Source organism: Lytechinus variegatus, chromosome 8, assembly GCF_018143015.1.
Source record: "Lytechinus variegatus isolate NC3 chromosome 8, Lvar_3.0, whole genome shotgun sequence".
Lineage (NCBI taxonomy): Eukaryota > Metazoa > Echinodermata > Echinoidea > Temnopleuroida > Toxopneustidae > Lytechinus > Lytechinus variegatus.
Genome location: NC_054747.1, coordinates 33,246,574 through 33,390,752, shown reverse-complemented (window position 1 = coordinate 33,390,752; position 144,179 = coordinate 33,246,574). Strand labels below are relative to the sequence as shown.

The 144,179-nt window shown below is 36.0% G+C and overlaps 2 protein-coding genes and 2 long non-coding RNA genes across 5 annotated transcripts; 1 reads left to right on the top strand and 3 right to left on the bottom strand.

The window, feature by feature from the left end:
- Positions 1–1,053: 1,053 nt before the first annotated feature.
- Positions 1,054–36,473, bottom strand: LOC121420396 (monocarboxylate transporter 3-like). Of its 2 annotated transcripts, none has more exons than XM_041615007.1 (6): positions 36,205–36,473; positions 11,018–11,223; positions 10,239–10,406; positions 7,714–7,854; positions 5,232–6,323; positions 1,054–2,661 (listed from the first exon to the last, which is right to left on the bottom strand). In XM_041615007.1, exons 1-6 carry the CDS (start codon positions 36,342–36,344, stop codon positions 2,516–2,518), a joined length of 1,893 nt encoding a protein of 630 aa, XP_041470941.1. In that variant the 5' UTR covers positions 36,345–36,473; the 3' UTR covers positions 1,054–2,515. The 2 variants fall into 2 exon arrangements, with proteins under 2 accessions (XP_041470941.1, XP_041470942.1); XM_041615008.1 differs by lacking the exon at positions 36,205–36,473 and adding an exon at positions 20,974–21,077.
- A 29,115-nt stretch (positions 36,474–65,588) lies between these two features.
- Positions 65,589–113,639, top strand: LOC121420394 (guanylate cyclase soluble subunit beta-2-like). The gene is made up of 13 exons (XM_041615005.1): positions 65,589–66,350; positions 70,068–70,141; positions 70,323–70,417; positions 81,441–81,704; positions 82,151–82,323; positions 83,394–83,919; positions 86,697–86,860; positions 87,862–88,018; positions 88,622–88,770; positions 89,202–89,348; positions 89,992–90,146; positions 91,311–91,444; positions 112,765–113,639. Exons 1-13 carry the CDS (start codon positions 66,348–66,350, stop codon positions 112,977–112,979), a joined length of 2,256 nt encoding a protein of 751 aa, XP_041470939.1. The 5' UTR covers positions 65,589–66,347; the 3' UTR covers positions 112,980–113,639.
- LOC121420395 lies at positions 96,998–99,244 on the bottom strand. The gene is made up of 3 exons (XR_005970755.1): positions 99,205–99,244; positions 98,555–98,636; positions 96,998–97,036 (listed from the first exon to the last, which is right to left on the bottom strand). It is a non-coding gene; the product is annotated as an uncharacterized LOC121420395 (long non-coding RNA).
- A 4,364-nt stretch (positions 113,640–118,003) lies between the features above and the next one.
- Positions 118,004–122,139, bottom strand: LOC121420393. The gene is made up of 2 exons (XR_005970754.1): positions 121,973–122,139; positions 118,004–120,836 (listed from the first exon to the last, which is right to left on the bottom strand). It is a non-coding gene; the product is annotated as an uncharacterized LOC121420393 (long non-coding RNA).
- Between the last annotated feature and the right edge of the window lie 22,040 nt (positions 122,140–144,179).

Genomic DNA, 144,179 nt, shown 5'->3' with positions numbered 1-144,179 from the left:
TTTGATTTATTGTTAGAGTTGATGCCACATTATATCACAAAGCACATCTCACCCGAAAGGGTCGTAAAATATATACATATAACATATTGGAAAGGAGAATACTGAATAATTTGTTAAGTTTTTCGTCGTAGGTAAAAAGTTAAAGGAAAGAAAGGAAACAAAACTATCATATGAGTCGCATAGTCAAGGTTGATAGATACAAAATGATATAGTAATAATAATAATAATAATAAACTAGTTTGCTTCGACGTGTTTAAGATTCGAAATATGTGTACCCTATGAACTGTCCAAAAGGAAAATGATATTAAAAACAGATACAATGAACTTGGAAAAAAAAATTGGAAAAAGATTAGGGACCTATATAATAATGAGTATTTTGTATCGCACAGATATAAAATAATAAAACCAATAACTATATATAACCGGTTATAAAGATATCAATAGCCATGACAGCACCAACATTAGTTTTGTACAGTAATGATAATAGTAATAAAACTTATCATTATCATTATGAACAGCCATGCTGTTATTTTCATCGGCGTAAATCCGTGATCCTATCCGAGGGGGAGGGGCGAAACAATAGATCACCCCCCCCCCGAAGAAGAGGTTCACCGGTTGGATTTACTGTACGCAAGTGATTACTTTAGTTTACGATATAATTCTATTCGCAAAAATCACCATGCAAATAGCCAATCGATTGTACTTTTTGGGTGAACAATACGGTTTAGTAAATACCCTCATCACACTTTATCCCGCTTTTAAATGAAAAATATTCGACCCACTATACGTACATTAGTATCACCCTTTGAAAAGAAGATATACACTAAGACTAATTTTGTACTCCTACAGACTACTTTATAATTATTTTTATATACAATGTTACAAAAATGATCATGGAAAGGAAACATGTAAATAAAATAGAATTGAATTCCACACGCTATAGATAGGGGGGATCATTTGAAATCAACTCCATATTCAACAAATATATATTATGTATATATATTTACATATATATATATATATATATATATATATATATATATATATATATATATATATATATACATATATATTAATAATGGTCGGTGGTGACGAAAGAAATGATGGGGAAAGACGAACCAGCTAACGTCAATATTTGAAAAATTATTTAGAAGGATAGGAAAAATATAGAAGTATGTGGGTTAAGACATTTATTCGTATTTCTTCCCTGTTATTATTTTCATTATGATCGAGGGACTCTCCTCTTGATGGGGAGGGGGTATCCAGTTGGACCACTCCATCAAGGTTTATTCCTACTCTTATACCAATAGTGCAGCAGGTTCTTAACGAGAAAGTGCGGTGACTCTCCTATTCACGAGGCCTCCATTCCTATTAAAGGAACGGAGTGTTTTCCTCTGCATCATAGCCATATCTTTATGCAACAGGGGAGGGGCAAGTTTACACACAGCGCAGACTTCATTCGCCGGCTCTGGGTGGATTCGAACCCACGACCTTTGGTTCGACATGCAGACGTTTTACCCACTGAACTAACTCGCTCACTATTCCTTTCCACCTCCCCTTTTTATCTTTTCTCCTCTTCTTTTATTTTGTTTACTATTTCTTACTGAGCTAAATCATAGTGCAAATCAAGTTATATCAAGTACGTAAAATGACAGGAGTAGGCATCTCCACATCTGCCCGGCCCACACGCGGAGTATGTGACTGGTTGAAACTTTCTGTCCACACAAGTAGAGTTTTCAAGGAATAGATACATCATACAATGGGCAATCATCTTCAAGAAAACGGTAAATTTTTAAGTACATTTGCAGCACTCCCTTACAAAATGTACCATTCACATACTGATTGCATTAAGTGATATCATGCTATGCAGTTAAGATTTTTTTTCCGAAGATTAAATGCCATACTTTTATTTAATACTTCGAAGTTACTTGTTTGTAGTGCACTCTAAAAATGAAGTGCCGACTTTGCACGTATAAAGAGCTTGTAGATTGTGTGCACTTCGGAGTGTTCATTTTCTAGTTCAAATTTGCAATTATACTAACTCAGCACCCCGAAATGCAGTCACTATACAAGCCCCTTTGAATTAGCACTTTACTTTCTAGAGTGTGTAATAAGTGGGCGCGTGCGTTGATGGGCGCGCGGGCAAATGATCTGCACTTCATGAGAACCTAGCGCTCTTACGCCATCCCAATTCCCAAAGGAACATAGTGTTATATCGTATCTGGATGAGAGGAAACGATCATTTCTATTTGAAAAAAAAATATCACTAAAACTATGTCCTTAAAGTATTAACATATTTTAAGTAATGCTGTTCGAACTTTCTGTCACGGAATATACTAGTGGATAAAAAACTGCTCCTTTCATTAGTTACTCAATTTGTACATGCATAAACGTTAAAAAGTAAAGGATAAGAAGATAATGGTCAATGGCTGCCTTCGGTATAAACCACGTTGTAATATGCCTCCCATCAAACAATAGGGAAGAAACATAGGTTACAAGGTTGAATAAAATTATCTTAAGGTTTATTTTCTTCCTTCTCCTTCTTCATCTTCCGCTTATTGAGGCAGAGTAGGATGATGAGCAATGCTGATGCAAATGTCTGTATGATCCCAAGGAGGATGAAGGATTGGTCATAACTTCCAAAGTGATCGAACAGCCAACCTGCAGTTAGAAAACAAGTTGAGATATCAAAAGTCATCAAATTTCAATTTCCTGGAGGAAAAAAAACAACTCTTAATCATATTCAAATCATTTAAATCAATAGTAATTTTAGCATAGAAACTCATGTATACTGCATTTCCGTGCTAAAAGTGCAGATCTTAAAGATAAATTCCAGTTTTGGTAACGATCTCAAAATGACTTTTTATAGAATCTAATATAATGACCACCCAAGTGTCTGTTTGTATGAATAAAAAATATGTGCCAAATGATTCTGGGAGAAATTGTGTAATTGCTGAGATATCAGCAAAATAAGCACGGATTCGGTCACTTCCGTAAGGGCTTTATTCCAGCAATAATAATACACTGTCCCACGTGTGCCTATCTGTGTTGGTGATCTTCAGTGCGAACGTTTTTCAGCGCAGATTTCAAGATTTCACAAAGTTCAGTTTATGTAACTGTACCAGATCTAGATCCTCGATTATATTTTGATAATTAAGCCTGGTTTTACAGAATTTCTCATGAAATCAGTGTTTACTGCAACTACTGGAATTTGTCTTTAATTAGTAGAACCAAGTAAATAGAATAAACAAATAGACATATTTCCATAACAGCAAAATTTCCTAGTCGTAGCTGACGAAAGAATTGCTTACCTATTGAAAACAAATCCATTAAAAAATGTCATGGAGTGTAAGTTCATGCTTGTAGCCTGGGATCTCATGAACCATGGAATCACCAAAAACCCACGATTCAAGTATGGCATTGTGCAATGATATCACTTCTATAACTGTCCACTGAAGCAGGAAATGATAAAATCACTATTAGGAAAAGCAAATATCCATGACCTTCCATCATTATGGCATCAAGAGTATTTCTTTATGTCATCTTCTTGTTTTCATTTTTTTTTGTCAAAAAAATCATCGGGGACATTATTTCAGTCACAAATATCATCAAATGAAATATTTGTCGAGAAAAGTGATAATAATTAATCATTTATGAATTTTGTATTGTCTTCGTATAAGTACGTTTTTCAGCAATTTTGGTCTGACATGCACTTAAATAATGCATCATTCCGCAAACGCATCACAAATGTGGTCTAAAAAGTATCGCGAGAGTTTAAGGTTCGGCGAGCGGCGCGGTAAAAAAATCGCGAACTGGAAATATTGCGAAAAATGTCGAGAGCGAGGGAGGGGGTGGGCTGAAAAGACCCCCGGGTAACTTAGGGGTATAGTAAATATGTAGGGCCATTTTTCGTAACCAAGATAATGAATTACGTGTAGTGTGGATGTGTATATACATTAGATATAATTGTGACGATCCCTATTTAAAGTAAATATGCAAAGCCCTAAGGCAAAGTTACAATTTTGTTCTCGTAACCCAGATGATTGTTTTATACATGTGACTGTGTGAGAAGTATAGGGGAAGGCGGGGTAAGTTGAGCATAGGGGCAAGTTGAGCCACCAGCCCCAGGCCAATAATGAATGAGTCAGACATTGTGGTGGTGTCATGTATTGATGACCCATAGCATAACTCCTAACCCCACCACATTGCTTTCAACTTTGAAACGAAAAGTAGTTTTTTAGAGGGAAAAATATGAGTTTCACCCAAAAAAGTAAAAAAGAGTGTGAAATAGATAAGTGCTTTATAAACACACACGTCTTTAAATATAATAAAGACATGACAACAACATTACATGTATTAGTCCAGGTATGGATCTTCATTCTTGTCATAGTCTTTTATATGATGGATGTATAATAAATGTTTGGATACAAAATTATTGCACTAAGTTCGGACTGGGGTAAGTTGAGCCAAACAGCATGGGGCAAGTTGAGACATGGTAATTCCTATGGTAATGTATCTTAAAAATCAAACAAACCATAAAAATCGATTGAAATGCTGGCTGAAAGGAGCAAATTTACATGAATGCTCTTTTCCTGTTAAAGGATGGTAGTATTTATAGAGAATTAGCAAGTGAAAAGACTTTAAACAAAAAATTGACATGCTGGTTCTCCCTTCATACATTTTGTACATAGTTTTTTGGCTCAACTTACCCCAGAAGGTGGCTCAAACTTACCCCATATATGGGGCAAGTTGAGCCATTTGACATCGTTTTTTTCAAAGGTCTTGATGACTTTCAGAGTTGGGATAGAAAGTTATATATAGGTGGAAAATATTTCAGAAGAATTAAATTTCAAGGCAAGGTACTTATTTCGACAAGATTATTATTCATATCAATTCTAACATGCAAAAAGCAAAAACTGTCACAACTTACCCCGCCTTCCCCTACATTGTACGATTTAGCATTCAGAGGAAAGCAGTAGTGTGGGTGCGAATACCAATTTTTATTTACCTGTTAAGATCTCTTAAAGATATTTTGCAGTATTCCAGGGCCCCATAACACAAAGGACAGATATTAAAAGCTATTTTTGAAAGAATTATTCTGATTGGTCTTTTGAGCGAAACGCGCATGCAACGAAAGTCTTGATTGGTCATTTCATTAAGCGATTAATCTCGAACCCTTGTCTAACGAGGTCCTGGTGATTGGAGTAGTATGTATATTCATATTTATATACCTGTGAGGAATCCAGCCGACATCCGTCCGATCCCAGCGAATCCGTACGACCAGCCAAGAGCATTAGGAAACCTTTCCATACCTATCGACTGTTTGATAACAACTACGGCAATAGGGAAGAACACACCGCTTGCAGCTCCATAGGTTAGAGAGGCTGCGATGAGGACACCATATGTATTCAACGCAGGGTCAAGCAACATAGGCAAAGCTGACATGAAGGAAGCTATAGTAAGAAGTTGAGCAGCAGTAAGTAGTTTATAGTCAACTATCAAACCGTGACCGGCCCGAGCGACAATGTTTGAGACACCGGCGACAGATGCTATAAAGGTGGCTTGGAGAGGAGCAATCCCCTTTTCCTGGGCGTGGGGAACGAGGTATATAAGCCAACCCATATAGACAAATCGCCCGCAGAATTGCACTATCATTAGAATGATAAAGTAGACGTCCTTGAATAGAGATAGGCCAAGAAGTGAGTAGCAACGTTCGGCCCTTGTCTCCGAAGGCTCGTTGTCGTCGTCATCGTCACTTTCTATATTTGCACATTTTTCGACATCAGTTACTGATCGTTCTTCTCCATTGCCTAAACACGCCTCGCTTTCCTCATATTTGTTTTCTGTTTCGATTTGCTTTATATGTTTTAGCTCAAAAGATTCGTTAGAGTGATACTGGTTTTCTTTAAAACCATTGTTCATCGGAATAGGTCTATCATCATCTTCATCTTCATCATCCTCCTCTGGGCCAAGATCACACATTATTCCTTTCGAAACATATTCTTTTTCGTCAACACAGTCGTCCGATTCAACCTCTACCGATTTATACTCCATCTTGTCTTTACGCCGTCTATCGGAACGTGTTACTTTGATTGGACGCAGGAGGGCGCCACACACACTGACATGGAAGCACAACGCCCCCATAATGAAGAGACCTCCTCGCCATCCATATGTGTCTATAAGGATCTGTGCTAATGGTGCTAGTACCAGGATTCCAACTCCAGATCCTGCGTACGATAGACCGTTGGCGAGACTGTATCTCTTTTCAAAGTAGTGTCCAACCATAGTTAGACTTGGTGTTAAAGCAAGTCCAAGCCCGATACCTGTGATCAAACGAAAAAATGTGGCATAATTTCAAGAACATCGTATTACAGACTCGATGATATATTTTGTATTGTTTTTCATAAAATCGAGTAATATAAATCGAAGTCTTATTTGCCGTCATATGACATTCTATACAATTGTGTTACTATCTTAACTATTTTACCCACTTTATATCCCACATGGGTACATTTTTCTAGCCGTTGTTCTTTAAACACGTTGATTTCAATAATTAAAGAAATAACAATTTGTGCCTGATGAAGTAGCAGTTGGTATGAAAAAACCCCACACTTAACATTTTTAAGCGATTCTCAAATAGCAAATATGGCATATCTCTTATGTTCAAACATTAGTTATGTTTGTTCTTTGTTATGCGGGGAATCGACAATACATTTTAATTATTCTTGAATCCTCCCTACTTTTACATCGAGGAGCACAAACTCTCTTACGCCATTACGCAGAGGGCGCGACTCGGACTTTTGTCGTGGTGCTGTGGTTCCAAGATTTGGTCAGAGCTACGACTTTGATAGTTGTAGCTACACCGCTGATAGAATAAAGCACCATTTATAAAGAGGCGCGTGAACTCAAGTACACCCCTCTCCTTACAAACAGGTTTTGCAATTTTCATTTTCGAAATGTGATGCCATCAAAACTTGCATTTGAACATTTTTTAATAACTCCATTTCGGTAGAACACGATAAAAACATCCATCTATCAAATGTGACATGAATTGGGACGCATGGTGGCTGTATGGTTGATGTTTTTTTCGTCATACTCGTTATAAACAAGTTTTGATATTCCTACGTAAGAAGTGTAATGCCATTAAAAGTGCATTACAACATTACGACTATACTTTGGTACATGCACGGTGGAAACACCCATATATCAAATATGACATGAACTGGGGCATAGCGACGATAAGGTGGATGTTTTTTTTATCATACTCCGCCGACATATGGTTACAAAAAGCTGAAATGCCCTCATAGGGAATTTTTGGTGACGAACATGTAATCACTTCTGATCTCTATGTCTGTGCATGGACCTACTCTAGTAGGTCCATGATCTGTGTGGATAGATATGTTTGAGCATTTTAGCATCCACTTCGCAGAAGCTTTCTGCAATAATAATTATTTTGAAAAGGCCCATCAAAACACAATGGACGGATAAGAAGTCATTGCCAAAAGTTGTGGACCCGAACAGCAAATCACCTTAAGATTCACACCGGACGAAAAATTTAATCTATGTCAATTTGTAGAGTCCATGACTACCATGACATAAATTTTGATTTACCGATTTTCTACAAAGGCTGCTTTGTTACGAAGGCCTTTTTTTTACATATAATAATCAGCGTTATAGAAAGCGCCTACGAAGTGAGTGCTAAAATGCCTTTACCTGACAGTGATAGACATAATGATAGCTGACTGACTTCAGTTGTACCAGCTGCCAGTATGAGGCCAGTGCCACCAAAGAATCCTCCAGCCATGGCGATGGGACGACAACCAAACCGTCTGCATAACGGACCACTAATCAAACCTGTACGAAATATGATACCAAATAAAATATAAAAAACAATGAGTTAATGGTCCCCAAACGGCATGAGTAAAAAGTTTTAAGGGAATTTTTCGAGGAAAGCAGAATTGACGGAATTTCATGGAAAATTCAATTTTTATCCAAGAAATATTGCATTACGGGAAAAAATTATGCAGTGAAAATCATGAAAATCAAAGCAATTACATTTAAACGGAACTGCGCATTTTTAGTAAAAAGGCTGCCAATGAAACACATTCCCATCTGCGTTTGTTTTATTTCTACCTAGGCATATGTTTGTCACGTTTTATCTGCCTGTAATTTACGTTTTCCTGAGCTTCTCCTTGTATACAATCGGTTTATCGCATGTCACCGGTTAAAAACACAAAACATGGACTTAGCCTTTAAGAAAACTAAGGTCCCTATAACAAGTAGAAATTTCCAAATCTTATCAAAAAAATAAACTTGAACATTCGTAGCAATGTAAAGAGAAAATGCATATTTTGTTCCTTTTCTACATTCTTACAGCGCTTACCAACGTTGTTTGTGTGTGCTTTTTAGAGTAAAGGCTAACATGTGCAAGTGATGTAAATCGTAAAAGAAAAAACCTTAAAGGAAATAATGCTGAATTTAGAATTCACCGAGTTCGTTAGGCTTATGGCAAGAACAGTGTCGACTCTAGCGAATAAAGCTGAGACTAAAAGGTGAATACGCGAAATATTTTTTTTATTTACACCGCTTACCCTCGTGGTCTGTGTGTGCTATTTAGAGCAAAGGCTAACATGTGCAAGTGGTGTAAATCTCAGAGGAAATCTAATGCTGAATTAGAATACACTGAGTTTTCTTGGAGGACAAGTCCACCCCAACAAAAACTTGATTTAAATAAAAAGAGAAACGTTCAACAGGCATAACACTGGAAATTTCATCAAAATCGCATGTAAAATAACAAAGTTATGGCATTTTAAACTTTCTCTTCATTTCACAAATCAGTGAAATGCACATCTCGGTCGGTATGCAAATGAGGAACTCATGACATCACTCACTCACTATTTTTTGTATTTTATTATATGAAATATTTTTATTTTATCGTCATTGTCATGTGAAATGGAGTTTTATTCCCCCCTGAACACGTGGAATTCCATTATTTCAACATTTTGTGCTTTAGGCAAGGAGGTCCTAATCGTCAAATTCGTAAATATTGAAATAGTGTATAATTTAAACAATAAGAAACAAAAGAAATAGTGAGTGAGTGACATCATCGACTCACTCATTTAGTTGTAACTGGCTCGTTCATATAACTATTTTGTTAAAAAATAAGCGAAAATTTGAAATGTCATAACTTTCTTACTTTATATCCGATTTTGATGAAATTTTCAGCATTGTGCTTGTCTGATTTTTCTCTATTGATTCAAATCAAAAATTTTTCGAGGTGGACTTGACCTTTAAGTTAATGACAAGAACAATTGAATAAAACTGAGAATAAAAATGAGTATCATAAAATATGTGATAGCTAGATATTCAAAGTTTATTGGAAACGAATTTCTGACGATTTCTTCGAGCAATGTCGCTTTTGAATTGAGGACCCAGAAGCAAAAGAGGAATCTGATTTGTGTTTAATGGGTAGCCAATGTAGGGAATGTGGAAAAGAAGTGATGCAATCTCCGGGAGTGGCAATGCTTTGGATAGTAGGGGGAGGGCAACCTTAAAGTTACTTTATTTTTTTCAATTGCATAATTATGGGTTTTGAAAAGTTAAACCACACCAATACTCCCTCTTTTAATTATCTGATTTTGTTATTCTGTCTTCTTTCCCTGTTTCATCCCCCTATCTTGCCACTATGATTATGATGGCTGCCTTCGACACTATACACAGTAAAACATTGTAAAAAAATGAAGTGCTAATCTAGCACTTACAGTGATTGTATAGTGACTGCACTACACGTGCTGATTTTCTAGTTCAAATTTAAACTAGAAAATCAGCACTCGTAGTGCAGCCAATACAAGCGCTGTAAGTGCTAAATTATCACTTCATTTTTTACAGTGTACGTTTAACAGGACACCTTTCTTTGTACCTGGAAAATCAGCAAACGTGACGCACAAAGAACTAATCCAACCAATCAGAGACGTCGATATCCAGTGGAGGGAGCGTGGAATAGGAGTGAATTAATACCGGGGGTCGCAATGCTTGTAATAGGAGGGGGCGACCTAAAATCGACCTTATTTTTTTCAATTGCATAATATGGGTTTTAAAAAATTAAACCACATCAACTTAGACTCCCTCTTTGAATGATCTGATTTTGTCCCCCCCCCCCCGTTTAATCCCCCTTCTTGGCTCTTTTTGATGGCTGCCTTCGACACTTATACATTTGACAGGACACCTTTCTTTTGTACCTGTAAAATCAGCAAACGTGACGCAGAGAGAACTAATCCAACCAATCAGAGACGTCGATACATCGAAGTATGTTCGAAAAGTTGGCAGGAAAACACCAAGGCACTTGGCAATACCTTCTCTGAAGATGAGCGTGCAGTGAGCTGCCAACAAGATGAACCATCCATAACCTAATCAACGAAGAATAAAATAGACAAAAAAGTCTTTAGATAAGTTCACAGGCCACGTTTGAGCCCAATTTGTTACATTAACACTTCAAATTTAAGAGCAATCAGAGCAAATTTTACAACCAATATAATTAAAATCCATTATGATTCATTTTACAATTCTGTTGACGTGTATCCTAACTCCTATTGGAAAGTTTGACTAGACTAGATCTGAACGTCCTGCTAGTAGGACAAGGTGAAAAGAGAAAGAGAGAGGGGACTGATGCATTGGTGCCTGAGTGAGTGTTGGGTTTTTCCCAGCAGATAACTACTAACGTATAAATCTAAACCAAACTTGGACATGCTTTAAAGACCAGAAATGAAATTTTAGCCTTTGGTCAATTTTAACCGTTTTTGTCAAAATGCAGCCAATAATAGCCTCTGTGGCGATAAATGTCCTCATAAAATAATTTTGAAAAAAATACAAAATGTTGTCAAATTCATGTTTGAACAATGCGAAAATTAGAAATCTTCCACTCATTATTTGTGTGCTATAATTCAGGGAACTTATGGATTATTAGCAATGTTATTCGTTCCCTAAAGTTACGATATGCATTATCTTTTCAAATTCCTACCTCCATCGGTTGCCGGAGGTTTATTTTCGGATGACCTCGGATCCTTCCCTGACGACCTTTGAACTCTGCTCCCGTTCTGCGCGTGCGGACTGACTTCCTGTGTTTTGGAATGACCGTTTGTGATTGGTTCAGGCTCGTCTTCATGGTAGGGGACAATATCTTGTGAGGAATCGGAAGGCGGGAGTTTTGAGTATTTGGTGAATCCTCTGTGAAGAAAAGAAAGGAAAAAATAGGTCAAAAAACGTATATATAGACATAAATATATATATTTGGCGGTATTATTGGAGGATTTCACACACAAAGAAAATTGAAAATTGGATCATACTTCTTTTCTCAATCATTTGCATGCAAGCGGAAACAAAAATCGCAAAGCAGCAACGCGGCAAGCTCGCGACCGGAGATTGGCTCCGATTCAAAGAGCTTGCCCACACGATAACACTTATTTATATTGCACACATACAGACACAGTTGTTCTTATTTAACTTTTATTTAATTCTTTGGATTCTATAGACCATTTTAAGTTTATAATTTACGTTATTTTGAGGCATTTGGAGCTGTAATAATCTGTAGTTTTTCTTTATTATTCTTATATTATACTGTTTCGGATTCTGCAAGTTTTACGATTATACAGAAATGCAATGATTCAAAATATACCGAATCTATCTTTCAGTGTATAAACTTAACATTATAAAATGGTTACTTTATTTATATTTTTCGAAGAAAAGGAAGAACAATGACTGATGATACAATGATGATGGGTACTGGCAGAAAGTTGTTCCTCAAAAATCTGTGTGCACCAAATAGGTAATCTAGCTTAGCCGGGTAACGATAGCAGGGCCAGCTGGGAGAACCGTTTTCGGAACTGAAGTGGCTACCCTGGGTAAATATACCTTAATTATTATTATCATACTATTTTTATTATTATTACTATTAAATAGACCCATATAACCGATCAGCACACAAGTGAGATATCTTCCTCAGGACATACCCCATCCTCTATTTGCTTCATATCTAGGCATGTATTACATTAAAGAGAAATGCCAGTAGGTGCAGTAAACACTGATTTCATGAGAAAGTCTGTAAAACCAGGCTTAATTGTCAGTATATCATCGAGGATCTAGATCTGGTACAGTTACATAAACTGAACTTTGTGAAATCTTGAAATCTACGCTGAAAAATGTTCACACTGAAGATCACCAACACAGATAGGCACACGTGGGACAGTGCATTATTATTGCTGGAATAAAGACCGGAAGTGACCGAATCCACGCTTATTTTGCTTATTTCTCAGCAATTACACAATTTCTTCCAGAATCCTTTGGCACATATTTTTTATTCATACAAACAGACACTTGGGTGGTCATTATATTAGATTCTGCAAAAAGTCATTTTGAGATCGTTACCAATACTGGAATTTATCTTTAATATTTTAATTTGGAGGTTAAAAAACTGAAAGGGAATAATAGTTGTCGGTATTCAAAATCAACACTCATTCTAGCAAGGCAATCCCTGCCTACATGCATCGACCTTACCAAGGGTTCGCTCAGCTTTTCCTCTCGATCCGCTGTTGTTGTTTCTTTTATTATCGGCCGAATCCACGCGTGAACTTTGTCCACTTTGATGCCATATGTACTCACACAAACCACAATAATATAACAAATACCATCGATTCATATCACCAGCAACGATCATTTGTGGTGTTCATCGGTGCATAGGCGTACAGTGAACTCCTTTTGTTCGTTTTGATTTATGATCATGGAATGACGAATATTCGAAACATGGAACCATACTGGAAGGGAGGTGTATTGTTTTGTAAATAAAAACTGTTCCTTTAGGTGACACGCATGATAGCGGTTCTACCTCATTCTTCTTACCTTGAACTTGGTAAACAAGCAAAATATAGGGTCAACGAATGGAGGTGAAGGTAAATTGCCAATTCGTCTACTCATCACAATGGTCTACCCTCATTTAGTATATGGTATAATGCACTCCGCCCATCAACATTTCGTCTAAAACCCATTTGGTTCTACTATCATTTCGTCTAATCACCAATTTGTTTATGACCATATTGTTTCATATTTTTGGGTTTACCACATAATAATATGCCTTGTTGGTAGAAGTAAGGTAATATAATCAAGAATGTAAATCCACTGATATTCATGTAAGACTTTTTTTTCATTTATTCATTTTTCAACACATGGGCTGGATAGCCCTCTTCAGCCTAACGGCTGTTCTTCTGAGGGGTCGAGACTAGCAGGAATAACGTATGTTGTGCATTTTTTACCCAATGGAAACGATTAGTCTGATCATGAATACACAGGCCGAAACAACTCTGAAACAATGTTTCACACTGTTTTCACGCGTTTATTTAACTGCGCTAAATTGGACAAGTAATTGAAATCAATATATTAAGACATATATGTATATATGTATGTATATATATATATATATATATATATATATATATATATATATATATATATATATATATATATACATATATAAATTAATCTGTTAATGAATAGATGAATAAATGAATGGACAACAAAGTATGAAATGAATAAATAGATGCACAATTTAGTAAACAAATTCGTAAACTAAATGAAAAGAAATTAGCAATAACAAAATGGAATAAGATTTAAAACGCCAGCAAGTCTTGATTGTAAAATGAAATAGACCGTTTACAATCGCAAATGAAATAGCCATTGGTTTGATAAAAGTCATTCATAATCAATTGAGAATATAAATTTGTTATCACATGGAGGTCTATATATTATAAATTAACTCATTTCGTTTTGTGAGATTAACAATGCACAGACAAATATAATCTACCATCGCACACCACCAAAATATGTTAACATAACAAATTTGTGTATATAGTGTATTTTGCTGGTAAGTTCATTTTTCGGACATGAATAGATAGCTGAAAGGCAAGATATATATTTAGATAGATATGTGTATTTTTCCTTATTATATTGTGACAGTTTTTAGACTTTACTTTTCTAGATTTAATACTTGAAGATGTGGCTTTTTGGTGACCAACGCTGCACAATTTTTATGTGTTCTCTTTTGTTCTTTGATTTCTTGCAGAAAGAACTTCAACAAAGATTATACCCGATCCATTCAGAAATAGTCTCGTTATTTATTTGTAACAGATCATTAAGCATGCTGAACATATCAAAGCTACTTGTTTGTCAAAGGCCTGGTCACACCATAGAGGTATTCACATCGCCCGAGTGTTGTTGGAGCGGTCGTGGAGCGGTAGGGAAAGAGGGTCGAATTTCGCTCTCAAAATTGGGGAAAACAAAAATCGAAAAAAAAAAAATCGAAAATGGTGAACGGTAGCGAGCGGTGATGATTTTTTTCTCTCCGCTCCTCGACCGCTCCAACAACGCTCGGGCGGTGTGACCAGGCCTTTAAGAAGGGACTAGACCAGCCATTGTTCAAAAGCGTTGTAATGTCTAAGCCTAAAAAGATGTTGGGATGAGGTTATCAAGTAGGATATCACACGTAATTAATCCTGTTCAAAACTGGTAAACAGTGATATTTTTTTTTTCATTTTTTTTTCTTCTTCTCTCTCTCTTAATTTAATGATTTCTAATCTGTCTATTTTGCATGTTCTACATTGTAAAGCGCTTTGGTATGATTTCATGAAAAGCGCTATATAAGTACACTTGCTATTTAACAATGCTGATGGTCAGATACAATTCCAGGTGAGAATTTTCATAGTGTGCCTCACATGACATCCTGTCAGTATAAGCAATCCATTGGTTTTCACTCACTACCAAAATTAATTTCAATTGCAAATCTAGTAAACAATGAAGTTATAAAACTATGTTGACTCAAAGTTATAACCAGGAAATATCAAATTTGAAATATGTTACAATTTAGCAGATATACATGTATTTCTAAGTTGTAAAAGAACATTATTCCCATTATGACAAATGCTTGGTGTACTGCCCTAGAGCATTGAAAATTTGACATGTGATCATATTTTCAGCTAAAACTTTCTTATAAATTGGAAACATCTAATTGAAATATTTGCTGTAATTATCAGTGGTAAATAGGGTGTATAAAATATATTTTAGTACCATACTGACTGGGCAGGTTTTGGTTTGGTAAGGACAATTTAAAATATTGAGTCTGCTATCTATCCTACAAACTTGATATTGGATTGACAAAAAAAACTTTGAAAACAAACAGATGATTTGTATATTATTTCATTTTACATACATAGGTTGGATCCAGGGGGCGACACGCTTGTCAGATGGGTCATTGATAATTCCCTGAACACCGCAGACATGGCAGATGTGATCTGATTTGGTGACATGACAGTTGAATCGGTAGTGACTGGATTTTAATAGTGTGCCCTGGTTTTGAACTGTTGAAGTAACCAAACTAAAAACATCTTCTGAGAACTCTAGACTGCAATTCTGATGATAAAACTCTGTCTACACTTGTGAAAAATGTGAAGGAGTTGGCTCTGCCTCATGGCCTTTCCGGGATCAGGGCTCTCATGTAACTTTTTCTTTATTTTCTAGCTGGGTAACTGATACCAATATTAATTTTCTTGTGATTTTGACTTCGAAATAAGTTTAGTTTTAATTTTGATAGGACTTTCAAATCTGGTTTCAGCTTTAGAGCAGTGTATTATATAATGAAACTGTACAGCTTCAACTACTTTGTGCTTTTATAGTGATACAATTATGAAGTCCTTTAAATATATTTTATACATATACAGTCAAATATAAATTTCAGAATAGTCATCATCTGCTATACTTACATGTGTAAATTGCTTATACAAATCGTCCACATATGGATGCAAAAGAATTACCCTTTTTTCATTTGTTTGGCATGTTTTTATTTTTCTTGGTGCTATCCTAAACAGAAATGTTGCATACATGTATTTCTACATTAAAAAAATAGAATGTTACTAGCTGTATTGTGCTTAAATGTATTGTGTTAATACTTTATACTCTCTAATAATAACAGTTATACAATTTAGACTGACATGTATTGTGAAACTCGATAGTTGCATGATATATTACTAATAAGGATGTTAGGGTGAAAATCAGCTAGGTTTTTTGAATTCATTTTCAAAAGCCAAATGTGTTAATACAGACACCCCACCCTTCCAAGAGGTAATGTTTTATCGGTTTATCAGGGGTGTGAGAATTCTGACGCTGATTTTAGTTATTTTTGCTTTTTATTTTAAGCTTGATATCCCCCCTTTCTGTATGAAAGTTTGAGAACTCATTCAATTTAATCCTCCAACTCTCTATAAAATTGTCAGGTCTTTATTTGTCATCACTCACATACCTGGTTCATGCAGTTCTATAGTGGATGTATCATCATTTTATTCCAGAATATCCAACTGTTAAATTTTGTTAATGTTATTCAAGAAAGAAATAATACATGATAAGTTTTAGCTTGAGGTTAAAGATACACTACAGCACATGTTTTTCTGTCTATTTGTAGTAAGAATTCTACTCTTTTTTACCCACTAGTTCAAAGACGTTATTTGCTAAAATCATAAAGACAATTTTTGTAAAGTTTTCAGATTTGGAAGGAACTAATGTGTATTTTGATATATCTTCCTGTTTTGGACTCTGACAATTTGCAATTAAAAAAGCAAGTGTTAAATTTGAAAATGTATTGATGAGTGTATTTAGCCAATAACTTGAGAATGATGGAAAAAATACAAATCTACTTAGTCATTCGTATTTTTTTTATCATTGCATTTTATTGCTTTTGTCGCTGTCGTTTGTGATTTTGATTATAAATTTGTTAAAAATGATCCTGTTTGATATGACCGTAAATTATTGATTTAAAATTATATTTACTTCTTGACCTTACATGTTCCTTCTGTTAGCACTATTTGACTTTTTAGTCCTTGACAGTGTGTGAAAAGATGAAATAACTCTCAAGGCAATTATGTCGACTGATTTAATTATAACATTTTCTCTATAAAAAATGCCAAAGAGTAGTGAATGTAATAAGTAATGTTGACTATGTTACTTCTATTTTGAGGGAAAAGAAATATGCCATTTTACTTGTATATGTGTATGTCAATACAAATATACATTAGAAAATACAACTTTCCTGCACCACTAGCATTGATTATATTCCAGTATTCTCGTGATTGAAAGTTTATTCATTTGTCATTGGAATGTTTTGAATGTAGAATTTGGTACATGTTAGCAATTCTGTTTTTCTAAATGTGGCATTCACAGACTAGGATTGCTGATTGTGTTAAGCAGTGTATGATATACAAATAAATATACTGTTGCATATATTCAAGTTTTATTCAATGTATAAATTGACAAAATTATGTCAATGTGTACCTGGTGGATTATTTCCTACACATTTCACAGCGCATATATTAGATTAATTGTAATAATTATGAATGTCGATGTGTTTGTCACTAGAGGTTATGATCCTATATATTATTGAAATAAATATTTTGTCAAAAATATATCTACATTGTTAACATTATAGGGAGTTGATATTTTAATGAATCTATTAAGCATACCTTTTATCGAAATGATTGATATGAAAAAAAATGTTATACTTTACTTTTCTATTAGTCACTTGCTGCTATGATTTAATGTTATAGAATTAAAAGTGTTCTTCTAAATTTATTCACATTGCTAACTCTGTAGAATTTATTTTATGTAGTTAGTATTTTCAATGATTTATGACAAGTCATAACTCTTAATTTGCATGAAAAGGTATTTTAATAGGATTTTCAGGAGAGAATGCATGACCATTGTGATAAAGGAAAAAATGGAGTAGAGAGAGATCGAGAGAGAGGGGGGGGGGGGGGGCAAGAGTGATATGTAACTCGAAATTTGCTCGCTTTATTTTGACAAATTCTTACTCTTATTATTTTTTTTTTGGGGGGGGGCAATCTTAATTTTACTTATTCTTGTTGCCCTTTGACAAGTTAGTTCCACATTAATACCATTTTCGCAGTAATTAAATCTCAAAGAATAATGTTGAATCATAACTAGGCCTTAACAGAGAATACCTTTTACACAAATAGACAACATTTAAGAGACACTCAATCGGGATTTCATTTTATGAAGGGTGTAAGGAAGTTAAACCAACAAAAGTTTATGATGTTGAATTTTCAATTTCCCAACGGAGCCAGAGCACACAAAGGGAATATAGTTATACTTTTTATAAATTTACAAAGACAAAAGACAATTTGACTATTGTAGTCACATTTTTCATGACCTGTTATACCAAGCTTTCGTATTTCAGTGATAAAATAGGCCTAAGAATTTAAAACGTGTGTCTATTGGGCTTCCCTTTTATTACGAGAAAAAAAAAGAAAATGGTATTTGAAGTTATTTTTTTACTTATAAGCGGGAGCTGCAGGCCCTATTGATCTCACATTTAGGATTAATTTTGTTTGCAATTGCAAATTAAGAGTTTATGTAGATCTAAAACCTATCTATGGAATTGCATCCACAAGGCTATGCGTGGGACTAAGGCGGAGCCTCTACGCGTCACTTCGTAAAAACAAAATTGAAGCGCGTCCTTGAATTTAGGATTTTCACGAAGTGACGGTTATGTGTGCGGAGCACTATCCGTCATTTCGTGAGAATAAATCTAAGCGCGTCCCGTAATATTTTTTTTTCACGAAAATATGGTTCTATTTATATCTCTATATCTTCTTAAATAATAAAGGAAAATAAAAATGATTGGAACTGAAGATTGTCTAGAATATGCCCTTTACGAAAATATGATATTTATTCACCCTGCATACATCAAAGAGTTTGAGATCGAGGTCTAAACCTTTGCAAGCGATTTACTCAAAACTAGCTTTTTAAAAGTTACGCGCTTATCCGTCACTTCGTGAAAACAGGGACGAATTATCATATACATGATATAACAAATGATACATTTCGTTTGCAATCACGTTTTTATTCATTAATACTTCACTCAAAGAACACAATTACCTGCAATGTAGTGCTCACTTTGGGGAAAATGATTGTTCCCCATCGTACATAAAAGAGTTAAAAGGAGTCTATGGCGGCCATTTTGAATATATAGCAAATAAAGTAGTCTGTCACAAATCTTTTTTAGAGAGTGTTTCACTCCTGCACCACGATTACATAGATTTACTAAACAATGCGCGGGCAATTTACACATTCTCGTCATCATCTCTCCTCGTTATTTTTCGTACAGTCATCATTTAATGTTTTATGTTATTGATTTCATATTTTGGTCTATTTCTTCCTCTCTGTAGGCCACTATTATTATTTTAAGTATAAAATTTACTATCATTTAATGATTTCATTCGAGGGTCCACGATGTACAAGCACAGCTTCACAATGGACATTCTTATTTCATTTCCACACACATTTATATGCCACAATTATATTGACGTATTTTCTTAAGGTTGCAAGTGTATTCAATGTATTTAAATATGACTACAGACACTTGTATAGATAAATTACATTCACGTATGCAAAAGATAAATTACATGGTTGTGATGACTGAGAGTAAAGTTAGATATAAACCGATACCTAAGAAGAATTAATCAATGGAATTATGTTTATGACTTAAATTGGGTTTCTTATATGCATAGGAATAATTATACATTGTTTCCGAAATAATGAGTTTTTCCGAATCATGAAGTTTGTGCCACATTAAAATCAATTCTTGATTCAGTTGAAATGTAAATATATAAAATTTTGTCCGTAGATCTTGTTGTATATATGGTGTTTGATGAGTAATGGAAGGAATGCCATAATTTGGTAAATAAACTACAGTATATGTAAGAAAATTGTTATGTTATCACTTTACCCCACAAGAGCAATTGAAATCACTATACGACACTACTGCTTGCTTGCCTTGTATACCAATGTAACAAAAAAGTAGAGAATGAAATAATTGAAAATGTGGAATGACTGGTAGGAAGAGATAATACGCCTGTCACAAAAGTGCACCCAATCCTCACCAAGCCATAAACGGCTCCGAAATAGGAGGGGGTAAATGAAAAGGGTAGATATCTATAAATGTATGCACAGAATCAAATAAGACGAATACAACAATATACAGGACCATGACCTCTTCCCAATCTCCACCCCTCCCCCCTAAAAAAAGAAATAAATAAATATAGATACAAATTCAGGGGTTAAGCAAAGTTGTTAAACAATAGGGACCGGGCCAAAAAATGAATACAGCTGTCAGTAAGGAATGGGAAAGCTGAGGGACAGAAATACGGACATTTGCTCTTGTACTCGGACATCTGAACTACACACATGGACGATTGGTTCCAAACAGTGGACAAGTGACCTGGAAAAGCTATGATTTATATCTCTTTGTCGACTTTTAGACGTGTGCCGCACTACTACCCATTGGCGGCGGAGCAGAGGATTATATTTTGTGTGTGTGTGGGGGGGGGGACACAACACGAAAGATAATCCTCTGCTCCGCCGCCTTTGCCACTACCCCATGCAGTCCGAATGGTTTCAGTAACTAAATAGATAGCATATCACAACTACATGTATGTATCAAAAAGAATAAAAAGGGGGGTTAGTGAAATGTATATGTGGTCTGGAAACAATCACGAGAAATGGGTACATGAAAAAAAGAAAGACGTTTGATGATATTATTTTGAAATAAATATTGCAGAATATCAATTTCTTCTGTGTATCATCACTCTTCACGTCACAAAACTGACATGACCGATGGTTTTCCTCGTCTGTTCTAATTGCGTTTTGGTGAAGAAGAGAAATAAAGGAGAACGAGAAGGGGGAGATGTCAGGAACAACGTCAGAAAAAAATAAAAATAAAAAAAATACAATAATAGTAATAACAAGATAGAGAAAGTGATAAAAGTAAAAATCACTATACAAATAAAACGAAGAGAGAGAGAGAGAGAATATGAATGCAGTTGCACCAAAACACCGTGAAAAATAATAATTCTATAACCTACTCACCTACGTTTATTCCGCATTTTAGGGTAGAAATACTATTATGTCCGTCTTTTGTACAGAAGGTGCGGATTGTTCTTTGACATTAGAATGTTTGATGCCTACATGCAGCAAAGATATCATCAGTGTGGTATATACATCATGCTCAAGAAGGCGTTAATAGTTAGAATACTAACTGCTTGTGCGCCTGCGCATTGATCACACAATATGCAGGTAGTCCAGATGCATATTATTTGTTATCAGAATATTTCCCAAATAATACTTAGATTTGGAAACCAATTGCCACTTCAAGGCATATAGGAAATATCAACGTTCGATAGCACACTTCAAACTCTTTTCATGAATACGATAATTATGTCAATATGAAGCCTGCAACGTGTAGGCGTAGAATGTGGTCTGAGACCGTGAGAAAACGATGCAATATAACAAAGGATATATTATCAGCTCATTGATGAAAAACAACTTTTTGTTGACATTTTGAATCTGACTTTTTTCTGGTAAATAAAAATAAATGAATAAACAAATTTGTTTTCCACGAGCTTTAGCAACTCTTTTTTTTTTTTTTTTTAGAAATGTCATGAAAGAAATGAATATAGAGTACAATGGTACGCGTAGCTTGTATAAAATTTCCCAAGAGCTATCCTCCATTTTGGTGAGGCCTTAACTCTCAATCTCGCTTGCTGATTTGTGTGTAACATTACAATCTTATTTTATTTTTAGCACAAGCATGACAAGCGGAATTATTGAGGGAGGGGGGGAGCGAAACGATATGTTTGCCCCCCCCAATATTTTCATTGGTGGGGCGATCCCCCCTGCCCCCCCCCCAATAATCGACGCCTCTGTCTACTACTACTACTACTACTACTACCACTATACTACTACTACTTCGACGACGACTGCTGCTACTACTACTACTACTACTACTTCTACTAATACTATCTGATACTTTTAATAGTAGTAATGTCAATGCTGCTGCTGATGCTACTTCTGATATTACGACTTATACTATAACACCACTACTTGTTTTATTACTCCTTGACTCAAATTGCAGGGGAAAATATCAAAAGAATTTGATGAAAATTAATAACATAACAAAAAAGCGGAGAAAACCTATAGAAAAACATTGTGCATAGATAATGTACCAATGCATATACTTTGGAATGAGTTTTTATTGTACGTAAGAGGTGGCCATTGACTCCTTTGAACCATTTAATATAGATTAATCAATGTTCGTCCATGATTAACATGTCCGAATGGATGATTGATACGTATTAGAATATGTCTTTTTGAAACCACGTATTAATCCCTGCTATCCCCGCTTTGAAACTGGTTTTAACTACAGTCATACCTTGGATCACGGGGTCTGTCATCATAGATTCTACGCATGCGTCATGGATCAGTATTCATAGAGACATGTCCTTTAAGCGAATTTCATTTTTCTACGATCTTTTTGTCATTGTTCTTTCCGTCTATACCAAAAAAAAACCCAACCGCTTTCAGCCTTATCATTAATGAACTATATTTCAATTAGAGCGCGTTTCTTTTAAGACAAAGCGCATTGCACAAAGAACGACATTTGGAATTGAATAGCGGAGCTAGAATGTCTGTAAATACAAAACTGTCCTAAATATGTTCTGTATATTTATCATTTGACTTTATATTTCAGTGTTTGTGTATATCTAAATGTTATTTTGTAATGCATGTACAGGTAAAGCCAAAAAGCTGCACATAGATTTTTGCATGTTTAGAACGGATGAACTTTCCGCCGTCTATGATGTAAATCCGCAACATAAACGAACAACAACGTCCCGACTCGTATTAACTAATATCCACTGCAGCTACATCAACGGAAAGAGGGGGGAGACAAAGTACATGGAACGTATAAAAATCTTTAGAATCGCGGAAATAAAACGGATTTCAGCGCATCTCGTATATTTTGAGGACGTTCCACAGTTAAAATGAAGTCCGCGTCATTTTTTACAGAATTTTGCAGAGAGTTACTTTGGCAATTATCCATTATTAAAGTGCAAAATAGAATATAGGTTCGTGTGCTTATTGTTTTTCTACGGGACTTCAAAGTCGCCATATAGAATGATATGACAGATTGCTCAATCAAGAAAAGTATGCCTCTCTTTAAGAGACCTCACGAAATCACCAAATAAGTTTAAATCATCTTTAATCTGTTGATAACGCATCAAGCTTCATCAAACTTTGAGGATATGTAACTAAGTGGACACCAACGTAGGAGAATATATTTTAATTAGCACAACTATATATGCTTGGCGTCAGCAGCGTCCTCATTTTACAAGAATGATGCATAAACCTCCCCAAAAAGCATTGCATCAAAAGACGTGAATCTATAGTTTAAAGTGCACTTTATTCGAAATCCTTGTAATTTTCATCAAATTCAGCAAAATTGAAGAGGAATGCAGTGTGAAGGTGAAGGGAAGTTGAAATTATGGGGTCTACGTGCTGGTATTTAAACTATCAGTGTCCAAAGTGTTGCGAGTTGGCTTGAATCAGTCTAAAACGCACTTGAAATGGGCAAAAGTCTAGTACCGTCCAACGAATGGTTCCTTAGTTTTGCTCCCGAACATTCAAAATCCATCTTAATTATCACCATAAGCTCTACAGTGCGTATCAAAAAAAGTTTACACTTTGAAAAAGCTCTGGGATTTAAATAATATACGTGTGGATAATTTTTTTCACAAATAATATTGGGTTTGGGTGTCATCTATCCAATAAAAGTAAAGGTTTTGACAGAATGTTAAACTTGAGTGAGCACTGTCCATTTTTGTAAAGCTCGCAGAAATCTGTTTGCGCAGAAATACTCGTTTTCACACAGTGTCAAGGGGAAAGGGAGAAATCAAACTTATACCCTGCGATACATTTTCCTTGCATTTTAGTCAATTAAGATAAAAACAGATGCATTCAAAGCATTTTCAAACTAATTTGCCACCCAAATTGAAATTTCAACACTTAGTAAGCACAACTTTTACCCTTTTTTAGCTGGATCTGAGGACATGCATAACTGAATCTGAACAAAAGTTTATACCAGATATCTCCAGCACTCTTTCACTAAGTTTTTATTATTTAAAGTGGGTTGGCATTTAATTTTTTATTCAATACTTGTTTCTCCACACTTTTCCCAAGCTTGACAATGATTAACAAAATGAAAATCAAGCTTTATTCATTTTATGTAAATCACAGCTCAGTGTAAATGAAATATCGTCTTGATGGCCTTGGTGTGTGGGGGAGTGGGGCGGGGCGCAATGCACTCTTCGAAGTGTATTGGGCAAGGAAACATGCGCAAATCATTTTTCACTAACTTTTCAAAAGTAAGTGGCACTTTTTTTTTTATACGCACTGTATATTTGTAGAGGAATATATCTTGAAGATGTTCATATAACAGAAATATGGGGTCCATGAGCTCGTTTTTAACCTATCAGTGTCCAAACTATTACGAGTTGGCTTGAAACAGCCCAAATGCCCCGAACACAAGCAAAAGGCTGATCATACCGTTTAGTATGCAAATGGTTCCGTAGTCTCTCAAACATTGAAAATCCATGTCATTTTCATCATACTTTGCACATAGATGCTTTATAGCATCTGAATATATTCAAATATGCACAAATTACATGTAACATGGGTCCATGTGTTTTTTTTTCGATATGCTTCAGAGTTCAGCCACATGGATATTCTTAAGAATTGAGCTTTCAAAAGAGTGTGGCATGTTTAAACCTCACGAGATCACAAACTTCAAACCATTTCAAAACATATGAGGGCCTTTTGTTTCTAATAAATACGGTTATTGATGCGTAAAACACTTTTTAATTATGAGGGCTAACACCATAAAGCAAACCCTGAAAATATGAGACGGAAATGAATGAAAACAAGGAAGCTATGCTCATTTAATGATTTTCTGACTTTGCTTTTCAATAAATATGACGTTTTTGAAGGGAGACTATTTCGGATTTGATTTTAGGGCAGACACCTGACATCTTAAAGGCCAAGTTATGCATTGCAAATGGTAGAGCAACTCTTGGACTATTTACAGCATTTTGTTAGAAGTATGTAGCATGCCGAATAATGGAGATATAAAGAAGGATATATGAAAATGGTCCAGAAATTGACAGAATGGCGACTGGATGATCACGCTTGAGTGAGTTTTGATAATAAAATAATGTGTGCACAGTGATCCTAGACAATGTTCCTACCAAATTGTTCAATTTGGATGGGCGACGGCAGGGCGAACAAAAAACATTAAATTGATGGAATTTCTCGCAAAAGAAAAAGAAGATTATGGAATAGGAATATAGAACAGGAACAAAGCATTGTCAAAGCAATTGTACATGGTTCATAGGGCTAAAGGTATAATACGGAGAGTAAGAATAAAATAGCTTAGAAAGAAACAGTACAGGTGCTTGCGCATGTACATATAACTCATGGGACACTGAGGTCACTGGCAAACGATTTAAGTGTTAAGTAACTACTTCTTAAAGATACTTAAGATACTTCCATACTTAAGATGATCCCATGGGATTCATGCTTATGAATATCCATGATGTGTAATGTAACTGCATGAACCCAATCTTGACACCGGGAATATTCAGCGTCACGGACACATGCAGGAAGCATACTACATATTCTGGTCTGTTATGCTAAATATTTTTTTTTTAACTTTGCAGCAACCTTTTTACCGACAGAATCGGACTACCCTGTTTTTTCTCATAAAGAAAACAAGAAAAATTAATAAAACCGTCAACATTGTTTGTCTGATTGCCACCCGGTAAATGAGTTCAAGCATGATGATATCAGTCGAAGGTTCAAGGATTTTAGATTGATATAAGATCACGTTGAGAATTAGAAAGTGGTTAATGTGAATTTTTCTCAAGGATATCAATGGGAAGAGGAGATATGAACTTCAATCAGCTTATGGTTGCTGCTGGTAATATCGAGATTTATTTTCAACCGCATGATTGATAATCTTAACCAAAATAATGAATAACGATGAAAAAGTTCAATGTACCTATCGAAAGTGCCAAGTGAACAGGGTGATATGTATATGAATTTATTCAGTGGCTTTCGTTTGGGCAGATGCACACGTTTTATAAACAATATACATGTACGTATAGGGCCTATATGCATGTAACAAACAAAGGTAATTTCTCTCGATTTTACATTCCTTTGCAGTCTATACTAAATAACGAAGGAAAATCAATCAACCGATGTTAGTTAGCACATTTTACTGTATTAAGTTATGATGGCCTTTGAAGAGTTTAAGTAAAGTAGTTATTAAGAATCCAAGCCCAAATCTTCAACATGAGTCTTTTTGTGATAAAGCATTTCGGAATTCAATGTCCATAATCTAACTGATTATATATATATATATATATATATATATATATATATATATATATATATATATATATATATATAACGCTACCGGAACTTCATTCATACTAGCACGGGGATAACAAAAATACACTGACGGCATTAATGCAGATATTACATGTAATATTTTATGTCATAAAGATACTTATTTATTAGTATTTGTTGATGAATCTTATCGATAAAGGACGTATAAGAATTCATATAATAATAATATAGGATATTTATGTTGCGCACATTTCCACCTTGTTAGGTGCTCGAGGGGCTCCTATATTACCCGGCTAAGCTAGGCGTTCATAGAGCACACAGCTTCTTAAGGAATTACTTCCTACCGGTATCCATTTACCTCACCTGGGTCGAGTGCAGCACATCGTGGATCAGTTTCTTGCTGAAGGAAATTACGCCATGGCTGGGATTCGAACCCACGACCCTCTGTTTCAAAGTCCGAAGTCTAATCCACTGGGCCACAACGCTCCACTTAAAATGCAATACACGCAATTACCATGACTATGTTATGCTAAATCATCTCAAATATGTTTTTGTTTTGTTTCATGAAGCTATTAAATAAAAATATTCAGAATTCAATGTACTCTAAGATACTTAAGGATACATGGAAGTGCATGTACATGGAAACTCATTATTTTCATGAATTGTACATTGCCATACTTGTTCCTTCACAAAAAAAATGCAAAATAAACGTTTAAAAAAATAATGATAATATTTGGCATGCAACGTAACAATTAAAAAACCACTAAAATGAATATTTTTTGTAACTTATTGAAATCAATATGAAGTACGATAATCTGGATATTATAAAAAAAAACCGTCAATCAGAATCAAATACGTCATAACAACTAATGCACATGCAAACTTAATATTCTCATAAATTTTACATTGTCGTATATTTTTTCTAAAACAAAATTAATGTTTGACATAAATGTGCTTTTGTATTTAGCATGCAATATTCATGTCACTATCAAAGAATAAATGACTCATAATACATGTATTAACACCCTGGGCCAGATTAGCTGTATACCGCCATCTACCGGTTCAAATCGTTTAACGATCTTCCCAAACAACGTTCTATTCTATACAACAGCAAGTTCAGAAGATAGTAAGTAGGAAGGCAGTGCTTGCCAATGATGCGTGTGCTAACTGGGTTTAAGCTGAAGAAAGTATTAAAGTCAACTAATCGTTAAACATGTAATTTGTTGATTAAGCCTGTATTTACAACCCGATGGACGTATCTTCGTTTGAATGATGTCCTGCCCCAAAAAATGTCATTCATGTGCAAAGAAACACACAACAGGTTGTGACCGAGAGTGTAGAACATGTAGAAAAAATCATTGTGTCACTTGTGTAGCAATACGTATATGTGGCAGGTGTCTTGGGTAATGGCGCCGGCACAGTTTCCCTGCAGCGGCTGCGGCAAGTCGGAAGCAGCCATTTATTATGTTTTGTTTTTTCGTGCCAGCTTCATGTAGGTGGTTTGAAGAAAAAAACAAGAAGAAAATAAAAAGAAGAAAAGAGAAAGAAATGCCCGGCTGTTTTCGACTCGCCATACGACCGCCGTAGGGAAAATGTGACTGTCAATAATTACCATGACTATGTTATGCTAAGTCACCTCAATAAATATTATCATACATATGCATTGCAAAAATGACATGAAATATAGTAAAATACATTTTACTGAACTGGAGATCTGGGATTGTGATTAGAAACATTACCGATGTAGTTTAAATGAAGGGCTTTCAGCCTAGGCTCACCATACACCAGGAAACCAATCTGGAAGTTTGCAATCAAACAGGTATCCTTATGAGTTACACCTCTGCGAAATTCGTGGAAACGGCGTCGTGTGAACAATGCTTCACGTACTACATTAAATTATAATCTAATTAAGATGATGGTAAGGGGTGATTCATTTAAGATGCGCAAGGGTATGATGAGCTGTGCTTGATTATTTCGAGGCTGATTTTCAGCGATTGGCAGACGCTTTCCATAACGCAGATAATCTTTCGTCAAAAGCCCTTCGTAACGAAGCAGCCTTTGTCGCAAAATCGGTGATTCAAAACAGCAGTGTCTTAGGCGACCGCACACCTTACGATTGGTCTGCGAATCGATTTCAGAATAAAATGTGGTAGAAATTGATGCTAATATTGATACTTGGAATATCTTAATGTGTAATGTTCTAAATCAACCTACGAATACCTATGTTGAAATCTGTAACTATGCTATCATCTTTCTTAGAATTAAGTCGAATTTAATAACTACTCGTAATAACGTCATATCAGTCGTACGATTGGCTACTATTTGAAACTATTTTTGCCTATACTCCAAAATAAAGGCTTGCAATCTTTCAAAATGGTAATATTAGTGTTCTTACAATTCATGTATAACATCAAGTATAATTATATGTTCCCTTCACATTTTCAGAAAATGAGCAAATGCGATTTGTTCCAAAATCGGATCGCGAACAGTCGTAAGGTGTGCGGTGGCCTTTACTGGACTCTGGAAAATATATACATTTTTGTTAGTCCAGTCCGAATCTAAGACGATGTTCTGACCCATTGCACCAATAACTGTCCATTACGATTTACCGGGCATTTTCAATAGATTCTGAACGTTATAGAAAGCGTCTTCGATGTAATGCTAAAATACGCTAATGTTTTCATTCTAGCTGAAATTGGGGTTATAAACCGATTTATAGGTCCTTTGATCGAGCCCCTGGACCATGTCTTCGAGTTATAAGATTGATCAATGGACATGACATGCATGGGTACAGACTCACGAAGAGTTGAGATTAGGCCAACCAACCTCAACTAAATGGAAAACCATGAGTGTCGTAATGCTTCTTACAGGAAAATTGCACGATGTCATTGATTAACAAAGAGGAGGACACTGAGTCGTCAAGACAACGATGAATGCGCATGTATATTTAAGTCAAGATGAAATATATTACACAGTTTGACAAAAAAATAAGACATGAAAGAAAACACTTTGAAAAAAAAACAGCCATTTTAGATGTTGACGTTTGCTGGGTTTCAATAGTTGTTGTTAATCGGATCGATCGTATAATTCTTTGTAATTCGGGAAGCGTATCCGATTGTTAAAGAACGCGAGTAGACGAATTTTAATGGTTTTTCATGGCGTCATCTTGGAATTCACGATAACAGCTGGCCCAGTAATCAGATTGCATCTATATTTTTATTCTGCCCCCCCCCCCCCCCCGAAACACACTGAATATCAAATTCCACATTTTCCGCCTCATCTGAACAACTCGACCAATACCTGTTACATATCTGGCCCACTTTCATGGCAATTGGGGATTCATTCTCTCCTGTACAGCGAGCAAGAGAGGATGTTGTCGTACATGTAGTGTATGAAAAAAAAAACACAAAAAAAATTCGGTGACATCAGCTGCGGCCCACACAAATCTTGGGAGTGATGTCCTTTAGTCTTTAGCGCCAGCTACGTCCGATTCGCGCCTATCTGATGTAGAAAAAAATGGGACTATTATCTGCTTTTGAATCATCCCTGATAAGAAATTTTTACACTTACATAAATTATAAGGTGTTTACTGACGTCCGCTGCACACATGGGAAAACCCCATAATGTCCTGTAAGACTTTTCATAGTCTATCATCTATCTATCTTAATATAATTGTTAAAACAGTCTGAGCTGTATAAAACTACGCCAGTGATATCTCATTTAATTTGAAGGTGTTTAGTGACAAAAACCTGTTTCTGCTGCTTCGTTAAGCATTGCTCCTTCAATCGGAACAGTGTTAATCATCTTTCCGTCTTATGATCTTATGCCAAATCAACGCCGGGCAGTTAAATTTCAGTGGGGAAGGCGGTTAGACAATGTGAAAGGATGCTCGATTTTCTCTTTGGCCTCTCAATGAAGAAATGAATTACATGACTCCGCAGCGTGCTAAGTTCATACTCATCTTTGTTATTTTTATTATTTTTTAAGCCAATCACTCTAACAACTATTACTTAGTTAAAGGTTTAAACAAGTTCTTTAAAAATGTTTTAATTTTTTTTCAAAAGTTTGAACACTTGCTGTGTCAGGATCATACAGCGTGCTTAATTTTTTTTTACAGTATGTGAAATATCCATTTCAACTTTCAGGAAATGCGATTAATGGTTGATAATCTATTTTATTTCCATGAAATATTAATCAATTTTCAGTTTTCCTCATGATGAAGTGCACAGCATCATAAGCATGGTTACATTATTTTTTCCTATAGAGATAATAATACTCGTAATAATTGTGCACTATACAAGCCCTTCAAAATCTGCTACATGACTGCAACTATCGAATATTTCATGATGCCTTTGAAATTTTTATTCTGTCTGTAACTTTAACAAAATCATACAAGTACATCAGTGCATTGGGGGTATGAAGACTGATAACACATTTTTATCTAACAGCTTAAAATGATTCATTAGTAACAGATATGTTTAACATATCGTGTCTATCAAAGGACCAAAATCTCCGAAAAATTTATTATACAGGTATCAGTTATGAGGTATAAAGAAACATGTATTTATTAGGGGTTTATTTGATGATGTAATCGTGAAATGCGTTACATAGTATACATACACACACACACACACACACACAAACATATATATATATATATATATATATATATATATATATATATATATATATATATATATATATACAGCTGTATATATATATATATATATATATATATATATATATATATATATATATATATATATATATATATATATATATATATATATATAACTAAGAACTGACAACACCGATAGTGCCAAATGCACAGATGCGCTCTGAGCCAATGCAAGTCCAATAAAAGTCCAACTAGCTTTCGCCCCGTGGAACATAAGACACTAGCTCACAAGGAACGGAACAAGAACATAATTGTGATTACTCTCAACGGAAACAACCAATATACAACACTTATGATGGGCTAAATCTATAAATATAAAGGGCTAATCATAACGGTATTCCTCAAGGCAGGTAAAGAGATAGAAAACTATGAACGGTCATTACAGGACGTTTTCGGGTATGGAAATGATGGGAGGTAAGGAATGAAATATTGGAAAACATTAACTATATATGCATACTATACTTACAGTAATGATATTGTATAAAAATTAAGATTTGTTTAATTAATTCTGGCAATAATCATCAATGAAAACATCCCATGTATGTCGATTGATTAGATAAAATGTCATATAAGTAATTTTTTCCATGAAAAAAAGAAGAAAAGCATGCATGTATATTTCTAATATATCTGTTTATGATGATTGGAAAAACTATAAGTCCCCATCGCAAGTTCTCTTATTTCGATAAACGATTGCCATCATTCTAGAGGAAGTTTTGATGGCGAAACAAAATGTGGCATGAAAAATAGTGGAAGAAAAATATGAAAAGCTTTATAATTCGATTGCTTGCAAATTAAAATTCTTTTCTTTTAGTTATTCATCTTTCTTTTCTGTGTTTAGTCCAAACCAACACAGCGTAATTATTGCCCCTATGCAATCTATGGCAGAACCAATTAATAATTTGTGTCATATTCTAGTTATATCATATACATATACCATATCAATAGAGACACGATAACATCACCTGATGCCACATCTCAATATCCCAATAGTCTATAAATTGCGGAGTTTCTTGTCCAACTTCTCGATTCCTTCATTGAATTCCGTATTAAACTTATATTCCGTAAGTGACGTATACTGAAAATTCAGATAAAAAATTAAACCGCATTCCATCTTATGTACAAATCATTGATATTAAAAGATTGTTCACATGCGGATGGGTCAAGCGAAGCACAACTGCTAGTCAAAATTTGGCACACTATCCTGATATTAGGTAAGAGAAAACAGCAGCCGCAAATGAGTCTAGGTAAACACGACAGATATTTCACAAAGTCATAATTAGATGAGCCTGAATGAACCGTTTGTATACCACTCTCATAATTACGTACGATGCACGAAGCAGACGAATACAGAAAAACAAATAAATCATTATAAACCAATCATTATTCTTCATGTTCTATAGCTTTCGCAAATATTGGCATTATAGTCAAATAAAGTTCCGCAGCTGCACAGACTCCCACGAATACAACTGATGAAACTTATCTTATTTAGATCTCTTCCTGTGTCTCTGTTGTCGTTTTTTGTTGGAAAACTAACCGACCTTTCACACGGAAAAAAAATCGTAATTTTGATGATGATTCCAGTGAAAATATATAAATGAAGAAAATTTAGCACGTGTGAAAGCAAACTAGAATATAATTAGAATCACGAACGCCAATCAAAGTCACGATAATAATCATCATTAAAATGACAATTCAAGATTCACGTGTGAAAACGCCCTAAACTTCAATGTATTACAAACATTTCTTTACTAACATTTGGGTTACTAACATTTCATAGAACAAAAAATTTTTGACAATTTTGATGCAATTTTATAAATATTTTTACGGAAACTTTGCATTCTGAAAGTTACGATGGTGTTTGAAGGAATATACGGGAATTCCAGGGTAAAATAAATTGCATACCGTGTAATCTTTTTTTTTCAATTAGTCTATATCTTTAGAAAACATTAGAAACCATGTTGTAGCATAAACTAAAAAAAAATCATCCTGAAGTATTATCACCTTGAATTTACTTATCATCATTCATTAGGAAAGGCCGCACGCACATTTTTTTTCCTGGAAGAGGGGGGGGGGGGTGGGGTTGGGTTATAGGACGCGTAAAAACTGTCGAAGAAACGAGGGAACGAATCCACCGATCTTGTCATTTGGTAGTCCAGATTGGACCTTGTTGTTTGGAAGTGCCCTTTCCCAAAAGCTAACATAGAGGGCACATGTCTCCCAATCTCTAATCAGCGACAATCCACTCTTAGAAGAGTGGATTGTCGCTGATTAGAGATTGGGAGACATGTGCCCTCTATGTTAGCTTTTGGGAAAGGGCACTTCCAAACAACAAGGTCCAATCTGGACTAGTCATTTGGTCGCTTTGTGCATTTTTAAAAGTGAAATTAAAGGATTTCCTACACACTTTTGGGGAATTTTGTGTTCAGTACATACCAAACAAAACGGCTGCCGTTACCGACATTAGATTTTTTTGACATCGACTTTAACCTGTCAAAGCCACGATAACGTCCACAATGTTGTCAGCTTGACTGATCAACTGGGCCGGTTTATCAGTGAATACAAACATAATGTAATTATAACAATGTATATTTGAGCCATCTCTGATGGTGGTGATATTGATATTCTCAACTTTTCCTACAGCCCATTCCTAAAGACATAATCAAGGAATTAGTTACTCACGTACCAGAGAATTTTAAAAGAAAAAAAAAGTACGTCACATGTACGTTCTTAACCCGATTCGGTTTATAAAAAAAGGGCACAATACAACCCTGGGTAAAATGTAGATATGTTATTTCGTCATGGTCGTATTGAAATTCGAAGGATATTGTTATAAAGTGATACAGATAAAACCATTTTCCATTCATGCATGACCAAACACTATTTGACATTGTCCATGATATATACAAATCGGCTTATGCTAAATGGTCACGATGAAAGCATTAGTCCGAACCAAATACGCCGAATCAATCGATATCAACATAAAAAATAACAAATAAATAAGTAAAATATTATGCTTGGCTTGAGGAAATCATTGACTTTTATCTCTCTGGACCTATTGCATGTCGAAATTATTATTTTCCGGTACATCAATTCATTTTAACTTGTATCAATTTTTGGTTCCCGCTTCATTAAACCTACATATAATCGTGTGTCAAAAAGAAGATCAAACACAAACATGAACTAGATACCTTGTAAAGGGGTATCTGGTACCAGCAAATTAAATACAAAAGCTAGATTGCAAATTAGCTTTAGATGTTTCAGGGTTAAAGCAACCTTGAACGCGGCCTGAATTTAAATTACACATTGTACTCATATATATTTCCCCCAAACCTGATAACGCTACAACTAGCGTGGTAACAGCAACGTCTTCTAATAAGAGCATGACTACCATTGATATTCATATAACTATTAATGTCACAACTTCTCCAGATAAATAATAGTAAAGACAACGGTCATGTTAAGGATACTGAACATGATGATAATATATACATGTAACAATGAAAATCATGAAAATAATAACTATAATGGTAATAATAATAGTCACAATTCAATGATAATAACACTTGAAATAATATGGAACATTTATATAGCACTGAAAACAATTGAGTATCTGAATATAAAAACGGCTCAAGTCCATTATTTGCGAAATAGAGTTATGTATGAGAAATTGTTCTGTAGTAAATTACTCATATTGTGCGTAGATGGTGAATCTTAAATCATCTCAGAAATGCCTTAAATAAAGGGGGGGGGTGGGATATTTGAATGTATACGATTACTCTCTCGTTACATCCAACTCTGTTCATACACTACTGCCTATATCAGTTTTTGATCTGATAAAGAAATGTCATTGAAGTGGAATGTTGTTTGTTTTGAACCTCGTCTAAAAGGTAAAAAAAAGGAAGGAAAGGAAAAAAATGGAGTTCACTTGCAGATGTGTGTCCTTCTGTCATGTCTGTGGTATTAAAGCATAATAATATCCTATGAGTGTATGTGTGTGAGAGAGGATGTGTGGATGAATGTGGGTATTTAGGTGGGTGTCAGTCAATATGAAAAAGAATAGCTCATCAAAAAATAATTTTAAAGAATGTATGCGTATGAGCGTGTAAGGACGTGGGGCATGCAGGGTCGGATTCATGGTTGATGATTTCTCAAAAAAATTGCTCACAACACAAATAAAATTTGACTTTATTAAGAACCACCCCCTCCCCCATTTACTGGCAGGCAATAAGATTATGCACATTTACAAAAGCATTTTCCACCGAATCGCTGGAAAGCATGACATGAAGGTCCTTGCTAAGGCAAAGTTATCACTCCATTTACACGCCAACCTGAGATTAAGTGGGGGAGGCCTTCTATATTTCTTGTTTTTTTCTATTTAATAGAAAAAATAAATAAAAAGGAGGTTAAATACCCCCCCCCCATTCTTGAACTGTTGTGTGTTTGCTTATGACTTTTTGGTATCATGGATGGAGACAGAAGGAAGTTTAAAACATGAATGATACGTCATTTTCCAAAACCTTTTTATCTTCAGTATTTGCAACTCACATGTCCTCACCGTTAAAACACCCACAACCGCTCGCTCAACACAAAGCACATCAGCTATGAAAAAAAACTAGATACAAAACGATTAGGGACACTTTTTGTCTGATGTATAAAACAATATCTTGTGCATCATTACTATCCTTTCAGTACAACAGAATTCCACCATGTATAATGACATATAAAGTCAACCAGACAAAAGGCCCCGTCCACGAGTAACGTGAATATTAATGTTCACTAAACATGTGCCCTTGAATTTGTGTTACGATGTTCTCTAATGTCTTTTGGCCCAATATACTTTAATTGCCCAAATTTAAACAAATATCTAATTTGTTTGACTTTCTCGAAATGACCTCCTATGGAATTGGGCCCTTTTAAATATTCACACTTTCAGACGTTTATAAGCGCTACGTAGTATTACCCTGGTTTTGGCATGACTACCCACATCGGACGCTTGAGCATTCAATGAATTTCTCCCTACCGGTACCCATTTACTAAACCTGGGTGGAGAGTGACACGTAGACGAACACGCGAGTGTTGAGCTGGGATTCGAACCGGATACTTCATATCCACAGAGCCATGAATATTCAAAACTGTATCATTGTTCCACTAGCGTGAGCAATTAGGGAAAACAAACTTACTCTGACTCTGATGACTGGGGTGGTGGTGAATCGATCGCAGGAGATTCATTTTGAGATGGAGACGATGCAGATGATGCTGCTGCTGCTGATGGTGGGGGTGGGGGTGGGGATGACGGCATAGATGCATTTCGATGGGTCATGTTTAATTTCCTGCAAAGCCCACGCGACTCGCCAGTCAAACATTAAACACTTGGAAATTTAAAAAAGCTCAATATCACGTTCCAAGGCGCCAGATCTACCATCCAAAGTGAAGGTAAACTGCAAGGGCAATTTTGGAGGGACCCTTTTTCGTTCTCTCAGTCGACCTGACTCATCAGTATGCTCTATCTATTCGGGCTTTCTTGTTTTAATTACGTTAAAAGAAAGAGTTTTGCTCATCGTTTTCAAACCCCGTGCACTGACTCACCTATCTCTCGGCCTCGTCAATCGTTGGCCATTAGATATACCCCTCATCCCTTAATCCAAGTAAACATAATGAGCTCTTGACGCGAGGGTGGTGCGTTCTCATTGATAAAGTGGCTGCCTCAATTATTATTACACACGACGCAGTGTTCATCTAAAATCTGTATATTGTTCCATCGTGCAAAATGATAGCGATGTACATTTGTTTGTGTTATTATATTCCGAACACATTACAAATCCATCTACATGATATTCAATTGAAATTGACAAATGTGTATCAATCTAATATTACAATATACAGTGTCTAGAAATCTCCATGGTTATTTTTTGATGTAGTTGATGATTACATTTCATAATGATATTGCTTCGTACAGCCTTTATTTATCACAGAAAAAAGCAACAAACACTAAAGGATGGAGCAGGTGCAACTAATTCATATTATGTAATTATATATCCGTAAATATCAGCGACAGATTTCGTCAATCGCATATAGGCCTATCCCTAAATGGCGAGAACTATTAAATCACAACATAGCATTTATAGGCCTACAAAGAAACGTATAAATTGCATTTACCAATGACATAATGTCATTGAAAAGTACATCTGTTACTGTGACCCTTAAGTGTTTATAAACATGTACTTATGTGTCCTATAAAAATGTGTTGCTCGACATGCATGATTGTTTATGTTGAATGTCTCTAGTTAAGGTCCCTGCTTGGCAATGGAAACTCACCGTTTCATATTTTGCCTCAGATAACACACACCATACGTGGTCATCTAATCAATGAGAGAAATGGCAGGTGATCCTATTAACAAACCAGCGTGAACTTCTAAATTCTGTAAATCTCTTAAATGAAAACATGGATAGGGGGCCCGGATGAGCAGGAAGTCGAGATCTACGGTGGCTTAACATATCAGAGAACGTTACTTTAATCAAAGAGGAAATATTCCTTAAACGATGAGTTCTAAAACTGGTGTATGTGTCAACCTAAGCGCGGGAGATCGTCGGCCTGGTAAGAAGGGTATGCGCGATTGACCTCGTGAGGGCATTTGGTTAATTATCTGTTGTAAGCAGGACAGGGGATGAATTAAACCAAACTCTCTGATTAAAGCTTGTTTTAAAATGATAATTTCTACAAACGGTGGATTCAAGATGGAAAGAGAATGAACGAGCCAGGATGATAGATGGAGATGCAACAAGAGAAAGCGAAGAGGGAGAGATAAAGGGGGAACTTTGTGTGGGTGTGTATGCGAGAGAGAGTGGGTGGGGTGGCAAACATGACATACTTGGAAGAGATGACACCGCGTCCCAAACGCACATTAAAACGAAATATGTACTAACCCTTGCAAGCGGTATACTGTATATCATGCTCACTTTTGCTGGATAATGTATTGACTAGATTAATTGAGTCAACATGAAAGCCAAGGTGAAGTTTAATACGTGTGTAGACTTGTGGAATAATTTGTGGGTTAACATAACTCCCTCTTTTTTTCAATTAATTTATGCATAACTAATTTACTTGTTTATTCAAATTTATAAAATTACATTCTTTTCCTATTATACGCTTAATGCTATTTTATCCCTTTACATCCCCAGTCAATATCCTTAATTACTATCATTGGTTGAAGATGCACTCGCGCGTATGTTGCAAGTTTTCTGTAGCAATGTGAAGGGTAAAGATTTATATCAACTGGGTTCCCAAAGAAACTGATGAAACTTTACAAGGGCACTGCACAAATTCGACTCTTTCAAAATGAAACATTGATTTAATGCAGGCTAGCTTCAATGATATTTTCTAAGCACATGCCAAGAATTAAGAGATTGTTTCAGTCAAAGAGAGGCTATAGCCCCTACATTAATTTGTAACAAATTCACTAAATATTAAAAGGAAAAAAATACATATAAAATGGATTAAACTAACTTTTCGTCATTTACAAATGTTCTACCAAGGCATGTTTAAGGGATTGACCTGATCATACAGCAGCTATTGGTTAAAAAACACTTCAACCACCACACAGTCACCTAAAGATCCCCCCGCCCGGGGGGGGGGGGACATGTCCCGGTAAACAGGGGATAATCTGAACACGGCTGAGTGAGATACGCCGTGACACACCTCGTGGTCAGATTGTCCACCGCTTACAGGGACATCCCAGAGGGGGCGGGGGGGGGGGTATGTGGGCTGTGTGATTGTTCCAGTCATTTAATTGTCTTTATGTTGATTTCCCGTAGCTTGTTTTGTAATTGAATTAATTACTTACACATGCCTGTGAACGACGTATGTAAAAGTTTGTTTCAAAATCTAATCTCGTTTTCATTGGACTTTCTTTAGCCATTTTGTGACTTTGGATTCTGAAACCATTTGATGCGAGAGGCTAATAGACTCTCTTTGATTGAACCAATCTCTCAATTATTAACATGCGTTTAGTCAAGATTATTTAAACTGGCCTGTGTTGAAATATTGATCATTTTGACTGAGTCGATTTTTTTTGCAGTAACCTTGTCAAGTTTAATCAGTTTCTTTTGGAACCCAGTTAATATTTTGCAGGTAATTATGCACGAGTTTCCTAAAAATTGGTCATATCCTCAAAAACTGTCCTTTCGTTTCCGGTCAAAGTATACGCTGCGTATGGTTATTAGCGAAGGAAGGATAATACTAAGCTTCTCGCTCATCCTTGTCCAATATTGCTTAAGGGGACGGTTACAACCTAATTCCAACTCCTTCCATCCAAATTATTACTAATTGCAGCAGCGGCAAACAGTCAATTGGGAAATGATTTATCTCGACAGCTCATTTATTTGATATGAGTGTATATGAGCACTTTGTATTTCCGCCATGGAATATGTATTTAATATCATTAGAAATTATCACTAAAGATAAATACTACATAAGTAAAACAAAATAATAAATAGACTTACTTTTTTCTTGGGTTGAGATACTTCACGTTATCTCCACGGCGTGTCATGGTTTTCTTTCGCAGGAATTGGTTGTTCACCCGTTTATATTACAAGAAACAATGATCCCGTTAAAACTAAAGCTTCCGCTCAAAGATTTAGACATGTTAGAAGGAATGATGTATTGTCTGTTCTGAATAGGCCTTTGACAATTTATTGATATCATATTGACAGCAACAATTGTGAAAGCAAGAAGAAGTGAACTCGGTAAAGAAACATGACAGAACAATGACGAAAATGAGAAATTGACAAAAGGAATATCAAAGCTTACTCGTATTTGTTGGCAAATTCTATGATTTGTATTTATTAGAATATCAGAGATCGGGATCAGAGAATCTATTTAGTAGACGGATCTATTGGAAATGGATAAGTTTACGTGACAGACATGCTGGCACACTGAACGAGCAAGGGCGCGCGTGTGTGTGTGTGGGGGGGGGGGGCGGGTATTAGGCGAATGGTTCAAGCAAGCGCTGTCCATCATCCCCAACCCACTTACTGGGTTTAAGTGGAATAAAGTAACGTTTAAGACTTTAAGTGTTAAGTTCCCAATCAGAATCATAACATTATCAATTAAATCAATATTCGATGCAAGACAAATACCATGAATTGTTGGCAGCCAAGAGATCTATCCTTGGCTGAGAAGATTGGTGTAGTAATAACTTTACATTGCTAGAGTCTCTGCTATAATGCAACATTATCATTAATATGTATTGTGTACTAAAACATTTTCTTTTCATGCTATTGAACAAACTAATTTGATTGCTATAAACAAATCGAAATTAAATGAAAAATCCTGCCGTCGCGAAAACCGATTTGTGTTAAATTCAATGACCGCTTTGCCAAAGAAAGGCATTTTTCATCAATTGAAAAGAAACTTCATTCATTTTAATGAAAGCTTTGTAATTTTTTAAGCAGGAAAAGTGAATATAAAGCAGAGATCCGTCATATTGTAAAGCAAAGAAAGTTAAAATCAATGCTATACTAGCGATTTTAGTCGGAAAATCCTATATTTTGAGGAAAAAAGTACATCGGTCGCTGTTGTATTTCATTGAAAATTAGTTGAAGAAATATAATTTCTTATGAAAATCCAGTTAAAATGTGAATAACGTACAATTATTGTATGATAATGGTAAGATATTTTAATATCTACATGTAATAAAAAAAAAAAAATCATACGGGCGGAGATATAAATCAGTGTGTGTCTTTGTTTGGCATTGATAGTCTACTATCCATGCCTATAAAAGACACACACTAAAACAAAGTGTGACATTACTATTTCAAACTGTGATCACACTGAGTTCACATAGTCGATCAACTCGGAAAGCTTTGAACGTGTTCACACCGTAGGTCACAGCGTGATAACACAGCGTTTCACAGTGTGGCGATTCGTGGCCTGAAGAAATGTAGGGGGGGGGGGCAGGGGGTGCTGAGACACCCCAAGACCACATGACCTTAATTTCTTAGTGAAACTTTTGTTTTCCTTTGCTTTTCATTTTTTTCTGGACCTAATTCACGTTCATTTTTTTTGTAAAACTCTTTTTTTTTCTTTTTTTTTACATCAGCACCCCTAGAAAAAACAGGGCACTGTGGCGACTTTGGGGTCCCCCGGCAAGGGCTGCCCTTGCAGTGACCTATTAAAAGTCGGAGAAGTTGTTGAGAAACTTTAAAAGGAGTAAAGTGTCAGATCTAATTTAAATCAAAGCCAACTACTGTGGTAATAGATTCGTTCGACCCCGATTGTTTTGAATTAGGTTTCATCCTCACGTGGGGCATTAATTTCAGTTAACAATATTTGGTAAGATAAATGACACATTGATAGATTATGTCAGCCCTGCGTCCAGGGGGGCATTTCATGAAAGGACTTGTCGGACGTTTTATCCGACGAGTCCCATTTTATCCGACAGTTACCATAGGAACAGTGCCTCTCAGCCAATCAAAATCATGGAAAGATGTCAGATCTGACAACTTGTCGGATGAAAATATTGATGAAACGCTCCCCAGGTCATTTTACCACCCGGCGAATAAGTCGCTTAGTCAGGATGTTTATACATCAATTGTTAAGTGAGAAAGAAACCTTATTTATGATGCAATTAATTCAATGAATTAACTTTTTAGCGAGGCCTATGCTAACTGACCCCTTGAGCCACTTTTGTTTCTGTTTGTGCTTTTGAAAACTCCCATAGGAACTCGGCAGGACAGCATTTTTGCTGCTAAACGCCAAGCTGGTATATAACAAATTATCTAGGAAACATTTTACGTCTAGGTTTCAGTCATAGTGGCTGACCATATAGACGGCAGATATTATTTTTGGGCCTTTTTATCAAAATAAAGACAATGGCAGAGTAGGGATTCGAACTCACAACCTTGCGATTGTGAGTCCAATGCTCTAACCACTGGACCACTTGACCCTGGACCACACGACCCTGGCTTGAGCCGCTTCGTAGGCTGGTTTTGACCCTCGCCTTCAAAAAAGAAGATTGAGGTTTCGAATCTGTTCGTGTTGACATGGATTTAGCCAAAATATATCTGCATTGTATTGCTCTCAACCCAGGTGAAGTGAATGGGTGCCAGAAAGAATTGACTTCTTGTACTGAGCACTCTAAGCGACAGCACGAGTAAATTATCCCGGTTTGTTATACAAGTGTACAATGAATTGCCTTTTTTAAGATAGACACATAATGCCATTAGATATTTACTCTCTTACCATTATCGTTGTCATATACATTTTGATTATCATCACCATCACCATCATAATCAAATGTTTAATTGAGTTGAATTTCAATTATCATCATTATTATCAGTGATGATATTCTCACGATCATTATTTTGATTATCATTATTATTTATCATCTTCATCATTCTTGCCATTGTTATAATCGATACCATCGTTGTTATTTATACTATTAAAATGAACATCATATTCCTGCCGATATCTTTATTGGCCTTTTGTTTGAAAAAGAGAAAGAAAAAAGTAACGTTCCTTGCGATGGGTGTATCATGTTTATTCACACATGACCCAAGAGGGCGCATACCCTGATATGTCCTTGAACATGTTGAAACAGAGAATAAATGAGTCACTGAGTAGCCGAAAACAAAATTACGCATAGTCAAGCTTTAATACTGAGACAAGTATCGTTCTAAGTATTGTTTCAAGCAACGTTTTTACTGTTTGGCAAATTTATTTGATCTTTAAGAGCATTATGTTTATCCCTTTTATGAACCTATTGCACATGCAATAGCAACCTCTTGCACATGCAAGGGGGAAATTTTCTGTCATTAATTACCACAACATGCTCATTTAAAGTCTAATTTTATTCAGAAAGCGTAAAATTTATATAAAAAAAGATTAAATCACCTGTATACTTATGATATGTCTGTTTTTATAGTACACTAGATTCCCCATTTTTTAAAAAGTTTTATATAATGTGTGATTTCAGAATCATCAGTTCATAAGTTCTTTGTAACTTGTGGATGGTCCTTTCACTCTACTGCATATGTTCTTAAAAATATAATAATTTGCATTTTAAGAAATATTTCAACATTTTAATTTCTATGTTTTATGAATGTTTGTATGAAAGCAGCAAATACAGTTTCAATTTAAATTTTAATTTCACGCTTTAAAGCAACTTCGCGTAGCTACTAAAACAGAGGGGGGGGGGGGATAAGTTGATTAAATAAGCAGAATTAGTTGACTGATATGTGAATGTCCTATCAACAATTCAAATCTGTTGACTGTCCGGCTAACGAAGGATAGAAACAGAATCAAAAGTGTCAATTGAAACTAATGAAAAAAAGAGGACTAGCAGTTAATAATTGCAGTTAAAAAGATAAACACACACACATACTCACAAGAGAAAGCCCACCAAAATGAGTTCCTCTAAATAATTTTGACAATAGCCAACAGTTTAGTTCGGATTCGTATTACCATGATTAGGTAAGAAAGCTCGATCATTTCATTGCTTTTTTCGATAGTAGCATTACATATCAAAGAACGTTTTGGATATATTTTGATTTCGTGTTCTTGCGAAAGAATCAGGCATTCTGAATGAACTGTCAGCGTGCATTTTATGATTTCAATCAAGATTGTCTAAAATAATTTCCCTTACTCAGCTTAACATAAAAGGTTAAAACGTTTCCCGCTGCATCCCTTGCAACTACATAGCTCACGCGAAAAACCTTTTCGAGTTTTATCTTGGTGAGTATCTGTATAAAACATTTTATCTTATTCACAATAGGATTTCATTTTCTAAAAAAAACAAGCCATCCTTACAATAAATCAGCGTCATAGTCATCATTAGAGCAGGTAAGTATCATTAATAACATGATATTGTACCGAACTGGACAAAAAATTCAAACATTTTTACACCTCTTAGTGCAGGAACAGGGCACAGTATTTCGAACATTACGATAAAGGCCGTACCATTTGTTTTCTTTCCACACGTATATGTATGTATTATAATATATAGATATATTTTGTTTAATAGTAACTTGAAAATATATTTTGCTTTAGTAACTTGAAGAATGGAAAAAACAATGAAATTCTTATAATCATTAGATAATGATGATAATATGTTTGAACAAAAATTGTAAATACAAAACCTGACATTTTCAAGATTGAGAGAAAAAGTGCTTGACCAGGAGCCCATTGTATAAAAAGTTTTTACCTGAAAAACTCAGGTTGTTTTTATCGGAGTTTTTGCCCTGTGTTAAAGTCAATGGCAGGAATCAGACTAACCTTAGTTTTTAGTTTTTACCAGAGTTTTCTCAGGTAAAAAGTTTTATGTAACAGACCCCTGATGGTCATGACCAATAATGTCAAAGACATGCCATTTTCTTTTAATCAGGGGAGCGTTTCATCAACATTTTGGTCCGACAAGTTGTCAGATCTGCCATCTTTCATTGATTTTGATTGGCTGGGAAGCACTGTTACTATGGTAACTGTCGGATAAAACAGGACTTGTCGGATAAAATGTCCGACAAGTCCTTTCATGAAACACTCCCCTGAACAATCTTGGCATGGAAAAGAAAATAGAATATGATAAGAAGAGAGCGTCCGATCAGGGTAGCTGTGTAAAGGGCGATGTAATAGTATGCAGCGAGTAGAAACCTTTCCATTAAGCGCCAAATAAATGTTGTATATTATTACTATTATCATCATTATTATTATAATCATAATAATAATTATTATTATTATCATTATTATTATCATCATTATTATTAAAATTTTGCTACTAAGGTCAGATCGAGACAGACGTGGGAATGCTGTAGGGGGGGGGGGTAAAGAAAGCGGAAAGGTAGATATAAGGAAAGAGCGCGATAGAAAGCTGGGGAGAGGTTGATAGCGCAAGAGCTGTGTAATATATACCTTCATAATGTATATCATCCCGTTGAGATGACAACGAACATGATCAATTGGTACACAACGCCGATGTATCACATGGTAAGTTGGATTATAACCTTGTTAATTGCGAACAAAGACGTTAGCCCTCAATTATTCAGGATTGGAAAGCCATCTGCCCGACGTATATTACCATGATATTTCCATCACCTCCTAGACTGTATTTGAAATACATGAATAATCCGAAGCCAGTCGACTGTGTAACACACAATCTGCCCAAAATATTAACTTACCCGACAGGCATGGACAGGCTGGGCAAGATAATCAAATGCAAGGGTACAGCTGCTGGGTAGTTTTTCTCCGATACGACACCCTCTTAATTAGAAACCGATTTATTTGCAATGAATAGCTAAGAAGAAACTGCCATCTCTCCATTCTTCGCGTTGCACTCAGCCTCATTAGATGCCGTATTGAAAGCGGACACTTGAACACAAAATAGACAGGTTCTACATCTAAAAAACTAATTGCTACAAAGTGCATATTTATATATTTTTACAACGTTTACAGCTTACCAGCTGAGTTTTTCTTTTCGGAACGTTCCAAATCACAAACATTGAAATATGTATCATTGTGCTTTCCATCTACAAGGATGTAGTGTGTGCATACATGTATATATCAGCCACATTCCACTTCTACGTGTCTTTTCTAATACTGGTACTACACATGAAGGAAAAAATGTCATAAGAATAAAAAAAAGTGCCGTCGTGTAAATATCTGCTAAGCCAACCACACTGAACATCGTTTTTACGTCAAACTTTTCAATCAAGTGCAACAATATGAACTAAATTAATGATTGGTATAATCTATTAACATAAGGGTTTAATGGCTGTTGCGTGGCATTGATTTGTTAATGGAGATTAATGCCACTCTATGACTATCACTATTCATCTCATTTCAACAATAGCCCTTCAACTCCTTCTCCCATGTCGCCATTACAATCTCATTAATTGATTAACCTTGTTTTCTTTATTACTACAATTGGTACTGATTCCAAACATCAAGTAAATATGTAATATCGTCAATGTTATTTGAAATCGAGTTTGGTGCAAATAGCAGACATCGTGATGAAGCGAAGAGTATTTGCTAATTACGGGAAGTCGTGGACAATACGTTGTAAAGGTTGTATTGTCGCTGACAACGTGAAACGACATATTAAAAGGTCAATGGGGCCGCAGAAACAGGGGTCCGCGGAGACACTTAAAAAAACGAAAAGAAAAATACCATCTGATTATGATGTTTTGCATGGTCACCCCCCCCCACTTTTAAAATCATTCCGCAGTCCCTGTATCAATACTGATTTGTCATAGTAATAACATGTATAATAACAAAAGTAGTGTTTTTATCGTGGGGTCAGTGATAGCATCAACTATCGTAAAACACTGGAACGATTTAGACCAGGCAAGAAGGGCAAGCCGAAATCACTCAAGCAGGAGGAAGAAGAGGAGAAGAGAAGCAGAAGAAGAGCGACAACAACAACAGCAATATTACAACAACCAAAAAAAAGAAGCATAGAAAAAGAAGAAAGGGGATAAGAAGAAAAAAGATGATGAAAAGGAGAAGAGGAGAAAGAGAAGAGTTAGAAAGAAAAGGCTTTGTTGTAGTATAGTTCGCATCTGTCTGAATAAGTTATTTCTTCTTTCCCCCTTCTTTTTCCTATTTTTTCATATTTTCTTCAACTTTTTTTAAAATCTTTCCTTCTCTTCCTTCTTCATCCCCCTTCGTCTTTTCATTCATCTTTTCTTCCTTCTTCTCTTATCCTCCTATCCATCTCCCTTTTTATTCTTCTTTTTTTTTTCATTTCATTTTTTTTACAATAATATACTGGAAATAGAAGTTGTATATTGTACTAATTATACATTTTCTTTTACTATTTTTACTAGATGCTATATAATCAGTATTGCATTAAAACAATTTTGCAAAGGGGTCCTAGCACACTATTTTTTGTTGTTTAAGTATGGAAGAAATGGGGCTTTAAACATTTCACATAATATCCTGCAACGGAGCATAGATGTGCGAAAAGCCGAGATGTTGTGATGCATGGTATGATAATGACTGCACCAAGCGTTTCTATATCAACCCGTAATGGATGGAGTGTACATAGACATGGCAGATAACAGTACATACGCCACTCTGATGGAGGATGTGATATGACCAAACAAATTAAGTGTATTGGAAGATAACAAGTCGATATAGAACAGGCAGAATGGGCTTAAGACGTGACCTTTTAGGAGCTGATTTGACTCTCAGGGGTACAGAGTAGGGGTAGAAATGTCAAAAAATCGTTGCACTGAAGTCTGGTTTAGCATCACATGCGACCCTATGTGTTATTACAGAGACCATTAAAAAAGTACTTTTCGATATTGAAATGGTAATTTTCGTATAAAGCAGAAATAGGTTGTGTAATTGTTGTTATTATTATTAATTTCTGTATATAACATGTGTGTGAATGATGAAAGATGATAGCGCGGGCGGCTACATCCCCAACCCGGAAGAGTGTGTCGTCTGGCAGTCAATTATGACGTAATCCCTTGCCGTGCGTGTCTGCATTTTGAAAGATGAGTGTAAATGCACCTGTACGAAGCAAAACACAACTCACAGTACTGCATCGCTTGGTAAATCATAAAAAGATTATCGACCAAAGTTGACTGTTTCTAACATGAAAAAATCAACAAAAAGTAACTTACCCGACCGACCGTCGTTGTGTAGATTTCACGATATACATGCGGCAATACTATTTTAAAATCCCCTTTGGTTGGTACAGTATTAATCCGAATAGAATATGAGATGGTGGATTCCCTATCAGCGGAGATGCGGGTAGTGTCACTATGATGCCAGACGAGAGCTTCCAGTAATATTCCTACGTTATTAACAGCGTGTGTGAGTGGTAGCTGATTGTGCGAGGGTGTGTGTGTGTATCTGTGTGTATGTGTGCTATCGTAGGTAGGATGAAAGATGACGCCACAGACCATCCGGCACGGTACACTTAGTACATGTTATTAGCTGAGCGATGCGGGGTATTCCTATCGCTTTTGACGCGTGGAGAGACATAGTCTACGCACGCATTCTCTTTCCAAACACTTTAATAAACCGACATAGTAGAAAATCAATCGAGGACTAATCAATTAAAGACGTATGCCTAATGGAAAATTGGTTATGTCGTTCAATATGTCCCAACGGAAACAATTTTCCAATTAAAAATGTAAAGAAATAATGAGATATTCGTAAACTATATTATAAGCACTATGGCGATGACAAAGTATTTTAATCAATTATCGACATAGATGGTGGATTATAATTCATCCCGTGGTTGTTTTATATATTATCTTGTGTTGTTTTTGCGCGTTCCAAGTGTGTTAGATTGATGATGGAGGATATATGGATTCGATATAAACCATTGATATAAATAAGACCTAGTATGGCAAGTCAGAGTCGTGGGGAGAAAGAAAAGAACAGAAGAAAAGAGCCAAGGATGTATTTAAATACAGGGAATGGTTACGGGAGACGACGGTACACAAATACCATCATTTATTACTTTTCATTCCTTTTCATAATTTTCATCAACAAATTAGAACATTTCGCTTCATAGAATTTCTCTACTTTTTTTCATCATCCTGTTGGTGGTAATAGTATCAAAATTATGATCTTCTTGACCATCTTTATCATCACCGTCATCACTACCACCACCATAACCACCACCACCACCATCATCAACATCATCACTGCCACCATCATCCCCGTCAGCATGATAATCATCATCATCACCACCACCATCATACAGTCATTGGATTATTCATTAAGCTCTAATTTTGTGTCTTTATTGCATGTATAGGAATAATTATTCATTATCATTATTATTCTGAAATAAAACTCTTATAATGCCAAAATTATCAGAATATCTCTATTCTCCATTTCTTCCAAATATACGGGTCCGAGTAAAGAAGGGCAATAAACATATTACCTTACCACGCTTACTCTCTAAAGGGCAAAAAAAACCACGTAAAAATGTTTACTTTTGACATGTCTGAGACTACGCCAGTACAGTTTGCGAATTTCTTATTTTGAGATAATGAATTGATTCTAATATCAACGAGTTTCGCGAATATGCTCGGGTTATAAGCCTACGCAAAGATGCGTCATTGAGATCTATATTTAAGAAGGCTTTTATATGATACCTGGGTAGCATAGTTAAGATCTTATCCCCTTTCCGACTAATCGAGTTTAATTTACACGATTTATATTCATTGTATCGCTTTGTCGCTTATACTTGAAGCGTTGGTGTAACATTGGTGAAACTGAAAGAACCTCATGGTAATCTGCGTGGGTAGCTGATTTAACTATTCAGCCTCATTGGAAAGCACTACTTGTCAAAACGGGTATTAGAACTGCTTCTTTAACATACAATTTCGAAAACTTCTACCATTATGTCATTGAAAAAAGGGGAAGTCTACCTCAACAGAACATTGGACAAATCAAATAAAAACACAAATGCTTGTTATGTCACCTATTTTGAACACAATTTTCAATGAAATCCAGTAAAATGTCAACAATGTGTATGTAAGAAGAAAATAAATCATGCCAGAGAAAGTCTCTTTCAGACGTAGGATCCCAGTCAGAGTCTCTTGGTGGGAGTAAGGGCGGGGTAACTCTGTCCAGACGGGCACTACTCCGACCTTTCCTCCAACCTGGCTTCCTCCGACTCTTCTCCCACCAAAACAGCCTTTCTGTCTTGGTCGTAATAAGATTAATATCTTTGGAAATTTCATCCATGCGTCATAGAGCTCTACTTTGAATAGGATACCAAGTCTGAACGAGGCTCGATTCTGGTTTCAAAAATATACAATTGCTGGGAAAATGCTGAGCAAGATAAGCATGCCATTCCACCATATGGCATGTATGGTAAAGTACGCTGTCCCACTGGTCCTTATCTGTGCAATTGATCATCAGTATGGTTTGTTTTTTAGCATAGATTTCATGATTTCACATTTATTTAAAATTAGCCGAATATAGATACATTGTATACGATTATAATGGCAATTAGCCTCGATTGTAAAGTCCTGCTTGTTTCAGGCTTTGCTGAAACTGCAACATACGCATTTGGAGCACTGGGATGTACTATGTGAAAGCATTATCATTTGAAACTCGAAACGGGTGGCACTAACATAGATAAACACTTGACGGCACCTATACCAGGTACATGTATGCTCAATCGCCCATAACCCATCGTTCCTCTTCACGTACATGTAGATATGATCTTTGGCGGGAATCCTTGCGGCGGATTTAACACAAATCAAACTTACATTAAACATGAAGGTGTGCGCAGAACACACAAAGTGGCTTAAGACATGTCCTGCGTGCGGCTACGTGTTCATATTAGCGCAACATACGGAAATGATACGCACGCCCATCGGAGATCCGCCACGCGCATCTTGCGTCTAATTCAAAAGCGAATTGAGGTCATCTAAGGTTAGTGGTTTTAATTGGAGTAGTTTAGGGCGTTGCGGCAAGTACGGAGTTCTCCAGACCACTTAAGAATTCTCAAAAGCGGCAGGGGGGGGTGAAGTCTTCATATGCGAGGTGCATACGCTTAAGGCCTGGTCACACCGCCCAGCGTTGTTGGAGCGGTCGTGGAGCGGAGAGAAAAAAAAATCATCACCACTCGCTACCGTTCACCATTTTCGATTTCGATTGTTTTTTTTTTTGTCGATTTTTCCCCAATTTTGTGAGCGAAATTCGACCCTCTCTCACTACCGCTTCAACAACACTCGGGCGGTGTGACCAGGCCTTTACATCCTTTCTATTTCCGCACTATTGACGATAAATGTAGACGTTCCGTGTATCTAATATTTCTTCCCTCTTTCCGCTGTTATAGCTGCAATGATATGAGTAGCGAGGGTGCAGAGAGGATGCAGCGGACGTTTGTTGCTCACTTTTGTTGGAGAATTACATCGTTTACATCCAAAATGTATCCGTTCTAAACGTTTTGTGCTGCTCAAAACTTTTTGCACGGATGAAATCACGTTGGATGACGCTTGATGGCATAGCGTATATGTAACATGTAAAGGCATTTTCACACCGCCTGAGCGTTATTGGAGCGCTCGTGGAGCGGTAGGGAAAGAGGGCCGAATTTCGCTCACAAAATTGGGGAAAAAATCGAAAACATAATGTCGAAAACAAAAAAAAAGCATTCGAAATCGAAAATGGTGAACGGTAGCGAGCGGTGATAATTTTTTTTTCTCTCCGCTCCATGACCGCTCCAACAACCACAACGCTTGGGCGGTGTGACCAGGCCTTAAAGATAAATTCCAGTTTTGGTAACAATCCCAAAATGACTTTTGACAGAATCTGATATAAGACCACCTAAGTGTCTGTTTGTATGAATAAAAAATATGTGCCAAAGGATTCTGGAAGAAATTGTGTAATTGCTTGGAAATAAGCAAAATAAGCGCGGATTCGGTCACTTCCGTCGGGTCTTTATTCCAGCAATATTAATACACTGTCCCACGTGTGCCTATCTGTGTTGGTGATCTTCAGTGTGAACATTTGTCAGCGTAGATTTCAAGATTTCACAATTTTCAGTTTATGTAAATGTACCAGATCTACATCCTCGATGATATTTTGACAATTAAGCCTGGTTTTACAGCCTTTCTCATGACATCAGTGTTTACTGCAACTAGTGGAATTTCTCTTTCAGCGAGGATTCCACAGCGGATGCATAGCATTTTCCAACGGACGGCAATATTACGTTTTGCAACAGCTTTGCATTCGTAAGTCCAGTGGGGCCGGGCCTTTAGACGAACGGATGGCAGAAATAAAAGTATGTTGAGAGTCCACTGCAGGCAGCGATGTGTCATATACGTGCGTAGTAAAGTCATGCACAACGGGTTTTGACCAATACTACATGAGCTGAAAAAATCTCTTCACATGGTTTCACAGGCTTAATTCATTCCCCATAGACTCATGTGTTAAATTGGCACTTTAAAAAATTCATAAAAAATAAGGATGAAATTCGGGGGTTGAATGTCTACTACCAGTGGATAGGATTTATATCTGGCAATCCATATCTGACCAGAAAAGGGTTCCTCGACCGGCTCATTTTAAAAATAAATTGGCGTGTTTGAAGACACCTTCGGGGGAGCAGATTCATCACCTCAAACAGCAAAATAGCACTAATCCTTCCGCCAGTGAAAATATAGTCCAGAATTGGTGATATTTCTTCCCAATTTGGGAAAAGGAAGTTCAGTAATTACCAAAAATAGAATAATAATAATACTCAACATTTGTAACGCGCTTTTCCCAAATGGCCCAAAGCGCTCACAATTTCAATTAACATATACAAACGAAAATCAGAATGACATATTAAATAAAGGCAATTGCTTAGAACAAGAGAGTTTTGAGTGACTTCTTAAAAGACTTGATTGTTGGGGAATGCTTATTGCAAGAGGGAGCTTGTTCCATTCCATTGAGGATGCAACAGTGAATGTTCTATCTCCAGTCTGTTTTCTTTTTGTTGGATATGTTAATTTAAGTGGGTCTTCAGAGGATCTAGTTCTTCTACCTGGGACATAAATTTCTAAACAATCAGATAAGTATTGTGGGGCTTGGTTATAGAGTGATTTGTATACAAGGAGTAGTAACTTGAAAATAATACGTTGTCTAATCGGGAGCCAGTGTAAATTATTTACCAGAATCAGTGTTAGATGGACAATCATATGCATACACTTTGTCTATCAGCCATATCAAAATAAAAAAATAGCAATGGGTTGGCTCGAATGAATATTTATGGCCTGCCACTAGCGATTAGGCCCGTGAAAACTGTATTGTATGGCACATGAAGGTTTCATTTTAATTTACCTTCCTGGCTTTTCTTTAACATCTCTTCACTCACTTTATAACAAAGAAATGCATGAAATATACAGATGTGTTATGTAATGACCAATTCTAATGTCACTCCTAATGTCCAGTGCCCTATGGATTTACACACATCCTACATGCCTATATGTAGCTCAACAATGGATGCAATGTAGGGCCCAAATCCTATAATGCAAATTGTAGATATGAATAGTGTGCATATCTGGATCAAGATCTGCCCATAATATAAATACCAGATTCACATGAGTTAAATTACATAACAAAAAAAAGAAATGAGAATCAACATACAATCTTACTATACATTCACATCTTCCTATGACAAGGGCCCAAGCCAGGGTGTAAGAGAGAGAGGCAGGGAGAGAGGGGGTTAGATGGCTTGTATTCTAAATGGATGGGGGCTAGTCTGGCTAGAAGTCAGTAAAAGTTGAACAAGATAGCAGTATAGAACTCATTCTCAGCCCCCCCCCCCAGCTAACTATATGCTTTTCTTTATCCCCTCCCTCTTGAATCCACCACTCTTTAGTCAAATTCTAAAGTTTTCTCTTCTCATTCCCTTCCCCATGAACCAATTTCACAAGTGCAATTGATGCAAGGCCTATCTAATGTGTACTATATCTTGTGACGGGTGCTATACACGATTTACAGCAGCGCTCGTCGGTATATGAAAACACACGACAACGTGCAAGCAACCCAGTGTCAGTGACAAACACACGCACAGCCTAGCTAGCCTAGGTACACAAAGAGTTACTAATAACAACTTGTTACCTGTTATACCCCCTAGGTAGCCTTGTATATAGCCATGAAGTTCAGTTTTTGGACCTCTTGATGATTGGAACATGTATACTAGTGAAATGCAATCTGCTACTGAAGAGTTGGGCAGGTATTTCATCCACTAGGGAATCCCCCATGTAATAGGCTATGGTCAGGTTTATATGTTTCACAGGCTTAATTCATTTCCCATAGACTCATGTGTTAAATTGGCACTTTAAAAAATTCATAAAAAATAAGGATGAAATTCGGGGGTTGAATGTTTACTACCAGTGGATAGGATTTATATCTGGCAATCCATATCTGACCAGAAAAGGGTCCCTCGACCGGCTCATTTTAAAAATAAATTGGCGTGTTTGAAGACACCTTCGGGGGGAGCAGATTCATCACCTCAAACAGCAAAATAGCCCTAATCCTTCCGCCAGTGAAAATATAGTCCAAAATTGGTGATATTTCTTCCCAATTTGGGAAAAGGAAGTTCAGTAATTACCAAAAATAGAATCAGTGTTAGATGGACAATCATATGCATACACTTTGTCTATCAGCCATATCAAAATAAAAAAATAGCAATGGGTTGGCTCCAATGAATATCTATGGCCTGCCACTAGTGATTAGGCCCTTGAAACCACGTATAGACCAATTTCACAACGTGAGAGGGCAGCAGACTGGTCGCCATGCTGCGGTGGGCGAATCAACTTTTATAGTACACAAGTCAATAGGGTATTTGGTACATTCGTTCGATTTTTTTTTTTTTGACCAATTGAGCAGATTTCTTGTAAGATTCACAATGAGCATTAATCGGAGAAGTTCAGGTCGCAGCTGTGCTGTGTTCAATTGCCACAACAATTGGAGAAAGCTTCAGGATTGGAAGCAAAGTGAATGTGAAATTCACTCGCCTTGGACTCATGAAGCCTGTTTGTGTGTGAAGCCGTACTCCCTGCATAGGTTTCCAGGCCGTGATGAAGGCCCTGTTTCATAAAGAGTTGCTATGATAGCAACTCCTGCTGGAATGGTAACTACCATGGCAAAAGTGAGAATTCTGCTTCCTGATTGGCTTTTATAATAAAAGTTGCCATTCCAGCAAGAGTTGCTATCATAACTTTTTTTATGAAATGGGCATTCTCACTGTTACCATGGTAGTTAACATTCCAGCAGGAGTTGCTATCATAACATTTTTTTATGAAACAGGGCCCTGGCCCTCTCTTCCCCTTCCTCCTTTCTCCTTCCTCTCTGTTTTATTCTCTTGCCTTGCCCCCTCCTTTTGGATACTTATAGGCCTGCATAAAATGTGGTGGTGGTGGTTTTTTTGTGGGGGGGGAGGGGAGGAAGGGGGGATTTATTTGATCATGCTTAGATGGAAATATCAGTCCCTCTCTCTCTCTCCCTCTCACTATCCCCTTCTCTGTATTACACTATCCCTCTCTCTCCCTCTCTCACACACTCTCTCGCTAGCCCCCCCCCCCTCTCTCTCACTACCCCCCCCCCTTCTCCCTATTCCCCTCTCCCCTCTCCCCTCTCTCAACCTCTCTCTCTCTCTCACTCTATGTCTCGTTCACTCTCCCGCTACTCTAACACAATTTACTAGCAACAAGAAGTGAGCTCCCTGATGAAAACCAACAGCGATTCTTGGTCATCATCAACTCACTTTTACTGACAAAACTAAGGGGAAAAAGTAGCCAAAGTGCAAAAATTAATCATACCTTCATCGGTCAGATATGGCCATTGTCTTACATCGTCTACCCAGGTGTCCATGCTTTATTTTATTGATTTATGATGAAGTTAATGACACAATATCAGAGCTTATCTGTAATCTTTCATTGAATTTGTACACAGAGCCATATCGCGGTCAGCGCACTTGCCCACCGCAGCAATGGCGTCGCCGATAGAGGGCAAAATACATAAACCGGCCGTGAAATTGGTCTATAATACAATAAATCTTTATTTTTCTAACCCGAAATATTAGGTCTTTGATTATTATTGCAAATTTAATTTTGAATGAAAGATTCCATTCCGCTTATCTTAATCTTATCCGCTATTATAATAACATAAATAATTGATAAGGAAAGTGAATGACAGAAATTGCACCAAAATTAAATAAATTATAGTTGTATTGTTACAAATTAGTAACTTAATCACATAAGAGCTCGTGCAACATTTACCTTGTATGTGTTTTCTCTAAGGTTATTCTTTTTTACATTGTTTACTTTGTAGAAACTAAGAGACAGTTTTATATGCACGTGCAATAGCATTGTTTGGCCTACATATCTATAATATTATATTTGCAATCTCCTTTAAAAATTTATTTCCTCCATAGAAGCTTTTGGGCTATTGAAATATTTACTTGTATTTAATACGCGTTTAATAACAAGATAAGATTGATGTATCCATTTTATCTTATCCATCTCCATCCCCCAACGTTCAGCATGTTTCGATCCTTGATGCCAACTAAGCCCCTTTTACACCTTCACGGAAGCAACACGGATCATCCCGTATTGTCAATCCGGGGTCATCCGTGTACAGACCGGGACTACCGTGTACACTCTGGCTTCTCATCCGGCGCCATCCTTGATGTACTGGCATGTCCAGGAGAAAAATTGAACATGTTCAATTTTTCATCCCGGAGTACACGGACTGATAATCATCCGTGTTCATCCTTGTAGCCTCCTTGTACATCTGTGGAGCTACCGAATGCATCCAGGAGGCTCCTTGTAAGAACCGGGTTATCCTTGTTGATACCGGCTTTATCCGGGGTCAAATGTTTGTATTGTTTGCGTACATGAACAATAGTCCGTATTCATAACCAAGCACGAGCATGCTCCAGATGCTGCAAAAAGGGACGAAACTTCATTCTAGCAAGATGCCGGGGACAAGAAGTGGTAAGGTCCGTGTAAAGACCCAGTAATATCCGTAATCATACGGGTATTCCGTGTTGGCTCCGGAGCATATCAAACAGGATCCCTATTGCTACCTTGCCTATCCTTGTAGACTCCGTACTTTTCCGTACATATCCGTGTTGATAACCAGTTAACTCCGAGTTAACTCTGATTGAATAGTATTAAATTTACGCCATGTGAGTGATCAAAAAGGAATTTACGGTGCATTATTTTGTCCTAATGAATTACAGCTCAATGTGGTGGTCCATTATTCCAGTAAAACGTGACGGTTGAAGTGCATTCTGTATCGTATACATATAGCAATCGATGCCGGAATTGACTTAGCAAATCCAACATCATCTTAAGTAGAAATGCACTGTGTTGACATAACTTTTGATCTGCTTTCATACTGCAAACATTCCACATGATAAAGCGTTCATTTCCCGTCACTTTGACTCTACAGTACTTGAAAACAGATGGAAATTCAGATCATTAATCAATTCCAACGATTATTTCCAGAGGTGTACAACTAAATATTCTATTTACTTTTTAGAAAAGTGATTTGTTACCAGACTGTGTGAAATTATGTCAGGTTAAATTGTACGCAGATGACGCGGTTCTTTACTTTTCTCATCCATCGATCCAAAACGTACAGTCAACTCTTAACTCCGACCTGGAGAATATCTATAGGTGGATGAATAATAACAAATCGAGTGACAATGATACTAAAACAGAATGCATCCTAATCTCAGGTATACGCATGCTTGCTAAATGCAATGTCTTGAATGTAACATTAAACCATTCCCGTATATACCAAATGCGTGAATTTAAGTACTCAGGTCTGACTTCTGACGAAACCATGACCGAGAATAGACATATCATTTCAATTCAATTCAATTCTGGTTTTATTGTGAAAATGTTACATGACAAAAGTCCGAAGACTCATATTATCATATTTGCAAAGTAAAAATGTACATGTATATTATCTGAAGATTACAATATATCATAATTCTAGTGCTAGACAATAATCAACAAATAAAGCCAGAAAAAATAATTTTGGACAATCTAAAAAAAAAAGATTAAAATTTATTGAAATTATAGTATCATCATCAAAATTAAAACAGCAAAGTTGCGAGTATTAAAACATGTATAAATCAACATTTACACTTTTGAAATATCATATTTATAACTAGAAATATATGTTTTTTAAAAATGTAAATAGCAAGACAAATTAAATAATATATAGGTCTTAAAAAAATCAGATCAATGTTGTGAATAATTGCCATTTCCAATTATTTTGAGAATACGTTTATGGCAGTTATAAAAATAAAAAGAAATAAATACGATGTTACAATAGATACAAAAGCTGAAAGAAAGTAGGAAGGTTGGTTTTCTAGGACGATTAAGACGTTCGTTGAATTAATCAGCTGTAAACTCGATTTATAAGTCTCTTATGGTCCCCTATTTTGATTATGGTGACGTAATATACAACTCAGCGTGTAAGGAACATACCGAACAACTCCAGAAGGTACAGAACAGAGCATCTCGTATCATATTAAGAGTAAATTTACTGGTTTTAAAACCAGAGTCACGCATATCTGTCACAGAGCTGTATAGTTCGTTGGGCTGGCAATTTCTAAACAAAAGGAGAAATCAACCGTATATTGCTTTAATGTACAAGGTAATGCACGAACTAACTCCTCACTATTAACGTAGTGAATTCAAGATCGCCGCCTCAATACTAATCTTCTCTTTATCTGTTTATGGCGAAAAAAACTATATTTACCTAAACCACGGACGAAAGTCCTTAAGAAATATTTTAAACATAAAAGTACCAAGGTATAATAATGCCCTACCTTTGGATTTAAACTGTCTTCTTCTGTAAACAATTTCAAAACTAAATTATCATCTCAACTCGGTGACTTGCTTACCTTATCCTAGAGTCAATTTTGCATGCTCTTTTTGGTTTTTCTTCCCCTCCCCCATTGTTCCCTTAAAGAACTGTAAATTACAAACTGATTCTGATCCTAGTCAACTGAATAGTTCCAAAAAGTGTATTCTCCTTTTTTTTATTTTTACTTCTTATATGAATCCAATCAGTGTATATACATGTGTTTTTATATACATATATCTATTCCGGCGTTGACTCATTGCAATATGTATCTTTATTCAGAATTCCCTTCAATACTTTATAAGTTGTCCTCTTAAAATTGTACGCGTGATCAAAAATCTTATGTTATATGACATTTTACAATCATGTTATTCCCATTTCATTGTTTCTTGCCTACAACATTATTTTTCTCTTGCGAAAGCTTTTTTGATAATATGATAGCCTAATTCATTCATTTTTACAACATTTTTCGTGTACATTCTTGCAAAACAGTTGAATGGTATGATCTTTTCATATTAGTAACATGATATATCATCACTCTATCACTCTTGTTATTTTATTTTATTTGCCTTATATTTTATGCTTCTTTCACATGCGTTTAGTTTTTATTTATATGGACCCCATGAAGAAGAGTATGTCATATCGACTAAACCGAATATGGGCTATCCATCCGTTTTGCATTGTTTTGTTTTCATTAGGAAAATAAATACTATACTACACTATACTACTATATTATGACAAAGAAAGAATAGGCCTATACTCGGATACATATACTTTATTAAGCACGTACGTATATGCATGCGTGCGTTTGGATGTGCAGCAAGGTAGTGCGTTTATGTGTCAATAAATACATCTCTATGTTATACGTGCGTGTTTTTTTTTTCATTATCAACGACCTTGAATACAGACTTTCTTTCCTTCTTTTACATTTGGTTTAATATGTAAGTTAAATATTGGTCTTTGTGTAATACTATGTGGATATGTTCTTTACGATTTTATCGTTTCTGGGTTACATTTAATAGTATGTCAGAATTTATGTTGAATAACTGACCTTTCGTATAACATTAGCCCGGAATCTGTATAAGCCCACACCAAAGAAGTGTTAACACCAGTTTCGTTTTGGTCTAACACCAGAAAGGTGCTTATATAACACCAATGAGTATTAAAACAGCATCGGTTTGAATCCAGACTGGTGTTGTTTCAACACTTCTCCGGTGTGGACATATAGATATTCCGGGCTGGTGTTAAATCAGCACCGGAGTTTTTGCAGTGTGTAGCTGAGGATTGGCTAAAACGAGTAACTAATACTTATTAAAGGAAGTGATCATAATTTACATGACTTGGAAAAAAATCTGGTGAAAGCGAAGGCTTTATTGCAAAAGCTAATCAACTGAAATAAGGAGAGAACGAGTAATAATTGATCTCCTGTAAGCTAACGGCTTTATAGTGGTTAAAGGAAAAGTCCACCCTAACAAGAAATTGACTTGAATAAAAATAAAGAAATCCAACAAGCATAACACTGAAAATCTCATCAAAATGTAAAATAGGAAAGTAATATGACATTTTAAAGTTTTACTTAATTTAACAAAAAGGTTATATGCACATCCTGGTGGATATGCAAGTGAGGAGACTGATGACGTCATGCACTAACTATTTTTTTGTATTTTATTATATGAAATAGAGAATATTTTATTTTTCTCCTCATTGTCAAGTGAACAACGATTAATTCCTCCCTGAACATGTGGAATGAGTATTTCTTAGTTATGATTCTGTTAAGTTGGTCCTTGTTGTCAAATCTATTTTTAAAAAAATGAAATTGTGAGTGGGGGACATCGTCGACTGTCTCTTTTGAGTTGTGCATATCACTGTTTGGGGGAAAATAAGCAAAGCCTTAAAATGACATACCTTTCTTAGTTTACATCATATTTTGATGAAATCTTCACTGTTTTACTAGACATAACTTTCTTAGTTTACATCATATTTTGATGAAATCTTCACTGTTTTGCTGATTTGATTTTTCTCTTTTTATTTAAATCAACATCTTTCTGGGGAGGACTTGACTTTTAAGCAATGATGAAGAATCATGCTTACTCTCACATGGATAACAATAGATCGTCGATGATGGCAGTATTCAGGTTCATTTCCGCGGTTTAATCAAGGGCCATACGAAGCTGGAGTCATGGGTATATTTACCTCCCTGCACGGCTCATGCAGGCATATCCCAATCGTAAAGTGTCACCAAAGAGGGAAGGATGCCTTCTCACGTCAAGCCTAGTGGAAAAATCGAGTGCGATGGGAAAGCCACTAACAACATTTATATGAAACTAACCTTGATTTACACAGAGAAAGCGTAAGTAGATTTTTATCGTACCGACGAAAGTCGGTAGGCTGCTGCAGCAATGACGATAACATGGTCAGAGGCAGCTGGTTGGGAATGAGGGTTGCTGATAAAAGTAACTTAATTTGATTGGAGAATCGGTAGAAACGAAATGGGGGCAGGGGTGGGGGGGGGGCGCCCGAATGAATCCATCTGAATTTTCACAATAATATCAATTTAAGCAATATTGGAAGATGGGTTGGGGGAACTTGTGTTCGTTTGCTTTACGGTGCGTTTTTTACGCTTCTCTTTGCCTTATATATAATATTAATAGAAGTCAACGTGTTCGGGTAATTCCTCTTCATTATAATCCCCTGCTTAATATATGAATATTTCACTAAATCAGGCAAATGTCGCAATTTTGTGTACAGTCTTATTTTTTTTATTCCAAACGAAAACGAGTATGCGAATGTGTTAATGAAATCGGGCACCCGATTATATGGTACTGTACTATCGTAAACAGCAAAAAAAATCCAGTAAACGTGTTTTATTCTCTAATTTTGATGTATGGTTTATTAAATGCAGTAATCCATGTCAAGGAGGGCGGTATACACTTTCCTGCACTCTTAAAAACAAATTCGTGCAACATACAGTACACACTTCATTGGTTAAAACGTTTTCCCGTTCTTGGTGGTTTTAAACCAATAATGTGTGCTTTGAGGGACTACACAGTATTGGTTGAAAACTACCCAGAGTTGGATATTTCTTAAACTATTTGTTTTGTTGTGTGTGACTGTATGTTGCCCAGAATTTTAAGAGTGTGGATGAAGCCATGATCCTGAATACGGGCAGGTATATACGTTTTTTTTTTAAGGTTAGGTTCGTCCTGATTACAAATCATTCTTCATAAAAAAACAGAAACAACAATTGTGACAATGACATCACAATCAAAAAGGAAAACGTGAGTTATGAATTAAAGATTTTATTTCATGACGTCTGAGACGAGCAGCTCCTGCATAATGTAATGCTGTACAAATTCTCAAAATGTGATTACAAAATAAAAGCGATGCAATTAAGGTGGACATGGTGGAGGCTATATCAACAGGAACATAATTCCATACCTCCTTCCGTAAGAAAATATTTGTATTCATTATTTTCCATTAAAAAAACATGGAACTTATATTTTCTCATTTTTCCCCCACACACTAATCCCCAGGGTGAACTTGTGTTCAACTGTCTTCTCCCCTACCACTCTCTCTTCCTCTCTGTCTTTATATCTCCCTCTCTCTTCATTGAAAATATACACACACCCAAACACACTTTCCCACTTGTATTCTTCGTAAAATATTCGACAATGAAGGTGGTTTAACAAGACATGGAAGAGAAACAAGTTGGAAAGCTAGAAAAGGGATTGCTGCATAGAACAAATAGAGAGAAAGATTGATAGAGAGATTGTTTGATAGAGAGGATGGGAGAGAGGGGATGGAGATTTTCGTAACCTAGTTTCAACGATGGTCAGTATGGTCAGTGAGCAAGCTCAGTTGAAAGGAAACACCATGGACTTGATGGAACAGCGTGGAGCGAGGCGTGAAAAAGTTGACATCTTTTCAAATGCTATTAATATACATATTTTGAAAAGAAACCCAACCATTATGGCCATGTTAAATTTGTGATTTAATAATACAATTATGCCAGCAACGATGGATCTGCTACAAATTGTAAACATTAACAAATTGTCCACTTTTTCTATTTTTTTTTCTTTTTCCACCTGTATGCGTTTATATTTGGAAACTTAAACACCTTCTTCAGGGAGAAGGAATATTTAAGCGATATTGATTTGCATGCTTCGATCAATATTCTTGCTTTCGGTGCTCAAGTGAACTAAAATAAGTCTCGAAGACCATCTTTGCTGACATGATAACGTTTGCTTCTTTAACTTCAGCAAGCATGAACTACAAAATCAAATTAGTTTATCTGAGCTTACGCCTGAATTATATTAAATGTTTGATACTATACGCTTGGCCGTACGCATATTTGTTGGGGGGGGGGCTTTTAACTTTTTTGAAGAAAATCGAAAGCAAAAGAGCAAAGTTCTTGTGCGCAACATAAATTGAAACAGAATACGGTGAAAATGTTCAGTAAAGATGTAAATTTTCGAAATCGATGGGGGAAACCAAGGAGCTTGGGGAAACAGCCTTCTTCCCTACTGCCTCATACAGCCAAGAATAGAAGAAATAAAAAAAAATTAAAGTCAACAAAAAAAGTACGGATGCTTTGTTTGGCCTGTTTAGTCAATTTACATGTCTTTCATTTTTTGTCAGAAGGTGGATTCGCCCAAGATAAATACAAATTTTTAAGCTGTTATTGCAGTTCTAGCTCACTACAAAAAGTACTTCCTATAGCAAACTGTATTAAGGCTAGAGTTCAGCTGTCCCATGTTCTCAACCAACGAGCCGATAATATTTCGTCCATCACTTATAAAATAGCCAATAGGTAATTATCTAAGCGACCTCACTGCGACGCCAATGAATAGGGTTAATCACCATAATTAATAAAAATAGTTATCATTATTAACAATTACACAGTGAAGGTCGGCAAACTTCCATTGGAGTCATGCCGCCCATTCTTTCTGGCCTAGAAAGTCTTAGTAAGTAATGACTCTTTTATCATTGAAATGATAATTACAAGCAAATTATGAAATAGTTGTCAGACTGCAATTGTTTATCGCTTGCATATGTATTATTCTTCATTTGACAAATAAGGACATCCTGATTCCAAGACCACCGGAAGTGCTAAACTCGCTCAGTTCTTTGGAAAAATTATTGTGAGTGTGTGTGTGGGTGGGGGGGAGTTGGGCTTCAGCCCCCTCCCTCACGTATTTCCAAAACTGTGTACAGAATGCAAAAAAAAATACCATATTTATTGTAATTTTTCGCATGGTCCGCCCCCCCCCCCATTTTAAAAACCGTTCGGCGGCCCCTGCTGTTACCATGATTACGTGTCGCTAGTCATATGTATACACTTTGAATATGTTCATGATCTACATCGACACCAACTGCGTATTATGTAGGCTTCTTCCAAATCTTACCCACAAGCTACAGGGGAATACTGACTGCATTTTGTTTAAATGGAATACATATACAATTTGTTCTAGATGATGAACATAAAATGCCTCTGTTAATATAGACTGTATGTCTTACCGTTGGCCTTATTCATTTTTTTTGCAATAATCATTATTTGTTTGTCACCGCCAAGAGGAATCTAATTTCTTAAGGGACCCCTCGATCATTATTATGTTATTGTATTATGTGTATATCAATAAGCAATGAATCTCGCTTATATTTCTTTTTGAAATGGAAACAGACACAAATATAAACGAATGTATGTTATATACATGTATATATATATAAATGAAGTCTCTGCTATTTAAGGGTAATAAAACGTTTGGAACAAGTGTGAGCATGTATGGAAAATGAAAAATCCAACAATAAGACCAAAGAAAATTTGATAAAATCGGACAAATAATGACAAAGTTGTGAGCATAATGCGATCCTCTCATTGGCAATGCGACAAGGATGTGCGATGCCACATGTGAATATATTTCCCTTTGATGAACTATACAATGCCACCAAAACGCCTCTTTGTTTTGCTCTTTCGTGCGGTTAAACATTATATTCTTTGGAAATTTGCATTACATGCCCACATGCTCTACTGATAAATGTAATAAAAGAGGCAGTTTAAGTTGAATATATATATATAAAAGTAACGACACAGTTGTTCACACGTGACATCACACATCTTTGTAGCATTGCCAATGGGGTGATCAATATTACAATAATGATCTAAACTTCAAATATACTTTTCCTATTATTTATTCATTTTTAATCATATTTTCGTTGATCTGTTTCATTGATTAATCTGTTTTCGCACAAGCTTTCTTGTTGCAAAGGTTTCATATTCCTTTAGTTCTTTCCTTCGTAACATAAAAGTACATGTATGAGCACAAGTTTGGCTCGCTAAAAGTTGTGGACTTATTAAGCTACTGACCCGTAGGTTATGGAATCCCCCCCCCCCCCACTAACATGACTAATAATGATCCTTATGGTGCATAAATCATAAATCTATCTGCATGCATAACCATAACCAATCAAGGATTTCATGCGAACTCCGTCCCCTGAATGGCTGATGAATATTATCCAATAGCAATTTATCTAGAGCATGTCGAGTATGGAGTCTGACCAAGGAAACGAATTTCAACACGCGTAAGATAACTTTAGAAGATACAGCGTATACATCAATTATTTAAGATCGTGATTTGTATTCGTGGTATAGGGAAACTGAATTTGAGGGAAAGATTGTTTGCTTTGTTGCATGGTAACCATAAACCCCAAAACAAACGCACAAAATGTCGCAGTATATATTGAAAAAGTGTGCTATGCAAACGGCCCTACATTATTTCAAACCAATGCACAGCTCATAATGTTGCATTCAATGGGACCATGGGGACAGAAAGGTCTCTGAATCGAGCGTCTTAAGTTAGTATATTAGACGTGTGCACGGCTGAATTCTAGTCAACCTAGATTTACAAGCAATCACCCTTATCTTTAAAGATCTGCCCTTTGCTTCCAGTTCGCCAACGAATATCTTTCAAGATTATTTTAGTTGTTTACAAGCCGCCATCTTTATTTCTGAGCTTTTACTAAGAAAAGTTCAGACACACTCACTACCTAGGCAGTCCTTGTGATAATTTGCTCCTTCTCATCCTCACGCGTGAGAATAGATAACTTTTGGAGATCGTGCTTTCGCCTGCGAAACTCCAAAATTATGGAAAGGTTTGTCGTATGTACTTAGATCTTCACAATTAGTAGACACGTTCAAACAAACCTACTTTTGCAATTAATTCCTATACATGTTTGTACTTTTCTAATTTCTTTATTACAGCGCAGTAGAATATTATGTACATAGGTATTGCGCTATACAAATTAATATATCATCATTATCATCACCATCATTATTATTTGCCGTTATTATTAGAAACAGAACCAGAACTAGATTTGAGTATACAATGACCTGGGGTGGTGCTAGATAGTGCTGATGTTTCGCATTAACATTACGACTCACTTGTTGATAGTTAGTTAGGGACTTTGCAAATTGTCACCTTCATGTTTTTAGAGCGTTAATTGGAATGTGGCATTGGGTAGCCCTATCTATTAGTATCATTATAATTATGCTTACGACTTGATCATTCCCACACCGGATCAAAATTGGTAATAACAAGTTCCCTTTCTCCCTAGTCTAATTCCCTATGGTTATACAACATCAAGTTGATAATTGATAATTGAATAATTCGTGGGTGATGTCTCAAGCAATCATTGCGGATGATTAGTTCACAAGAGTACTCTTTTTGCATCCTCTCGACTTATTTTTCTCTTTATATACTTTGCATCTACCCTGTTGATACGTACATCAGTAACCATGACGACACACGCTTTGTGCCCAATGCCATTATCCTGTGCGTTCGCTCATAATGCAATCGGGAGAAAGTCAGATAGCTTTCAACCCTTCATTCAAAGTTTACTTCATCAGTTGCTCTCTGGCCGAAAGTTGAAAATATATTGCTGTTCGTCACTTTTAATTTCTTCAAGAAAAGACCTGAAATCGAAGTGCCGGCTATGGTAAGTTGACATTTTATTTTTTCTAAGTGCCATGAACAAATCTTATTTTTTGTTGAGAATAAACGATTATTGAGAACGAAAGGTACAATTTTACAAGGAAAATACATTGTTTTTAAAGGGATAGCCGAACATTAAACAAAGAAGTTTATTTGGTTGTTTGATTTTTAATTTGAACGAGATAACTGGACAGAGGATTGTTTTCTAATGATTGGGTTAAACCTTAACACTAATGTAACAGTCGTTAAATTAATTCTAATGACATAAATTCAATTTAAATAATGATTTGACTTCACCTTTACCCTAAGAACTGGTCTTTACTTTTCACGCATCAGGCGATATCCTTTAAACCAGGCATCAACACCGTTATCAGCGTCATTTCAGCATTATCACAACTATTCCAAACACCATCGTTTTTTAATGTCATCACATCGCATACATTCTCACCATTCTCATCGGTTTTTTTTTCAAATATCAGCACCATTACCATCAGTACCAAGCACAAAATTAATATACTAAGACACAAGATAAGAAATAAGGCAAGAGTTTTACGAGTAGTGTAGGATGTAGTGACTTCAGTCTTCTATTTGCTATATTTATGTCTTCATTTAAAACACCTACTTACTAAGAATGCGTAAAGCATTTTCATTCATTTGAATGCAGGATAAACGAGCCTTCCCGATTAAATGCCCTGCTCACGGACGAAGGTGCCGCGGCCGGGGACTCAACACCGGACTTTCCATGTATAGTCTGGCGCCTTATACCATTCGGCTTGCTTTATATAATACAATGCACACTTTCCTTAAAACAATTTTTACGACTTTTTTTTGTTATTAATGATTTTGATGTATTATTTTTTTCATATAAAGAAACGTGCTTTCCATAATTTTAAGAGCAATAATAACAATATGTTTGGTGAAGTATCGAAGTCATCTTGGGTAAAGCTATTATTGCAAACACATCTAGATATATCATGTCTACGAGTCTTATTTTCATGATGTGCAACTACATACATTTTTATCCCCAATTATCTTGGGGGTCATTTTGGGTTAATTTGAGACTTGTAGAGGATAAGTCCATCAACCGAAGAAAGAAAGCTGGAACTATTCACGCATTGGGTGGGAAGCGCATGGCGTTGTACAGGCAAGTCGGACTCGAAGCGCTCAAGGAGGGCCCGCATGTTGTCATCACTCGTTGTCGCAGAACATATACTCTATCCTATGTAAATGATTAGAGGTGAATCGAGTCAATTGCACACATGGTAGAGTATAGTGTGCAGACTTCCACAGAATCAGTGTAAGGGTCCACGGTCCGAAGCGTCAGTGAGTGCAAGAAGGACAGCGGCATGACACCAGCCACGGCTACGTCATCTGGGAGGTACAATTTCTCTGCACTGCCTGTAGGGCAGCGAGGGAGGCAATCTGGAGCTCAATGACGGACGTCAGGGACATGGAACATTCTGAACTTGTATCGCAGTGTCTGCTTCTCCTCAAGATTCTGCAAGCGGGGTTTAGGGATTTCCTCTAAGGTCCTATCCCTGAAAATATGATTAGCGGCTTGTTGTCAACGGCAATGGTGAGATCCTCTCATCCCGAGACGAAGTACTGTGCCTTGTCAAGAGCGTCTGGTACTGCAGCTAGTGCTTCGCCTTTCAGATGAGCGTAGCGGGAATCAGCATCATGAGTAAACCGACTCCCAACAAGTGTTACCTTCCAACCTGTGACACAGCAGAAGGAAATAGTGCCATCGCAAGTTCAGTGCTACTGCAGAAGCCACAAGCGAATGCCAGCCTTAGTCCAGTCCGTTGTAAGGCAGGTGGGCTTGCTGGGGTCAAATATCCTTACGCGATCTTCGATCACGCCCGCAGTGACGGCCCTGGACTCTTTAGAGGCACGCAGAGGGCAGTTGTCCAGACGAATGGCATACTGTTCTTCAGGAGTTGACGAAATGGTAACATCTCCTCTGTCATGCTGAAAGCCTACGAGACGTGGTTGACAAGCCCGAACTATGACCGCACATCGGTGTTGTTTAGATGGTGCTGGGAAATCAAGGATCACCTGCAAGTATTTCTGGCATGGGCGAACACAGTCAGTAGTGGTTTCGAAGCCTGCGAAATCGACATCTGCGTCAAGTGTGAATTTGGTAGAGTTGATGATGTTCTCCTTCTTACGACAGATGCCCAGCAACTCGAATGCTCAGAAGAAGCTTCCAGCTAATGTGTCAGCCCAGAGTAGGACGTCATCAACACATTTTGTCTTTCATGGGATGGCTGATACAATCTCATCTTATCGCCTGGTGTAGCCCTCACCAAAAGTGATGTATCCTCATAGGCACGGTTTTGTAGCGGTATTTGCCCTAGGGTGTGATGGCTGTCGTAAGATGGCGATTTACCTGGCAGATAGGTACACTGTGGTAGCCATTCCAATCATCACAGACTGTATTCTTTTTGCCGTGTGGAACTGACCTCGCTTGGAGAAAAGGGGATTGGGTGTAGTGTGTCTCGCGGATGGCATGAGCATTACAGGGCATGGAAGTCGACATTCCTCGGTTTGCTATTCTTCTTGGCACACACAACCATCCTATGGCACCAAGTGAGAGGCTCACAAACAGGTAGGTTCAAGCACACCCAGCTGAACACCGTGATCCAACCAAGCCTTGACTGCATCCCTCCAGCTGAGTGGTACAGGCACGGCTCTGTTTCGGGGTCTGTGACGTAAGTTAGCTGTCTCGTCCGGACCTGTAGATCCTCGGGCAGTCGTGCCAGACAGAACGACCCTAAGAATCCTGACGCCCCCCTTGAGTGGCAGTCCGCATGACAGGGATGAGGTCCCGTTGACGTAATCCAAGGCGGCGAACTATCTTCATACCGGATGAGCAGTTCTGGCACCCGGTGTCAGCCATACCTTGGCTGGATTGAGGCATCTCAAGGGAAGGAAAGGTGAAATCCAAGAGTTTCGTAGACAGCAGGAACAACCTGAGCGCTCACGTCAACAAAGAGTCGCGGGGAAGATTTTTTTCTGATTCATGCTTGGTTAATGCTATCATAAACGTAATAATCAAGGTAAATGCCATGAATGTTAATTCCAAAATGTGTCTTTACACAGACAGATGATATTGCTCTTTTCTTTTATGATGTATTATACATTGAGATTTAAAAAATATCTGCAAAGTGATTCTGATGTTTTCTGTAGCGTGGGGGGGGGGGGGGGGCTGTGCCCTTGTGAAAGATCAATGGAAAAATCAATTGTTCTCCCTCCCGCCTTTAAGGAGAGATATCTGCCCATGTCACCACCCCAAATGAAAAGAAAATCGTTCCTGGGCCCTGTTTTATAATATGTTGGCTTAAAGTATATTTTGTTGTCCATAACTTACTTAAAATTCGCAGACGAAAGTGATCAAAAGCAATTATTCTATCTATATACAAAAATAGTAGATACTGAACTACAGAAGCCGGACGGCTCCAAATGGGTAACACCGGCGCACCACATGGAACAGCAAACCCCCATGGAATGCTTTCTGCCATTTGAAATTGATATCGACCAGGGATATTTTTGTTATATACCTAGCACTTTAAATTTCAAAATTGACTGCATATTCGTGTATTGTTCTCTTATCCAAATATCAAGTTTTTAGTCTGAAATGAATAATATTTCCATACGGTGTTTACACTCTGACAATTCAAAATGAAAATTAATAAATGTTTAATTAATTTACTTGCAGTACGGAAGCGTGAATGTTAGCATCAAAGACCTCGTCACTGAGAAATGGGGAAATGAAACGTGGGAGAAAATCAGGTAAGTGCCCCCCTCCAGTTTATTCTTTCAATCTAATATACAAGCATGCCGATGAGAGAGAGAGGAAAGTAATACAATAAAATCAGTCGAACGGTACTTCGTTTTTACTTCATTGTATTGACTTGTCTATGTTAGAATAAGATTATAATAATTTCACGATTTTCATGTTGTTTCTCCTAAGGATAAAAGCTGGTGTTGATGATCGTTTTGTCAAGTTTGATATGTACCCTGACTCAATCACATATCAGATAGTCGGAGCTGCTTCCGAGGTTTTAGGTAAGATAACTTTCCGGAAATGTTGATGGGTCCTCCACCCTTGGACTCCCTCTTACGTGTTTGAGTTCATGTCACCTATTTACTCCATTGCCCCCTTTCAAATTAAGAAACCACACCCTTCCACCACCCGTCTCTTTTTACCTCTTAAATAATCGTTTCTTTTTGGAATGCGTTTTTCATGCTCTATGTCGAGTTTTAATATAGTTCCACTGTTGTTTCAAGTTTGATGGCTTTTTACAAGTTATGTAGATTATGGGTACTCTTGTAAGCGTGCATATTGTTCACAAATCACCCTATTGATTGCTAAGCGCAACAACAATAAAAGCTTTATTCGATATCAAATTCAACAATGAGACAGATTAGCATGATTAGTCTGGACGAGTGAACGTAGTGTAAAAAAATGTAGGATCAATAATGGTTAACCTGGTGATCATATAACGCTACCTATTACTTTTAGATCAAACATCATGGCAAAAGGTTGTGTCCTTTCCCATTGTTCGAAATTCCCAGAATATAGAATCAATTTCATTCCGATGTTAACGTCACTGTCCCTTTTGCGTTACGGAAGAACACAAATTCCACATCATAGCATAATAGTAATTATAATACTGCAAATGATAATGATTATAATAGTAATACTAATGGAGATAATAACAATATGTCGTTTAATTTAACTGATACTGAAGGGAAAACGAGGAATTGTGAAACAGAATTCATACTAAAAATACAACTTACATTCATCGATAGATCGCGACAACCGATTCAGTCGATACAATGCTTTTTGGTCATGGTTTCCCTTGCCTTCCTATTTTAGATTTCAGCAAATACATTACAAGCAATCAATTAATTTCCCAATTTTTAGTTTAAATCTTTTTCATGTTGTAAATTCATGAACGTTTAGCATATAAACATCTTATATTCATTTTTTTTGTAAAAGATTCATCGCATCTATCAATTATCCAGAAAAAAAATTGACAAGATTAGAAGCTTTAATTACAATTAACGACTATCTTCTTGGTTCCATTTTGATCAAATTCAAAAGTAAAAAGAAAATCCACATAGGCCTATGCAGGTATAGGAATAGAGTTATTAAGGTAATGGATGTAGACTGATGGTTGTGATAACGATGAAATTCATATTGGAAATAATTGCTTACTACAAATAATGATATTAATAATAATTACCGAAAAGTATAACGATGTTACAAGTTTTCCACCGATTCATATGGCGATGATAATAATGATGGAGTGATGATGATCATAATAGTATTGATAATAATAATAACAACAATGATAAGAAAACTACATGGGGAATAATAATAATAAAGAGAACATAGCTTAAAGGTATTGTTTAACTTTGTGAGCAGCCGATTTAAAAAATTCTCAAACCAAGATGAAACTTGTGTATCAGTGCATGTATTAGAACTAATAAACCCTAAAAACAACCATTATTGAGAATGAAAAGCTAAAACTACAAGGGAAAGCCCGATTTTGTAAATAGGCGTCTTGTAGACGCCTAAATAGTACACATAAGTGTATGGGATGAAATTAAGATGGTGTTTCCGGTCACTTTATATTTCAATTTTTGAAGCACTAAATAATTATTTTCGAACGCAATTTTTTCTGGGCTTCATTTTTGTAACATATCCTAGACACAGGTGACAAGTGTGACCTTCTAGCTCAGATTTTTTAAAAGTCAAACCAATGTTAAACAATCACTTTAATGAATATGCATTTTTTTCATCCTAGCAGCATTTTCTTTCAAATTCATATTGTACTATACAATTATTTTATACTCTTTTAAATGCAGTTAGAATAATTCAATTTCGGAAGAAAAAAATCACGCAGTAACATCAATTGCGCATATTCCCCGTCTTTGCATTTTTTGGTACTATTCTTGCCTAATTTATATTCTGTTTAGTTACCCATAGTTTTATCTTTATTAGTAAGTCAAAAATCATGGACTATAAAAGCGACGATATCGGCATCCACATGGACGTTAGTGGACAAATAATCTAACAAAGGCAGGCATGGCAGGCGGGTGTATATTCGTGGTGAGATGTATATCTGACATATGATCGAAGGAAATTCATCTTAGTTCCTAAAGCATTGTCGAGGGAGTGTAGAAATACCGGACTTGATAATGCTCGCTATTGAGCTTATTTGAATTCAAAAGCTAATTCTGGTTGATATATTAACGATTTCATGCGAAAGGAAATTATGAGGGGGAGTATAACTTGTAGAAGCTACATGCATACACTATATTTTGAAATGAAATCGTTGGGTCGGTTTTCTCTTTTTAGCCTACAAGAATGTCAGTCCTTATATTTCTTTATTAATCAAATAAACCTTCCCCTACCAGTACGCTTTTTATTTCCTTCTTTATGTTCACCCTCTCCTTCTCTCTCCAATTTAAAGTTGCATTCTGAAATGTGATTAACCACGTTCGGCCTTGTATCATATTCTGCAATATTTATTTTTTCAAATATGTAAGGTTTATTTAAGTCTTCAAGCCAGAGATAGCCTATGTCAACTTTGAATTTTGATCTCAATGGCCTGTAGTATCGGAAATTGAGGCATTGGGCAACAAAAACAGAGACAAGCTACACATGTATGCAAAACACAACGGAAAGGGAGAAATGCGAACCAAAACTTCCAAGCCTTAAATGTCAAGTCCTCCTCATAAAAATGTTGATTTGAATCAATAGAGAAAAATCAGACATTCACAATGCTGAAAATTTCATCAAAATAGGATGTAAAATAAGAAAGTTATGACATTTCAATGTTTCGCTTATTTTTAACAAAATAGTTATATGAACGAGCCAGTTACATCCAAATCTTTTGTTTTTTATTGTTTGAATTATACAATATTTCAATTTTTACGAATTTGACAATTAGGACCTCCTTGCCTGAAGCACAAAATGTTAAAACAATAGAATTCCATGTGTTCAGGGAGGAATGAACCTTCATTTCACATGACAATGACGAAAAAATTAAGATATTTCATAATTCAAACAATAAAAAACAAAAGAAATAGTGATTGAGTGACATCATCGACTCTCTCATTTGGATGTAACTGGCTTGTTCATATAACTATTTTGTTAAAAATAAGCGAAACTTTGAAATGTCATAACTTTCTTATTTTACATCCGATTTTGATGACATTTTCAGTATTATGCTTGTTGATTTTTTCTCTTTGTATTCAAAGTAAGTTTTTGTTGGGGTGGACTTGTCCTTTAACTCTTCAGGCCAGAGAAAGCCTATGTCACCCCCTCTCTCTGTTTTTTCTTCTGTTTTGCGCAACATATCCTGTACAACGAAGACCTCTTTGTGTGAAAAGCTTTGCATTTGTTCAGTAATTATGTTTCCATCAATATTGTTTTTTTTTCTCTTTTTCTTTCCTGTAATACATGCATGTACGCATATAGTAAGTCGTCTATAATTTCTTCATTTCCAAGGGGGATTCACAATTTTACAAGTTTTGCATTTTAGTGGATCCCCCTCATTTCCATTTATGCTCTATATTATAATGTTTTTGTTTTACGAAGTAAGAATGCCCTTCTGTTAAATTGTACTTGATTTGTATTGTTTTATATTACTTTGTATTATGTTTTGAATGGAAATGAAATAAAAAAATTGAATTGAATAAGTCAACTTTGAATTTTGATCTCAAAGGCATGTCGTATCGGAAATTGAGGCATTGAGCAATAAAAACTGAGACAAGCTACACATGTATGCAAAACACAAGGTAAAAAGAGAAATGCAAACCAAAACTTCCGAGCCTTAATTACTGAATATTTATCTAGATTTGCCAGTATTGATCTATGACGGAAGAAAATGCAGAGGCTCCTGAATTATTCGTTGACTGCTTTTTACGGTACCAATAAAAATGTTTCGATGTCGACTGTAAATGTATTTGTCTTTTTTGTGTGTGTTTTGCATGGATCATTAAGATCAGATAGCACCCAGACCCACGCAGAACAGAATAACACGTTCATAATAGACCAGCTTCGTCTAGATTCAATGGAAAGTATATTTTGAGAAAGGTCTGGTTTTAATAATAGCTGAAAAAATTAAGATAAGTATTAGTGATTGTTTTGAGAAAAATCCATCAAAGAATAGGAAGGCTATGAAGTTTCTAATTTGTAACTTCAAATGGGAGCAGCTTCCCCATGTATCATGGTAAATGATATATGGTGTTAATTTTTTTTCACCTGACTGCAAAGGAAGCATGGATGCTTGTAAGCAAGGAACCCGGAGACCGACGACTTAATGTCCTCTCCGAGGGACATGTTAATGAGGATTATCGTCTTACCGAACGCACCAACGTATCAAGGGGGAATCGAACCTTGATCACCGAGTTTCAAATTTTCCGCTCTACCGACTCATGGATTAAAAAAAATCAATCGAACACGATGAATACAAAATATTTTTCTTACAGAAAGTGGTATAAAACAGATGTGTCTGATTGCATAGCCTATCCATCACTTTAAAGAAAATCATTTTTATTTGTATTTCACGGCAAAAGTGACAGCTGATCGTCTGTAAAGTCACAAATAAAACAACTTTAAAAGTTAAAAACTCATTTACTTATAAGTAGATTTTCACTAAACTTTCTCTAATATTTTTGTATAATTTTCCGATTTTTAGAAATCAACTTTTTGTCAGGTAAAATTCCGATTTAAGTTGAAGGGGAAAAAAATTACATATGCGGTCATAAGGTATAGTTTTTTTAATATTATTCATTCAAAATAAATATAATTATGTTCGTAAAAAGAAAATGCTTACTGTAACTAGTAGAATAAACAGGTGTGACGAAAAAAGAGGGTGACGAAAATAGAAATAAAATGTCATGTCGCACTACTGTCAAACAATACCAAAACTGGCCCTCAAAACTAAGAAAATACTTTAACATCCTGGCTCTCCGCTTTCTGAAGATTTGTTCCATTCAAACAGGACAGATCAAGGTCATAGAAAATGCGCAGTCCTGACTTAAAAGCTTGCAGTAAAAATCCGAATGAGTTACCATTGTCCAGTCTTCATCATGCCTGTCAATATACTAATAGCTTATACACTAATCCGCAAACGCATGTCATTCTTAAAAGAAAATACATAATTATGACGACCTTGTATACGTCGTCAAAATTCACGTGGTGAGAACTTTAAAAATATACGTACTACGGATTATAATGACAATGAAGGTTGTCAGCGTTAGTCACACTGCTTACATTGTTTTCACCAACTGCCCGCTCTGTCATGTCTGTATCTGTGATGGACGGATGGAGGCACTAAATAAAGATAGAAATGGTATTTGCTATCATTTTCACAACTTATGCCTCTTTTGAATTAATTTCTTTAATGACATTTGCATGAAAAACCAATCTAGAAAAAAATAAAGGCATAATTGCCAAGCTTCGGCTGGAAAAAGTGGATCAAGCAGTCTGGCCTCAAATGCCTGTATTAAACGCTAGACTAAACACGACTCAACGTCGTGTGTTTTAACTATGGAAAGCCAATAGTGACACATCTTTTACAGTACATGCATAGTTTATTCTTTTGATATTCGAATCATTCATAAATTATCTTGGAATAATAACTTAGATTATTTTAGTTACCATTTAAGCATTCGAGAATAAGCACAGTGAACATTGTAAACAAATACTAGATATTTGAAGCTTCTCATAATATTAAAGGTATTGGATAACTTTGTGAGCAGCCGATTTAAAAGATTCTAAAACCAAGTAAAATAAACGCGATGACATCACTCCTTTTCTTAAAGACCTCCATTGGTTGCCCATAAAGGATCGCATAGTTTTCAAAATTCTACTTTTGGTTCATCATATCATCAATGGATCCGCACCCGATTACAACAAGTCTCTTATACACCACCATCAACTATCAACCTGCACAATAATTTCATAAAATGAAGAAGTTCTCCAGGCTGGCTTTCAAACTCACTCGACACTCCGTTTTGTTGACGATCAGCCATGCATTAAATCTATTGTTCACCATGCGAAAGCTTCTGTGGGAACCGGTGAAAACACATTTATCTCATGAAATTATGGAAATACAAGCCTTATTTTAATGACCAAAACTTTTTATTTCTTGACCATTTTCTGTAATTGAGGTACCAAATTAAAGAGCAGATATTGAACTTTGCAAAAATGTTGTTTTCTTTTTGAAACCCGGATACCCCCTCCAAATGAGGTTTGGTATCCTTTCTTCAAATTGTTTTTGCTCACTCATGCATGAATAAGAAATAACTTAAGTAATATCAGATGAAAGAGGAGATTCTAAGCTTTAAATTGGTAGGTCATTTGTCTATTCTATTTATGATTATGTTATGGTAAATGATCGCTAAATCTCGGTTTCGTTTATTCTGGGACGCACTGTATAACAGGCCATGGCCTCTTTTCGTTAATAAACCAACCCTATATTAGTTAACATCATCAATGGAGAAAAGCGACACACCCTGGTATTTTAAGTATACCGAGCGTACAGAGACCAATAACAATAGGGGGAACTTAATGCAGGAAACCACATTTTGTTAGAAATTCAACGAAAACCTCTGAATAATCGCAAAGAATGTCTTATTTCATCCCGAAATGGATCATGGATATGAAATTGTGAATGACGAAGACCAAAACATAAACTGCTTCAAGTTCCCCTTGCATAAAACTACATTTTTCGGCAGCTTTTTACTCGTGCATTCCATTATTCAAACCTGATTAATGCCTACGCACTTAAAATGTTAGGCAACATAAAGCTGTCCACTGTGTTGGATAATGTACATGTATATTGATAAAAAATATAAATTATATTCTGGGCAACTGTTATCAAATTGAGCAAATTTATTACCCAATTAAAAGTCTTTATTATCAGATTTTGGGCAGATGTGTGAACATTATGTTGACCATGGTTTGTTAAAAGTTAGGCACTTTTGCCCTATCGTTTTGAGAGTGTAGTACCATTCATTACTTATGTTTCTATAATTTCTATCTCTCTTTTATGTTTTATGTGATTTTTATTTCTTTTTCTGTTCTTATATATTCTTTAATTTATTCATTCATTTTTATTGGGCGGGGGGCTTAAGGTGTAAAATGAAGAGCTACATTACAATTTAAAGCATTTGATTCTAACGTCAAATGCGAACAGCTTTTGTACATTTCGCATGGTAAAAAAAATGAAATATCGTTTTCTCAGAAAACAGACAATTGCTATTATTGTATCTTTAGTATATTAATTATTTCACTTCACACCAACTACTAAAAAGAAAAAAAAGCCATCACGTACCACTAAAATATTTAGATTTAAGCACTATTACATAACAAAATGGGGAACTTATTTCTGTATGATGTAAAAAATAAACAAATTATATTATAATATTCTTTTTTTAATCTTTGATCGATATTCCTCTAACCATGAACAATATTGTTTATTACTTTTTTTTGCTATTTTTACAGCAAACTTTTCGTCAGGGTAAACTTTCCTTTTTATCCATTCTCAGAAAGCGCCAACCACATCAAATTTATAAATAAATTTATCGATTCTGCTTAATGGCAATGATATCCTTAGATGTCACACGCATGGGAGTTACAGTAAGAAAGGGTATATTTGGGTTAACATCATAAAGCGACAACGATAAGTTGTGTAAGAAGTCGGCGAATTTTTTCTCCACAAGAAAATAATTTAGATGAGTTCACATTACACCTATTTTGAAATTACATTTTTAAAGAATTGATTTTAAAAGTCATACGGTTCAAAGATCTCGATTTCCTAATTCGCAAAGACATTACTAACGCTTGACTTGTCAATGTGATAATTTCATTTTAGAGAAATTATATCTTATTTTATTTTTGAGAAGTTTGTCTGGAGTAGATGAGGGAACTATTCGGGTTAGATATGCATTCATTGCAAGGAAAATGGGCAAAGAAACATCGTAGCCCGACTCTATAATGATAACCAGAAATGCCAACGGAAAATTAATTTGATATGTATTTCATTCCTCCCTACATATGTCCTTATAAAATTGTATTTAAAGAAAGGAAAAAAAATATATAATTAAGTAAGATGGATGCCAAGCAGAAAAAAATCAATATTGTGTTCTCGATATATTTATACTTAATTCAATTTCAGATATACCGCGTATTCTTTTGACCAATGAAAATACTTTATTGTGGGGAGGAGAAATATAATTACAGGATGGACATATTTGTTATGTTATGTTTTCCGAAAGCCAGTGTAATTTTGAGTACCCCCAGAGAAAATGTAATTAAACAATGGACATCAAGCTTTGGTTCGATACCGAATGGAAAGCTCTTCAGCGTATTCTATATAGGATGAGGTTAAATGGCTTTTTTAATTGTGATTTACATGTATCAGTGTGTATGAAAATGTTTACCTCAATAAATGTTGCACATTTATAAGTACAGTTAACAAGAAAACGCAAAAAATACATTTTTTCAATCTGTCAAAATGGGACCGATTAATTCTGAGCAATACTATTTTTTCAGAAAGGCCCATTCCTTTAATGACCACCTTTCTTATCCACGGGTACATAAAGTGCACAAAAAATCTTTCTTCAGTAGTTTTTATGATAAATAAATATAACTTGATTTTCAGTTTTAATTCCTTGCCAGCATTATCACTTTAAAACAAAATATTTGGCATGTTAACAAATTCAAGCGCTGCATAAAATCAATATTTCACCTTCATTTCACAACTTTTATACTATGAACACATCTATCCATTCATACCTTACGCGGAACTCTTCTAATTTCCATTCAATCAACCCCAAATTGCTTATTGCGCAGAGATTCATAAGACACCATGGTCCTGATTTGTGGAACTCTCTACCAGAATCTATAAAAAGATCCACGTCTCTTTACTCATTTAAGGCAAACGTTAAATCTATGTTGATATCACAATATTTGAAGTAAAATTTCTGTGTCGATGTGTCATCATTAAAACATCATCAGTATCATTACCATCATCATCCTCTCCATCGCCTTCATCTTCACCATTTCACCATCATCTTCATCCTTATCATCTCCATCTTCATTGCTCAAATCACATTACTGCTGTTTTTCATGAAATGTACTGTATATCGATTCTGCTGTATTAATGTATTATATTAATCAATGAGTTTTAACCTGGGGTTGTCATTTTTCAAGCAATCTGCTTATGATGACAATCCTTCTCCTGCAAATTGTAAATGTTAACTAATTTGGTATGAGATCAGTTTTGTTTGTAATGATGATTTAGTACACTTAGTTATGATTCATGCCAAAAAAGTTTTCAATATACTATGTTTGTTATGTTATGGAAAATGTATAATATACGAATGATGTGATTGCAGAAGTAAATAAAATAAAATCAAATCAAATATTTCCAGTGGAGTACAATTAAAGCAATCTCGTTCATTATTCAAAAAGGTGCTACAAATTAACTTTTTTTTCATTTCAGTACATGGCCACACAAACAAAAAATTGGGAGGTGGACAAGGAGGCGTTAATCTAAAAAAAAAATGACTGCGATGGAGCGACGCGATCGACCTTGTCATTGGGTGCTTTTGCGTTTTCTGTGGTGAAAATTAAAAATTTCGTGCACAGTTTTGGTGAATTTTGCGAAAATTTTTAGTATAAAATGTAATTTTTCATTTTTTTTTCGGGGGGGGGGGCAACTTGCCCCTGCCCTCTCTGTGTACGGCCTTGGTTCATCACCAATTAAATCTACTCGTATCATAACACTGTTGCAAGCAATATTTGAAATGTAAACTTTTCGGGTCAGAAAAACTCTAGCCCGCGCTTCTCTTTGGCATTTTCTGTGCAGTTATATACTTATACATACTTATACGATTCAGTCGGTGATGAAGGGTGCTTTTCAAATCTGGAGTCGGAAAGACATCAGCTCTTGCTTTGCGCTCAAGCTATAATCATGAAAAAATGCTCAATTGTTTTCAGGTCTCTTTCCAATAATAAAAAAAAATCACCTCGCGCTTCGCGCTAGCATTATTGCTCTAAGATATACCAATGAGGCGCATGTCCTTGACTGGGCCGATCTTTGTTCCTTTTGCAGTTCTGTTTCTTATATTATTTCTTATTGCCTTTCTCGCGTACTGACCAAAAATGACTTCTCGTGTACTGTCTGCTACCTGGTTACTCGATTGCAACATACATGTATATACATTGGATCCACCCATTCCTGATACATTCCGCTTCTCCTTTAAGTATGCATTTACCGGAAACGCCCCCACTTGCCTTCTTAGTTCACTCCGAGCATTCCGGAAACATCCCGCATTGCTTCTTCTTGGCTTCTCGAAGCTGTTCTGGTCGAGGAACAAGCGGGAGGGTTTAAGAAGGGCAGGACTTCCTAAGAACATCGCCTCGACGAGGTCCCGAAGGTGTCAGAAAATCAATTTCCGCACCCAAATTTTAGTCGAAACTAAGAATCGGATGCGGACAAATTTTGATCTCCCGAACTCCAGGAAGGTCTTAAGTCTTGTGCGTTCAATACCAGTACTGACCGGACAGGATGCCGAAGGAATACGGATTACAAATTTCGCATTCCGCGCCTTGTCCTGACGCCGTCCTGGCCATAGTGGAAAAGGGGTTTTACAAAGACAGCTTTTTGGCAAAACGCGATGTTTTTTTTTTTGTACAAGTCAAGCGTTTTCTGGAAATGAAACTGGTAGAATTAAGATAAAACATTGGCACAGTTATTTGGACTGGTGATTTTTTCGGTTGGTTGGTTACTTTCATGTTAAATCGCAAAATCATATTTTTTTTAAATTCCGCACCAACAGTGCTTAGGGGCATACACGTTCATATAATCTCGTAATAGATTTGAGTGATAACGAGCATTTTTTATGTGAGGTAGGGTTACCATTACCCGAAATAAAAAATACCAACATTACCATTATATTTTCTGCCACCATTATTTCCGTTATCACCACAATCATAATCACAACCATCATGACAACCATTATTGTTTACTAAAGTTTGCTTAATTATTTTTTGTTGCAGGTGTTGACGGAAACGTTGTATTGGAGACCTTTGGAGTTTACTGGGTTGTTTGGTGCATGCGATGTGGTTACGACGCCCTCTTTCGCGCACTCGGGGCAACGCTGTCTGATTTCATGGCGAACTTGGACTTTTTACACAGTGTCTACATGAAGACCCTTTATCCTAAGATGACAGTTCCATCATTCAGAGTAGAAGAATTGGAAAACGATGAAATGATCCTTCATTATTACTCCAACCGTAGAGGTCTTGGCAGCATTGTTTATGGTAACAACCTAAATATTTCCTATGATTTCATAAAAAGAGTGTAAAGAGTGCTGGCAGAAGACTGCATGAGAAACAATTTCTGTATTGAATCACATTTCAGGCTCATCCAATTTTATTGTTCCGTCTAATCGATCATATACATTCCGGTTGCTCATTCGGCTTGAATTAGAAAATTGGTAACCCCCCCCCAAAAAAAAAAATAAAACAAAACAAAAAAATCAGACAAGGGGGAGGGGGAGATCTATTATGCAAGAAAGAACATTACGCACACCGGACATTCTTGTAGAGTAGAGACCTATCAAGGTTCACTCCCTCTTAGGTGTAAAATTATTACTAAAAACGAAGTCACATAGATAAATGAATCACAAAAAAAACTAATAAAAATCAATTGATTTTTTTGTGTGATCTGTAAAACGGTATTTTCTAAAATTGATTTTCGTTTAAAGGATGCGTGAAAGCGGTTGGAAGAATCATCTTTAACACGGAAGTGGAGATTGAACTTTTGTCACATGACCAGGCAGAGTATTGCGGGATACTGAAAGATCACTACAAGTATCACGTGTGCTTCGTCAAGTTCGATCTAGCTCCGTTAGGTACAGATGGAATCGTTACGGAAGAGGTAGCACAATCTATGAATTTTCTTTTTTTATGGCAGGATGGAAATACTGATAATTAAAAATCGTATATTGAATTAGGATTCTAAATTTCATTTTAAGCATATTTCTCACCTAAACCGATACCCATCAGCTGCAATAAAAAAAATATAAAGTAAAATACAAGCTTTTGCTCAAACTAATCTGAAAAAAGCAGCATTGAATCGGGTCTACATGTAGATTATCATACAAAAATATAATTCCGACGACCATTAATACAGGATCCTTAAATTTGAAACGGACATACCTAACATAGTGAGTCAATATCAAATACGAATTATCAGAGCATATATTCAGCCTGTGCTTATTTATTTAGACCACTGCAGCAACGGCCTAAGCGCAGCGCAATGGACCTCTAAGAACAGTCGGGTAGAAGCCATGCGCAGCATTCCTTGGAACTGTTTAGCAATAGCTCGACTGGCATAGGAGACAGTATAGTCCCTGGGGGAAAAATAGCAATTACCAGCCCAACCGCGGATAAATAATTCCCACTATACTTTCTCAAAGTTTGATATATTTCTATGATATCCGAATTTTAAAAAATCGAAAACATATATATAATTAGAAGTCAATGGAAAAAAACCATTGCAATAATATACCCTGGATTGATACTAAATGAACTTTAACAAATGTGCGATCTTATACATTTATTCATTCGCGTTAATGCTAAGATTTATTTAATCGTAAGTAGTTGATAATTACCTTCCTGAATTTGTGTTTCATTGTTAATCATTGTCTTCATAAATGCAGCATTTGCTATTTTGGTCTAATATCATATTCATTAGGAATACGACACGAGTTAGCATCATTGTCAATCGTCTGAAGAGATTACAAGGCTGTTCATTTTAATGTACTTCTATAACAACTTACCTAATTGCTGTAATCTGTTTTCTCTCTTCTTTTGGAATCGGTAGTCCCTCGTGATTCGTATAACTGTTTAGTTGAATTGCAAGGATACGGGGGAAACGTTATCTTTAAAGATTATTAACATAGTTTGGTATTATGTATTGATCTAATTAATTGTGTTATGTTATAGGAATGGACATCCATTGTTGATGGAACATCACATCTTATTGGTGGCGGTGGGTCTCGTCCACAAAGCCATGATTCGATGAAGAGGGACTTGGTTCGTGTTGGATCGGCCAAACGATGTCCTTTCTCAGGAATGGATATCAGAATGATGGAAAACAACATAACAGAGGGAAAGGTGTCAATGGATAAAAGCCTCCCGGAAATTTCTGAAAAGCGCATCCTGCCGATCAGTCATTTCAAACCGAAGGTTCCAGCAAGGATTCTTCTAGATCCCGAGACATTCTGCAAGACTTTCCCTTACCACATCCTCTTCAACGGTGACCTGATGATCATGCATTCTGGATCGAAGCTACAACAGTTCTGCCCGTTGATCAACGATGAGGGCGCTAGACTCAGGGATATCTTGATCCTTGATCATCCACAAATCGAGTTGACGTCTGAGAATATATTTCTGTTTCTGAACATGATCTTCATGGCAACGCTGAAGAAAGAAGCCATGGCACCACACATGCCGGTTGTTTCTCTGAGAGGTATTTATCTGCAATAGTTTTTGAAAAATTGCCGTTTCGTGTTAGGAGTCCACAGTTATATTAGGCATAGTAATACCATGAATGCCGTTTCACAATATAATCTTACTGGCATACATGTATATTCCGTTGGTAAAATGTAAAGATTTTAAATTATTCGCAACCTACAAATTTCTTTCTTTCCTTCTTCACGTTCTTTAAACTCCCCCCCCCTTTTTTATTGTTCGCTCCTTTTTTTCTAGGGGATTAATATCACATGACACAAAAAAGTAGGAAAGTTATTATTGGTTTTGGTTAAAAAAATGCTCCTTTGCAAAGGTTGGTGAGATTGTTACAGGAAAGTGCATCCGAGCTTGAGAGGAAATAGAGGGCGAGATCAAAAGATCATTGCAATGTTTAGGGGTTTGCGAAGTGGAAATAGTTGATTATTGGAATAATAATTTGTTCATGATGAAATGGAGACGACATTTAATATTGAAGCATTGTCGATTCCTTTCGTATACTAGTCTAAGTAGTGTTACTTTGAGAGTCACGATTGAGTGACGGTATGTGATGACGAGTAGGTGAGATGTGGAGTATCACTTTGTTAGGTGGATAACATCTGGTCGGATCAAGAAGACATATACATGTAGATTTTGTGAATAACTGACCAAAAGAATACACACACATCCATACCCTCTCTGAAATACCCAGACATACACCCTCATACACACATACAAAAAAAAAATATATGTATATATAAAATATATATACATAACTATTTAATATATACATACATAAGTGTGTGTGTGTTTTAGAAAGGTTGTGGATGTGTGTGCATTCTTTTGGACAGTTGTTCACAAAATCTTCATGAATGTCTTCTTGATCCTGATGTCATATATATATTGAAAAGTAAATTGTAGGTTCATTAATGATCCATCAGTAAATATTATACCAAGTAACCTTTTTTAAAAAAAATGATAAAAAATCGCAATATCAACGTACCGCATATTTGAAAGGTCTCGCAACCTGTCGAAGCAGAACAATTCCACGTTTTATCAAAACCTAGGAATTCGAAAAATAGCCGGCAACCATGTAATTGAAACTAATAAAATGTTATGAAAGTGCTATTTTGCATTTATCGAACATATAGTTAAAGGTAAAGTGTAGCTAATTAGACTTGGAAAAATAATGTGCTTTGGTTATTTATTCACCTTATTAGCTTGAATAAAATCGAGTTTAATAATACGGCTTTCACATATTCATCGCTTATTTGTGAAATTCGATCGATTAATGGCTGGAATATTTGAAACAGAAATGTGTCTCTTAAAAACGGCGTCTTTCATTAACGACAATATGACTTACATTTGCCCACTTTAACAACAAAAGTCTCGTAGCTAAAGCCGATATTGTAGGCGGGGGGGATGTACTGCTCAGTCAATCATTGAGTTTGAGCAATTCATTGCCTTCCTCTGGAAAAAAATCCATATTTTTTTATTCTTGTATAGTAGTAGGCCCTATGATAAAAAATATTTCTTCACCTTTACCATGTTTACCACTTTGTCATCTGTCACGTGATAAAGTACACTTTTCCCATCAATCACTCGCGGTAATGGATGTTTTTGTGTTTCACTGATTGTCTACCACATCACACGTTATATAAAATGTTGTGTACTCTCCAACTAAAATTTGCCTCTGTTTTTTTTTCTGTTTCCTTAACTTATTTGAGTTACTTCTTTTCCATCTTACGAATTGACGATAGAAATTCTTTGTGGCGTTACAATTACCTTGCTTCAGAAAATTATAGACGCGCCAGCAGTTGATCAACCGTCAACTTCTAGGCCTATCAGACATATTTGCCGAAAGTACTGTTACGCTTATCTCATGAATAATAACGAAACAGACGATCGCTTGGCAAGCTATTCAGATATGCATGACTTCATCCGGTCAATTCTGCTATTATTATTACCTACTTAAAGTACATTTGTTTTCAGTAATACGAATGCTACTGCATCTACTACTAACATTACCACAACCGCTGATGCCACCACTAACACTACTACTATACTACTACTACTACTACTACTGCTACTTATACTCCTATAACTATTACTGCTACTACCACTGCTAGTACCGGGGTCGTCGGATCCGAGGAGCAGGAGGGGCACAACCCCCCCCCCCCCTCCTCCATTCCCCGTAGGAAAAAATGCCTGTTTTCCAAAGTGAAAAATAGGCCTTATGAAAAGGAAATATGTCCCTTTTTGCTCTTTTTTTCGAAGTAAAAGATAATGCATTCTAAGCTAAAAATATCACAATGTTTTTAGCTCGCGCTTGCGGTCGCATCAATTAGTTCCTGTTAGGTACTCATTCTCTTTCTCATTTTGAAGAAAAAAAATTGCTTAGAATGGAAAGGTCTCCTTTTTAAAGTGAAATCTGCCTTCTTTCATAAGGAAATATCATTTTTGAAATAATAGATACTTAAACAACTACTACATCTACCACTACTACTACTACTACTACTACTACCACTACTACTACCGCTACTACTACTACTACTACTACCACTACCACTACTACTACTACCACTACATGTACTACTACTACTACTGCTACTACTAATACTACTTCTACTATCGCTACTACTACTACTACTTTAACTACCACTAAGTACTAATACTAATACTACTAATACTACTACTATCGCTATTACTGCTACTACTACTACTAATACTACAACTACCATTACATGTACTACTAATACTACTAAATCATTTATATTGTTCCTATTTTTCTACCTATAGGTCAGATGGTGTGGATGCCAGAATCCAATCTCTTCGTATTTCTCTGCTCTCCTCAACTCACATCTCTTAATGACCTCCGTGACAGGAAAATGCACTTTTCAGACATCGCATCACATGATCTCACACGTGACCTGATACTTTTTAATCAACAGAGAATCGCGGAGGTAACTTAATTATGTTGACATGGTGGATTCTGAACGTGATACATGTTTTGGGACAATAAATAATGTTGACAAAATGCTCAGCATATCGTCAGTTTATTTTTATTTTCATTTTTTTAATGTAAGTGCATAATAGAAAATTCAAAGACAGAGATAATCAACAACCCGCAGCGCGCGTTTTAACAGAAACGAAATAAAGAAATTGAAGTGAATTATTTCTGTCTCGTAAAATATTAAGCTATTCGTAAACTTATTGCGTCAGTTTATATTCTTGACCCTCGTAATTGAAAAAAGAGAAGAGATTCGAGCACACTTCTAGCGCAGATTTTAGAATTTGCTGCGCTTGCATTATTTGTTGCAAACTGCAATTTATTGGCATAAACTCTACATCAATTTTTTTTTGGTATTATATTTTGATCTGCAAGTGAACGAATACAACAACCCTTTACTATTATATTAATAAACATGTCATGAAAATTATGCCACCCCCTGCCGTTTTTTTTATTCTCTCTTTATTCTGTATTCTAAATTTTAATAGTTTTAGTAGACAACATACACACGGGCATTAACAGGTGAAATGAGGTCGGGTGAAGCTGCTGGAGACAAATAGATTCTGGAAATAAAGGATGGGATAAATCTACATAAAGAACACTCTGTCTCTCTATACATGCAATATGGCATGACAAAAAAACATGGCTTGAACGGCAAGGTGCTTAAAAATATATACTTCCCTGTAAAAAAATATATATATACATATAATATATTACAGGGAAGTGTATATACACACACACACACACACACAAACACACACACACACACATATATATATATATATATATATATATGTATATAAAATAATAATAATGCAACTTGCGTGAAGACTGAAAGAAAACTACATAGGCCCACAGAAAACCCACCAAATTCATAACCGAATACACAACTATACAAGTGTATATGCCTAGTTTTTCTTTACGCTGTTTTGAAGTTGTCGATATTGTTTTTAGGTTGAGTTAGCAAAGCAGCTCGAACAGAAGAAAGAGGAACTGCGCATACTCATGAGAGATCTCGAACTGGAAAAGAAGAAAACCGATACACTTCTGTACTCCATGCTGCCGAAAGAGGTCGCTAATGATCTGAGAGATGGCAAGAAAGTTGAGGCAGGTTAGTCAACTTGGAATAGTAAAATACCCAACTACGTTAATCCTGGTGAAAATGCTTGTACTCCAAGCGTAGATACATACATTTGTAAAATTAATTATCAAAATATTCAGCAGAGAAAGGAGAACGAGCAATGTCTTAGATGGCCGATGCATTAAGTAAAATTCCAATGAGTTGAAAGAGATCGGCAAAAATAAATTGCATATTTCCAAACCGAAAATATCAATTAGGAGTTAGTTTAAGAAGGTAGGATGTTGTCATTATCATTCGAATAATCAAACGAAAGTTAGCCCGAGGAAGGGGGGGGGGGTTAGAATAAAGCAAACACATATGATTAATAAGAACGTATTTGTCTATCTATATATGTGTAATTGTAACGGGGAAGGCAAAAACGAGAAATACACAAGGGTAGTCATGCATAGACATAGAAGCAAAGAGAGAAAATTCATTTCAGTCTTCATAGCTTACATTTTTTTCTCACCTAGGGTGTAGTATATCCCCTTTACCTATGTTATGTATTATTTTATTTTGTTTTTTTCTTCTTGCGCTCACGTCCCGCATTGATTTTTTCATCCTCTCCTTTATCTTACCTCACGCACTCTGTAGGTGATTTTCAGCAAGTGACGATTTCCTTCAGTGATATTGTCAAATTCACAGATATGTGCGCCCAATGTGACCCTATACAGATTGTTCACCTTCTCAATGAGATGTACGTTGTGTTTGATGAACTAACAAGTGTGCACAATGTCTACAAGGTACGCATTCCCCTATAAATCTGTATCCCTAACAATAATTGTATAATTAGGTGAATGAAAATGAAATAAACACATAGATGTGAATACAAATGAATACGTGATAAATTGAAGAATTCAGTAAAATAGAGAAAACAATGATTAACTGAATAAAAAATACATACATTTTAATGTGAAGACTGTAGGCAACTAATCATTGGCCTTATTATCCTTGTTGACTATTTATTAGAGATTTAATATGTTTGATAAGCAATAGAAGGGCCAATAGAATAAAATATAGAAAGAAATGCATAAATCTTTAACTTCCATGTACATCCTAAAAGCCTTCTTTATCTGAAGTGCATTTGAATTCGTTGAATTAAACGCAGCAACGCGAAGCCACTGCGTTAAACCATCTAATTAATTAAGCATCATTAATAATGCAATTGTTTTAGGTTGAAACAATCGGTGATGCATACATGACGGTAGGAGGATTACCTATTCCTAATGATACCCACGCTGAACAGGTCACTTCTTTTGGTCTTGGTCAGATTGAAGGGGTCAAGAGCATCTCCTCGCCCGTCACAGGCGAGAAAATACAGGTAAAATAATATGCATGTAAACACTGCCCATTTCAGATATAATGTATTTCGAGGTTCGTCAATACCCAGTTTTAATTCGGAACTGCAGCTACCTAAGCCTCCTGTGTTCAAGCATAGGGCAATAAGTCATGTGGGTACGCATTCACCTCACCTGTGTCGAGTGCTGCACAATGTGGATAAATTCATGATGAAAAAACAACAACGCAGATTGCAAGCAACTACCCGGTGTTTGAAAAGTGAGAGTCATGATCAGTAGGCCTCTACTGCTTTATTTTTCTTGCTTATTTATTATCATTATTTTTTACAGGAGCTACGGAACCGTGGAGGAAGGGGGGGGGGGGGGGGCTTTAACCGAACTCTGTCAAAACCATGAAAAGAACGTACAAATTACCACCTGATGGTGATTTGAGGGCATTGCCAGCCCCCCCCCCCCGTTTCAAAACCCTTCTGCAGCTGCTATTGTATTTCCATCTGCCAGTATTTAACTCTTTACGATCAAACACACAAAAAACAATAAAGGAAACATAATGATAAAGGTTCGTCGACAATCCATTGTCACCAAACACGTCTTTATTTGTTTTTCTCAAAGAAAAGTAGAATTTCTTGTTTTACCCCAATCGACACCCTTCTCCTTAAAACTTAGATTCGAGTTGGTATTCACACCGGTCCTGTAGTAGCTGGAGTTGTTGGTGTAAAGATGCCTCGATACTGTTTGTTTGGTGATACTGTCAACACGGCGTCAAGAATGGAAAGCCATGGGGTGCCAGGAAAAGTACATATCAGCCCTTCTACATACAGGTAGTTTATACTATAATTGTCCTTATAAAGAAATTCACATTTTGTAATTTTCTCAATCTTTATCCCCCTTTTTTCAAAATCGACGTCACCGATTTGTTACCTTGACGTAACCATGGTAACGGTTGATGATCGGGTCGTGATTTTTCGGAAGCCTGTAGCGCTCTCGGTCCTTTGAATTCCCGAATGACGATGGTCTCTTAGGCCCCCATTCCATATAGGGGAGACCTTTGAAAGGCCTTTGAAAGACCAAATATTGGCAAGGCCTTATAGCAGTCTCCTAGATAACTTAAATTTGTCATCTCTAGAGAATGACTCAGAAAGACCCCTTAAAAATGTTAAAGAACTCTTAAAGACTAATCTGATTAGTAGACCAGTCTAAGACCAGTAAGACAATAATTTACTGTCTTACTGGTCTTAGACTGGTCTTATAGAGATCTTTCAATGGTCTTTCAGAGATCTTTAATGCAACAGGTGATCTTTCAGAATTCTTCCCATGGACTTTGCCTGGTCTTCCAACGATCTTTCACTTACCTTTCAATAATCTCTCATAAGTCTTACGGTGATCTCCGCAAAAATCGTGACTGTCGAAAGATCATGCAAAGACTAAATTAGAACTTTGAAAGTTCATCGAAAGACTGCTGGAAGACTGTTTTGAACCGTTCCGAAAAGAAAGATCCACTGGAAGATCCATCAGGAATCGTAAAAGATCTTTGAAAGATCTTTGAAAGACCCTTGGAAGATTAAGCAAGTCTTTTGGTATTACAGCAGTATTTCAGATGTCTTGTTTTCTGTTGAATGGGGGTTTAATAACAAAAACATTTTTAAATAGCCGATGTTCCATACCCATAACTTTTACTTTGTTGACCTTCGCGTGATGTTCAGGGGATTTACAGTGAAAGTGAATTTGAAATTTTACTCGTGTTAGATAGAGGGAAACGACATATCCCAAAGTCAACATAGAATGATACACACAAGTTACCTAAACCTCAGCGATAGTTCCAGAAGAACACTCGTCTCCAAGAGGGTAGAAATCTAAAGAACAAAGCTAATGTCCGTACAATAACCAATGTTCATCCATCGATGAATAACTAATACAAATACAATCATGTGATTACGTATATTGTTTTACATTGTGTTGTTCCACATTATGTGTATCTTCCACAGAGCAATTAAGGGGAAAGGATTTGAAACCGAGGCAAGAGGTGGAACGGAAATCAAAGGCAAAGGCAGAATGATGACACACTTTGTGACGTCACGAACTAACCAGGCCAATGATGACTCTTCGGCATCAGAAGAAGGTATTGAACATTGAACGTTGCCCTTTATCAATTCCATCTTGTTCTTTAAAAAACTATACATTTTACCTATTTAATAATTGAACATATAACAGCCAATGCCAACGTTTAAATAAGTGGCAGAATATGCCAATAATATTACACGAACTACATGTATAAACTACGCATGAACGTTTTTGGTCATTGCTTGAAAGTGAATACAACCAAAAAGTGATTCTTTCAGATTTGTGTGCCTTTATCAATAAAAACAAACATTTTATTTAAAGAAATCTAAAGAATTAAAAATTCTCAATTTCTTTTTGTTCTCTCAAAGACTAAAGTTGTCTTGAAAGGCCATGTCAGATTAAGAATGATTCTTTATTCCACACATTTTACAGTCTTTATCATTTACTTCTACAGGAAAATATTTGTGTAAAGATAAATAATAATACAAAAAATAGAACGTACTGCGCTATCCAACAATTTATAAGAGCATTTTAGTTCGCAGACGTTATTTATAACGCAGGCAATCTTTTGTCAAAAGCCGTTCATAACAAACCAGCCTTTGTCGAAAATCGGTGTATCGAAATAGCAGTGTCGTCCTGTACTGACCGAACAGAAATGTTTTTGGCGCTAACAATGCGCTAATAATGCGCTAACAGAGGCCCTGTTACAACCGGTAATGTGGCAGCGATGCCCAATGTTACATCAATGCACTACTTACACATTGAAATAAATGTTTTGACTAGATGTGACTGGGCTTACTGTTAGCGCTCTCTTAGGTTAAAGGCCTGGTCACACCGCCCGAGCGTTGTTGGGCGGTCGTGGAGCGGAGAGAAAAAAAAAATCATCACCACTCACTACCGTTCACCATTTTCGATTTCGATTTTTTTTTCCGATTTTTTTTCTCTACTTTTTCCCCAATTTTGTAAGCGAAATTCGACCTTCTCTCCCTACCGCTCCACGACCGCTCCAACAACGCTCCAGCGGTGTGACCAGGCCTTAAGGAATTGTCACAGCGCCCGAGCGTTGTTGGAGCGGAGAGAAAAAAAAATCATCACCGCTCGCTACCGTTCACCATTTTCGATTCCTATTGTTTTTTTATGTTTTCGATTTTTCCCCCAATTTTGAAAGCGAAATTCGACCCTCTTTCCCTACCGCTCCAACGACGCTCGGGCGCGCGCGGTGTGACCATGCCTTAACAACGTTTCTGTGCGGTCGGCACAGGACCCTGGACAACCCTTATCTTTGCAATTATTGTCCTGCCAAATATTCAGACGAAGTGCACTTTCGGTCCACCAACTTTCGACAATGCCCTCTTATCCGTCCATTGTGTTTTGACGGGCATATTATTCAGTATATCCTGCATTTTTTTTGTGAAGCTGTGACCTGCACGCCGATCCCAGTTGTTTGGTCCCATATATCCGATTACATGTAGTATTGTCACTATTCTTCTTCTTCTTCCTCCGCTGATCCGGAGATCTACAGCTGGTTGCTGTATTGTTGCATAAATGATTATAAGAGCAATGAATGATTATAGATGATTATTGTATCAAGAGTCTAATGCACAAAACCGGCCAACTTGTATTGGTTTGTAAGACTGTTTCACAGCGGATTAGTCAAAGAACAATAAGTTTAACAATACGAGAACACTTACCGAGGCTTGATAAATTCCGTGTTAGGGTGCACTTTTCAAGTCCTTCCTGTGTTTCGACGGCGAGAATAGGTTGGTTGGTGTTGGAGCTTTTCAATCTAGACAAAGTTGCACGCTCATTCTTTTGAGAATGTTGATCACGTGATAAAAGTTGTGGCGAGAAAGTGACATTTTCTTTAATATCTTCATGTCTGCAAAAAGTGTATTATCTTCTTCGTCTTTTTGCCATGTTAATCGATTTATTCCACCAAGATTATTATATATATATATATTTTATCAATATCAAATAATCGAATTTCTTCTTCAAAATTTCGTCAAATGTTCTTGTTCTCCTTGTTGTTGTTGTCCTTCGTCTTCTTCGTCTTCTTCTTCTACTACTTCTACTACTACTACCCTTATGGAACAAACACAGTGTGTACCACAGTGTGTACCACAGTGTGTAACACAGTGTGTACCACAGTGTGTAACACAGTGTGTACCACAGTGTGTAACACAGTGTGTACCACAGTGTGTACCACAGTGTGTTCACAGCGTGTACCACATGTGTTTAATATATTATTTTGGGACGTGTGGTAACACTGTGTTTACAACACTGTGTAACACAGTGTTGCCACACAGTCGCCACACAGTCCGAAACACATATTAAACACACTGTGTACCACACGTTTATAACCACATAGTCCTTTACACTGTGGCATTCACCACATAGTCAACCACACTATGACATACACCACATAGTCCACCACACTATGACATCAACCACATAGTCCACCACACTATGACATATACCACACAGTCCACCACACTATGACATATACCACATAGTCCCCCACACTATGACATACACCACATAGTCCCCCACACTAAGGTGCTCATCTTACTGTGATGTCTACCACAGTCCACCACACGGACATTGACTACACAGTCCACCACACTGTGGTATGCATGTGCCACTAGCTCATTTACCACATGCAGTCCACTACATACCCATGCAGCACATACCATGTAGACCACTGCAACACAGGCCAACTGGAACGAAGCACAGTGTCCTGCAATCTTGACCACAAAAGTATACCATCATTGCCAATTAGTGCTGATCTCAATAGGAGTGGAAGCTAATAATAGTGTCACCAATTCAAATCAAATTTTAGAATATATCTTTCATCATTTTGCATACCCACTTGTAAAAAAAAAATCAACACTAAAAACTTCCATCCTCCTGATCACAACAAAATTGATTTGAGAATTTGTCTGTTGTCACTGGCTGTAGGTACTTGGGTGGTTGTATCATGGTAGACACTGTGCTTTGGTCCCAATCTGAAGAGTAGGGAGAGCAATCTACAAGACACGAGAAAATATAATTAGAAATAAAAAATGAAAAAATTCATTTTGTTCAGTTTAATAAACAGTAATATAATAAAAGCAACATGAAAATAACTGGGTCATAAATACAAGCACTGTGAATACAAACATGAATTTTTCTCCTCGATTTTCACAAGTAAACATACGTTGTGGAATGAAATTGTTTGGGAAAACAAGCCTGGTATGAAATATTTCTTAAATGTAAACATATTAACGGGGTACTCCAGGCTGACATAATACAATTTTAACAAATAAAGTAAAAGGAGACAAATAAAATACTGCAAATTTCATCAAAATCTGACAAGGATGACAAAGTCATTACATTTTTAACTTTTGCATTACTAAGGCAAAACAGTGCTATGCATGTCTTCATGAATATGCAATGAGCAAGCTGATGATATCCCCACGTAATCTTTTGTATTTTATTTCAAAAAATTATATTTAGTCAAATTTTGTCACCAGATATAATAAAAAAATTGGATTGACAACTGATTTAGTTTGTAAGAAAATCATTGTGCCAACTTATTTTGTTACAAGGGAGACATGTCGTGTACACATGTAGGAAAATATGATATGATCATGATTTTATTAAATAAAATAAGAAAAAGGAAGGTGGGCACATGACATCATTAGTTAACCTATTGCACATTCATGATGACTTGCATATGACTATTTTCACAAAATAATGCTAAGCTTGAAATACTATAACTTCGCTATTTGCTATCAGATTTTCAGCATTTTGCTCGGTGGATTTTACTATATTTATTTTGATATGATTATTTTCAGCCTGGAGTACCCCTTTAAGGTATCTAACATTTATGAGTCTTTATTCTGACAAATTTATCGTTGAGGTTGTTCTTTCATTCAAATGCAAGTATCTTCATTCGAAACAAGACTTGCAAGGTTACAAGTGATGAAAACACCGAACTAAAATAACCTGTTTAAAAGAAAAGGTTACTTGAAAAAACAAGTGGAACGCCTCTGACAGTCTCGCCTGTGTCACGCAATTCAATATAGCAACAATGCTGACTTTGAATAAAAAAACAGTGATACTTGATTACCATAATGTTCAAGTTTACTTTCAAAGTTATGAAGACATTTCCAAAATTATTACCAACATAGTCAAAGTTCTTTGACGCTAAATGACATTTGACCTTAATCATTTGACTAAAAACTAGTGCAAGACTATCAATGATACTTGATTACCCTCATATCCAAGTTTCATGAACCAGATCCATAAACTTTCAAAGTTATGACATTTAAAAAAATATCTCGAGCATGCATGGTCACAGTTCATTGACCCTAAGTGACCTTTGACCTTAATCATGTGACCTAAAACTCATGCAAGATGATAAGTGAAACTTAAATACTCATGTCCAATTTTCCTGAACTAGGTCGATAAAATTCCAAAGTTAAGATGACATCTCAAAAACTTTGGTTAAGATTTTGATAACCAAACATGGTCAAATTTTATTGACCATAAATGACCATTGGCCATGACAATGTGACCGAAACTCATTGTCAGTGGTACTTGATAACCCTTATGTTCAAGTTCATGAAATAAGATCATGATGATGACACTTAAAAAAATTAACAGTTCAGATTTCAGTGCTGTGACCTTTGACTTTGATCATGTGACCTGACAGGCTGACACTAATGTAAGATTATCAGCAATTTTTGTACAAGTTTCATAAAATACATGTAGGCCCTTATATTTGTAAAGTTATGACATAAAAAAAAAATTAGACCCTAAATGACCTTGATCATGCAACCTGGACACTCATGCAAGATGGTCAGTGATACTTAGTTACACTTATGTCGAAGTTTCATGAACTAGGCCCATATACTTCCTAAGTTATGACGACATTTCAAAAACTTAACCTTAGTTAAGATTTCAATGTTGACGATGACGCCGCCGGAGTCGGAAAAGCAACGCCTACACATGTAGTAAAGCAAATCCCTACCATCACAGAGAGTTGTGAAATTTCGAAACAGGAACAAGTAACCAACATTTATTTTTCAAAAATAAGAACACTTTGCATATATTTTGCCTTTTCACACCTATAGACAAATATCAGAAAAATATGAACAAGAGCCAAAAAATGTCCACAAATCTCTTGCATGAAGTGCATATACTAGCGTCCATATAGCTGCATATAAGTATTCCTTTGTATTAGTTGGAACTTGGAAACAGTATCAAACAGAAGGTACATGGCAAGAAAATGATTTGTCATAGTATAAATATAAAAATATATCAATCTGAGTTTGATGAATAGCACAAGGTGATAAAGCAGGAGTTGGAATGTCATGATAAATTTTGAAAGCACACACTATATAAACCTGAGTTGGCTGTATTAGCAGACATGTCATAATACATGAAAGACATTTTCGTGTAATATATACCCATGATCAGAATAAAATGGGTTTTTTAATGACTTGTATGAGGCAATATTAAGGCTTATTTCCAAACAAAAAAAGGTATCACACTTAAACCTGCTTTTCTGCACGTCTTCGAGATGAACGGACATCTTTCAGCTTCTGGCCCATGCGTGCACGTACTTGGCCCATGGAAGTGCAGGGAAATTTTCTTGTTGTGTGTGCTGAATAAAGGAAATGAAAGGACACAAAAACTGGCTCAAAGTCTCAAACTTTTATCAAAGACTCTACATCATTTATAAATATTAATTAAAGCCAAGTCAAGTTCCGTCTGTTTGTGACTGTTGGTTACTCAGCTGCAGTGGAGTATCTAAGAGTCACAAACATAACAAAAAACCATGCATACCCATGAAACAGGATTATAATATTAGGGGCAGATAAGTTAAAGCAAGAAAATCAAGATTTCAGGCTCGGTAATCTTATTTCTATAGTCCTACTTGATTGAAAATATCTTATGAAATGACAAGGAAGTGACTTAAAGGAAATTAAGTTCTTAAACTGGTTGATTGTCTAAGCCTTTGACTCTAATTTCTAATTTCTTTGGTCCGCCGTTCTGGAAGAAATTGTACTGGTGACAGGCAGCATCGTTGTAAAATGTAAAATGACAAGACATTTGTGAAGATCAATCACTTACTTAAAAAATTAAAATGTTTTCTATGGTTACGTAGATTCAAATCAAAGTCGGTGTCCTTTTCCTCCTTTTTCTGTTCGTTTGTTTTTGTTTCCACATCAAAACTTATTTTCACGGTAGATTACCATTTGGAGAGACTGTGCTATTCTACATGTAGTACATGTAGTTTCTCTTTCAGGGGAGATTCACCCTAACCCTCCGCCTTGAAATTATTGACAAGCTTGGTAATATGAGAAATTACAGAGCATCTTCCTATTTACAGTAATTGTGATATTCTGAATTCATTTGTAGATTCACGCAGAGACAATCATTCTTGGCAAAATACACAAGAAAATGTAAAAGCTATCAAAGGGGAAGTTCACCCTGATGAATAATTGGTTGTAATAAGAAGCAAAAAAAATTGAGAAATATATCAGTGAAGGTTTGATAAATATCATTAAAGAACAGAGATTTTTTTAAAATATGATTTTATGACATCACAGACGATATGAATTGCCCAAAATGCCATTTTTTCAAAAATTGAAAGTGATTTCTTTATTTTTGCGGTGGATATATCATCAGACACATCATTTCATAGCCCCTTCTACTAGAATTTACCATAACGCAAATCTGTGTGTGAGACAGTGTTATTTGTGAATGTTGATATGCCAGGGCTAGCAATGGAAATTCATCCGTTTAGAGTGCCAATATCCTACAATGATATACCAAGAAAGTCAGAAAAAAACTTTAACATTTAAAAAAATCACCAATATAATGAAAAAGCATGTCCGGAAAACATAACTCTCATCTCATATAGATGTATGTCCTGAAAGAGCATCTACTCCATCATAATTTCAGATACCATTTTTATGTGGTATATGTTTAACCTTTGATAATTAAGAGGTATTCTTTGTTGTGATGTAAAATTCTATTTGAACCAAAAGCATGAATGCAATGCTCTGGAGAAGATACTCTTTCTGGACAGATGAGAATTTTGTTTTCTGGTCATGATTTTTCATTTAATTTAATTGGCCACAGAATCTTGCCGTAAATAATAAACTTTTAAACTGACCTTCATGGTTCCGCTGGTCTTCAGTCTTTTTCTTCTTTAGAAGCTCTGCCATACATGTAGCAGATCTATCAGCTTTCCCAACCTGCAACCAAAAATGGAAATAAAATATGAACACATATAGAATATGTTTAGAATTTTTAAAAATTAAAATTTAATTTAGCCCCCCCCCCCCCGCTCAACATTTTTCAAGACCATTCAGCTGCGATTTTTTGGGGTGACCGCGCCGCGCCACTCACATTTAAGTCTCGCATATCTTCTGAGTTCAAATTTGCGACACCAGGGTACGCGGTCATGTGCAAATCCAATGCAATTCTGTATCTAGACTAGGAATCCAGACAAAATTCATAAGTGTATCATTATTTTTAGTTTTTCTAATGAATTTTCTTTTATTGAAGTAGTACCACCAATACTTTCCAATTCCATCATTTTTTTTTTCAAGTAGAAATTTAAGAGCAATTTTTTAAATCACCACTGGCAGCGATATCAAGTTATGTAGAAGTCATTTTTTTTTGCAAATCACAGAATAAAGTCTGGCCTGCTTCAGGTAAACACTTATCACTTTGGACTAAATTTCCTGGCTAGTAGGCTTCAAAATTTCCTGATCCATGCACGTCTTTAAAATTTAAGTTGAATGTAAAGTTTCAACGTACCCTCTTTCTCACATCTTTTTTTGAGGTTGAAGCCTCATCCTCCATGTCCTCATCTGTGGCATCAGACCCATCCATAGCCTCATCTACTCTGGTTGCGGTGTTTAGGAACTCCTTCTCTTTCTTTAGTACATCAGCTTTTTTTCTATAAGGGACAGGCACATTAAGGACAGACATAAATAATCAGAGTAATTTCAAAGAGCCATTTATGAAATGCATTGTAAAAATGGAGTTTTAGCATTATTAGATTTATTACTACAGAGTACAGACAAGTTATCAAATCAGAATTCAGACACCAGTTTTTAAGTTATAGACGTAAATAATTTTATTCTGTACACACAAACTATTTTGAGTTGTAGACATATTTTTCAGTAGATCCAAATAACATAATTATTATTTAAAAACTAGTAAGAATCTTTCACATCATTAAATTTGCCCCCAAATTTGTTAATTAGCCGATGTAATGCTAATCCAGTCTAGCCAGGAGGCTTCTAGAGAGTAAAAATCATTTACTAACGTAACTTATTCTCACACGAAGCCAGGGCTTCTATTGTATACATGTGCATGTAGGCAGCCAAAACCTGAAACTTTTGCCCCCGAGATTTCTACTTTCTCTCTAAAAGATCTAGCCTTAAATCATGTACCTGGGATACAACTTCATTTCCGACATTTCTATGCTATGGATTTTATTTTTAGACAAGAATTCATTAAAAAAATGACAAAAATATCATGAAAAGAAGAGACTTGCCCGATGTTTACACTGCCATCTTGTTTTCTATTGTTCTTCACCCACGATACGGACGCTTGAGTCGAGTAACGTGGGTGAGAGTAGCCAGGCGGCTTCTATAGAGTAAAAATCATTTACTATCGTAAGGTTACTCTCATACGAAGCCAGGTCTTCTTTCTCATAGACGCGTGCGTCGGGTAACGTTGGCGAAGAATAGGAAGTAAGATCGGGCAAGTCTCTTCCGTCTTTTCACAATATTTCTCTCATTTTTTGATGAATTCTTGTTAAAAAATAACGAGAGCGTAGAAATGTCGGAAATGTAGTTTTTTCAATATACATGATTTAGGGCTAGATCTTTTCTATTAAGGAAAGTAGAAATCTCGGGGGTGAAAGTTTCAGGTTTTGGCTTCCGTCGTGTGGGTCAATGAGAAGACCTGGCTTCGGATGAGAGTAACCTTACGTTAGTAACTGATTTTTACTCTCTAGAACTAGAAGCCGCCTGGCTAGGTGAGAGTAAGGCCGTGTTTATGCTTCCACTTTTCAAGCCAGAATCAGCGTTTCCAAACGTGATTAGTCCAAAACACTGTTGCGTCCATGCTTACTTTCAGTTAAACGCTGTTTCAAAACGCCGATCGAAGACTCACAAAAATGTGCATTTGTAAACGTCGTTTGACCAGAATCAGGCTTTCTGGGGAAGTATAAACAGAACCACGATCGTAAACGTGTTTAAATGACGTCATTTGGTACATGCTTCCGGTGAGATGAAAATCCGCGGACAAATACAGTCGTATTGCTCCTTGTTATCTCTACGTAAAAACAACAATCGGAACCCCCCCCCAAAAAAAAAGGCGCGCCCAATTTGACCTCGCTTTACAAGATCATGATTTGCTCTGAAAAGTTAAGCATAAACAGCACTCCCAGAACCCACGTTTACGATCGGCGTTTTGAATCGACGTTTGAAATCGCTGATTCTGTCCTCGCAATGGAAGCATAAACACACCCTACGATACGTTAGTATTAGTCTTGACTTGAGGACACAATGATGATGATTTTTTTTATCATATACTTCTTCATCATTGATGTCTTGACACTCTCTCCATAGTGTCTTAAGCAAAGGACTAAAACAAAGATGGATTTCCCTAGAAAATCCATCTTTTTAAACCAAAATCAAAAGAATTCTATTCATTCATACGCATTAGGCGTAGGAAGGTTTTAAATATTATTAAAAATATAAAAAATGAAGATTTCTTACCTAACTGATGCCGCGTAGACCCCCCCCTTCCACATGTAAACAACGGAAATACAATACAATAGCGTCGACCCTTGAACCGCTTATGTATGACGTACTTCCGGAAAGCAATCCCGTCTTAACGAACAATTTAGAGATAAAATTTCTTATTAAACAAATATTAAAATTTATTTTTTGATTATATAATTCATATTAATAATATATATAAATTATTTATGATCACGAAATAAATTTGAATATTTGTTGAATAAGAATTTTTATCTCTAATTTCTATCTCTAAATTTTATATTTTTATATAATAATATTTAACACCTTCCTACGCATTAGGCGTAGGAAGGGGTAAGAATGAACAGAATTAATAGAATTCTTGTGATTTTGGTTTAAAAGATGGATTTTCTAGGGAAATCCATCTTTGTTTTGGTCCTTCGCTTAAAGCTCGTGGATAGTTTTGGTGAAGGATTATAAAATCCAGTTGTATGGGTCGTGGCTATTGAATAACAAGAACTGATCATAATGCAATATGAGAGTGGCAAAATTTCTACTTGAAAATGTCTAAATTTTAAATAAACTCAGAAAATGAAGTCATTATCCTCGGCTGAATTTCACCGACATCTTACTCAATCTACCTATTCGCAATGTTCAAAAAGGTCACTTTTCACAGCGCCCACTTTCGTCCATGACTGAGCATTTGTTTTTCACGTGACCGATATCTACTTTACTGGAAAACAAAATTCTTCCGCGCATCGTCTGCTATCGCTAGGCTACACGGAGTGCATGCAATGCTTTAGTATCCAAATTTCACCGCGAGTGAGCGCGGGAGCATGGCCTGAGAAACGCCGAGCAGCCACTGTCGTAAAGTCGGTTTGTATTGAGCCAGAGGAATTGGAGGGATATCTGTTGTAGATTTACCTTCGCTATGCTAATGCCATCACTCAGACTTACATATATATATATATGTATTTATATATATAGATATATAGTGTACTTAAAGTACAGTACTTTGATATCCATAAAATAGTATCGTTGAGGTTCCTGAGAATATTTTGTAGAGATTATAAGACGACTACAAATTCTGCAATCATGGTTGGTCGAACAACCAAAACACAGGACACCGGATGCGATGCACAAATCGCAGCATCGCCTGACGATGTGTTCGGCGGGCCGGCCGCTGACATTCACATCACACTCATTCACGCGAACACTTCTGACGGCATGAATACGTGCCGCTGAAATCTGCATTCTCTTATCACATGTGACACACAGCCGCCTCTCGACCAAATTACTTTTTCTAGACTCTGTAAGCAGCTCTGCCATCTCACATTTTTCATCAAAGAACAATTTACATGACCGGCGTCGTCATGTGATTGCAATCTCAATAAAATTCAACAAATTTCTCCTTTCTATTGTCTTATTGCTGACAGTTCCCCGGGCAGTCCCCCCCTAAATTTGAGGTGGGGGAGGGGACGGTGCTCCCTAAAATTTTTGTTGATAACCTATTTTTTGCTTGTCAATTTTCTTTCATGCGTCCCTCCTAAATTCACGTGGACCCCCCCCCCCCTGAAACGTTTTGTGTCCCCCCTAAAAGTTAGGTTGATGAACTTCTTTTTTTTTGCTTGTCAAAAATTTTTGGTGATCCACTCCTAAAACTTAGGTTGACAACCATTTTTTTTTGGGGGGGGGGGCTGTCAAATTTTTTACCTGTGCCCATCCCAAAATTTCAGCTGGACCTCCCCTAAATTGTTTGGCTTCCGCCGCCAAGGTGTATTTCCATCTAAATATGTAAAGCATTTTCAAGAAACAACATTTCAACTAATGTAAAGAAAAAATGCACATTTTCGAAATGGCAATTATTGGGTCCTTGATCCGTAAACAACAAGAGACATCCTTTTTTTTATCATTATCTTATAAAGTGCTTTGCAGATTTTCGCCTGTATCTTTTGCTGACAAATCTATATGATCTTGGCCCAGGGCCGGCGCTAAGACTCATTGCAAACGTAATATTTTTACCTGCAGCCTACCGCCCCCCCCCCCCCGACCAGCAAATCGATACTTTTCTTTTGGGAGGGGGTGCAAAGTTCCAATGCATATCTAACTGTATCACCGTAAATCCTGATCGTAAAGAATTCCATTACGAAAATATGTAAAGGTCACGATGGAGAAATAGGCTTTATGTATTTATACTGTACATCTCTTCTATTTTAGCATCTGACGTGGCGTACCTAGGATTTTCCAAGGAGGGGGGGGGGGCAATTTGATAAGTAAAAAATAAAAAAAACGTCTTCAACTAAAATTAAAGGATTTCGTACAAGAAGAAAATTTGACAAGCAAAAAAAAAGAAAGAAAAAAGGTCTTCAATTTCAAAGGCACGGGCCACATGTGGCTCATCACGGATCAGTTGTGACTCGTCGGGGGGGGGGGGGCATGGGTTGTGACTCGTCAGGGGTTGGATAGTCTGTCCCTCTGTAGGTACGCTAATGTCTGCTAATGTCTCCAAGGTCTCCCCCCAAAAAAATAATAATAATAATAATAAGATTACACTCGAAATTACCAGGAACTGATCGCTTCTATCACCGACATGCTGTATAAATAGCACTGACCAAGTTCCCCCATCTATCTCTTACCCCATTTGTTTTCTCTTTTTTTTTTTGGGGGGGGGGACAGAATCATATGCCATTGTGGTACTAAATCAGGTGCACATTACGTTCGGCATGGCTGGGGGGCGATATAAAACAAGTCGGGAGTCAGTTGATATTGATCGCGCTTCTTGCGCTAAATAGCCATATAAAATGACCTGAACATGGAAATGGAAATTTATTTGACGACCGTTTATACAAGCTATAGGAATTCACGAAGAGCTAGTGTATCGCTGCTAGCACGAAGCGCGAGCTGATATTGTTTGTATTCAAACCTGACAATAGTACATTGGAGGAGGCCTATACATACTAGCTTGTTTTGCAATCATGCCGTGGAATCTATATAATTAACAATTATAATAAGTAAACAATGCGAGAGCGAAGCGCGAGCTGTGTTTTTTCAAATAACTATTTATATTGACCCCCAAATCGAACGTTTGACATGTAGGTTTGTGATGAAAAGGATATAAAATCCAAGTACAAGTGCGAGCTCTAAGCGCGAGCTTGTTTGTTTTTTCAGACTGGGGTGGCGAAATTACCGGGAGAGTGGAGCACTTGCCACCCTTTCCACTAAAAAAATATAATTTTTTCAAATTGAAATGTGCCTTACAAAATTAATGCCCCGTTTGAAGTAAAAAAAATACATTGTAGGCTAGAAAATGACAAATTCTGGGCTGGCGCTTCGCGCTCGCACCGATTTTTGTTCGTGCAAGAATCATCCTGTTCATGGTTACATTTCGTGATAATTATTGATATTCTGATGTGAAACTGGATAATTTAAGTGCAGGCTATCGCCTAGATTTAGACCTAGAATTTGAACATTCTGAATACATTTGTTTAATGGAACATTATGGAATACAAGTATACAATATGAATTTGGCAAATCAAAGAATGTGACCACGCAGCGTTAGCTTAAAATGCTGATATGTATAGACCATAAAATTGATATTTTACAGAGCACTTAAATTTGTAAATGAAAAAAAAATGAAAGCTCGTTGTCCGAGCTAAAATATGTTTTGTATATTGACTTCAAAACTTGCTCCATATCAGCCTATTGAGCAAGATATTAATCTATTCGAACAGGCAATTCTTGCGCCAAGCGCAAGCAAAACTTTTATATGGTAACATGAAAGATTTGCAAGTCTCCTCACATTATTACATTCACTCGTCTTCCTCCTCTTATTTTACTCTTCTGTCTTTCTTCTTTTCCCTTTTTGTTTTTCTTTCTCCCTTTTTTTTGCTCTGTCAATTTTTTTCGGGGGGGCACGTGCCCCCAGGCCCCCTCCCCGTAGCTACACCACTTCGGGTCAACGGTCACTTCGCCCCTGGATTCGCCAATGCCCAATTTTGAATTATCCTGCATGTCTTCATTACAGAACATTTTCAGTTTATTTAATCCCATTCAATATCAAATCTATCAATAATTGTCAATATACATGAACCTCTATGAAGGGGCTAGTTTTAGCGGCTTGTATTTCCGCTCAGAGTTTTAGAAAGATGCAAATTGGTCGCATCCCCTGCCATTATTTTGGACAGCGTAGGAGAACCCCTTTTCTTATCAATCATGGCAATGATTCTGGTGAATTAAGTTACCAAAGAACGATCGGTCAGAATAATTTATGTAATTAATGTTCAGTGATATCGAAGTTGAATGGCCATTTTCAAATTAATGAGCTTGCCTAACAGTTAGGCAAGCTCGTTAATTTAAAATGGCCATTCGTATAGGTTTTTTAGCTTATAGAATAAGAAGGAGAAAACAATATCATTTTGGATATTGAAACAAGGGGTAGAAATAAGTTTTTTTTACAAAAGAGGGGATGCAGGTGGCAATTTTCGTAGATTTAGCTATATCGTGCGGGACTCTCTGGAGAAGCATGTATACTCAAGAAACTAGCCTTGGTAAAAAAAAAACGGGAATAGATAGATAAATAAACAAATAAATAAATGAATGAATGAAAAAAATAAATGTAAGCCTATGTCTTCTATGAGCAACTGTAAAAATATACGGGGTGTGTCTCTGCCTGGATCCGCCAAAGATGATATGCCATGAGTGTCGATCGGTGGGGGGGGGGGTGAGAGATGGGGAAATATACCCCAAAAGAATTCAGGTGGGGATGGCTTGTAAAATCGCACCCCCCATTATATTGAGGGCATCGAAAAAACAGTATCTCCAGGAAAAAAATCGATCTTATAAAAATACATGAAATCAATTTAAAAAAATGTTAACACTGAAATACACAAAAGAAAGAAAAACAAAATTTGTTTTCCAATTCAGTTATTCTTTTTTTCTGAAGTTGACAAGTCTGTTTTGAAATAGTTACACATTTATCTGTAATGATAAGTGATGCTTAATAAGCTTAATAGCGCTTGAAATAGTGCTTAAATTACCCCTTGTTCAGAACGGAAGAAGAACAAATATTTTCAGCTCACGTTTCGCACTAATTTATTGAGATCGGTTAAATATTAAAATTTTTCTGCCCGCGGTTCGCGCTGGCATTATATATGTAGGAAGAAACCAAATTGCCCAGATTTCATGACTTACAAAGCATGAATTGAGAGTTCTATTTTTAAGTCAGAAATTTCATCTTTTTTCCGCTGCTCGCGCTTCGCGCTCGCATTTATCGTTTAGCTTTATATCCTGTCCTTTTCATGATTACAACAAGTTGTTAGAATTCCATTGTGCCAAAACGTCAACAAATTTCAGATGTATACCTATCCTGTTCATGATGAAAAAAAATCAAACGCTCAGTGCTCTTTCTCACTTCATAAAAGATGACGTATGGAATATATAGGCGAGTATAAAGTCAGAGATCTTGTCATTATGAGCTACGTTTCGTTGACAAACCAAAATTACACTTTTATGTCGGTAATTTATTTTGATTATTTTTTCCTCGCTCTTTGCTTGGTCCGTATAAGAGGTTGAGGAGTAGCGATTTTGTAAGTCGTGTAGTTGAACAAAGTAATATTAAAAAAGAAAGTGTTTTTATAATGACCGATATAGTAAAAAGTAATATTTTAACATTATTTAAAATTTTGTTGAAATTTATCGATTGCAACACAACTTTTTGCTATTCTCTCATGAAAGCAGTCAGATGGACAATTCTGATAATATATTTCTCCCTTTTATAATGAGAGGTTGAAATTGTTTTTTATTATGTGAATGGATTGTTTGTAAAAAACAACAGTCTTGAAGTCATCCTTGTTGACAACGCGATCCAGTTATTCCCTTTCCTTCAGTTCTTTCTTTCTTTATCTATTTATCTATTAATCTCTATTTTCTTTCATTGCATTCTTTCTTCCTTTCTATCTCAATTTCCCCTCGTGCAGTTGTGACTTCTTCCCTGCTTGGTACAAGGCCCATTCCGTTTTTTTTTTCAATTTACTCGCTCGCAGATTCGCCGCGGCTGCATGTGCTGGTCTATTTTCAGTTGGTATAATGCCAATTCGTCTAATTATGATCTGGTCTACTGGGGTCTACCATCATCAGTTCGTCCACTCACTGTTTTGTCTAATAACCAGTCAGGTCAAATACCCATCTCAAGTCCATATACCCCCATATTTAGTCTAATAATTGGACTAAAGTGTGAATTGGTAGAAATGAATAAAAAATAAAATGGGTATTAGACCAACTGGTTATGAAATGAATGAAAATAAAATGGGTATGAGGACAGACCAAATTGTTTATGAGACGATTTGGTCACTGTGATAGACGAAGATGAAATGACGATCGAAGTGGATTTGGCAACACGAATTGGCACTTTACCGCTGTGCTTTACGGTGGGCAGTGTAGTAAAATAACGAGAAATCGTCATTACGGTGTAGCGTTAATTTCGGTGAAAGTTACGTAATCTTCGCACACCGAATTCGCATAGCGGCAGCATGGTCGAGTGATTTTTTGTAGCCTGTTATTAGTCGTTTCGCGCGTATTTGACACACAAGCTTGCACCGTGCAATGATGCACACAGCACCCACGCTCTTGACCGAAGAGACGACCCAACATGCCCAATGAACTTACACACAAACTAATGCCTATACCTCGGCTATCTTTCCTTGTATGCACACGTTCATGCACACACCAAACCCCATCTCCCTGGTATACACATGATACATGTAATGATAAGCATGATAAGAGAGAATTGAGATGAATGAGGGAAATTGTTCTCTGACCATCGACGTGATCTTTGTGAATGATGTTACACGCATGCTAACTGACCACGGGACCATACAGCCAGTACCAAATTATTCACCGTTTCCCCTTTTCTGCACTTAACAGTCATGATAATAAGCCAAAGGAAAAAATAAGGGATATTAATGATTCTTGCGATATTGGACAAGTCATGTAAGTTTTATAATTTCATCATGTTCATCTGTTTTGTAATTGACGATCCTGATCCTTCACTGTGTCGGTGAACTGCATCAAGGACTCATCATTTTTAAATAGTTTTTACTGGTTTTTATTGTACATGTCAATCATATGTTCCCCCCGTTGCTATCACCAATGAATATTAATACTATAACGAACCTTCAAGTACGACGTTGTGTGCATATTGATCAGTACACTACGTGTAGAATGAAAGTTTACATATCGGATACAAAAGTTTACGTGAATGACGGCTGTCATAAACGCCTATCAGTCGTTTTATTCAGCTCGGCAAAACTGATGTACAGGTTCTTTTGGTAATTTATAACAAAATGCCACGGTAAAAAAAAAATCGCGCGCGGATAGATCGAATGCTATAAAGTTGAAAAACAAAGTATCGTACTTTGCAGAAATCCTTTTGGTTTGGGACAAATCGCCGGGAAGGGAAAGAAGGGGGAAGAGCTCGTGGAATCGTTCGCTCTCGCTCGTTTCTCATAGGTTTGCGTGCAAATCTCCGTGAACCGCTGGCAATGTGCAGCGCTCTCGCTGTTATCGATTCACTGTGGTGACCTCATTTTATTACATGTTTGCGTAATGACGATTTCGCGTGATTTTACTACACTGGTGGGTACAAATACAATGAAAAGAGGCAAGCGTGACCCCCCCCCCCGAAAAAAGCCCCGCACAAATGAAATAAAAGAGGGAAAACCCAAAACATGAGGCCTATATTCGGGTCGCTCTTTGTAGAGAATGTAAATTCCTAAACATCATCCCCTCACATTTGGAGATCATGCATATAAAAGATAACACTTTTGCGATCCAAAATAAAGTCGTGTCATTTTTCTATCGCCAATTATGAAACATGTCTATGTCTAATAATTGCATATCGTCATACATGTACATCGAATCCCCGGGACCGACAAAGTTTTTACTCATAAAGTTAGTAGCTTATGTTAATTCTAGGACGTATGTGAAAATCATCCATCAAAATATGGAAAATATACTAAACTCAAATGACACTATAGTTTATCAAGTTACATTCCATTTCCACATTTGAAGCTTGGTATTATATAACCTCGATTGAATTATTTCTGCAGAGGACACGTACACATGCATGTAGTGTAGGAACATAACCGTGCATATAACGCATACATAAACCCATACATAAACCCATATACATGTGTATATGGCCTTTCCAGTAGACCGATGCATAATGCAAGCATTGAACTCTGCATGACCTCGTCTGGACGAGCAGTATATGACCTTATTACGTAAAGTTCATCTGCTCTCGAATCAACACAATTCCCATGCATAGTACACTCATAGAGCTGTTACACATGGAAACAACTTCATGTAGTTTATGATTTCAGACACAATCCACCCAGTGATGGTTTGTTTCTAATTGTTTTAGCGAGTAAACACTCCCGTAAAAACGTATCCAAATATAAATTGCCCCCGTCTTTTTGGCAATTAGAGATCAGTTATTCAAATACACTCATTGTAGCATATCGTGGTTCCACTTTTTTTTAATGGGATGATGAGGGTTTGTTTATCGTCGGGGTTTAGTCGTCGATTGGCAATGCATCTAACTTCCAAGGAATAGGAAATCAAGGTGCATTAGCTATAAGACTAAGTTCGGTGAGGTACGTATCGTTCAAGTGTTTTCTTTTGTTCTTCTCTGCCGTTTGTTGTCACGTTATGCATCGGAATTATCATCGAATAAATAGTGCGTATACAGAACGGGCTTAGCAAACCTGAGTGACTATAGACTGGACAACTCCTCTTTTCAGCGGACTACATTTTGTTCCCGCGTACGTAGCTCAAGCGGTGGTGCGGTGTATACTGCAGAGCGCTAGCCATGCTAGCTGGAGGCCGAGGCAGTGCATGCAAAATAATGCATGGATTTCGGTGATAGAGGGAGGCAGCTCGCAACCTGCTGGCGGGAGATCGCGCGTCAGCTTGATAATTCTGGGATACCCGACAGGGTTAAATTACAAGGGAAATTGCAAAATTAACTATGTAAAACACCATTTCATTTCATGTCATCCACATCATGACTGTTTTAGGGCATAAGCATTCATATCATATAGAAATTAATTAGAATGGTGACAAGCAGATTTTGAGGATTTACCAAAACTATCCACCCCTCTTTAAGACACTATGGAGAGAGTGTCAAGACGTCAATGATTAAGAAGTATATGACATATCTAAAAAAAATCATCATCATTGACATTGCTTCCTCAAGACTCTGTTAGTATAGGCCTAGTATTAGTAAATGATTTTTTACTCTTTAGAAGCCTCCTGGCTAGTAGAAAAGATGGAAAGAGCTTACGGCCGTGTTTATGTCGCCATCTTGATTTCTTTGTCTTTCGCTTGGCGACAGCACGCAAATCGCGCGATTCGTTTTTTTTATGAATTCTTCTTTAAAAATGAAATCAATATCGCAGAAATGTTACACCCGGTAATCTACTTCACTTGGAAAATAAGTTGAACCCCATGACAGGTAGGCCTACATGTTTTAGGGCTAGATTTAGAGGGAAAGTAGAAATCTCGGGGGCGAAAGTTTCAGGTTTTGTACCAGTGGCAGTACCGTACGTGGGTGAATAGCTCGTGATCCTAGGCGTCAGTGGGGAGTAACCCTACGACTACATAGAGTACTGTGTAGAGCTAAATTCATAGTAACCCAGGCCAGGGAACTCCCGCCCGCGTAGCGGGCGGGCAGGAGTTCCTTGGCCTGGGTTAAAATCATGACTTTCAGTTTCAGACGCCTCCAGGCTAGTCATGCTAGTCGAGCACCACATAGCCTATAGATCTATATACATACGGACACGGTTCGACAATTACCCCTGGACAAAGGGAGAGCATAAATAATTACATATTAGGTACAAATCAGGATATAATAATGTATATTTACCACTGGCCACTAACACCTTGGCCTTCCACATCCCAGCCAATGTTCCGGCCGTTTCTCTGCGGGGTTCCGGACTCCACCAGGCCCTCAACTCAAGTTCGGCATGTTCGGGTCCACCAAGTTGAACAACATCTTTTTGTTACAAAATCGCTAGAAGTAACAGTTCCTTGTTTCCACCCAGTGTACTACAACTCACATGGTTGATATCCTTATCAATTCAAGAAGATTAAGACAAAGTGCAGTAAGATCAGATTCTAACGGGCGTAAATATTGGATGAAGTGATAAACTGTAACGGGCGTCGGTGAGCTTTGAATTTGAAACGCACATGTACACGAGCGCGCTATAGAGCGGTAGCATGCCTCGCCGAAAATAGATTTCCGAGGCCGAGATTTACCGAAGAGTTCCGGATATCTAGCCGTTACTGATAGTTTATCCATTGCGATGATGATCTTAAAAGAAAATAAAAAAAATCATCAAATATCAAATTACCGGCAAAATTTCAGTGTAAATTATAAACTAAATGGAGATTGTATTGGGAATAGTGCATCAAACAATTTTTCATGTTTAGTACTCCTCCCTGCTCCCCGCCCCCCCCCCCCCCCCCCCCCCCCCCCGACGAGCTTGAAGACCCTTTTTTGCTTGTTAATTTTTTGGGGGGTACGATTGAAGAACTTATTGTGGTAACACTGTGTTTGTTACCCAACTATGTGGGCAATTATGTGATTAACAATGTGATCTGAAGTCTAACACTGTGAATACATAGTTTACACATAGTCAACTATGTGAAAACACTGTGGTAACACTGTGTTTGTTACCCAACTATGTGAGCAATTATGTGATTAACTATGTGATATGTGATTAACTATGTGATCTGAAGTCTAACACTGTGTCCACATAGTTTACACATAGTCAACTATGTGAACACACTGTGGTAACACTGTGTTTGTTACCCAACTATGTGGGCAATTATGTGATTAACTATGTGATCTGAGTCTCACACTGTGACCACATAGTTTCCACATAGTCAACTATGTGAACACACTGTGGTAACACTGTGTTATTTACCCAACTATGTGGGCAATTGTGTGATTAACTATGTGATCTGCAGTCTAACACTGTGACCACATAGTTTACACATAGTCAACTATGTGAACACACTGTGGTAACACTGTGTTTGTTACCCAACTATGTGGGCAATTATGTGATTAACTATGTGATCTGAAGTCTCACACTGTGACCACATAGTTAACACATAGTTTACACATAGTCAACTATGTGAACACACTGTGGTAACACTGTGTTTCTTACCCAACTATGTGGGCCATTATGTGATTAACTATGTGATCTGAAGTCTCACACTGTGACAACACTGTGACCACATAGTTAACACATAGTTTACACATAGTCAACTATGTGAACACACTGTGGTAACACTGTGTTTGTTCCATAAGGGTACTGTTGGTGGTGCTACTGCTGCAGCTACTACTGCTATGCAGATATCACCACTACTGATTCTACTACTGCTGCTAATATTAATTAATATAACTGCTACTGTCAGTCATTCGTACATTCTATCTACGAATATAAGTGTGAAACATTTTATAAGTCATTTGAATCAGGTTAATTTCGTTCAATATAGATCAGTTATTGCTCTACCATTCATCTTTATTACATTTGTTTAGAGGCCGATGACCAGTCTAGTTCTGATGACAATGGCATACATGTCCCCGTGATTATAAACGAACCGATCCCGACAACGAATATCGAGGAAAAAATCACGACAGCAGATGTTACTACGCCCTCTGGTGTCAAGAACGAGCCGTCAAAGACACAATCCTCGTCATCTTACGGCGACAATGGAAGGAACACATCTTCGACATTATGCATTGTGCTTTAAACTCTTACATGCGATTCAAAGTTGGATATAGTAAACTTTACTTAAACATTAAATACGACACATTAAATAGAACATCATTTCCTAAAAATACGGTATATTTGTTTTATATACATATACAAGACTTAGGATATTTTTATTTTCTATGTTTTAAACTTTTTATTATATTTATCCATGAAATGTTCAGTGAACATTTGCGCCTTCTGAATTTGTGTACTTTGATTCTTGTTAACGTTGTTATGGATATACGCCTTGAAGATTTTTAATTACATATTTTATGCATACATATACATGCATACATAATGTGCAATTTACAGGTATACAGTATACATAACAATATTCACTGTGTTAATAATGTAAATATAACCAATTTAAAGTGGAAACATAGATATCGGTCGCACCAAATGAATAATATTGATTATTTGTAAATGAAAATGTACCTTGAATCACGATCATTAAAAGGAAAATTTGTGTTTCAGGCGTATTCCACTACAGATTTAACTTTTATATTGTCACGCTCTTTTTTTGGTCATGAAATCTTTAATTTAATAATAAAGTTCGTATCAAAAAGAAGTTTACACCTAGAAAAAATCGTGTAAAATTATATATTTGTAATATCCTGAAGATTTTTCCACATTTTAACATTGGTACAGATCCATTTAAGCAAATTACGATATAACTGTCGACAAATATTTCCGCTTGAGTGAGCACCACTTCCTTTTGAGAAGTTAGTGACTGAAAAAAATGATTTGCGCAGAACTTTGAAATAGTTATGCGAATAAAAGTAGACCTTAATCATAAAGAACACGTGGAATAAAGCTAATAAATTAATTTAAAGATATCTTCTACATTTTAAAACTTGTTTCCTTGCCCAAAACACTTCAGAGAGTACTTTGCGCCCCACCCCACTCCACCACACACCGAGGCTAGCGTGATGATATTTGCCTTACACTGAGCTGTGATTTACATGAAATGGCTTAGGCTTGATTTTCATTTGTTAATCATAGTCAACCTTGGGAAAAGTGTGGAGAAACAAGTATAAAATGAGAAATGAAATGTAAACCCACTTTAAATGATAAAAAAATATTGACAAAATTATGAGATGTCTGATATAAACTTTTGTACAGATTCAGTTATGTCGTCTGATCCAGCTGACACAAACAGGGTAAAGGGTGTGCTTACTAAGTGTTGGGATTTCAATTTGGGTGGAATTTTTTTTACAAAATGCTTGAATGTATCCGTTTTATTTTAATTGACATGATTGACTTAAAGTGCAAGGGAATTGTATGCTTAATGTTTCGCAGGGTAAGTTTGATTTGGTCCTTTCCCCTTGACACTGCGTGAAAACGAGCATTTCTGCGCAAACAGATTTTTGCGAGCTTTACAAATATGTACAGTGCTCATTCAAGTGTAACATTCTGTCAAAACTTTTACTTTCATTAAATAGATGAGACCCAAACCCAAGTTTATATGTGAAAAAATTGCCCACATATATATATATTTATATATTTTTTAATTCCCGGGGCTTTTTCAAAGTGTAAACTTTTTTTGATACGCATTGTATACTTTTATGAATGATGGAAAATAATTTTGTATAATCATATTTTGTGAAAATAGAAGAAATTAGTGTGAGTCAATCAATCACATTTAAAGATAAGTGTATTATATGTATATAAATAATTGTAATACAACGATTTTCCCCATGGATCTTTATATTTCAATCATCAATTTACCCTCATCCTCTGTCTATCTCTCTCGCTCTTTCCCTTTGTTTCATCTGTAAGTCAATTTTCTTCATTCAATCCTCTAGCGATTACCAATTGCTTCCTCTTCTCTTTGTCTGATCGATTCTCAAGAACTATCTCAACAACCAATTGGAATCATGGCCGTCTTGCATGCTGTGTACGCAGTGGCTTGAGGAGAGGGTAATATTGCTTCCCCAACGGATTTTGAAAAAAAAAAAATTCTGAAAATCTTTACAAAATTCACCAAAAAATTTCACAAAATCATTCGACTTCTCTTTAGGCAATCCTAAAGCACCCCCTTGACCAATGTCTTAAACCCCAACCCTTTGTATCCTGTCCAGCTCGATAGTCGATATAAAGGCCATGCAGTTATCGATCCATGTTTGAAATCTTGATGATGAAAATATGAGTAAACCTTAGTCTGTTTTATCATACACAATTATTTTGTAAATCATGTTGTCATTGTTTTATCACTTACGAGTTCATGTTTTTTGTATATACGTGACACACTGTTAGAAAAAAATAAAAGAAGTTCCTGCAGCAGAGTCTCGAGAACACCTGTAATCTTACCGATTTGCGTAATCTTACAAGAAATTGGTATTTGGAGTATGGAATCTTACAAATTTCCTTGAATAAAACATCCTTTTTCCCTTTTTAAACAGACCTGTTCTGTTAAATTACAGAAAAATTCCTGTTTTATGAATTTACAGAATGATTCTGTTATTGCTTTCTGCAAAATCTTCTGTTTATTTTCTGTAAAATCACGTTTTTTTAACAGTGCAGGTTATATCGAAGAGAATGGCTTATAAGTGATGTATACAAGGTACATGTACGTATAATTTAATTAATAAAAAGATGTTGGTGCTCTTTCACTACTTACAATTTATGATGAATGTGCGATGGGGATGGTCAGGTGGATAATACGGTATCATGGCACTGTGTCCTATCTTCCAGTCAACAGATAGAATTGGAGCATATGAAGAGCTAATATGCAAAAGGGATTAGATCCATTTTCATCAAATTTGATTTTGTTGTCCAATGTATAGATGTTTAGTAGTCATAATGCCAAAAAATGTTTGAATTCCCATTATAATGTTAACATAAATGGCAAAGAAAAATCACCTTTTTTCAAAAGTGGTTAGATTAATTTCAGTTTGTTTGCAAAAGGGTCGATATCCACAAAGGTAATTTTTTGGGAAAAATATTACAAAATATGAAGACAGGCAGATAATAATTTATAACCAAATTTTATTCACATGTAGGGTAGTATATCATGACAATTTAGATTTGCATAATAGTATTGCCGTATGGGAGGTTTAAAAAGGCTTACATTTCTCGCAATAGTCTATCCTGGATCTAATCCCTTTTGCAAACAAACTCCTCATATGCAAATAAAGGTCATTGCAGACCATATCCCCAAAAGAGAACGGGATAGGAATCAAGATGCAAGCTTGACATCATGACGAGCAATGTAGAGGAATCATTGTTGCTAGATGTTTATAGAAGGCTGAGAAATTAATTAAACACTAGCTAAATTATTAAGGCATGGTCACACCGCCCGAGCGTTGTTGGAGCGGTCGTGGAGCGGTAGGGAAAGAGGTTCGAATTTCGCTCACAAAATTGGGGAAAAAATCGAAAACATAAATCGAAAACAAAAACAAAACAATCGAAATCGAAAATGGTGGACGGTAGCGAGCGGTGATGATTTTTTTTCTCTCCGCTCCACGACCGCTCCAACAAGGCTCGGGAAGTGTGACCATGCCTTTAGAGTTCCGACATAAAGTGTGAAATTTGGTATTACCACCAATGCGGCTTATGATGATTTACACTGAAAGTGATACTCTTTCTCTGAACCGGATATGTCTGTGATTTGATTCGAGATTTTTTTTTCTGAGTTATATTGCCTGTTTGTAGACACCCTACCATGTACCGAAGAAGCCATCTTCGTCCTGAAGCCAAGTCAGAAATACCGTCCAGTACGTGAGACAAAATGTCCCCAAGGTACTTTTCCGTCGAGCCGGGCCGTGGAGTATTTACACCGACTAAACAGTGAGTTTATAAGAATGTTCATGATTTATTATTCTGAAGTACTATTGTGTGTTATGAAGTAAATCTTGATATATTAGTACAGAAATTATGTTGTGTGTACCAAGTTTGATTTGAATTGGCCGCATTTCAAGGTGTTGCGTATGCTACGTAGAGGGCAGTATTTCTAAATGATTCATTTTGGTTGGTTGCAATTGTTGAAATTTTGGTAGTATTTTGAAGTAAACGAGAAGCTGATTTCCAGCTGAAATTATAATACACATATGGAAACAGAAAGTATTGTATATATAATGACTATAGACATAACACAATTTAGATTTCCAATTTCATGTAAATATCTTTGACCAAAAAGTGAAAAATAATGTAAAAGACGGAATGATTTCACAACAAAGAAGATCTGGCTTTTTAAAACAAAACTAGTCAATGGAGAACGATCGGAAAAAATGGGTAAAACTGCGTATGCACTATATTTTAGTTGATACTGTGGATTAATGATTTTTTTTTATTTCTTCAAGAAAATAATTCGATATATGCTGACTTGAAATCAAAACAAATGTATATGTGTGGCTGATTGAATACAGCCACCCTTGTTTTATAAATTTCATAAATAATACAAAAACAATGTGGGATTAGAATTAATTTGTTGAGGATTACAATCACCAACAACCTTTAGGCATTTCATGGCTTGGATGCGTATAAAACATCGACATACAATACAGGAATGGCAATTTCAAAATAGATATGAATTTCTGAAGAAGTATTTTCAATAATTTGATCTGTGACATTGAAATAAAAGGTCTATTTTAATTTATATTAAGCCATGAAATGAAGTAGTATATACTCCTATGCTATAAAGTTATACATATCCATTAGGTGCAAATTCAATGCTTGGGCTGCTCGCGTCATATTTTGAATTCCTCAAATCTCTAGATTTTTTGGCTGCCAAAGCCCGAGTTTAAAGAAGAGACAGCAAACATTTAACCTCAAATGCCTATCATGCCTATACATACATCAAATTTATGTTAATTGTTTGAGTGATGCATTTCCTTACAGTTTGTTTACCTGTTCAACCGTCACCAATACTTGAAAAGGTACAAAATTTCGTTGAATGGATGTAAAAATAATAACTTAAATTTAATCATTTTTTGTGTATTATCAATTGTATGCGCGATTATTTTGATTATTGACTTTAAACAATAATGAGACTGAAGGGACATTTTTCTTTTTCTTTATTTATTTTGAAATAACATGTATTCATTTAAAGCATAATGAGATAAAGTGAACAAAAACAGACATATATCACATCAAATATGTATTTCCGAATAGCAACATTACGTCACAAGAATGCTACAAAACACAACATGTATTGTTAAGATTAATCAATTATTTCTTTCCAACTTAAACACTGGAACAAGATGATTCCCTTATAAGTTAATAATTTCTTTGTTTTAAAACTGATCTCATGTAGAAATGATATTAATAGTAAAATAAACAAGGATTAGGACTGTATGATATCATTTGTTACATTTTGCTTGCTTTCATGAATTCAGATATGTAATTAACCATTTCGGTAGTGATGTTGATGATCGATGTATTTATTAAAATTTCGAATATATTATTCGTTTTACTGATTATCAATACAGTTCGAAGTTTGATTGAAGAAAGCTGGTCATTTTCGTGTAATAGGCATTAACGAGATGTATGCCACTGTTTCATTCGGTCCAATAGCAAGAATTGCACAACCAAATTCAAGTCAAATATAGATCCAACATAGTTCGTGTTTCTAATTGATTTGAGATTTGCTCATGTCTAATGCTACCCTTATTACAGATCTATTACCTTGAATATTAGTTAAGCATGATTTATGAGAAGGAAAATGCAATGGATATTTGTAATCAATCAGCAACCTAGTGCACACATTTTATCAACACCCTTAACTCAATTTTGAAAGATAGGGGAACAAACGGCCTTGGCATTCAATTAACATTACTCTAAGATTATACCTTTTCTAAGAATAATGTTTCCATGGTCTGTCGAGTTTTAATGGGTGTATGATAACGCAGAGTCACGTTGAAGTTAACTAAATTTATCCAACAATTTTAAACTATTTATTTATAGAACTTGTACAAACGGTCCATTGCAACCTATCGCCTTAAGTTTATAACATAGACCATTCACCGTGTTCATAAGGTATGACAATAATTGACATTGAATGAAACAAGACTCGCAATTGTATGGTGATCTATCTCATGCTGTTTTCCGTCATTTTTTTTTCTCCCTTCAAATAAGGTAGATGGTACTTTGAGTGGATAAGTATCAAACAGATTAAAAACAGGATAAACATAATTAACGACCAAAAGAATAATCATTCCTGAACAATACCTTTCTAAAAATGTACACATAACCCGGGATGAACTTTTACTTAATTCTACATTTGTACACTTGCAAGATTAAACGTTGCCACTTAGCCTTAAAACATAATGAATGATTTATACATAATTCCTTGAAGTTGATAATAAGCTCGGAATAAGCACAAATAATGACAATAAATTTTTCTTGAAACATTATTACTACTAATAACAGATTGTTGTGTTTTACCTCATGCAGGGCTTATAAAAATGTTTTCATCAATATTTGAGAATACTAACAATACGTTCATCATTATCATTGCCATAGTCATAATCATCAACCTTGTTAATATTGTCATCATCAACTGTATCAATAAATCTATGTTATTGAAATTATCATCATTTCTAATAGGCCTTATTTTCTAATCACAAATGATACGGCAATCAAACTTGTCATGAAATTTTATCTAATCATCATCACGGATGCATGCAATACAGGTTGGTCTTCATCATGATGATACTTGAAAAAAGATGATAGATGACAAATACTTGTACGCCATCTACGTCTTCTTGTACAAGTCGAAAATTGTACTTTGGGGTGTATTATCATGTAACTAAGAATATTTATATGCCGGGATCAAATTTGCTCAAAGAAATCGTGAATATAATGTAATTTGACAATTCGAGATAATATTTCAGAGCCGTCTACTGCCTGACGAGACTCTCTCTTCAATGTCAATATGAATAGTTTTTTTTATCAAGAATTAGGAATAGCGTATTTTGGCAATCACCACGCAGTCGTTTTCTACAACTCACAAATTCCTTTGAAAATGCAAGTCGAATCACAATGAAAAGCCAAGGGGTTTTTGTCTGAAAAAATGCGAATATGTTGTTTGTCCAGGGTCGAGGACGTGACTGCTGTTTTCAATCACCGATTTTCGACAAAGGCTGTTTCGTCATTGAAGGGTTTATGACTAAGGATTATCTGTGTTACAGAAAGCGTCAGAGTAGAGATTGCAAAAAAAATGCCGTGGTGAATGATGAAAGGGCCCATTATTAGTATGCTGTACTCTGGTGGAAACCTTCATCTTTAACGGCCCCCTCAGCAAGCAGTGATCAAACAAGTCATTCGATGTAAAGTTTACGCCCTCAAAGCTCATATGGTGGATAGGGTAGTAAGTGTAGTTGGCGATAATTAATATTTGCCAGATTTAAACCCTTTTATTTGTGTCTTTAAGAAGTTCACGTTGGGCCCAAAAGGATCAACTACAATGACAAAAAAAATATGTATCCACATTTAGGTGGGTCCCGAATTTTTCTTTTGCATATAAAACAAATATAATACATACTCAACTTAATTCCAAAATATATAATTAAATGCTCAAGAGATGTAAGTCACGTAATTGTTCTTACTGAAAATTAAAATGCTATAGTATTTTGATATTTGAATACTTAAGTACATATATAAATGCGTAAATATAAAGATAATTGATTACTCAAATATTAAAATTTATAAACTGAATTAGCATACTAAAGTACTTAGACGCTTAATATCTAAAAGTATTAAAGATGAAGTTCAGGCAGAGGAATAACAAATGGAATAATAGTGAAAATATGATGAGTAGAAGGTAAACGGATCCAGCGACTGGTGGAGACACGGTTACCCGTCTTCTTAGGATTGGTGGGTTCAAGCAATCCGGCTCATAACCGAATTTAAAACACTGCAAAAGAACAATCCGAGATAAAGGCATATTCAAATGTATATGTCTGTACAATAAGTACGTAAGAGGCACTGTCGTATTATGACAGCTAAAACAACTTTTCACTTCATTCTCTAAATACGTACCCTTTTTTGTAATTTATTGTAAAGACAAAACAAAATTACAATAAATTCATAATGCAAGAGGAAAAAGGCGCTGGTATCAAAAGTAGAAGATATTTGCTACAAATACAATCAATATGAAAGTTATGCCAATATTACTTTTTTACGTAAATACAACTTTGTGAAGATAGTTCCTTATTATTTCTGTTTGAAAACATGTTATTGACAAAGCATTTCCGCTTCAAGTGCACGCCATAAACTTTAATTTTGCTCTCCAAGAATTTTCTATGCATATTCATTTATCATTTTCCAATTTTTCAAAGTAAATCTTATTTATTATAGGGCAAAGGACACATTCAATCAACGTTAAAGCGTGCCTGCTTCGCATCCAGTTAAATCTAGTTACTAGTTATTTCGTAAGATTTAAGGAGGGCTATAAGCAGATCATTTTACAAAAAACCCTACCATATCTACATGTAATTAAAGATACTTCCACGAAATTGGAAACTACCTTTATTTATTTCTTTATTTATATATTTCTGTGCTCAACGTAATATAACATAACCACTATTACAAAATTAAATAATTATTGAAATCGAACATATTTCCCAAAACATAAACTTAACATAAATCTTTTGGTATCGTCTACCTATTTTGATACTGATTTTGTTATCAATTTATATGTCATTTATTCCTTTGAAATGTAGGCCTACGATTGGTACAATCTTGTGTATCGAATTTACTCTTATTACTCGACCAAACTGTTTCCCTGACTTTCTGAATTTGCAACACACAAAAAATGAAATTGAATGGATGAAACATATTTATCATGCATTTAGCATTTAAAACGTCGTATCTGTTAGTCTGAAACTTATACAAAAAAATAAAAACAATTTGAAAGCGCGATGTTTTGATAAATTTCAATTATTTTTTTTTCAAATATTTTCAAATACTTTAAAGCGGGTTTCCCTTTTTGTTAGCAGGTCGTACCCTCATTATAGAACTCCTCGAGACCATATGATGCGTCTTGTGTACCTGGTAGGATCATCTCGGTTGGGCATGCATCGGAACTCTCTATTGTCCGGTGAATAGTCGCAACTATAACCGTCGGGACAGTCACACAGCCACCAGCGTCTGCTTCGGGCTCTTCCTCCGTAGCTATGGTAACACTGCTCATATTGCTTCACCCGACACTGAAATGAGGATAATAGTACGAAAAAATATTTACCTTTATCGTAGAAGTACCTATAATGTACAAAAAATGAAATAAAAAATGAAAGAAACAAAAAATAAAATCGATGGATTGAGGATTGACCTAAGGTACTTGCTAAAAAGAAGATTAGAATGCGCTATCGCACAGAGTATATATGCATTGTTTTAATGGTGAATGAATTGGTATATAGAAAGACAGTTCACCAGCTGTTTTAGGACATGGGATTAAAAGTATGATATTGAAAAAATACAATACAACGACATCTGTTTGATTATTATTACATTGTATTATCGTTATCATCATCATTGATATTATTATCATAATTATTGTAATTATCATCATTGTTATTATTATTATCATTATTATTATTATTTCCATTATTTTACCCTTCGGGTAGGGGTCGGTCTTAAGCCCATATCATCCCGCCTTTGTTAGACCATTGCGTATCATTAAGTGTAATACAAAATTGGCCCTAAATTGGAGGGCAAGGGAGGGGGTGCTATTTACGAAAAGATGTCGGTTGACCGTCTTGGAAAAGAAGGAGTAGGGTTGACGGGGTTTGTTATGTTGATATGTCAGGTCTAAGATTTTCTTTCGCTGAGGGATCCTATGCTTCTAAGGACTTTTCATTTCATGTGACACACTGCATTGAATCATTTACAACAACTAGATGCTCGCAATGCATTTAAGTGAACGTCTTAAAGCCGGTTCTCATGCAAACAAATATAGTTACTATAAGTCAGTGACCTAGGGCAATGAGCGTGTCCCTTTTTTGGATAAAGGTGAGGAGGGGTTCATAATGCAGCCTTCATTACTCAGAAGATTTATCATTTTATAACATCGAGCTATTTTGATCCAGCATCAACAATTTCACCTAGATTGTTTTTTTTTATACAACGGGGATATTAGAATCTCTTCGCTTCCAATCAATCGTGAGCTTCATTAATACGGTGTTTAGAGGGATTGGATTGCGATTTACAAATGAATGCACGATGATTTATGCAACGGATTGCTATTGTTAGTGGTCATAAATCATCTGCGTGTATTACGTGCGTTATGACTCCATTTATAAACAGAATAAGAAAGTACAAGCAGATGTATGTTGTATACACATGCACGAGATGCAGCGCATGCACGCTGTTTATTTATAAAGATTTTAATTTCGTAGTGGGGCAGGCGCAGATCCAGTGGGGAAGAAAATGAAACTTGTTATGTAAAAAGCCATTGAAACCGAGGTGTGCCCCCTCATTTGATATTGAAAACCTTCTTTTTTGTCACTTTTCGGGTACGAAATATCCTTAATTTGTGGTTAAAAACCTTCTTTTTTTGGCTTGTCAAAATTTTCCTCGGAAAAATTTGCCCCCCCCCCTTTGGAAAATCCTGGATCCGCCCCTGTATAGAAGTGGATGATCAACTTCTTTGGTAGCTTGAATGACGACTATATTATTAAAAACACAGATGACATTTATCATGGATAAAACTTGGGAGTCCGAATTAGTTTGAACTAGACGGTTTCCCTAAATGATATTTCAATCTAATTCAGACAACATGAAAGTATTTTCTTAAGTTCTATCTATATTTATCTTGCTTGAGTTTGATAAAAGTTTGTTAGATCTATTTGTGTTGGGTTACATTCGGAATTCCGAAGGTTCGTTAGTCCGAAAACGAAATAAAGTTCGTTAATCTGAAGCATTACGAAAATTTCCCGTTTGATTCTCGACCTCACTTCGGACTGCAAACTGCGGTTTTATACCCCGATTTGTGTTTGGAATATCTCAAACAACTTTTCCAACCCCGATAAACCCATCTTGGCCAGGTAATCCCTTGTCTCGATTTCACCACCACGGGCCAGCTAAATGAGCGTTGAGCCAAGGACGAAATGATAAACAACGCTGTGCTATTACGTAAGACTTGTCTGCCTGTAGAAGGATCTTCGGAATGAAATTATTGTATTCGATATTAATCACGTTTTCAAAGGCATATTACATTCAGACATCCAATACTAGTCCATTTTCAATTTCGAACGAAGAAAATCGACCTTGAAATAAGGAAAGTAAGCGAATAAAAATTACGGTATGCTTAGCATGCAAGGACCGCGATGCATGCACAGTTTCTGTCCGTCCAGCAAGAAAATGGGTTCACTCGCGCAATGATACAGTCTTAACGTTCGAAAAATAGAAGTAATGGCATACCAACATACAAAGTATAATAATCATGCTGCTGATATGCACAAAATATGAAATCATTATTTTTTTTACCCCAAAGTCTTATTCATAATTTAAATACAAACTATGCCTGTAACTATTTTTTTAATCGCAAACGTATTATTGCACCATACGTGGTTCTCCGGTAAACTGCCCATGTGCGCTGCATCCATTCCACCGTTTGTTTTGGGTCGTTTATACTTTTAGTTTCCACCATTAAATGTCTAACTTAATTATGTTGTGCTAATTTTTTTGTAAGTCAAAATGTTCATCGTTGGAGAGCGAGTTCAGGCGATTGATGAGTTGGGAAGATGGAGTGTTGGAAAGATCGATCACGTGTCTTAGTTTACAAAACCGCGTGCCCGTTGAACCCCGATCCCTTCAGTGCCCATTTTTAATATGTTCCCCTTCCTCAAGTACATCTTGTTGAATAATCACTTTTAAAAAAGTTTTTTTTGCCCCCCCCCCCTTGATCAAGCGACCCATTTGAACATGCCCATATTTGATTGTGATAAATGTCTGTTTTATTTTCTAGTTCAAAATTTGTCATTCTGCTAATATGAGGTGATTAAAATTAGCGCCCTGTCCTTTTTGTCGGGAGAAAGAGAGAGAGAGAAATAGAGATGGGGTGGAATTTCCACCCCATCTCTATTTCTCTCTATATATCTTTAACAAGGGCGCCGGAAGCGAGGGGGGCAGGGGGCACTTGCCCCCCCCCCCCCAAATAAATTTTTTGGGGGGCAAAACGAGATTTTGCCCCCCTGAAAGTAGAAAAATGATAAATTATTAAATAATTAAAGGACAAAAGTATACGATGAAGGCACTTTTATGCCCAAAAATTGTCATTTCTATTGTCAAAAATGAACAATTTTGCCCCTGACGGGCAATGACATTATCATAGTAAGCCTGGCGTCTTTTGACGAACAGTTCCTCTGTGAAACATACCTTTGAAAAGCCGCTTTTCCATCTTATTACAGCGTGATAACGTTTAACCTTTTAATGAATACATTTCAGACTAAAACCGAATGGCAAGCTAATTTTCTTTAATATCTAAACCTACAAATTATGAAAAAGATGGATATCTTCTTAGATAAATGATTTGATTTTATATATTTCGATCCAAAAAGTGAAAAAAAAAATCAAGCACGTTTTGAAATAAAAAGATGGCTGTGTATTTATGCAAAGCGCAAGCGATTTTATTATTTTTATAATATGTCCTGAAAGTTTTCTTTTTTCCCAATTGTTCACCTCCCTTCCATCATTCAACTTTCTTCCGGTCCTATCTTTCTTCTTATTTTTCGCCTCACCTTCCGCCGCTTCGCCCCTTGATCTACCTATGATGACCCCTCCCACGGCAGGAATTTTGTGTAAAAATGGAGTATAAGTCTCGTTAATAGAGTGTTTAAAAACAAATTTGGGGGATAAAGCATAGTTAAAGTTCATTGTGAAGGATTAATCATAACTCATGAAAACTATTGTTTATACTGAGTACGCAAACAATGAAAATATTCTCAGTATATTCCAAGTAAATTTGGAATAAAGGGAAAGTGAATTGGATTAACAAAGGTATGATTTTACTGGGTATGGAACATTCTCGTCTAACCGTCTATGCACTAAATTCAGAGGCGATTTTCTTTTTTCATCATTTTTATTAGTTATGAAATTGACAATGGCCATCGATGTCATCAATGTCATCACTCTTTGGCTGGTATATAGGGCTAGATGAGAGTTGGAGAATAGTTGGGCCGGTATGCCTTTTCTTTTCCTAACCAAGTTCTTAACAAAAACTATCTGTTTATATATATTTCGAAATTCGAGGATATAATTTCGATTTGAAATTATGTATTTTTTTCCATAATAAAAGAGCACAAATAGTAGGGGGACATTTGATATTATGTACCCCTTTCCAAAATAAATGGTAGGGGGACGCGTCCCCCCTGTCCCCCATGGGATTTCCATGGTGATGGGGGAGCTTTTGCATTTTCTAGAATAAAATTGAAAGATTTCGTGCACACTTTGGGTGAATTTTGCCCTCTCGATCGGTGGCCCCCGGATGCATACGGTCATGTTTGTCATCTTAAAGTCTTTAAAAGGCCTATATTACATTGGTTTAAAACAATAGAGTTTGCAATAAGGCTCGTAATTTGCTGGAACTGCGACCCTGATCATGAAGAAACACCAGTCTGGGTCAGAAGGGAGGAAACAGGATCAAAAAGAACCCCAAGACTGTTTAATTCTCAAGAAATTTATTTTTGAATGCTCTTAGAAACGCAACTTTTACACTCAATTTTTACACCCTAAACCACACCCTCTCCCGCTCGATCGCTTCCGTATCTCACGCTTTAAAAAATATTGTGCCCCCTTCGGGATTTTGCCCCCCCCCCAAAAAAAAAAAAAAAAACTGAAAGTGTTCCGGCGCGCCTTGGTGGAAACAAATCTGAAAGAAAACATGAAACCAAGAAAGGTATTTCAGAGGGAGGTTTACCGTATACACAGGCTATAGGCCTACAAAATAAAAACAATAATGGGAGATAAAGATAAAGAAGATCACCTGCTAATAACGCATGTGAATTAGAAAACGTTCTGAATAGATATGAATAGAACATTGAAATGCTATCCAAACATTGTGATTCATAATGCTGGTCTTTGTATTTTAATGTTCTATGTATAGGCCTACACCTCAGCTTTGAGAAAAGGACATTTATAGGCCTTACTACAGATATGATTGGCAAATGCACGTTCTTTAGAGGTGTAGAAAGGGGGTGGATGAAGAAAATAAGTCTAGAAAGAAAAGAATTAGACAGCCAGACAGAGAGAAAGAAGGAAAGAAAGGAAGGAAGAAAATAAGTCTAGAAAGAAAAGAATTAGACAGCCAGACAGAGAGAAAGAAGGAAAGAAAGAAAGGAAGGAAGAAAGAAAGAAAGGAAGAGAGAGAGAAAGAAAGAAAGAAAGAAGGAAGGAAGGAAAGAAAGAAAGAAAGAAAAAACTTTCTATCAACGCGTGTATACATCCATGGCCATGCGCTCGCCGGAACTACACACATTGCAATCCATCGTGTGTGGCCCCTGCTGTGACCGTAGATGCTGGGGTGAATTATCTTCGCGGACCGAGGTCAAGAAACAGGTGTTTCTATACTTAAATTTAATCTCTTGAGGGCAATAGGATTTGTATTACTGGGAGAAGATATTTGTTGATAAGGAAAAATGGGGTATACAGCCCTCAAACGAGAGATTTTCGTCATGGGTTCGCTATATAGTCCGAAAAAGTAAGGTTTGTTTTTCCGAAGATGATTTTTTCTCTTTTTTTTATTATTTTTGTAACAAAAACGGTTTTGTAATTAGAAAAAAACAAGTTATTATGCAGTAATACACTCTAAAAATTAAGGATTGAAAATAAATCCAGGTTGGCTTTGAATAGTGACCAGCCGAATAGTTAATCCTAAAGATTTAGAATAAATTTAACATTCTGCTGCACTATCCACAGCCGATCTGGATTTATTATCAACCCTTGATTTCTAGAATGTAGTTTCAACGGAGGATGATACATGTGTGTCTGTTGTGGTCAAAGCATGTATTTCATCAGGAATTGGCGTCTGGATCTTAATTTTCATTTATTCTGAGCAATTGCTGCCTTATCGAGCGAATGGAATAAGAATGACTGTGTGTTGGTCACATGTGAATAATCTCCAGAAAAGAAGATTTTTTTAAGTGGAAGGTGTGTCATTTTTAACAACTTCTATTGGTTATGATAAAAAAACTCGTAGGAAAAAATGCCCTTTTCTTAAAGTAAAATGTGCCCTTCTTCGAAATTAAATACTCTTTTCGAAGTACAACGTAATACATTTCAGGTTAGAAAATCACTATTTTTGACTCGCGCTTCGCACTCGCCTCAGTTATCATGTGGTAAGGTACTCAACTTTTTCTGGTTATTAAAATGGTTTAAATATTAGAATATGCCCTGTTTTCAGGTTGGAATATCATAAATTTTCAGCTCTCGCTTCATGCTCGCGCTAATTCTTTGGTTAGATACACACTTTTCCCGTTATGACGAGAAATAAAAATATAAATTAAAAAAGGTTTCAATATCATTGCAATTTGCAGCCAAAAGGCTGAATTGTATTTAATGTTCAGAAATGTAAAGCAATACAACTAGTTAAAAAAATAAAACGTTGAATTAACTCAATATAAAGAGTGAATGTGCATACTAAAAGAAAAAGGTGGTTGGATACATTTACAAGCATCATGATTCAAACAGAAAGAGTAACGCGATTAAAGTAGACATAAACAGGAGTCCGGGTACGAGCGAGCAGTCAAATTCAATGCACAGTTTCAGTCGAGAATCATCAAATCCACCTGCAAATAATTCCACTAAAATGATGGAATTGATAATTCAAATCAAATGCCCTGTCAGAACAGAGAAAGGCAGAATGGCTTAACACACTGGTTAACAACGATAGGAACTGTGCACTATTTCACTTTTATTCATACTACACTGAAATATCACCACTCAAGACACCAAAGATCCTTTAAAGGAACAACTTAAACCATTTTCTTTTAGCAGTGACTATATGCACACTACAAAGTCATGAAAATAGGGATTAAAACAATGTGAAAGGGGGGAGGGGTTCTCACAAGTTCCAAGATAGATTCATCCAACGAAAACCTGATTAGTAAATGACAACTACCACCTACGGAGATTTTTATAAAAATGAGTTGGAATATTGGTCATGTTGGTATAGATATCCAAACACCTATTCATTTCAGTTGCTACAATGCTCTGAATGTTTAATTTCCATTTTTTATTTAAATGTCTAAAAGTTTGAGCTTGCGATTAGCTCTCGCAACATCTCGCGCGGGGTACAATTTTAACAGTAATTAGCGCCATAACTGACCAAAATGCGAATTTTAGAACTTTAGATATGATTTTTTTTTTCAAACAGCCTAAAAAGCATATTAAAATATATACTAATAATCAGAAATCACTTGAAAAAGGCTCAACTTAATTACTACAAAACACACAACTACAGCTTCGATATGAAAATGTCACCAAAAGGCCTAGGCCTTTTGGTGACATTTTCATAACGAGGCTGTAGTTGTGTGTTTTGACATATACGCGCCCATTTTATTTTTTGCTTTGTCCCCCCCCCCCCCCCGGCCCTGAAAGAATAGTACGTTCCTCCGCGCCCCTGCTTTCCCATCCTCGTACAATTTGAAAATCAAACAGTTTTACAAACACCCCCCTCCCCCTCCTTATCTCCCTCCATCACGCTTTCCCTTCCGGTTTTCCCATCTTCGGCACAGACCATTTTATTTTTCGAATTAACCATGTTAACGAACCTAGTTTTATTTTCGGATTAGCCTTCAGAATAACGAGCCTTATTTCGTTTTCGGAATAATAAACCTTATTTCGTTTTTGGATTAACGAACCTTATATCGTTTTCGGACTAACGCACCTCCAAAGAATAATGAACCTTTTGAATAGCGCCACAAATGTTCAGAATAACGAACCCTTTTTCGTTTTCGAATGATAATATGCTTCATTTATATAGCGCCTTTTCATCAGATACAAAGCGCATTAAAGAACGAAAGAATAACAGAACACAAATATGGAGTATGAAACATAAAAATAATAACTACAAAATTATGAGCATTATATGGAAACCTACAGAAAAAATAGAATAGGTAGGTTTTAAGTGATTTCTTAAATGAAGAATGTGTTGGAGAAGTTTTTAGTGAAGGCGGCAAGGAGTTCCATGTTTTAGGGGCAACGGTAGAGAAGGCTCTATCACCTATAAACGATCACTGATGTACATATATAGGCGATTGCCTTTTTTCGGAAGTACGAAGTGTAACCATTTTTCTTAAACATCTACCTAAACCCTTTCATTGTGCTAAAGCTTTAAAACACTGTACCCCAGAAAAGAAAAACAACACACTCACACACACACGCACACATACACCCTCATCCACCAAATGAAAAATCCACATAAAACGATCATCTTCACGACGGCGCCGTAATACCGTTGGTGAAATTGAAGGGCGCCATCATATTATTTTACAATTCTCATTCTTACTTTCACCACAGGTTCACATCCGTGAAACCCTAATTTGTGTATTTCCTTCATGTTTACCCATTTCTCCGAAAGAGTCCGAAGGTATAGCATCAATCTTTCCAGCGCATTGCTCTCTCTTTCTCTCTCTAATGTTGTATCGTTTTAATATGCACAAAAAATGTAGTGTCCTAAATGAATGAGAGATCAACATTTTCTTTGAAAAAATATAAAATCAACACAACAAAAATCACAACGCTGTGCAATTTGGCCCAAAAGTGCTGGCTTTCGAATAAATTCAGTCTTGCCTTCGATTAATGATTATTGTAGTTACTTGAATACGTATGATTTTTTCTGGGGGATGATTTGTGAAAAAATATATTTTGATAGGGAATATATAAATGAGGATGAACGAAATGGAATAGAGTCAGAGAAAAAGTTTCATGCTTGACTTAGTATTTCTTGTAAGCGTTCAAACTTGTTTCACAGGAGCAGCCATGCTAATTGTCGACCGGACAAACCCCATGGAATCCTTCGTTTCTAAGAACCAGCTTTGAAATATTTGTTTTTAAGATTGCGTTTCCGTTTGAGTGGGATTATTCTGTATGTCGTAACTACGATACGAATGTGACGTCATACATGTATACCACTCTCGTATCAATGTTACATTATTCAAAGAAATGCATGACGTACTAAAGGAAGAAGAGTTCCGGTTGTTTTGTTGTTAGCCGGTGATGGTCGCCACTTCTCAATTGCGTCGGGGGTGGTGGTGGTGGTGAAGGGGGAGGGGTGGTATCAAATAGATACCGCTGTCAGTCGCCAGCGTTAGGTGGTCAAAAATAGTCCTTCACATACATTTAGATTTATATATGCATCATGAGTTTGATCAACATATGCGACTTAAATATTAATCCTTTAGAGTGATATAAATTAACAGTTTCAGAATATATTGTTCTGTATATATTTTTTGGCTTTTCCGGAAAAGAAAGAGAGAGTCTCTTAGATGAGAAGGATGAACAGGTTTATCTTGTAAAGAGGGAAAGTATAATATCAAATACATGTAATTATTTTACATTATTTGATATTATATCAAACAAATATTTGATATTATACTTTCCTTTTTTTACAAAGTAACCTTTCCGTGATTCTCATCTGAAGAAAATATTTCTTTTTTTTCTGGATAAGCCAAAATAACAATTCATAAGACCCGATGTAGCTACCCTTGAAATTAATAATCATTATTGTTATCGTTATTACTTTATTATTATTGATTTTCATTAATTATCTAATTTTCACTCAAATAAAACTCCAAGAAAGTATTTATCAAATAAGGTATGTGCAACACATGTTTCGTTAATATTTCGTAGTACTTCAAGGCCAAGGTCGGATTATGCCCGCTTCCGCCTTCTGGCTGACGTGGAGACTGGTCGTCGCAGCCTAGAGGTCACATCAGTGCAGTCATTTAAACCGAGAGATGCTTCTTTCTAGAACTAGAATTACAGAAACATTGACAATACGGGTGAGCGAGAAGGGTAACCAAAGATGTACCAAGGGGTAGTCTTTGGGCTACGGAGGTGACTAAATCGAGAAAAAGAAACTGAGATACGTGTACACTGGAAACGGTTAAGAGGTTCCTTCCTGGATCTTATTCAGATATCATGCGACAGGAAGGGTAATGATAGCGGCGAATTCAGGGAAGCTCTGACATTTTGTCAGATCCACATCCGTAATGCCAAGTAGTCATTATGCATACTTTTGCTGATGTCTTTCAAGCTCGAAATGATCATTACTGTTGCCATAATCATTACTGGTGAACAGATGGGGGCGGAGGTATGGACCCGCAAAAATATCACTACTAATGAGGAAAAACGGGGAAAGGAAAGGAATTGAAAACGTGTGAAATATGATATATTTTTGAAGTTTCATGTTGATATCTATAGAGAATAGATTGCTGTATTAAAAAGCTTGCTGTATTAAAATTTTTTGCTCGATCGCTTCATTCGCTAGCATTTTTTGTTTTCAATTTTCCCCATACATGATGCCTAACCCCTTCAAATGTTTTATCTCAGAACGCTTCTACATAAATCATCATCATCATAACTATTGTCGTTGTCGTGATCATCATCAGCTTATTTATTAAAATGTTAATAGCGTCAGTATTTAGATTTCGACTAAGCATCATTATAATCATTGCTACTTCTCTGTTTTTTATGTGATACAAAATTGAATAAATGCAGCTTAAGGCCTGATTGTGTCAATGAATCCAGATATCCATCATGGTATAGAGATCAAGATTTTTTTTTTCTGGAAAATACATTTTTGATTACATGCGATAGATTTTGTCAAATAAACATTCTACATTGGTTGAATATATATTTTTGGCAATTAGGTTTACTGCAACTCATGTATGATAGTGATTATACAGGCAATACTTTTCGAATTCTTCTTTTCATTCATAACTTGGCACATGTTGAATCTTAGTTCATAGCAAAGAATACCACCTTATAACCAAAGTCTAATCAATGCTAAGCATATACTCTTCATAAATTGTTTCAATTTATTTAAGTGGAAAATTCTTTCATGAAATGTTAGTTATCTTTTTATTGTTTTTTGTCTTCTTTTTGTTGATTCCAATGTGCTATAAGACCATCCGTCCCCAAACCAAGAATAAGTCACCCAAAATGAATTTTAAGATAGTTATAAGACGCCCGTAAAAATCGGGTCAAAGAAACTCGTGTACTCTGTCTTTTATCTTACTTTACAACTTCGAAAATCACCATGGAGGACGAGTCTTTTATCTTACTTTACAACTTCGAATTTCACCATGAAGAACGAGTACTCATGTAGATAAGCCTCTTTTACAATTTTGCTTTTTGAGACTGAAAGTCTATTTCGGCTGTTAAAGAGAACCTTCCCCGGCAAATTATTGTTGGTTTTGATTAACTGACGCCAAGTCTAAACGGTCCTAGCAGTAGGGTCACGCAAGTTCACATTGACAACGTACAGACAATGAGATCAATTTTCCTTTTTGCTTGGTTTTAATCAACATTGAGTGAATGAAATAAATCTTGTTCTTGGCCGTTTTGAACAAGGTTGTTATGGATCCAATAACTCGCTTGACTTGCCCGGGAATCTAATTCTGCGATGCTCAAATTCCATTACCAGCCTGAAAAAAGGTGAGTATATATTACATCGTGGCTGTCTCTTCAATCTATCTTCTTCTTTCAACCTCTCACTACTCTCAGCCGTTCCTACAAGTATGTCTATCTCTATAACTTGTCTGATTTACTATCAATATACTCTGTTGTTTTTGTTGTAGGCATTTTCAACATCTATTTGACATACGATAAACAGTATGGATATATGAGGAGACTGCGAGTTACATGTATAAATATGTAAAGAAGTATTGGGAGAAGAACATTTATAGAGATATTTTCGTGGGTTATACTAAGAAAGATCGAAGTTTGGAAGATGAATGATGGCATAAAGATGGATGGGGACAAATTTGAGTACTTAAATGAATCTAAGTGCATTGTTGGATCACTAATATGATGACAAGTAGCTACCACGCGGCCAGACACCAATCGATGACGTCACAGTGCAACACTTGAACATTTATGACGTCACAACGGCAGTAGGTTTGCGTATTGGTGATGGAGAGGGTCGCTTGGATCGATACCAACTTTTTCGAAGGTTTTAATTTAATCAGCGAGAAAGCGTCGACTTCAATCTTCACCATTTAATAATAACAATCCTTTTTTTAAATTCCGGAGTCATGTAAATAATCACCATTGATTTATTGAGGAGCGCGGGAACCATGAACTCATCACGAGTACAACAGATATATGTTGTATTTATACCAGGGTTGAATTAAATGGCTATATATAATCCAAATGAATCCTTCTCACTATCTAATTAACTCTCTACTCCATGTAACTATTTTTACCGGAAGTAGTGCAGGTATACATTCACATAGGTGCATAGGCACCATTGTCATTTGAATCGGATAGAATATACGCTGAAATTTGTGAGAGTACAAATTAAACATTATACAAACCAGCATGTGTAATGGTAAAAAAAAATCCGTGTAAATGAATGTAGTTGACAATCATTTAAAGTGTATTTATATCGTAATTGAGATTTAATTGAATACAAACAACGAACAAGGAAAAGCGAGTCCAAAATTTATATAGAAATGATAAAAAACCCGCATGTGTTTTACTTAGAAAAAATACTGAAAATACAGCTTGTGTTAATTACTTTGTGGAAAGTATTGTTCATCCCACGCCCCCTCTTCCCGTAACAAAACCACGTTATTTTAGAGTCAAATCTTAGCGTAATTAGACATCTCTTTTTTTTCCAAAACAAATTAGGTTTTAAACATTTTCATATGATAAATCAAAATAAAATAAATAATCAAACTTTCCCGAAGTTATTTTGACATTTGATTTCAATTCCCGTCCTTTAGATTTATATTGAAGAAAATAATAAACTATAATAAATACTTTTTTATCATTATCATTATTACTGTCGTCGTTTAAATCAAAATCATTCTCATTTCATATGTTGAACATTCTGAAATATCATCAAGGATGACGCAGTTTCTGTCCAAATGGTTTTTTTTACGAGATCCTTGTTTTTCATTATTAGAGATAATACATGTTCTGGTAACGATCTCAAAATGAGTTCGAATAGAATCCAAGAAAATGACAACCAATTGTTTGCATGTATAACAAAAAAAAGAAAGAAAAAAATATGTGCCAAATAGCTCTGGAAAAAAATTGTAGTTGCTGAGAAATGAGCAAAATAAGCACGGAATTCCATAAAACGTCGGGTATTCTTCCCCTTTAATACCAATGTACTGTCCCACATATGGCCTTTTTGTGTTAGTGATCATCAGAATTATTGGTGTTCAACTAAGATTTCATGATTTCACAAAGATGAGTTGATTTCAATGCACCACATCTAAATCTATGATAACATGATAGCAATTAACCTTGGTTTTAAAAGCTTTCTCGTGAAATATTTGCTGCAATTACTTTCCGTAACCTATTATTACATTAAAAAAATCATTTATTTTTTTACATTTTCGGGGAGAGATGAGATCGTCTCACCGCCTACTCTACTTATACAAACAATTATAACAAAAGCCTTTCCTAGATAATGACATAATATATTTACGACTTTGGATCGGCCAAATGTATTCCCGTGGTGACTGTAATAGCAAAGTACAGTAAATCAAATTATTTAGGTAAAGATGAATTTCACTTATCTCTTAATCATCGGGGACCTGGCTTTAACGTACTTAGGCAATTATTTCCACGGACTCATATACAAAAGGACCATATCTACATTGTTTATTTAGAAGACATCTTTTGCTCTGGTTACACCAAACGACCCGACCCCAACCGACCAATCATGTATGCAACTTGTGATGAAGGGATAGTTTTGTCGTTATGAAATATGTTCCGCATGTGTGACAAGATCATAAGGAATAATATACCATTATACATATATATGATATTAATCAAAAAGTTCATTTGGAAAAGTAGTTAGGATTATTAATGAATGGAAGAATATATAAACTAGAATTTTAAAAACAAATGCATCACATCCTGAAATAACTGCATTATGTCGTAAAAATGTTGCTTTTAGATAAACGCGCTGATTTGAATTGCATTAGCTTAAGTAGACCTTGCCGAGACTTGATAGGTAGGCCATTACGATACCCGCCAGCCAAACAAAAAAAGCATCAAACATTGAAGTTTTTAACAAAAAAAATAAGGATACCTCGTACAAGAAATAATCTGACAAGCCCCCCCCCCCAAAAAAAAGGTCTTCATTTTAAAGGGGAGGGGGCACATTTCTCTTTAACGGCATTTTACATTACAAATTTTGATTCTGTCTCTCAAGATGGGGGGGGGGCGGTTTTCCCCTCTGGATCCGCCAGCAAAGAGAGTACATCTGTTAACACATAAACACTAACAGATTTTTATTGAAACCGATATAATTCAGGAGTTGATGATTCAGAAATATGGAAAATTAAGAGAGTAATATTTGTTTTTTAATAATCTTTTTGACGCATTACCTTTCGTTTTTCCTGATAAAATAAACTTTCATGTATTTATTCAAATTCAATTCGTATGAGGATTGGTAAACAACAGCGTTAGTAACTATAGCCTGAAACATGTAAGTCATAAAGGACGGATAACTGCTGACATGTTTATGTTACAAAGTAGCTTTTAGCAGAGACGAGCCGTCATTCGTAACTTTATCACTTATTCATGTTATTCTTAAACAACGTATATGTTATAATTAGACTGATAGAAAATAGGAACCATCTTAAGATACATTGGAATGGGAATAGAGTTGCAAATGAGGAGCTAACCTTGAGCCAACTTGCCTTCTACAATACAAAACATCTGAATATAGACTAATTTGTAAAAATAAACTGAAATACAGAGATGAGGATTGTAATTTTTCGGAGGATTAGGCAGACAGCTTTTCTATTCAATGATTTGCGCATTTTCAAAATATTTCGCCCGGTCATAACATTGTTGCTGACATTTAATAAAGCAGTGTATCAAATGATTTTCACCGTTTGTTCAAAAACAACAATAAACATGAAAAATATATGTTAGATACGGTACATATAATTATATGTACATACACTTGAGGCCAGAAGTAACATACACCCAGGAAATTAAAGAAAAGTTGACACTTACCGGACATCATACAAATTTAATGTATCGATAAAATATTTATGACGAATTTGGAATCAATCGCATGAGTGTGTCATGCCCCTTCATCACATTACTTTGTCAGCAGGTCCTGAACAATATTTAGGTGTGTCATCCCCCCCCAAAAAAAAAACACATTTTAGACAAATTAATATATGCATATATATGTATGTGTGCTTCATTAAAACTCCAAAAGTTCATAAGTGTTTTTCTTGGATTGATTTTGCTCCAACTTTCTGTATTTTTTTTCCGTTTTGATTTATTTTCTTAACACCAAATGCAGTCTGACTTAACATATTATACATTTACTTTGTCATTTCATTCTATTTATTTAAGAAATGGAGTAGTGTTGACCCAAAATAGGGTGCACTATCACTTTCCCATAATCAATACAAAATAGTTACACAAATTCAGTGACACCCTTTCAATAGCCAACTTCTGTTTAATGACCTTCGCGACTGTAGTTTCATGAACTTTCACTGGGTTTTTATTTTATCTGGGTGTGAATAGTGTGTATACCTTTTTTGTTATAGCAGTTAGAAATGTAGGACTATTTATCACAAACTATTTTACGGAATTCTACTTTTGACACGTCTGAGGGTCTCCCATTTCAACAGTTTTGTTTTCTTCCGTGCTCATTATACAATATTTATGTCTTTCGTTCATCTTGTAATATACCTTTCATGCTATATAGTCTTTCATCACAGATCTTTTGTGATCTCCAATGCATTTGTCATCACCCGTTGATGACGTCTATATTTCGTTTGACATGTTTGTGAAGATTCATCTAAGAGAGTCTGAGTTGGACTTCATCTGGGTATTCCTGCCCGTCGGTGTAAATTTGAGCAAACATCTCACTTTACAGAGCAAATATCATCACCACCATCGATCAATATATAGAACCACAATCCACAAATATCCCATCCGGAGTAGCCTTCAAACACTGCATCTTGCCAACAAAATAGTTGTCATGGTTTTAAAAGCAATGTTACAGATTGAAGCAAAGTAATGAAACCATGACACCTTTACATTAAGACTAGCAGAACATTAGAAACAATTAACGTTTGTTCAAACAATTATGAAACACACTCGATTGAAATTATACTTTATATGATTATTATAACTATTACTAATTTTGCCATTATTGATATCCTTAATATCCGGCTACGATTGATATTGCTAACGTTTTTAGCGTTGTTAATTTATTGTAATCGTTACTCTACTCATTATCATGAATTAGAAGTTGATCGAATATTATGTATTTATTATCTATGTGATACTCCCCGTTACACCCACAAATGTAATAATCGCCCAAAATTGTAATAACGCCCACAAATGTAATAACACTTTACCCACAAATGTAATAATTTTTGATCACCCACAAATGTAATAACACTTTACCCACAGATGTAATAACGCCCACAAATGTAATAACACTTTACCCACAAATGTAATAATGCAGTTTAGCCACAAATGTATTAATGACTTTACCTACAAATGTAATAAATTTGAAGTGATTTTTGGCGAATTCGTTCTAAACTAATATCCTATAGTAATGCGTTCATATAGCACAAAAGTTCAAAGTCTTTTTTCCAGACCCGGTTAATGAAATATTACAGTACAAGTCCAAGTCTTTTTCCAGACCCGGTTTTTCAAAATTATAATATACGTCCAAAGTCTTTTTACCAGACCCGGTTGTTTCAAAATTATAATATAGGTCCAAAGTCTTTTTTCCAGACCCGGTTAATTCAAAAATTATAATGCAAGTCCAAAGTCTTTTTTTCAGACCCGGTCGTTTCAAAAGTTATAATATACGTCGGTGAGGGGTAAAGACAACACTCTAAGCCCAAGCATTTTAAGTGGGTTTAATTTTGAAGATTGGTCTCAGCTGTCATTTTTTTTTCAACATTTCTTTATCTTTTAAATAACCGGTCCAGACGAAAGACTAAGCATAATACTCGTGTTATTCCACAAGAATAAGAATATGAGTCTTTTGTTTTTAGGATTGTTTAAATCATTTTTAAATCACCGGGTCTGGAATAAAGACAACGCTCTAAACGTGTGCTTTTCTACATGCATGGTCTTAATTTGGAGGATTGTTGGTTCTTAGATTCGTTGTTGGGGGTTGAGTTTTATTGATTTTTTTATTCCTGAAATAATTGTGTCTGGAGAAAAGTCGATCTTCGACAATCGGTCTTCATGTTGTTCCACAGTAATCAGATTAACGGGTATTCGTTTTAGAATATTTGTAAAAACTATTTTATTTTTCAAATTGTAACCAAGTCTGGAGAAAGGATGTCTGCTTTACCCACGCGTTATTACAATGTTTTGTAGGGGTAGTAGTATTATTTTAAAAAAGACATATTTTTACTGGGTGAAACTTTGGAAATTTGGTCTTAGATTCGAAGTTTTTCAGTTACTTTTTTAATAGCCGGGTCTGGAGGAAAGAGTACGTTTTAAAACTCGTGTTATTCCACGAGAATAAGAATATAAGGTCTTATGTTAGAAGATTTTTTTCGTAACTGTTTTAGGTCTGGAATAAAGACAACACTCTAAACCTCTTTTAAAACAGGTTCTTAGGTTGAAGGTTTGTTTGGTCTTAAACTTTGATTTTTTTAATTCTTACTATTAGCGTTTCTTTTTTAAAGAAAAAAGACTACGCTATATATCCATTAATAAGATTATGGGGTCTTTATACTGTTTTTAAACTGTTATTCATAATGTTTAAATAACAGGTAACCAGGTCTGGAGAAAAGACTACGCTTGATTCTCAATTTACTCTTAGTGCATATATTCACAATATACACCGTATAAGTTGAAACAACAACAAAGACATTAATTCCACCAGTTTTAATTAACTGGGTCTGGAGAAAAGACTAAGCTCGATTCCCATTTTTTCCACAGGAATATCATTATCGTATCTTAGTTTGGACTTATATTATAAATTTGGAAATAACTGGGTCAGGAAAAAGACTTTGGACTTATTAAAATTCTTGAAACAACCGGGTCTGGAAAAAAGACTTTGAATTTATATTATAATTTTTTAAACAACCGGGTCTGGAAAAAGACTTTGGATTTATATTATAATTTTTGAAACAACCGGGTCTGGAAAAAAGACTTTGGACTTGTATCACAATTTTTTAAACAACCGGGTCTGGAAAAAAAGACTTTGGACTTTTATTATATTTTTTTAAACAACCGGGTCTGGAAAAAAGACTTTGGATTGATATTATAATTTTTGAAACAACCGGGTCTGGAAGAAAGACTTTGGACTTGTACTTTGATGTTTTATTAACCCGGTCTGAAAAAAAGACTTTGCACTTTTGTGCTATATGAACGCATTACTATAGGATTTTAGTTTAGAACGGATTCGCCAAAAATCCCTTCAAATTTATTACATTTGTGGGTAAAGTCATTATTACATTTGTGGGCGATCAAAAATTATTACATTTGTGGGTAAAGTGTTATTACATTTGTGGGCGTTATTACATTTGTGGGTAAAGTGTTATTACATTTGTGGGCGTTATTACATTTGTGGGCGTTATTACATTTGTGGGTGCAACACCCCCCCCCCCCCCACCCACCGATATTCACACACACATAACTTGACAACAAAACAATATGGCATATTACATACTTTACCAAATAGTGTACTGTGTTCTAATGTATATCTGATGGCAATGGCAGCAAGCGCAATCGTTCACGTACGCACCCTCGCACGCAACCGTACGCGCGTACCCCAACAGCACGCTCCAAGACGCGCACACACTCAGTATATATTAGACATGTTAGACCACTCGGCAATTCACATTAACGTCCTTCAACGACTACACACCCACCAACTCCTACAAACCCACACACACACCATCACTTCGCACATACGCACACACACTCTGGATAGCTACCTAATGAAATAAGGTCAGACCAAGCCCAGGTATGGCACGCGATAAGTATCCCTCATTAATCTCATCGGGTCTATGAAAGGACTCATTACGCCATGACGAAAATTTAATCACGCGACATGAATATTTAATCACCCGTCCTTACTAGTTTATTCATGGTTTATTCAATTTATCATCTCTTATACAGGGCTCTGTAACCTGGCGATGGGAATGCGCCAAACGATCTATCGGTTGGATGATGGATGAATATTCCATCTCATAGTGCTGTAAGAGGACAAGGATGGCTATACCGAGTAAAGAGTTAGGATCGCACAGCTACCTTTAGCGGATATTATCAAAGGTAACATAACATAAACGAATTTGAAAGCAAAAATATCGCAAACGAGATTGAAGTAATTAAGGCGTCAAATGAAACATACAAGATTAATTCGGTGCCCCCAATTATCCATTATTGATGATACATTTTATATGCAGACAAAATTTTGAATGATTCTTAAATTTGTAAATTCTATTCAGGTGCCAAAATTTATTCGATGTCTCGTTCGATTGAAAAAAAATCTGAAGGAATGAGATAGAAAACTATTAATTTTCTAAGCAAATGTCAAGGGCCCCCTTTTAAAGTAGGTAGTCCTGTGTTGCAATTCTGATCATAAATGACAGGTACATTATGTTTATGTTTATCATACGTGTTTTAAAGGGATACTTGAATAAAAGAACACTCGGAGAAAAACATATTAGGAGGGTTGATGCACTTCATTCTTACAGCACAGATCGAGGCATAATAGCAAGAAAGACCGCGAAATAGATGTGCAATGTATGAAATATCATAATTTGATATATTTTTCGTAGTAAGAAAATGATATTACGTGAGAAAACGATTAGCCATTATTGACGTCATAATAACATGCTAAATGCACAAAACACATTCATGCTTGTTATGATATCGTATGGAAAACATCTTGCTCGTTTTAATGATCTTTCCAAGATGTTTGCTCTATGTAAAACAAAATTGAATCTGGAAATAAAGATGAAATTTCCTCGCTGACAAATTGTCATAATTGGATGGAGACGTCTTAAAGGTCACTCTTGAAAAGAGGATTGTCAATTTCGGAGGATTAAAAAATAGGATTTTCATTTTGTGCGTGCATTACTTGAAAGGGATTTTCGTATTTCATAAAGAGTCAAATTGGACGTTGGTAATGCACACGATAAAAACGAAACTGGTAGTAATATATTGCGTAAATGTAAACGATATTGATGTTCATGTGCTTGCGAGGGGTTAATGCTAAAAGAATGTATTTTGGAAAAAATATACATCTTTACGTCTTTGAGATGATAGATGAGGTAATAATAGATTTAGTGAAAACCATCAGTTGCCTATGCTGTTTGGTATGTTATAAGCACAAAGAAATATACCAGAATAGCAGTAATCGCTTTAGTTTATATTTGAAGATTTTGGTTGCAAAAGTGGTAAGATCCATTTTGGACCATTCCGATAAAAATTACGTGTTTTGTTTTAATTTCCCTTATTGCAATATTCTTGTGAGAAACTGAATTATTATGCTACCCTACCATGAGAACATAAAATTTGGTATTAAAAATGTGTGGAAAAATGTGTAAAAATGTGTGGACCTAACCCCTTTTACAACTAAACTCAAATGGATCTAACCCCTTAAAAAAATTCTTTGTCATTTTTGTTCACTTTATAATGGGAAATTCAACTTTTCTTTGATATCATCTTATAGACCTATTAAAAGTCTATACATTGGGACAACAGAAATGAAATTTGATGAAAAATGGATCTAACCTCTTTTGCAATTAAGCTCTTCATTTACATTTTTTACATGATTAATGGTAGTTATCTTTTATATAAAAATCCCATAGATTGTGGGTGAAAATCGTTATGTGCGGATTTATATCCTATAGGATTCATTTTGAGGTTGAATTCAAATGCGTTGCATGAAATTATATCAATCGGTATTGTGAAATAATATAATCAATATCAGATCTATGATGAATGTGCACTATTGCTCTTAAATTAGATTACGGATAAACATTTCGAAACGCATATTATATAAGATGAACTTTTAAAGTCAGGTTATTTCGACGGATAAACAGCTTAAACTACCATCTTTAATTAAAAAACAATCATTGTTGAAAGTTAAAAAGGCAGAAGTAGGTTATTAGTTATTTCCTTATTCAAAATAGGGAGAGAGAGAGGGGGGGGGGAGCTGGAATATGACGGTTAAATGATGAAGCATCAACTACCGAATATTTTTAAGAAGACGAAAACAGGACATTATTTCCATTTGTTATTGCAATATAAAGTAGTTTTTGACGGGTTTTTCCTCAACGGCGACATACCCCTTCACATACCTTACGGTTAGGAAACATAAGGAGACTTGACTGCTTTAAACATTACTTTATTCAATTATGCACCAGACAGACACGAGACGGGCTCTCTTGAATATTTCTCATTTTTATTCAACATGTAAAATGAAAAAAAAAAATGTGTACTGAAAAATACTGTTGCATTATAATGAGCGCTTTATAAACGCATCGACGGCGGAAAAGGAAGGCAACCTTGAATCACACTTGTTAATTTCGTAATTATTCGATAAGTAACGATCTGAAAGTTTCAATTGATTTATAAACGTCATGGTCTAAAATAGAACTGATGAATAATCGTCTTGATGTCGAATTTCATTTCAATATATTCCCCTCAGTTTCTCCTAAGTATACACCTTGTATTATTTAGCTAGTTCCATCAAGGAGATATCACCTCTAACTCTCCTTGGTTCCATGCCCCAGTTGATAGATGCATACAATGGAAGAAAAACCCAAGTCAGTGACCTGTAAATGAAACTAAACTATCATGACTAAACAAGATGGCGACTTTTCGTTAGGGACACTATACCAACACACCTAGCCGGAGGGCAAAATCCTCCTTTTGGTAACCTTATACTCTGGGGTAATGACAATTTTCATTTCGAACCACGAATATCAAAATGCTATCACCGAGTTCTCAATCAGAATATGCCCTTTTCTGAAGTACTAGGGTGGCGGACCTTTATTGGACAGCGGGGTAACTGTTGCATCCCGTGGGTCACCTTCCGTGTACTCAGACAATATTG

Bases quoted from the DNA above. Each gene is read 5' to 3' on its own strand.
- LOC121420396 (XM_041615007.1), bottom strand. From the start codon at position 36,344: ATGACCCATCGAAATGCATCTATGCCGTCATCCCCACCCCCACCCCCA. The intron at 7,855-10,238 runs GTACAAAAGAAA...TATTTCGTACAG, and splicing joins CACGTTTGCTGATTTTACAG to GTTTGATTAGTGGTCCGTTA. The intron at 6,324-7,713 runs GTAAAGGCATTT...GTTTGATCACAG, and splicing joins ATTATGTCTATCACTGTCAG to GTATCGGGCTTGGACTTGCT.
- LOC121420394 (XM_041615005.1), top strand. The intron at 86,861-87,861 runs GTAACTTAATTA...TATTGTTTTTAG, and splicing joins ATCAACAGAGAATCGCGGAG to GTTGAGTTAGCAAAGCAGCT. The intron at 91,445-112,764 runs GTATTGAACATT...ACATTTGTTTAG, and splicing joins CTCTTCGGCATCAGAAGAAG to AGGCCGATGACCAGTCTAGT.